The sequence below is a fragment of the Leptosomus discolor genome, chromosome 12 (genome assembly GCF_034619465.1).
Source record: "Leptosomus discolor isolate bLepDis1 chromosome 12, bLepDis1.hap2, whole genome shotgun sequence".
Taxonomy (NCBI): domain Eukaryota; kingdom Metazoa; phylum Chordata; class Aves; order Leptosomiformes; family Leptosomidae; genus Leptosomus; species Leptosomus discolor.
This window is the reverse complement of record NC_141402.1, coordinates 18,890,250-19,034,428: the sequence shown is the minus strand read 5'-3', so window position 1 is coordinate 19,034,428 and position 144,179 is coordinate 18,890,250.

Here is a 144,179-nt window from a genome sequence, read left to right as displayed (position 1 = left end):
GCATCTTGAAGGGTTATTGGGGATGGCGCGCTTTACTCAGACCTCAGGATTCCAGAAGAATGCATGACTTAAAAAGAAAACATGCCCTTCATGTTCTGGCTGCATCACAGCCCCCGTTTTAGGGAATTGTTTTAGGTCAGCAAAAATAGCCACCTGTGGTTACAGTCTTTCTGTGTATTTTGCAAAGTGTGTAGGTTTTTTTCCACTCAGAATATTGTCTTCCCATTATTTTCGCTGTCCACAGTGTGCTCCTGATTGCCAAAGTGATACCTGCTACAAAGGGCAAAGCTGATTAGATGCACATTTATCTCCTTTCAATATTGCACTGAGAGTTTAAAGTTATGTGTGTTTTATGATCAAGGACTGATGGCAATAGGTCATTTTTCTCCCATGAATAAACTGATTTTCAGATCTTCCAGCAAGTAAATGGCCAGGAAATCCTGCACATTTTAATCCCTGCTGGCTCTATCCATTATCTCGTAAGTCATAGTTTTGTCCCAGCATAATTGTTTGGAGGTTTTTGCCATAAAATTCTTATTTTCATAACAAAAAAATTGCTTTGCAAATAACTTATTTTTTTTTAGAATTGGAACACTTTTGGCTTCCTAACTCTTGAGTATTTATTCTTCCACAGTTTACTTGGAGGAAAACAAAAAGCCCTATAGAGATTTCACTTAAACTATGGAGTTGAGAATGCTCCAATTTTTAATATGGAATAACAATACTGGTTGATGTTATATTGATGAATATGAAAAGTCTCATCTTCAAAAGGTCTTGGAAAGATACAGATGAAATTGTTGTTAATTCCTTTAGCTTTAATTGGCCTCTGCAGTTAGTATTTTTCTGTACATTTATCTTACGTTTTGTCTGGCATACGTAAAAACAGGTCAAGCTTTGGAATGCGTGTAAGTGTAAAGGAAATCAGAAAACTCTCTAATTTTACAGTAACCAAAAGCAAAAATTGTGTGGGTTTTTTTCAATGTCAAGTACCTGCCTCCAGTTTTATGCAACCCGTTGCTTGAATCTTACTAGTACCTACAGGGTTTTTTTAACATAAATCCATTATTCTCACAAACAACTTTTCACATTCTAATCCAAAAAAATTGCATCTTGACTTTCAGAAACCCTGTAGAATTAACAGTATTGCAGTCTTAACTCTATACAGATGCAAAGTGTAGTTTAATGTCTCAGTTGTACAGAGTACATATCCATTCTTGTCTGTTCCAGTTTGACATTAATCTGTGAAGTTAGAAAAAAAAAAAAAATCATCCATGAATGTTGCTTCAGTCTTCATATGTGATGTTGCCAAAGCAGTGGGTCTGGTGCTTTTTAGAAGTATTTTTACAGTAAGTCTATTTCTTGTCTCCAAAATAAAACTGCAGATTGTCTGATATGCTTGTTTATGGAGCATTTGATGGTCTTTTAACTTGTAGGTCTTCAGATTAAAAAGTTTAAAAGCTTTTTACAAAAATGAATAAAAAGACACAGGGAACAAAATTTGAATTTTATGTTCTGTCTCCATCGGTTCAGTAGTGTGGCCTGTTCAGGCAGGCCTCTACTAATAAAGCTATGGAGGGATCGAATATAGAACAAAAGGAAAACTTCTGTGCAGAAATATTCCACTGTTCAGCAGAGAAAAACGACTCAGATAAGCAAATATTTAGCAAAATGCTTTACCTGTCTAGTCATTACATAAATATATGGCTGTATTATACAGCCATAGGTTTCATTGCTCTAGTTATTGCAATCTAACAATAAAGTTTAACATCCTATATATTTTTTCTTAAAAATGAAAGAATAGCTGGCAGTGTGTGATTCTATAGAAGAGATTTGAAGCTGGAAACTTGAATACTGGTTAATTGAGAGTATTTGAAACTTGAAACCAAACGCTTCTAAAAAATCATGCCATTTTGTTGTTTGACACTAATTTTCTACCCAGCATGTACTAGCAATGACTGAAATTAGCTCCCAGTGAATTGTAGTTAAGCTATTTTATGCCATCTGGAAGGAGTTTCTGATGGCAGCACTATCTGTTGTGGGATTTGTTTTTGTTTGGTTGGTTTTTGGGGTTTGTTTTTATTTTTTAAATTTAATTCTCTGATAATTTAGAGCTTATGGAAGGTGAAGTTGACAGCCTTGTAGTCTTCCAGCTTCATAATACCAATACAGTATCATTATTGGAGTTTCCACTGGTACAGGCCTTAACCCTGACCTAGAGATACAGATGCAGACTCTAACCTGGTATTAATTCTTACGGTTTCACTGAACTCACCTAATTCAATGAACTGGCAGCTTACACCAGGTGAGGGTTTGACCACCATTTCAAAGGGGAAGTGGGCTTTATGGGGTCATGGGTAAAATCACAACCAGATCAAGCTCAATGCAGGTTAGTTAGCCTTTGCCTTTTGTGGGGCCAGGATTTCACCCCTCACAACCTTCCCGCTGAACTGTTAGCGGTAACAAGAACGTCAATAATGCCAGGTCTGATGGCAGGTTTCACCAGACAAGTCTTCACTAGAGACTGCGCTGAATGTGTGTAGCTCACCAAATCTATTCTCTCTACTTAACTGGCTTTTCTCAGGTAGTATCAAATACTTCTGAAATATTAAAGAGCTCATGAAAAAAATAACCAGAACTAGATTGGTGCTAGGTTGGTAGTTGCATGCTTACTTCCTGTAATTTATTTTTTTTAGCCCGAGGCTTCAGAAGTTTAACGTTTCTATAAAATTTACATGTGTTAAATTATCATGTACTAGATCATACTGAACCATATTGCACACTATGATCTAATAATTTGCTAATGGGTATGGAAAATATCCATATCTCCTGGAAAAGAGGGACGATTCTTTGAGCTTTGCGCATGCTGGGGTTTATCTCAGGAATTCGAATCTGAAACATTACAGTATAAAATTACAAAAGTTCTGTGTTTTCACATCAGGATCTTTATCAGGCAAATGAGTTTGCAGTGGTGAGATAAAGGCAGTGTTTGACCTTCTCCACTATTCTCCACCCCTTATAAAGAAAATAAATTATGGTGGCTAGTTAGTATTCATAAGAAGTCACCAAAGAGATGATTTGCCTTAGAATAAATATGATTGAATTAGAAATGCACAGTACTGATACCCTGACCTCAAGTAAATGGGTTCTTTATTTATAAAAATGTACTTAGATATACTTGTCTGTTAGTCTGTTAATTGTGTCCATATATTAAGTAAATATGTAATTCAATTCCAAACTTAATTGAAAGGTTTTATATAGGAAGTTGAAAGGGGAATGGCAGTTCATTCAGACTTGTCAAGAAACTAATCAGAATATTCTGAAAATTGATACATATTTGCATTTTAAAATACAAAATGTGTCTGCTTTTTATAGAGTAGATCTATTATTTTTAGGACTTTAATTAAAAAAAATGACTGCAGATTATATTAAACTTTTGTAGGGAATTAATGTTAGGCTTTGGCAATGCGGCTTCTTTAATATTGTTCTGCAGTTAACATTTCTAAGCTCTGAAACAACTGATAAAGTAGTTGAAGTAAGTAAATAAGTAATAAAAAGCACATCAAAGTAGTTATGATGAGACAGCCAGATGGCAGAGAATTGCAGTTCTTGCTGTAATTTTATCAAAATTACTATTGTCATGGCATGTTAGTTTTCATAAGAATTTGTACAGTCACTGATCTTATACAGACAAATTAATTTCAGGTTCTCTCATGTGTAGTCACATAACAGCTATACTTGAGCACGCACAAAGGAAAATTAAATAATCATAGTCACATAAACTTGAAAAGCGGCACAATTTAAGTTTACTATTCCATAACATCTTGGGATCAGTGATCATTTTTCTTATGGTAGGCTCAATTTGATCTACAGCAGTTCTGCCATTATATAGTTTCTGCTGCATTTAATCTTCATTATGAAAAGATATATTATCATCTAATAGGGTGGAATTAGTAGTAATGCACAAGCATTGTAGTAATTCCTAGGAGTTATATCATTTCATGGAGTTTCATACTTTTTCCTCTCATAAAGCTACTGGGATGAAAATAATTGAACGATATAAGTTTCATAAATAAGTTGCCATTACATGTTCTCTTCTTTGGTGTAAAGGATACCCTGTGTCTTATAAATGCTCACAGGGGAGTAAAGACTGAGAATTGCATACAGTGAGGGTGTAACCCTATTTCGATCTGAATGCCAGGTAGGATAATGGCAGGCTTGAGCCCACTACCATGCAGCCCCAAGGAGGGGAGGAAGACCCTGGCAGACCACGAGGGGATTCCTCCTCCTGAAGCTGGGCTGCTTAGGCAACCATTTTTTCCTACTGTTTCCATTGCTGCACGTTTCTGTGTGATTCCCCCTCCGTTAAGAAATTATGGGCAAAAGAGGTGTGTGGGCATAGAGCATTTAATCTGGCTTTAAGGATCTGTGTAGCCTGACTGCGGTAGATGTCTGTTATATGCTTAGTCAATTTAAGGCAGTGTAACTAAAGACTACGTTTTTTTTGAGTTGCTAGTCCTGAGGCTTTGAGACTAACTTTTTCTAGACTCATATTTCTCTGTGTGGCAACACGGTCTCAATAAAAAAAAGCTGAAAAACCTTATGGAGAAATAATCGGGGATGGTGATAGACCTTTATGGTGCTGGAAGCTTGTCAGCTTTCTTAGTAAGGCCAAGAAAAACAATAGAAGTAGAGGAAACTGAAATCTCAGTTACATTTTTACTTTGGTAAAATTTTATTTGCTACAGTTATTCCTAAGTTTTAAAGTAAATTATCTAAAATATATTCTTATTATGATGGAATTTCTTTTGACTGTTTCTTTAAACACCTGTGCCAAAGTTAGGGGTTTATGCATATACTCCTTATTTTTATCACTTTCTAACAAGTATAAAAGCATCTCAACGCAAGAATCAGTTGTTCAATGTGATGATCATAGCATTTGGCTGAGAAGGTAGCACCAATGAATTAAAATTGAGAGTGTCTCAGTATAGACTGTGGTATACTGGTGGTATGAAGATACAAATGTACCTGCCTCAGAAATCCACATGGTATCTGTGCTGGCTTTTTTAGTTATATTTTTGGCTAACTCCTATTCCCATTTTCCCATTGCTTCAGAAACATTCTTTATCTGTGGTTTTTTTTTTTTTTTTTTTTTTGAGGCCTTACTGTACAAAAGGAAATCATTAAGAGCATCAGCAGGTCTCTCAGAGAACAATAACAAAAACCAAAACAAAATCAAAACCACTGCAATCAAGCATGAAATACTTACTAAAAACAAAAACATGGATATCAAGAGATTATTTTTCATGGTATTAACATTTGAAATGTACAAGCAAATCTCTCTCTCTATAGATAAAGGCATACTTATTTGAAGGCATAAGAATATATACATGTATATGAATACATACCTTTAAAATATTTCATCACAGATATATAAATAAGAAAATGTTATGCTGTTATTCTAAGTGTAAAATCAGTGTAAGGATGCAAATTTAGTGCTGCTCTTTGATTAGATTTCTTTTTCCATCCCTGTGTAGCTCCCCAATTATAGAAACTTCTATTTATGCAAACAGTCAAATTAGGTTCTGAGATTTGTGCATGCGGTTCTCATTGATGTCAAAATACTTTAACTATAAGATGATATTTTAATCACTGGAATCTGTTAAATTCTAGTGGCTGTTTAGTGAATGTGTCGTCACAAGAGTGTGGCAAAGTACAATGGAAGCATATTGGAAAATCAGATAATTTCTACATAAACAAAAACTGCAGAAAGTGCATTTGGCATGGGAAGTAATTATTCATATAACTCTTAAGAGCGATCGCAGTTTGGTGGGCAGGTTGTTTCATTCTAGACCGTGACTGACTTCCCTTGTGAAACTCTTCAGGCAACAGGAGTTCGGCTGGACTGCTCTGATACTGCAGAGCCGGACCGTATCGCTCCCAGAGTACTGCAGGAAGTTCACATAAGCAGGTTTAAAATGAAGCTGCTGAGTGGATTTTCCCACTGCTACAGGATGAAATAGCTTTTATAGAATGCAGCTTTGTTTGCCACATACCCCATGCAGTTTTTATTCTCCTTGTGGCATTTACTTAACGTGAATATTGTTTCCAGCCTGCAGATCACCTGCAACTTACATGTGCAGAGAGAGAAAAATTATTTGCTACTATTTTTAAAGCCCACAAGCAAACTCAGAATGAGAGTGAACGTTAATGTAATTCTTCTTGAATATAAATTCCAACAATATAGTGATTTTGATGAGCTGATGGTATGTTTTCTTGAGATCGTAACCAGTAAATAGCAAGCTGAAATTATACTGTAAAATGAAGCTGTGTTCAGCCACACATTAATCTCATGTATATTTATGCAAAAAAAAAAAAAAAAGCCAAACAAAAAATCACTCAAACAGGAATGACAATGATCTGATAAGATTATTTTAATTTGAAATAGTAACAATAAATACACAAAACCTACCGACATGATGGAAGCAAATCCCTGCTTGAGATATCTACCACAAAATAGGATAGTTGAAAACTAGCATTGAAACACCTGGAGGGAGGGAAGATCGAAAGGGAAAAAGGAAAAATTAAGCAAGTAATAACATGAGCAGCTGGAGACAAAAAGAGAAACAAAATAGCAGTTGATGAGAGAAAGAAAAGAAAAAAAAAAAGAAGCATTTTATTGAAAACCTATTATTATCAAGAAGCAATTTTCAATGTGGATAAAAATCATGTTTAACAACAAACCTGAGACTTAATTCATTAAATACCAAAAAGCCATGAAATGCTTTTCTTGAAGGATAGTGAAAATAGTTTTAATCTTGTACTTTTTTCCTGTTAAGTTGTGTGAAATTAAAATAACATTTATTTCAAACAAATGCCTACATTTATCTGTTGTTTGGTGGGTAAATTATTGGTAATAATGGAAAATAAACAGCAGTGAACAAGTAATGTTAGCATATGGGACAGAGTGTCCCCGACATGTTCCTGGATTCTGATTCAATAAACTTCTACTTGTAAAGTCAAGAAAAATACACAGCATGTGTTACTCTATTAACGTAGCTATATTTTCACACTTAATAATTGAGCTCATATATATGACCTAAAAAAATTAGACTTAAGGTCTGTAACGTGGTTGACTTTCACCTTGTCCCAAAGAATCCTGAAGAAGTCAAGGAAGATCCACGATTGAACAGCAGTTCACCTGCAGGACATGCCTTACAGGATTATGGTTTACATATGTCTCTTTTGTATTGATATATATGTTTAGTGGTTTGAGTACTACTACTAAAGCCTGGTAAAATTACTCTTTTATTCCACTTCTCTCCTCTGTTCTTTGTACTGCCATGCTTTTGCTCTGAAGCTGAGGATACGTATGGCTTTGCCTTCTTTAAGGTGTGATTGCAGTGTGTTGCCATTCCATTTGAAATTAGTTGCAACGAACTTAGTAATAGGGTAGAGCATATCCAATGTACTTTAGATTTGAAATAGCCGTTTCCATTTCCTGCCATTTCCTATTGAGTGGCTCCTCATGGAGAATCAACGTCCAGTTTTGAAGACTTTTCAGGGAAGCTTCTTGGTGATTCTTCTCATTTGATCTGTTTAAAAAAGAGATAAAAATCTGTGCTTTTCTCCCTTTAGAAGTAATTGTGAGTCCTACGTATGGCTCAGGGTGAGTGGAATGTATCTTGTATAATTGAAACGTCTTTATGCAGTTCTAGTCATTGGCTTAATTATGTTAGATTTTTGTTTCAGAGTGTCTCCTGAACAAGTAAGGGCATCTGGGTTATTGTGAATACCTGCCTAGGTGCTATCTGAATAGCAGAAAAATTTGTCCTAGAAAACATGTAGTTTAAATAGGGAGAACTCTTCGAAAATGTGGGTTTAAAACAAACCAAACTAAACACCAAAAACCAACAAAAAACCGACAAACAAACCAAAACCAGTCACAGGGTAAATCTGATGAATTTCTAACAAAAGCAGCTGAGGTGCAAAATTGGTGATAAACAAGCATGTGTTTTCTTCCTCATGCAAAAGCTGTGTTAGGTCTGTACATGCGCACTGCTTATGCGTTTCTAGAGAGGCAGGATTTGTGGCCATCCTTTATGGAAATGGTTTTGTATCCGTAAGTTGTCTGCCCTTCAGCTCTTCCTCCTGGCGTTTTTGAGAGCAGCAGGGTAACTGTCAATGACGATCTAACTTTCTTCAGGAGAGGCTGTACAGGGAATCTCATGTTCATAAAAGGAACAGCCGGCCTCTGCCAGTGGGTGGTTCCCTGAAGGAGAACATGGGAAGGGGCAGCAAAAAACATCAGTGATAAGGAAGCAAATGAAACTGTGGAAGGTATGTTTTAACATTCCTGCCTTTTGGCACTTTGTGTCAGAAGAGAATATAAGTGGTTATCTTTATACACCGCATACGTTTCTATCTGTTTTTTTTGCCTTTTATATAAAAATATGTGGGTTTCTTTCATTTACCAAGTTGAGGGCTAAAAAAGTAATTTAAAATATATGTGGTTTGTTTTTTTAGCAAAGGACCTAATTTAGGACAAAAGCCAAGTTAAATAGCTATTTTACGTCAAAGTGACCTCTGCATGTACTACAGTCACAGTACCTAATGCTGGTTATTAATTACTGGCACAACCAGTTCCCCGTGTGGTAGAGCTACAAGCAGAAGCCACAGATCATGGTAATGGACAGTGAGCTGTAGAGAGACAATCCTCGACGTCTCTGTGCATTACACTTTGTTGGCCTTGTGGCCAGCTACAGAGTGCCTTCTTGCTGCTCCTGGGGGAAAAATATTTTTAGATCTCTTAAATGAAGCATACTAGTGTTGTTTATTTTTTAAAAGACCAGAAGTACACGTAGCACTTTACAAATGTGTACCAAAGAAAAGTTCCTGCCCTTGTAAGCACCTGATGCACAAAAAATTCTTTAACTATGTGGACTAACTAGCAACAACTGCCAGGAAAGAGCAGAGAGGGAGAAAGAAAAAACCAAACCAACCACCTTACTTTTTGTCATTAGCTACACCAACATAATGCATCATTCCACTATGTATGTCTTCATCATACCAGCTATCTGTAGCAGGACCAAAAAACTCTCTCCTGGCCCTTATGCTGGTTTGGTTTTTTCCACAAATAATAATTATAATATAATATGTAGCCTCTGTAGGCTACACGTGAAGTTGGCCGTTATATTCCTTGCAACAAGGCTTTATCACCAAATTAAGAGGTAATTCATGTGTGTTTTCATCTGCAGAGACAACACCCAGAGTGAATCATTTATGAGGAGGCACATGCCGTCCTTAAATAAGATATCAATGCACAGATAGACACTTTAGAGTACACTTTAAATTTTATTTTAGACTCTCATGAGTACTCAAGTGCTGAACCACTTGTGTTGCTTTATAGCTTGTGTGACAACACAACTTCTGGGCCCTTAGGCAATCAAGAGAGAGAATTCAGACAACTGCTTATCCTTAATTCACTGTCAACAGGGTCTGTTTCCTAAGGCCCCAATCAGGCACTTGGATTCTTAAGTTTAGGCTTTCTAACTTCGAAAGTATGATGTGGATTTTTTTTTGAAAAAGCTAGAGACATGTGAACTTGTGAGCAGAATGCTCTGTGATGTGCAACATCCTTTTCATTCGGAGTCCTGAGATAGCTACAACAAAGCACTCTGTAGTGGAATTGCAGTAATGACACTGTCTATGGAGTCCTTCAGAAATATTTAGGTCATACTCCAAAATCTATATCATTTATTTTTCTGCATACTTACATATTGTGTTTTAAGTAATTTCCTTTATTATTTTCATAAAGTAATCATACTTCATTAAGAGGAGGTACCTGCCATTCTTTCCAATGCTTTCCTACTGATTTTGCTGTAAGCACTAATTGTTTCATCAGATGTTTTAATTAAGAAAATAAGATACGTGACTACTTTCGGAAAAACTACAGAATTTACTAGAAACAGGTTCCACAAGGTTTTTCTTATGCCTTTTAGCCCTTTTGGGTCAACAGAATGGACAAAAGATCAAGAAAATGGAGGAACAATACTGTCAAAATATCCTTGAAGTAGCTAGAATTTTATGGAGGCACAAAGCAAATATAGTGGTGATGAGGCTACAATTTCTGAAGCATTTTAAAAACAGTTAAGTATCAGGACTACATGAATGTTTGTCCTGTAATTTCTTCCAAGGCTCACCTACTTCTTCCTTTATTAGCAAAAACGAGTTATAGAGACATTAAGTTATTTCTTATAACTCTTCTATTTCTCTTTTTGCAGAGAGACAGATGGAAGCTTGTTAAAGTATACATCTTCCTCTTTCAGAATTTCAAAAGAATCCACAATAGGACAGATGTCTATCCTTTGTAGTAAATTTTTAAAATATACTTTAAAATGAAAATTCTGTTTCAGCTTCTTAACTTTTGTCTGTTGTACATGAGAACGGAGAAGGCTGCATGCAGAGAAGGCGGCTCTTCTTGGAGATCAGTCTTGGATATCTCAATTCTGATTTTGTAGTTCAGAGAACTCAGTCTGACAGAGGAAAGCATCCATGGATCTGACAAAACATAATCTTAATACAGAGCCTCTAGTAACCTGTTGGCCTCCTTTCTTTAAGAACTGCTAAGTCTATAGGCACTGTCATCAGTGAACATTAGGAAACTTGACAGACAGAGGTATTCATATAACACTATTATTTCCTTGATTCTGGTGAGGTCCAGTACTGACAGACTCCAAAGGTCCCCTCCTCATGGAAGCCCTGATCTGTACTTGTCTTTTTGCAGCCAAAGCAAGGAACGATCAGATGGAAACACTTTTCTTCCTGCTTTTCTTACAAGAGCATAGTTATCGTTAACAAACTGGTTAAACTTTTGCCATGTTTGATAATGGAATTGTCTACTTCTCTTACCAAATATATATCCTCTCTGCTCAGCTTTACAAAACGTTCCCAAACTCTTAGAGACCCTCTCTCAAATACATAAGGACTTGCCTCCGTACAGCTGCTCAATGCTTCTGAAAACCAACTGGTCCTGTGTCTAAGGAGGGTTAAACTGATAGCTTTTGTTCCAAGGGTCAGGGTGAAAAAGTGGAAAAGCAGCTAATATTTGAAGTGGATTTTTTCATCCTCCTGTATGTCTGGCGTAACCTCAGAGTAACTGAGTCACCGGGCTATATTAGTCATTTTCTTTTGTAATCCCTTTGTAATTTTCACTACTTGTAATTTTCATCCTTCGGTGAACGTTGCCTTCCTGGCACATTAATCAAGAAGAACCTGTGATATTCAGGTGCTTGTGATATAACCATTTCACAGAGACCAGGCAGCTCATTTGATTACAGAAAGAAATCATTAATATTAAGTCATCCAACCATTCATTTAATCTAAAAGGACCAAAGCCTAAGTGCTCTCAGGTTCAGGATCTGCCTGGATGAATTAAACTGTACACCAAGTTTGAGGTACCACAGTTCTGAAACCATCAAGGTTTGGGTTAATTTTTTTAGGCATGATTTTTCTTAGTCTCTTTCTCCGAGCACAAAAGCTGTGAATTTTTTGTTTTTCCTAGTCCCTCTTGTTACGGACATCACATCCCTCACCTTTCAGACTGCTTGTGATTTCCCTAGCAGAGATCCAAAGAGTTTGGCAGAAGAGCTATGGAAATAACTTGGCAGAAAATATTACTGGTGCAAATGATGCTTTTTCTCTTCTTGGTTCTTCAGACTTCTTTTAAAGAAAGAGAAGTGGGCTGTAGGTCTTTCATAACCTCAGGCAGGACACTCAAATCTACACATGATGTGCATGACTGGCCCCAAAGTCTAACTGCTTTTAAATTGTTCATAAACTGTATGACACTACTGTTACTGTATCAGTGAGCAGAGATGTTAACTTTGAGGAGCTGACTAAAGCAGCTATGGTATGATAAACCTCCATGTAGTAAGCACAGTCTTGCTAACTACACTTTTAAAGACAAATTATTGCTGATAACATGGAATTTGATTTTCTATAAAATACTTTAGCTTAGAACAGAAAAATATTCCAACAATAAAAATTAATTTCTCTGTGTGGTATGAAGGCTAATAACCCAAATTTATTGTAGAACTATATAATTCTGGACTACTGCTGGTCATATAGTTCTAATCCCTAGAAATATTTATCAGGACCATTGTAGAAATGAAGTAATTTAGAAAATTATGTAAGTTATAGCATTGTTCCAGTGTGCTTGCATCCCAAGCCACGTAAATTTAATTATGACTAAAGCCAATATCTTACGCAGTAATCAGCATGCTACACAGTAGTGAATGCTATAAAATCGACTGACTCCAACAAGACGACACTGAAACATATTTTTCCATATTCCACACCACTAGTTTTCTGGCATAATCCCAAGTGAAATGTGTTGCAATACTCATTTTAGTAATGGTAAAGGTAGAGATCAGTACTGCAAATCCAGTATTAAACAATCATTAATGTCTTTCCTAAAAATGTTAGAGAGGGGAATGGAAATATACAGGAAATCTGGAGTCCAAAATAACTTTAACACAGGGTGAACATGCTCTGCCTGTAATGTGTGGTACTTCTTTACTTTCTTCACCTGTTTACAGTCCTCTTTCTTTCAACTACGATAATTATCAGTGTGTATATCCCATTCTGCTAAAAGGAATATTTAGAAATGAATGCCTCATTCACCTTCAGTGTCTTAATGATACCACAGGGTAAGCAAGCACGCTTCACATTCTCCGTTTAATTTTTAAGGTTGGAAAATGCTGGTCTTCAGCAAAAGACAGTGGCATTTGTAATGTTAGTCAGTAAAGCCCAAAAACTTCCCTAGGGCTTTTCACGGGCCATTGGGAGCAAATGCCCAGCTTGCAGGTCAAAATCCACAGCACTGCTAGAACCTATGTACATAAAATCTGATGTGCTCCATTGAACACTGTATTTCTCCTGTCTTGTTTTGACATTACTCACAGCGAAACAGCCAAATCAATCTAGATCAATTCAATCCTTTCTGGGTGGAAAGCAAGCAAACTGTTCAAGTCTGTTACTTTGCAGAGATTTGCAATACTCAAAAATGCATATAATTTCCTTTAACTTGGAGATCATGGTTATCGTAGAGGAAAGGCAGAAATTCTGTTTCAAAGCTAATAACCAAACTCCCTGCTAGGATTCAGCTGGTGCAGTTCCTAGGAAATGTTGTTTGTCTTGCAGTGGAAACAATATTGGCAATTAGAGCTAACTTTTGCTGACTTTCCTTTTTAGGGTGACTCAACTTCTCTAAAGCTTCCACATAGTCATGTGAAGTTTCTTCGTGCCACAATTGCGTTGTAAAACTGACATTTCACATCTGTGAGCAAGTTGGAAATGTTTAGGAAACAAAGAATGATTAGAAAAAAGTGGGACAATCTTCTGCTACCCCGTAGATAATCAGTAGAGGTTTCCTAATACCTCCAAAGAGAAAACAAGCATAGAAGAACTTGCTAACCATTGTGCATTGAGCTGTCACCTTCAATGTACCTTTGAAATACTGGCTGTTTCTTAAAGGGGAAGATGGGAAACAGAAAGTGTATAGTTTCATTCGCGCAGACTTTGTCAGAAAGTGCGGCTGTGATATGATTTCTGTCAGAAACAATCTGCTTGAAATTTTTCTGTCTTTACTTTTGAACACGGAGTTGCTTGTCTGTATTCTAACCCTAGGTGATGGGATCTGCTGCCTTGTCAGATAACATTTGAGTTCACTCACTACCTGCTTGTTGACTAGCGCACAGACTCACTGTGGTGGCAGGGAAAGCCTTCAGGCTACTCAGCATCTGTCTCTTCTTGTAATTAGTTGCAGCCTTGTGTACAGAGCAAAACAGAGATTTTTTTTTATTTTGTTTTTTTTTTTTTTTTTGCTGTGAAAGAGTAATGTGCACAGACAAGAGTTTTTAAACTGCAAAAGTGTTTGCTAGTGTTTGTCATTCTTCCTTTTCAAGAAGAAATAGCTTTTCACCTACTGAGAACAAAGTGTAGCCATCCTTTTTTTCAAATTACACCAAGGACACAGATTTTTGGGAAAGTTAACCCCAATCGTAAATCTCAATAACCAATATTTCTGCTCTTACATCTGATGGAGCCCGTGTTCATTGGAGAGCATTGGTGATTACACTTCCTCAGACTCCTGCTCAAGTGATTTTGTTGCCCCACGTAAGAGTATGCTTTGCTAAGTAGTCTGAGGACTTGCATGCTTTCAGCAACCACCATAAGTGGTGTATTCCTGGGACTGATTTTGATCTTCATATAGTGTCACAATTAATTCCTCACAGAACTGTTCCTTTTGGCTGTTTAGCATGAGATCAGGAGACATACTCCGGATTTTTAGGAGGATTTGATTTATTGCTGTAGATTTGAATCTCTTGCAGCATCATAGTTTCTTTTTTTAACACAAAAAATTATGAAGAAAAAAAGCTGTGCATTGTGATAATGCTTAAAATTTATTTAAAAAGTGCGAAGTAGCTTGGTGTAACACGTGTAAATCATCATTCAAGATGTAAATCACCCCTAAATAATAAAGATGGGAGCAAACTTTCTGGAGAGGCAAATCATTCTCTAATTGCTTGTAGCTGAATTTCTTCTGCAGCAACTGCCATCAGCAGTGGGGCTTGATGGATCTACGTACTGCTATGGCAGTCCCTAAATATCAGAATTTTAAAGACCTTATCCTCACCATTAACAGTAGTGAGGTTTATGAGATGAAAAAGAAAATCACGTTTTTCCATATTGTACTGTTTCCCTTTTTCAGGTTAATCCTACATGAGCCATAATCTGGTTACTTTCTTTCTCTTACTTTCCATTCTCATTTGAATGGGCACAATGTCATTTGGTTTGCAAAAGTACTGCCAAATCAACTGCATTACTTTAAAAACCTGTTCTCCAGATTAAAATGTGTCATCAAGATATTTCTAACATTCTTATCTAGTGTTCATTTTTTATCTGAGGGCTGAGCTGAGCTAGACGTTTCAGTTAGAATTTTGAGGCGAGTTAAACTAGATTTTTTGATGTGCTGCAGCGAAGACAAACATGTTAGATCTCTAGATGGCACTATATAGATATCAGATTAAATAACTGATTATACAAGAATAATAATATGAAAAAGTTTTGTGTCCTTTTAAGATAGTAGGTGACACTTACTAACTTCCTTAGAACTTAATGAATGTTTTCAAAAGGTGGCTTAGGCACATGGGAGCCAAGACTCATCACAAGTCTGTGGGAAACTTGGGACAGTTTTAACCTCGGCTGGCTTCTTACTGTGTTCTGAATTGGGGCACTAGCAGCAGACTGGTTAGATTTTGTCACGAGACAAATAAGATTCCAAGCAACCAGTTATGATCCCTTGCTTCTCCTACACTGCTAAAGAGACAGGAGTTTCACACTAGGTGTTCTGGAAAAATGGTTCCCAGTGTGTGGAGCTCTGAGGATTACATAAGTAGTGGCATATTTTTCTTTCTTTTGATTGTGTTACTAGGTAAAACCAAATTTAATAAAACAGTCATTTAATCCAGATTCCTTTGCAATAGCTGAATGTTTATTCTTTTAATTCAGCTCTGTTAATTGTATGACATCGATTTGATGGTCTTAACGTAGCTTGCACTGGACAAGTAGAAGAAACAGAGCTCTCGGCAACACAAGAAATAGTGCTGACTGACACATCTGAACACTCGCTTCAGACAAGGTACAGCATTGTTTGTTCAACCTGTTCATCTCCCTGTCTAGTGCCAGTTTCTGTGGCCTTATCCTATGAAGATCATGCACTTCCCTTGGGATTTTCCTGCAGACACTTTTTAGATTTCATTGCCAGGGCAATTTTAAAAAAAAATATTTATACTGGATTTTGACATTCCTTATTTCAAGTTGCTGTTGTTCATCATATCTCATATAGCAGTCAGATAATTCTTTGTGGTTGTTATAGTCTTCAAGGACTGATAGATTTATGGCCTTTTTTGTCATCTCTGCTAAAAACCTCTGAGAAGTATGAAAAGGATTGAATAAGCAGAGAATCACAGAACGCCAGGTTGGAAAGGACCTCAAGGATCATCTGGTCCAACCTCAAATAAATTCTGTTCTACTGTCTGCTGATCTGAAGAGACACATGGGCAAATGTTCTGTTAAACAGAACTGCCCAACCTGTATTGTTTCATGCAACTGCACTTTTTTTTTTTTCTAGATTATGTAGTACCAGGCAGAGAGCAAGCCAGTGATATACAGCATCAGAGCACTGATTATTAGCACGAGATGGGTGAGGATCTCAGCCTTTTGGAAAACAGAACATTAGGGCAATACTGTCAACATTGAGAGAAATTTTGAGGAAGTGCAAGGAAGCACTCAGACTTTTCTCTCCGTTCAATGGACACACCTTAAAATTTTCAAAGATTCTTATTTTAAATATGCACATACATTCCTATATTTGATCACAGATTACATTTAAATGAATTATACAGGCTGCTTAATATTTTTACATTTTTAGGCTTTTTAGTTTTAAATTGAAAGAATATCCTCCTTAGGTGACAACGTTTTTTCACAGCTTATAATAAAGACCTCACTCTTCATTCAGCAAGTCAGTATCTGAAATGTAAATGCTACTCATAGCATAGGTAGCCCACTGGGCAACAACTTTATGGAGACCAGAGCTTTAAATATTGTATATAAAGTAGTGGTTTATCAAGACAATTGAACTGAATTTGGTTTTGATGTATGTGGAATTATTAGAACTCTGTAGATATGTTAAATTAACCATGATCCTAAACATCTCTTGAAGCAGTGCAAATAGAGGATGCGGTACTTGTTACAGGCTTTGGGTTGGACAAACTGCAATAATGTTCTTTGTTGTGTTGTCCAATAACTAATTGGAGATATTAGGTTATTTCCTGTTCTTGGTAATACAGATTTTCAGGGGAGACTTGCTGCTGAGAAGCTCAGTCACGATGGGTTTAGAGGTTCATCCTGAACTATGGTGTGGTTTAAATTCGATTATCAAGAAATGAATAAAACGGTAGAGAGATCAGAGCTAACAGATCAAAGAGAGTGAAAAAATGGATCTAAGACCAAGAAAAGCAGAAGATGAGTACAAGGAGACAATATTTAAGGAAAAAAATCCAACACATACAGCCTCGACAAAAAACAAAAACCCTCTAAATAAAAACAATCCATATATAATTCCTGCAATACTCTGTCTGATATTACATGGCAGCCTAGCTCTTCAAGGATGCTGTGTCAGTAGTAGGAACATCCGTTTGGCTCACTAAATGGAAAAAGAGGAAATATTAAATCTGGGAGTTGTGTGTGTGTGGTTTACTTTGGACTAGTTAAATTACGCTCCCTCTTTTTTCTTTTTCTCTTTTTTTTTTTTTTTTTAAATGTGACTTTCTTTTGAGATTATCATACCAATATTTTATAGTATGTACTTTTTTGGGCAAAATGATTATATGTGATTATATATAGTTAGAAGTAAATATGTAGAAAATGATAAATGTCTACTTTCCCGACATTCCTTCTCAATATCACTCAATTTTTAAATATAGCCACGGATTTCTCTGCTATGTATTAGCATCTGTCTTGCTCATTTCAAAGAAAATATTTCTGTCATATTATGAATATTAATTTTATCTTCCTGATATTTTGACAGTAATACTTAGCTTTCAATAGAACTTTTCACTCTACGATTGAAAAGGACTTTACAAATCAAGGTAGTACTTTCTTTTTACAGAGGGGAAAACTGAAGCACGGAGATAAAATTGTTTGTCAAAGGCTAGCACGAAACTTGGAGCCTAGCAATGAATACAGATGTCTGCAAAGAGAAGTCCACATTTAAATTAAACTGAATTTCTCTTTGTAACATATCAAATTGTCAGCACTCTACATTTGTTTTTCTGAGACTATTTTAATTATAACATGGAGTCCAAGAGTACACACTTCATCATTTCAGTTTCTAAGGTAATTAAGGAACTGGAGTATCTGTTCTATGAGGAGAGGCTGAGAGAGCTGAGGCTCTGCAGCCTGGAGAAGAGAAGGCTTATGGAGGCAACCTCATTGATATGTACAAGTAGGTGAAGGAAGGGTGTAAAGAAGATGGAGCCAGGCTCTTTTCAGTGGTGCCTGGTGACATGGCGAGAGGCAATGGGCACACACTGAAACACAGCAAGTTCGTCCTAAACATAAGGAAATGCTCTTTCATGTGAGGGGGACTGAGCACTGGCACAGGTTGCCCAGGAAGGTTGTGGAGTCTCCATCCTTGGAGATATTCAAAAGCTGTCTGGACACAGCCGGCTCTGGGTGGTCCTGCTTGAGCAGGGGCTTTGGACAAGGTGACCTCCGGAGGTTCCTTCCAACCTCCGATGTTCTGTCATTCTGTGATTCATCGTCAGTAGAAAAGAAATGAAGAATGATCTATTTTTTTCTCAGTTACTCAGTTATCAACAAATGTTTTCATCAGAAAACATTTTTTCCCCTTTATCTTCTCCCTCTCTTTTTTTGTTCTCACATCTATTCTCTTTTAAAGAACAAGAAAGTACTCTTACCCCACCAAATTATTCCTGTCAATAGTATGTAAGGAAATTGAAGAATACTGGCGTATGTTAAATAATATCACTTTGAGCTGGATTGTGCCTTTGGAGAACCCAGAGAACTCAACAAAACACCACCGTGAAGGGGATTGTGGAAGCGCTGTCATTGGGAGTACAAAGGTCAGTTCAGATCAAGTGCAGTTAACTAAAGAACCTGAACTATATTTGGCTTCTATACATATCTAAAAATGGTGGTTATTTAGCTTAGGGTAGGTTGTGTACTAGTCTTTGCAAAGTGCTTGTTGCATCCATTTGAATATTCTTCAATGACAGCTCTCCCATGAAGTTCAGGGACAATGTGATAGTAGAGGCAACATGTAAGTTATCCTGTTATATAAACAGAGGTTAATTTTCAATATTCGTGCTCCCTTTGCTTTACGCCCTAGTAGTGTTTACACTGGTATCCTTACATAGAAGATGCAAAGTGTAAGTAAGGAACCATGTTATAAAGAGGAATAGATTTTGTAAGTGTCTCTGTTTCAGCTTGGCACTGCAGGAATAATAATGATGCCCACAGGTAAAAATCTAGTGTTGTTCCAGATGGGCTTAAGGTATCCTGTGGGATTCTGGCTGCAGTTCCAGAGTGGCATTGGGCCTCTCGTAGATCGTGTCACATCATCTAACCTTGTGCAGGTGTCTTGACACAACGTACCTATGCTTATGCCCCCAAGTCACTGTTATTCCTGACCATAATGCAACTCTTAATAGCAGTATGCCAGTTTATACCTTCTGCTGCAAGAATCCCTGTGCATGTGATTACCGAAAGAACTAAACCATCTGAAGCAATCTTTAGGCTCTTCCGTATTTTCCACAGACTACAACCTAACCGAGAAGGATTAGCTGAAGTTTCTAGATGTGAAAAAGTAATGCTAGTAGCTATTCTTTGAATAACCCATGAAATATGGTTTCTTAGATGGTCTGTGACAAAGGACATGAGTCCTGAGCAATTGTCTATATGGATTAGATTTTGCATACAGATCAGTTATTGCTTGCAGGTCCTGGTAGTCTTGGAAAATGCATTCCTGTCTAAATCAGTGTTCACAGGATGTTTGAGAAGGCTCCCTCTCACAAACACGTCAGGCTGCCGAGCAGAGTCTGAATCCTTGCCCAATGTTCTGATCATTAAGAGTTCTCATTTGTGACCTCCAAACCAGCTGAGATTTCATACCTCATTCTTCAAGCTTTGTTTGACTAATAGATGTTTGGAGTCTTTTTTGACTCCTGTTTAGTGAGTGGATGATGCTTTAGGATCCTTAGGGCTGTAGCATCTGGGTCAGATTTTGCAGTATCAGCATGTGTCTGGTAACCAGCAGTTCTGCATTGCAGGAAGTTCTAGCCCTGTTTTGGAGTACACAGTGGTCTTGACAGGGCACTGCAGCATGGGATGCTTTTGTTCTGGAGAGGGTGTGGAGGTGGATCAAGTATGTGTTGAATAGGGTTCAATTTGGAATATAGGTTTTTTTAAACAATTTAGAAAAAGAAATCAAAAATATATTTTGTTTAAAATGTACCTGATTCTGTTTTTCAAAGGTCAAAACGAGGGAAAAATATTAGGCAACCTGAAGACATAATTAAGCCTTTACTTTATGGTCACACTGAATATTTCAACATTTCCTCCATTTCATCTAATAAGTAGGAATGGAAACATGATGATATTTTCGTCATCTTGCAATGTGACTCTCAAACAAAAGTCACTTGCACAGTACAAAAGTTGTCCAACAGGTCTATTCGAGCAACAGCAGCCACCCCTCATTGGTTTTGCCTGATTATCTTGACTGAGCCCGTAATAATGTCTATATATGCAAAAGCTGTCAAATATTAATAATTCCACAAAATAAACATTTGAGAGTCCAGGTAACAGCAACAGGGGTTCCAGAAAAGGTATGAGAGGAGGAGGAGAGAAATAGTTTAGCCAAATATTTACCTCAGTAAGAAATACATGCAAATACATTTTTTGTCCTGATTCATAAAGTTTTATTTCCAATTTATTCCTGTTCATTTTCTCCAACAGATATTGGACCTAGTTCTGAAATCTTTCCTTTTTCTGACATCAATATTTTTTTCTGAGCATAAAACCCCAGTAAAAGATATTTTTCTGAGCATCAACCCCGGTAAAAGATATTTTAAGGACATTTAAGTTTGATCCTCTGTTTCCGGGTCACCACGCTCTCATCTAGAAAGGAAAGTCTGTTGTTGTCTTCCATGCAGTGCTTCCCCCTGAGAATTGTGGTTTCAGTACACGGGCCTAAGGCCAAAAGTTGGTACCTCAGCAGCAAAAATGGGGCAACCTGTCACCTGACTTCTGGAAGGAGGGACAACGGTATTGCTTTGATAATTTCCTTTTCTTTTGCTCTTTTTAAATTTTCATAACACCTTTGTCATCTTGCACTATTAGAAAATGTTTCTATTTTTCAAAGCCTGGTCCCTGCACTTGGGATCCATTTGTCTGCTCATGCCCATTCTGTCAGCTGAGAGCATCGCTCTCTCCAAGACAAGGGGTGCCAGTGTACTGCTGTGAGGGACACGCCAGGTCTTCCACATTAGAGTGGCAACTGTCTTTGACTTTAAACTGCAGCTGAACCTGTTGAAATCACCTCAGCTGACAGCCCTGTGGGTGCCAACAGTATGCCTTAACATACCAGTTAACAGCTCCTCATCCGCTTCCTAGATTGCCAGAAAAGGGACCTTGTAATCCATATGCATGTGTATAGGAAAATCTGTGTACGTGTATGTACATAATCCCTTTCTTATACATATGACTTGCTTGATTTAAATGAAAGGATACATATTGACTTCTTCTTTTAGGCTGAAATTATTAGGCTGACAAGATTTTTGCTTCTTTTTGTTCTCCACATTTTATTGTAGCTGGGAATACAGCCATTTATGTTACGTAAATCCTTAATTTTTGTTTGGTTTTAGTGCTGTTTTATATTCCTATGGCAAATGAAGTACCAGAAAATGGTCTTTGAGGAGTGATATGCATATGTCTAATCCTTCCATTCCTTGCCCTAAAATGTGTGCAGTATGATCACATGCTATTAAACAACTGATATTTTCCATCCTAGAATGTGTGCCAGTGGCTGGTAAAATAATCTCTTTATGCTGCTCTTACATCCTATAAGATTATTGTGGTAAGTGTTTGGAATTAAACACCAGGATATCACTTTTAACATTTTCAGTTTATTCAGAATCCTCATTGTAAGCTGCTACACAGTACTTTTTCATATATTGCTTATTATAATAGCAGAACTATTCCAGTAGGACATCATGACTACAGTTTGTAAGAAATTGTATCTGTGACACAGAGTAATATATAGAAAGCTGTCATATAGAGAAGGCAGACTTGATAGATCTCTTATTGTATTTCTGTATTAATGCAATCATAGAGGATATTTCTATAGAAAGTGCTAAAGCTTTTTGGAAGAGCGAGGATGGCAACATTTCAACCTTGGTTCCATTCAACAGGATTTTAAATAGGTTAACTGATTTTGTAATATTATAAAGAGGTTTTGCTATCTTCATAACTTTGTCTTCTTCACCATCTTTTTTTTTTTTTTAGGGAAAAGAAGTTTGTTGCTTTGTTTGGTTTTTTTTTTTAATAATTAGCTGTCTTCACTCCTAGTGTTTCAGGTTTCACAATTTTTTTTCTGAATAGCTGAATTACATCATTTATGTAGTCAACCTGTTAGATACGATCCAAACTTATGACACTACACTGTCTCAAAACTTGTAACTGGGGGAGGCAGAGGAATGAATATGTAAATGTTAGAAACAATGGGTCACATATTGTCAGAGGTATTTAAGAGCCTCAGCTGCGGCATTCTTGGCTGCAGGCTAGATGCAGGTCTGGGTTTATTGAGAACCGTATCAGGGCTCTTGTTGGCTTTGCTACAGTTATGATCTCACCCGTTATTTCAGTGGTTAATAAGTGATATGGGACTTACAGGATTATGTCTGCATAAGTGCAAACATATATGCTCTTTGGGTATGAAATAATGTATATTCAGCTGTACAGTTTAATGAAAGGTAACTCATTAAATTGTGGGTTAATCAAACCTGTAAAACTACAGCTTTTGTATGTGTAATACGTGAAAGGGACATCTTTGCTCTGATGCCATAAGATCATCTGGTACATGGGCCTCTTTTTTTCGGACTGTAACTGGTAAAGACCGTCTTTTCTCCATTACACATCACAAGTACTCCTCTGAGATTAGCTTTAGGGATATCGATTTCTGGAAAGACTCGTACAATGAGCCTCTGAACTGACACTATATATTAAAATTTTCAGAACGCAGAAACTTCCTTTTCAAAACTCTGTGTCTTTGAGAGAATGCTTTTCATGAGGACACATTCTTACACGTGGATACAAATTTCGTGTGCAAATTAGAGGGACAAGAGTTCATATTTCTGAGCGGTATTATTTCACACCTATAAAAATTACAGTTATGGCTAGTATTGCCTTATTCCTTAATGCCATAAAGAAACAGTTTTGCTGCTTTCTTAAAGGGAGAGGAATATAAATGTTCTTTAAGGTAAATACAAGATTAGTTTTTTACAGTTATAATCTTCAGTATTAGTATCAATAATTATAAAATATCCATCAGTGTAACCTGCTAGTCCTAAATTACTTTTAAAAGCTTGTTGTTTAACAAAGTCCAATTATATGATAGGCAGACATATATATATAGATATGTTCAGACATGTAAATAAGGCAGAACGCATTCATTTGTAGAGAGCTTACCTATTTGTATGTCTTAACAGCTTTTACTCTATTATAAGATTGTTTATGTAAGGCCTTTTCCACTGTAGTGTACCACTGGAGGATTTCTTGAATTCTATCTAAAAATCTAAATAAACTATGTACTCTAAGTACACTAAGCAATACAATTTTTTCATCACTAAGCTATGTATTTTTTGCATGTACATTTATTTGTATTCTGAAATTGGAAAAATCCCCTTATGTAACATTCCCATAGTCAAATATTTACAAGGGCATAAGGAATATAAAACAAAGACAATTTTTAGGATTTTGTTAAGATTCATGTTTATCACAGTGTGGACAAAAATGCAAAAAGAAGCATTTTCTTATCTATTCCTGTTACATTAGAAAAGTTCATGCCCTGCTCTTAGCATTTTCCAACACAGCTGTAGAGTAGTTTAAAGCCTATTTTTTAAATAAGTGATGCTCAATTTGTCTTTGATGATCCGCATGATTCAGGTGAGATGGGAGCACGGTCGGGCCCTTATTTGCATAAAAATTAATCACAGAAAAATGTAAATTGATAAAATTTTGCCTGGCTTTTCCCCCCTATTCGAGAACCCATGGACGGCTCCCAGAAGCAATCATCTCAGTATGGTGCCACATTGGATGCTACACAAATGATCACATTTGTGTTGAATACTCACTCATTTAAATGTCAGCACTGATGGGGCGGTACATCACTAGAAAAAATGAAAAATAAATACACAGCAGCTGAAGACCATCAAATCTGTGGGCACTCTTTAGAGATATATGATCTAATGTGAAAAAATTGTAGATTAATTATCCTTTTTCAAAATGGTAATTGTTTTAGTATCACATCAGAAAAAAATCCGCAATTTATTTGGAATCAAACAAAACCCAGTAATGTTAAATACATTGTTACATCATTGTGTTTATTAGAAGGCTACAATTAATTCCTGAGACTCCTTTGGTCTCCAGAACCGCATAAAACGAAACAAAAGAATGTTGCTGTTAATTTTCAAACAGACAATAATCCTGCAAATGATTTACCCAACAAAAATAAGTAGTAGCAATTCAAAAGTACCGACTCCATAGTTTTATCTGCAATGTATCTTTTATTCTTCTAAACAACATATTTGCATGACATTGCTGTCATATAATAGCATCTCACAATCCTTAATGAATTTGTCATCTTTTCAAAGGAAGGAAATAATTTTCCTCATTTCATAAATGTGTAACTGGAGCCATAGGTATTGTAGAAAAATTGCGAAAGCTCCCAAGAGTAGGCAGCACAGAATCCAGCTCCCGTTGTAATTTTGTATTAGAGAACTAAACTTGCCTCTGCTTCCTTGTGGCATAAATTTCATATGGGAGAGTAAATAGATTGGGTACCCTGGTTATGGCTCCAAATTTGTGTTTCTAGCTGAGCTAAAACATGCATAGACAAAAGAAATGGTAGTTCACACTTTTTTTTTTTTTTTGAGCACCTTCTGGCTTTAAGGAGCAATCTCTAGAAAATTATAGCAACACAAGGACTTCTCTAATTTATAATCATCCGTAATAGGTCAGCCACAGTGCATGGGATTAGTGCATTGGATCTTCAGGAGCTAGACTGCAGTGTTCCAGCAATGCAGCCTGAGTCTGAACTGAAGGGACAAATTTTAAAAGCTGTTTATTATGCCTGCATTGGAGAGCTTTGAATATTAGTATAATAAACAGAGTAGGTTAGTAAAAAAAAATTCTCTCTCTAAAGTATTTTTATTTAGAGGGATCTGGAAGTAGCTGCATGTGTCAGTTATCAGGGATGTGCTCCCCACTTTAATTCACATGCCTTACCATCCATAGCGTTTGCAAAATGCATGTAATGCGTGTTAAAAAACACCTTGCCATCATTTCATGGAACTACACCTGACTCAACTATATTGAATGCAGAGCAATAGTTCTACTTAGAGATAGAACAACATACTTAATGGGTTTTGCCTTTTGTTGTCAAAGCCCACGATTCAAATCCTGTCCGCACCAAAATCAACGGGAGTTTTGCCAGTGGTTTCAGTTCAGCAAGAATTTCAATAAGGGTATATATTATTTATTTTCTGAAAAAGTATGGGGGTTACAGGTTTAGCATGTGAGTAATTGTATTTATATATATATGGTAAATGATACTGTGTGGGGACAATGTATGGCTGATGAAGAAGCCTTGAAGAGTATCTGATAGCACAGGCGAGAATGCTGACTTAGTGCCTTTTGTTGTTGTTTGGGGGATTTGTAGGGATTGCATGGATGGGCATTTAACCCCATACTGGAGGACTGGGGATTTTTTGTGATGACTGTCCTTTACAGTGCTCATGTATACAGCTGTCAGTGTTGGCACTGTTGTTGTACCCTTATTTTTCATGTATTTCTGTTGAGCATTTAGACTGCATTTTGTCCCCACTGCTCTGCTGGGCATACAGGTACTTCTGTTGTACTCCGCTGTATAACAACTCCTCTTTGACCTCATGCCTGCGTGTCAGCCGATCATGCTTCTGCCCTTTACTGTATTCCTGCTACATTTAACTCTTAAATATTGATTGCTATCAACAAGTGGCTACATATGTGATCTGGAAATAATCTGCAAGAAAAGACAGCTTAGACTGTATGCAGCCTTGAAGAAATATGTCTGTGTGGAGGAAGCTGTGACCAGGAGCAGGAACACGGCTGTATGAGAAGGATGTGACAGCACACAGTGACGCATGGATAGCATCTGTGCCACGCGGAGTTTACTTGAGAGTGTCTGCACCCCGGACAGCTACTTGAGATTGTGCATACCGGGTTTGTTTTCCAAACTGTCAGCTCTCACTGTTTCACACCTCCTTTCAACCTTACAGACGTGGGTACGTCACCACCGCTTTGCGCCGCCTCCCCACCCCAACCTTGTAAATGGAAACCAGAGCAAAGCCACGCACAAGGCCTTTCTGCCTTCTGCAGTAAACCAGGAATGCCAGCCGTGTCATCCCCAGCAGGTACTTAAAGAATGGTGCCAGTCAGGGCAGTGTTGTGGGTGCCACCTATTACCTGCAGATCTGCAACCTAGTGTAGTGCCTCCCCGTCGGCTGTGTTGGACTTCTCTGATGAAGGTTAACTCATAGCTATGGCGAGAAGTAAAAGGAAGATCTCAAAAATCCTTTCCTAAAAATTTTCTTTATAGGTAAAAGGGAAAGGATTTTTTTTTCTTTCCGTCTTCATCAGCTCCTGCATGTAGAATCCAGAATACCTTCAGTAGTCAAGTGTATTTGGGGAGATATTTATCAGTAGCGTAATACCAGATATGTGAAGAATACCACGGCTTACAATTAGTTGCCATCAGAGTTCAGGAAATGGCTATGTTTTATAAATATTAAACACAGTGCATAATTTTGATAAATGGGTTCATTTTAGCTTAGATTTCTTAGAGTAAAGTCTATCTTTTCAAACCTAATACAAGAAATGACTGGGTTTTCCAGAGCACCTACAGTTCATGCTGACTTCTAGGCTGCTCACTAAAGAGTCTTTGAAAATGTGATTACTCTTCACTACCAAATTCAGAGTGCAACTTTAAATACGAAGGTTTGAAAATGTTAGTTTGTATTAAACACAAAGAAACTAAAGATGCAAAAAGAAAAAAAAAATGCACTGCTGCGTGCGAGCTGAATAATTGGAGAAAAATATTTGTTCTTGGCAATAACAAGTCCTAATCTGTTAATTTTTTCATATGTGTTTATTAAAGACATGCTGATTGGGCCACTTCGGGTTCACCAAATAATTATTATATACAGTATCATATTCAAATTATATACTGCACTGTGGTTTTCTTTATTGCGGTGTTAGAATAGAATTGTTTCTTTACAGAAGATGGAAAGTTCCTCTTTTTGTACCGTAAAAGCTTTTATTTTGAATCTTTTATTTCATGTCTGCCTTTCCGCACAAAAGAAATCCGTGTTTCTGTCCCAATGTAAGGGGAGCCTTCTCAGAAAATTTGGCAGAAGTGGTTTTATTTAAAGTAGTTATTTCATAGCTGGCTTTTGAAGAGTTCATCCTGCCAAACAGGCATACCTATGTCTTATTCAGCGTGCTTAAGCTCAAATTACCAAGGGGAAAAATACTGCTCTGAAATTCATTCTGCTGTTACCGAAATCAAGTCCGAAGCATGTGGTTACCCTGATACACTTTGTATCCTATCAGGGATTTTCTGATGCTCTTTTATCCCCCTTTCCTCTGGTTGTTGTGAATACACACACCCAGCATGGCTTGTGGAAGTTTGTTATTATCAGGAAGACAGATTGCATGTAATTACCTCCTCCTCTTTGGAAAGGAAGTTACTGCGAGTGCGTCAGGAACAACCGTAATCCAGAAACAGGCTAAAAACCGGACAAACACGAACTACCTAGTCTAACAGGGACTCTGGCAATGCAAAATCACTGCAAATTATAAATAAACACTGTAGTTGCTTGAACATAACAAACCACTCAGTACAGATGGGTGGCTGAATAGGTATCTACTTGTTTCCCCCAAGCTACTCAGTCTGTAACACTTCCTCCTAGAAAAGTAGAACTAGGATCAAGTTTTTTAATAATAAGTATTCAAATTGTACGAAATACGTGAATAAGTCATTGAAAAAAACGGAGCTGAGAGGAGAAAGCTAGATTATTTTTTGGTGTTGTTCATTTGCAAGGCCCTGAAGACTGATATAAGTTGGTGGTAAAATATTCTGGAAGGACAGCTTGGATTTATTTCAGTATGCATTACAAACTATAAACACAAATCCTCCAGGCCTGACTAGGACCTTCAGAAATCCTCTTTGGTCCATCTCATATGAACAGGCTTGCTGCTTTGGCGTTTGTTTTCAGGTTAGCTGGCAGTACTGATAATATGTTTTAAAGACAACAACAACAAAAAAAAATCATTACAACTGGTAGGAGCCTTCTCATTTCCAAAACAGCCAGAAAAACTCATAATCCTGTTTAAGCTATGAGTACTTAGATGGAATCAGATGGAAGCACATAGTAATGACAGAAGTTTATTTCAAGTAGTAAACCGTATTATGGATAATTTTGGTGAATGATTATCAGGGAGGTCAATGTATATTAACCTCAGCCACTGACTTTGTGACCCTCAAGCAGCCTGCCCAACTCTCTTTTCCCCCTCACACTAGACAAAAAGCTGTAGATAAGCTACAGACCACAGCACCTTGTTCTCTTGCTCGCTTGAAAAACAGCCCCGCATTTTTGTAGTTTGGATATGGTCTCTGTCATATCAATCAACAAATTTTAGCACATTCGTTTAGTCCATTCATTTAGTAATTCTTAGAGAGAACTGGATACCTCGAAGGGGTCTCAGATAGGTGAAGCCAATTCACCCTTCTCGCTGCTGAACAAGCGTCATGAACAGCTTCTACCAGCACAGCTAGTAATCGGTACTTCTTTTCTTTTTCTCTTCAAAAGATGCAATAGTGCAAACAAACCCAAAGAAATCAGCCCAGGCTGTATTAATTCCAGCCAGTTTGTGACCAAAAGTCAGCAGTCTGCTAGTGAACTTTGCCAAACGCCTACTATGGCTCTGCTAACTGGAGCAGCTGTTTTCAAGAGGATCCCTTTGGATGTATTTTCCCAACGTGGCTGCGTATTCTGCAGTCAGCTACAGGAAGGCTCAGCCAAATTCAAAATTTGAAGTTTGATTGCCATGGGGAAATTAGCCCACACTCCAGTATGTTTAAATGATCTTTAAGTCAAAACAACATCACTGCCAGGAGTCCCATCTTTCAGGCAGTAGGGAGATAGTACACCAGCACAAGATCTTCAACTGCTTCTGTCTTAAACAGCAGCCTAAATAAATGATTTAATATATGCCTGGGTTTTAACTTTTTTAATTCAAACATGTCAGATTTTCAGCCCGTGCTCTGTAGATGCTTTCTGCTAATTACATGATGTCTCACATTGATGCCATATATGTTCTTAAATCATTAGCCACTTCTTAAATTTGAACTCGAAATATCTGCAAAGTAGTCTCTTGACAGCTGTTTAGTTGTGTGCAATTATCTTTCCCTGTTGGCGTTTCTCTTTTACGTTCCCTTAACTGTTCAAAACTAGTTCATAGGTAGTTAAAGAAAGAGATGGGATGTGTGATATCAGTTGTTGTTCCTGACTGGCATGTGAGAACCCTCTCTAGCTGCTAATTTGAGACCCTTCTGTGATAAGGACAATTATATACTCTGTGGTAGGCTCAATATATTGACTTCACATGGGGAAGTAAACTAACGCATATAGATTTATTTTTTTGTTGTTTATTTCCAGGAATTTCAAAAGAATCCTCAATTTCACAGAGGCTTGATTTAATCAAGTGTGAGAATGTATTTTCTAGTTAAAAAAATAAATTTCAAAACACGGGTAAGGATTTTTCTTATGGCTCAAATAAAAATAGGATCAGAGTTACTGTTACTAAATAAATTTCACACATATTAAGCCTGGAAATAAAACTCTGGTGCTGCACTTATAGTTTTGTGATTTATGTATGCGTACACGTGGTGAAGGAGATTCGGGGAGACCTGCTAGCTACTCAAAGCGTGAGTAATTTTATTTCACTTTCTTTGAGACAACTACTAGAAAACCCTAACCAAACAATTGTAACCCTGCAATCTGTAATATGCAACACAAAACCGAAATATTGTTAGTTGGCAGGACCTGTGCTTCAGCAGCTGGTGTCTGCTCGGGAGCATTGTGTGAATCACCGTCTCCACCTAGTGCTGGCTGCAAGGAATGGGACTGCTGAACCCGCAGTGGCAGGGGACGCTACAAAATAAAAGATTCTGCGATGATATAAATTGGTTTTGCGCACACGTAGTTTCTATAACTGCAGTCGTAAACTCATTATAGTTTAAAATATCTCAGCTTTTCATTTGTAACACACAAGGTTTATAAAATGGCTATAGAAATTCACCAGGTGCTGAAATTTGCCAGCCTTGTAGGGTTTTCTGCAAAAACCTTTTGGCATATGTTCATTAATATGTATATTATTAATTAATATATTCAGTAATAATAGCACAGAAAACTTGGCAGAAACTTAGAGCCATGGAGTACACCTGTTGCTATTAAGCGTCTGGTTTGAGAGCCTGTTTCTAGTGCCTTTAGGAAGAAAAGAAGTATAAGGATAAGGACTAATTTCCAGCTGACAAAGTACGTAAATCAGTGAGTGGCTGATACATTATAGGCAGTGCCCTGAGCCAGGAGAAATGGGAGGTAGCGCCCAACTTAATTCAAGGAGTTAAAACCGACATGATTCTACTACTACAGCTTCCTAACAGTGAAACAAATACATTCTGGTTTTTTACAAGTTTTACTCTAATACCAGGCTAAAGAATAGCTACAAATTCAGTGTTGCCTACATTACCTCCTCCACCTACCCAAGGAACCTTCAAACCTGAAAGAAAATTCTTGTGAAATAGCATTCATTCTATGAATAAAGCATCCTGAAATCATAACTTCAGCTTTCTTCTTAGCTCAACAGATGTTATTTTGCAATAATTCCAGACCAAACAGAAATATGAAGAGAAACTGACTTCAATCTGCAACATGTTTTAGACTTTTAAACGCTTGCTATGAATTCTCACTACAAATGTCAGTCTCGGTGCTGCGTACTGAACTTAGCACGAGTAATTAGCTTGTCCCCTGTTAAGGAATTAGAGATGCATGTAAGTGCGACTGATGGGCTCGTGTGAATTCCTGTGCACTGATATCTACCCCAACAGACTCTGTTATTTAGTGTAAGAGATGACTGGGAGCTGTTATGAAATGTTACAGTGCTTTGAAAGGCTCAAAACTAGACCAAGATTCATGCCTTTCATCATGGGTACATTGCACGTTATTTTTTTTTTTAATTGTGAAAGTTATGACAATGAAAAATTCATCATAACTGATTTTTATCTAACCCACTTTTATCTCTTTGGATAATTTTAAACTCATGGGTTTTTTTTTCTGAATGTGAACCATAACTAATTTACCTAATCTTGCTCAAATTAGATACTGTTACATCTCACCAGTTTTGTAGGACAGTTTATAAACTCATGTATCAACAATTTAAATCAAGATTAAGATTGTAAATCTTTGCTATGAGTTACAATAGGTAGGTTAAATAAGTCAAGGTAAGAATAGTAATGAATTGCTTTTTCTCATTTAAATCAGACTTTGAGGATTGTTTGGATCTAGTTTTACTGGTTATTACATAAAATACATGTATCAAGTGAAAGGGTTTTGGTTTTGTTAACCAGACATTAGAGACAAGAAGGGGGACAACTCTGAGTCATCAGGAATGTGTAATACAAGCCTCTGAGTGTTATATTGGGTACTTTCCTACATCTTCCCCCCAAAGACAAGAATGTAAAAAAAATTAGCTATCAAAAATTAACATAAACTAAAAATCAATATAATAGCTTCGGATGATTCAAATCACTTGCGGGATTCATCTAAATCTCTGTGTTTCACTGTAGTGACATGTGCACCTTTGGATTTCTCCAGGACTTCAGGTAGTGCTACACGGATTAGTCTTCATTTTGTCTGGGCTGAGCATTCAGCTGTTTAATCCTATTGTAATTCTTGCTCGTCTCCTGGAGTGAAACACCTAGGTCAGAGACCCTTATATTCCCCTTTCTGGGATCTGAAGAAAGTGCCGCTTATTTTCCACAGTGCGTTTGAGGTGATAACCACAGGATTGTCTTCTAACCATGCTTGTGAATGCCGCTTCCTATTGTACAATACTGAAGTTTGGGCAGTCTCCAGCCACCCAACTCAGCTAAAGCCCAGCTCTCTGCCTTTCTGTATTTTGGAAAGTAAAGTATAGAAATCAAAATCCCCTAACAGAAGTTAGACAAGGCGTTTAATTTCTGTTGCCTGAGTGTCAGAACTGCTTCCCTACCCATCCAACTGTATCCCATATACACATCGCCTTCCTTTGCACTTTGTGACCCAAGTTCTCAAATGTTCATAAACCAAAAGGAGTAGCCTGTGGGTACTGTAGTAAGGGTTTGGAAGAGAAAACAGAATGAGTAACTCTATGTTAATGGTTTGTCATACCAGGGACATACTAACTCATGACGGTAACACGGGCAAGAACAGTGTGTAAGAACAAGTCAATAAATGAGCATTTCAAATGTCTTTCCAAATCACACCTTCAAGAATGGACTCCTCTCTAGAGAGAAATACAAAATGGTTTAATGCTGCAAGTGGTGATCTGGGTCCTCATCTCGGCCACCCACACCGAAACTAGTATGCTCGGCTCAGCAGGATGCTGCATGGACGGATGTTTTTTAAAAAAATGTTTGTATGTGTCATTTTCATTAATTGCAATGGATTAGTCTTTAAAAGTCAAGCCATAAATCAATGAATTGAAGTAATAAATCCATCTGATAAGGTCAGTTGCAGCATTCATAATGTCACACAGATCAGTTTCTTGTCCCCATCACACTAAAGCCTGCAGTATGATCATGTGCTCTGTATACATTGCTGCCAAGAACCACCGGGGATCTAAAATAAGCTTGAATATGTCCACTGTACACTAAATTCTGAAGGTCTGAACGTCAGTTGTCCTTCTGTAGACAATTTTTTTGTTGTTGCTGTGAATCTTTATTTTTAAAGAGGGTCAGTTTACACTTATTTGGCTTTAATGTGGCAACTTTCAAACTGCTAAAGAGAATTGAACTACAGTCACTTTCAAATGTGTTTATTTCAAGTGAATTTTTTCTGAAGGTTAGATTTGATGTTCGTTTCAATTGTTGACTTTAATTTCTTGTCAAAGTAGCAAATCTCTTCTGAATTTTGCAAAGATATTTGATCTAATTCAATAAAAATTAATAGGATAACTAAACTCACATTTTCTCAATTATTTCTTTCTGCTTTGCAAACAGATTTCTTTTACTTCTTCGGAATTAAAGTCATCCTAGTTTCAGTTACGGGGATCTATCGTCAGGTGTGAAGATAAAAACAGCAAACAAAGCAAAATGAAATCTCATATCTGTTTTGCTAAGCCAAAACAGAGGAAATAAAATATATCCACAAAAATTCCCTTCTTTTTTGTACCTAAATTGCAGAAAAGCTCTAGCTGCTTCTTAGTAGAGTGCAGCATCTTTCAGCTGCTCTGTTTGATCTGCACTGTTGCAATGCTCTTTTACAAGGCTTTGTGAACATCCTTTGACATCTTCATGCCATGTAAATGTCAAAGCAAGTGTGCGGGATCTTCCCCGGTTTTTCTTTGACATCTGCTAGCAGAAAGTATTTTAATTGGTATTTCCTTATGCTCCTTTACTTCAGATTGTCTTTTGTTTTAAATACGAAATGATGTTAAATTAGCGTGATAATTTGACTATCACTCTGTTTATTCCTTTACATCTTTCTAATACTTTCTTCAAAAAGTTTGAATGTCTGGTGTCACAGATAAATTATAATCTGATTTGAAGATCTTGTAATTTCTGAGGATTTAACTAAAACTGTTATATATCTAAATTATATCTCAGTGAAGAAAAGCGAGACACTTAAATCCTGTAGAATTTCCCAGGAACTTATAGAAGATAAGGAAAACTCTCTATTAATATAGAACACATATCTCAAAGAAAAATATACCTCAACTTCAGCTTTGATTCCAGTGATTTCAATGTGATCAAGGATGAGTAACTGAGGTACATCTAACATTCAATGAACTTTTATGAACCTGAACACAGTAAAGAATCTGAAGTGAATGTTTAATATGCTGAATCTGTCTGTAAGTGGTCACTATAGGTGACATTATAAGACAGCTCTGGCAGAACATTCTATTAAGTCATTTAAGTGATAAATCAAATACAAATTTCAGCACATACATGAAATTGAGTATACTTCCATGAAATTTCTAATTCAGTTCTATATTTTAGTATCTAAGAAAGGGGGGGAACCTCTTTTAAATAGATACTGTAGTTGAAGTACATTATGATATTGTTAAATTGTTATTAGTGGTACTTCAAGCTGATAACACATACCAGCTGACCATTTTCTTTACTATACAATTGAATATTTACTATTTAACACTTACTTTAATGTTTGCTATTGAACACGTTAACATTTATTTTAATGTCATATATTTTCGCGTCTCAGCGGTCTGTAATGTCAAGAAGCTATTTAAAGTGAAGCTCAAAAATCAAAGCTCAAGTGGTAGACCTAGATCAAAATGTGACGCGAGTTCTTGCAAGTAAGTTCCAGTGCATGGGGACAGCTGCAGAACCAGGGTGTTGCTGCAGTTCAGGTTATGTTTTCAGTCTGTGGAAGCTGTATCTGAAAATCTTCAGCATGTAATACAGACTTCAGTCTTCAGAATCCAGACCTTCAACTTGCCCACCTGCAGTTTCACGATACATCTGATGAAAGAACAGAAGAAATTTTACTCTAACTACTTAATAATAATCTTCCATTGTAATTTTCTAAGACTTAATTATGTTTTTAGAAGATCCTGAGGGGAGAAGCACGAAGGGACAACGAAACCTGGCCAGCAGACGCATTTGAAAGCAGAGAACCCCTTGTGGAACAAGGTAACATACGTGTTGCCCATCCTTCCAAATGGAGAATTTAATGTGATAATTGCAGCACAAGAAGAAATAGCATTTATGATAGTTTGCTTGGTTTATGCTAAATCTATCAAAGCACAGTAGGTTTAATTTGCTGTGCAGACACATCCTGTGAAAGTTGCTATTTGAAAAGGAATAAATGAAAATTGTCTGTGGTTTTGATAAATCACAAGAAATATAATGAAGCTTTGGGATTTGCTGTGTTCACCTTTAATGCTAAAACACCGAGTTTTCAGAGGCTGCTCTTTCCATGATAGCATGATGTTTAGCTTTTTAGAAAAACTTTTTTCCTATTGTTTATTTCATCAGTGTTTACCTGTAAATCAGATAAAGTCACCATTAAGAGGTACTTTATAGTTTTTTTTTAATGTACCCAGTAATCTTAAATTACAGCAACAGCAGTTGTCTGCTTGAGTAGGTGATTGTTATCTGTCAGGCTATGTAGTTTTAGTAGCCTTCACATGCCAATGCATCTATTTAAATAGAGGTAAAAAAATTACATGAGGGGAAGAAAAGGAGACAGTAAGAATTCATGTACGCTCAACGGTCATTGAAGAAGGGGGAAAATGCCAGTCACATTAAAAACTGCTTAAAATAGCTGGATGCATTTCTAGTAGCACTTTCCACCAGGGATGTTGTACAGTCACCTCTGGTCATAAAAGTAGAAGGCAAAGTATTCCGCCAGACAGTATAACCCTAATCCTGAAAAGACTTGGTTATGCTTGATTTCTGCAAGCCCAGGGATCTCTGTGTGGTCGTGATGGTTAAGGGGTGTTTGTTGTGTTCGCAGAGTGCAAATAAGATGTAATAGATTCTGTGGAACACTTACTTTGAAACTTCAGATGGTTTTGGATGTTCATTGCTTTCAAGGTTGAGAAACTAGAAGTACTTTCTTTTGTCTCTCAGCCTGTGTGTTCTTGTATATTGGATATCATGACTCTGTACAAACATTTACAATGTACTTGTGTGAGGTTAACTTTAAATACAGTATTCTCTGCAACACACTAGTAAGTCAAAGCAGAAATTGAGAAGGTTTGTTGAAGCAAACGTATCAAATTAAAGAAATGTTTGCTCTTTCAATGAAAAGTGTTTTTACTAGCCACTGGAAGTACTGCTCATTCTTAATAGCCCATTCACTATAGAAGTCCTCAGTCAAGAAGTCTTCATGCCTGTGAAACTGCAAGTTTGATGTAATGGAGATAGAGACAAAAGCAAAGGCATCAGCAGTTATTGGATGAGGTATCACAAATGCGTTAAAAAGACGATAAAGAGACAGTAATTCATTTTAATAGAGGTATAAAATAAATTTCTTTGAACACAGTTGACTTTAACTTGAGTACATTTTCAACTAGAAAAGAAATCAGTTATCCATAATTTATTCAGAAACTTACTCCAAAAGCCACAGTGTAAAAGTCACCACTTTTTTATTATGCAATGAATTCACTTTTTAGTTCAAACAGACATTGACAATTACCCTTTGAGCATATCTTACCTTGTCAATGCTTTCAATGCGCTTAGTCTCTTCCTTCAAGTCCCTTCTGTTCATTTCAGAAGTAACTTCTGAGCTAGAGTTGATGCTTTGCTTGACATAAAAATTGCAAGCCATATAGCACTTGGGAGGATTTTTTTTAATATTTCTTGCTCCGTGACTGTTTATACGATTCATGAGTGTGAGACAGTGAATATGGAAAATAAATATTTCCAGTCCAAACTTGTCAAAAAAGTGTTGCCTGTTGGCATAGCTCTGGTTCCTTTGGGCAGTGACTTTTCTGGCTGGCATGGTGTGCCTCCCACACTGACCTAACCCACTGAAGTTAAATCTGTGGTGGTGTTGAGAGAGTGCTGGCTTTATACCCAGGAAGATTTTAACCTACGGCACCCGCTGTGAAAATGCTCTTAGAGGGTGGCCATTGGTTTGTTGGACAAGGACTGAAATCCCAACTGCGCTTCACGTGGAGCACTGCTGAACAACAGGGTTGGAATTGCTGTCTTGAAAATGAATGTTTTTCTCATTCATAGTTTTTGGACAAACAGTTTCTCATGTCTAGCTGTCTTGGTTAAAACTAAGATGACATGTTTATCGTTGTGTTGGTGGCCCTGAAAAGATTAAAAAGGAGAAAATAGAGGCTTATTGGTTTTATTAAGATCAGCTTTGGATGTTGAGAAAGAGAGACTTGCAATACTTCCAGAAACATGTGAGTTATTGAAATAACTGTCCATGTTGGCAATTACTTTATTCTGTAATACCTGACACGCCGACAAATTATTTAATGATGACCACAAGGACCGTCCTGTCAAAAGGTTTTTGCAGCCAGCCATTTAAAATGCACACCAACTCTAAAATAGTTATTTAAATATCTCAGCAAAACACTGAAAACTTATTTGATCCACTAATATATGAAATTTTTAATCAAGGGGATAAACCTCTCACATTTTACACTGTAATTTTGTGTGAAAAAGGATAATGTATCTGTCATGAAAAACTTGGATTAAAGAATAAGTTAAATACATTGTTTCTTATATTGTTAGCAGAGATGTTACCTTTTGACCTTCCTTTTGAGATTTTTTAGAACATTTGATGCTTCTGATAATAGTTTAATATTACTTTCTTCACATTGATTAAATACACTTCATACATCACTGAACAATGAGTAACATTCAAATAAGGCTGTCCACTGAACTGCCTGCAAAAATGATAAAGTAAAAAATTAATCTCCAAAGTAAAGTCAAGCCTGAAATTGAAATCTTTGATGCATACATTTCATAATTAGTTCATTCTGCTATATCTAAAATGCAAATACAGTGCTTTTAATATAATTCAGATCTTCCTGCATGGAGCATTAATGAATTGTTCTAGCTTCTGCACCTCTCACTTCGACAGATTCTGGAGTCATTTGACTTTGTTGTTGTTCTCTTTGTTAAGTTGCCGAATTTCCTTTTTTTATAAGATTACTTAAAATAGTCCTGCTTATCTCTTGTGCGGCTGTAACATTTGTTTCAGTCCCTAGATCCACCTACATGTCCAGGGAAAAGAATTTAGTAGAATATGTGCAGAATCAAGGCATAAAGATACAATCGAAAAAGTCCCCTCATTGCTCTGTCATAGGCTACTCGTGACCATTTGTTAATGGTCTGATTGTTTGTAAGACTATTTTCTAAACTAGAACAGTAAAATTATCCTGTCATGGGGGGGGGTGTTGGTTTGTTGGGGTTTTTTTGCATGTGTGCATGTTGTTTTTTTTTTATTTACATATTTTCTCTTGGCTTACTTTCCTCAAACCATCTACTTGGCGACAGCAGCAGCACTAAACAGGTAGAAGCAAGTGCTTGAGAATGGGCAGAAATGCTGTTGCCACACGGTGTCTTACCAGAAATCTTCTGGCAGGTACGATACTCTGTTTGCATTCCCACAGCAACAATCTTGAGTGATAACGTGAGAAATAGGACATGTTTTCTTTTGCCTTTTCTAGGCTTAATTTGCACGGAGGTTTTCAAGATCAAGTTTTGAACATATGTCCCTGAATCTCACTTAGATGTCTGCATCATCCTCTGGATGTGGCTGAGTTCCTGAGTTATATGAAAGTGCTGACTAGGTATCAGGCTAATACCTTGCCAGATGTTGGGAACTGAAGGGTTAAGCCATAAGCAGTATCTGTGTTAAAATAATAAAGCAGAAGTCCCTTCTGATCTCTAACATTCTGTGATTCTGTGATTCTTTGTGTGTCACTTCGAAGACAATAAATTGTTACATTCAAGGGTGACAACTGCAAATAAATGGTGCAACTTTACTGATGAGCTGAAGGAAAATAAATCTTACATTTTACCCCAAAGGACATGGCCACCTTCTCCACAGAAAAATAAGTCTTCTGAAGAAAATGTTAAAATTCAGCTTATGAATAAGGGAAGTCTTCATTTCACAACATCTAAGCAAGAAAAATAATCACTAAAAGGAATTTTTAATGCTTATGAAACACCAACACTGTCATATATTCTGAGAAAACCCATGCATAAGCAGATAAAAGCAGAAAGCCAGAAGGCTGGCTTCCACTCAGCTACAGTACAAGTGTGCTATCACACTTTACATGTCTGTTTCTTATTTACCCTGGCTGTAAAACGAGCATTTATTTCACAGATGTTTTCCTGCAACTTAACAGAACAGTGTTCAAGATCCTGGTGGAAAGCTATGCGCGGCAGGCAGCATGAAAGTGGGGTTCTTTTAAATATATGTATAACTCTCACAATGTCAGTAAGAGAAAGGTAAGGAGGTCAACAGATATCAGCAGGCACAGCAGAAAATTAGAATTAAAATACTTAACAGATCTCACTTATGATGTACACCTAGAAAACCCCTGTGATTTTGCTACTATCTCTGTCTCAGAATCAGTCTTCAGGTCTGGGGTTTAGCATACAGATGGAGGAAAAAAGTTACAATCGTAACTACATCTTAAAAGTTCAGAAAGCATTCTGGGGAATGTGAAGTTGGGATAAAAGTTCAAAACTATCAAGCTTCCTTCAAAAATAAATTTCTTTCTGACTTTTATACAATAATACAAGTTCATTTTTGTCAAGACCTTCGTAATGTTTTGTAGCCAAGCCTTTACAATGGACACAAAATATTATCTAGTGACAACTGTATGTACCTTTGTATTCATAGCTAGATGTAGCAGTACAGGGCAAGTACAGCTGGGGCCAGACTTTCCATGGATGGATGTTCCACTTTTGAAGAAGAAAAAATAAAATAAGGAGCTGGAGGAAGAAGCAGAAGAAAAAAGTGACAATACGGAAAACTGTTTGGATCATTATTTGTAAGTAGTCTGAAACTGTCGTATTAGTAACTGCGATCCATAAATTTTAGCATAAGACAGAAAGATACATGAAATGCTTTAAGGGCAGATACATATAGATCACATACTGTCCTGGTATTTCTACAGTGACTATCCACAAAGACCAGCTTTAATCTGATGAAGTTAGTCTTCCTAGGCTGCCTCTGTGGTTAATACAGTAATTCAGTGCCCGATGGACAAATCACACTAGGCAGCCCGTTTGTGCTGGTTGTAGATTAGCATCCATAAATGTATCCTTCCTGAGTCAAAGCCTTGTGGACACTCTGAGGTGGTGCTGCCCATATTTGTAAACAAGGCATTTTGCTGGTGCCTTTCGTAAACAACATGTTATGAACAAAATATAACAAGACCACGCTATCATCAGTGTTGAATTATTTGTAGCTTCACATGCTGAGTGATACTGTTTGTCAAATCTTCAAGAAGTTGTAGATCAAAACTAGAGGGAATGAAATAACATACGATTTGGAATTAGGAACTAGCAGAAGACTGAGGAAGAATGGGAGACATTTAATCAGAAAGTCAGAAACAGAATGAGAGTAAAAAGTGCTTCTGAGGGAATGGGCTAAAGCTGCACAGATCACGGATTTTTGCTCTCCTCTTGTGAAATCTAGTTTGCTCCACCTCCTGTCCCATCAGGTGCATGTCTGTAAAAGCAAAAAAAAAAAAACAAAAGCAAAGTTTCAAATGCAGATGGTTGAGTATGAAAGACTCACGGTCCTCCTAAACGTAACCAAATTTCTCTAGCCTTCTGTACCTTCATGTGCTGCTTGTGTGTGAATTTTATTGGTAAAACAAGAATACCGTACAAGTTGACATCAGAAATTAGAAGTATGCAAGCTAATTGGAATAAACTGCAAGTAAAGCAGAAGACTGTAGGTGCCATACATCTTATTTGGAGTTGAAAGATTTTTGTTTTACCTGGAATTTTTTTGTTTTGTTTATTTTCTTGGCCACCAAAAGATTAAATGGTGACCCTAAGTATCTGAGTGAAAAAAAGAAATAGGAAAATTTTAATATATAAAAATATAAAAGCCTTTCTTAGATATTACATAGCAGAAATGTAGAAAGACCACATGTTAGAATTAGATTATCATTCTTTCCAGGTTCTTCTGTATTGCGAATTCTAAACTGTTTCCTCAACAGTCACCTCAGGCCATTTGTTTCATTATAGCATCAAGGTAAGAGTCAAGGATTTTTAACAGTGACTGCAGTAAATGCATTGTTTTTTCTCAGCAGCCCCGTGGTTAGCCACCCCGACAGTTAATCTCTAACCATTAAAGAAATCACCCTTTGCTCAATTACATAATTCCCATAAACCCTTAACCAACACCGTTATTGAAAAATAAAACTATGATGCTTGTTTCAACATTTTACCATGTAAGTTCATTAAAATTCATTAAGCTGCTCAGTGTGCAACATGAGTAGCCCAGCTTTTTCTGAAAACAACTGAATTCTTGTAGCAGCAGAGGTACACAGAGGGCAATGAAAACTGGGCTGGATAGCAACTGTGGAAAGTAGCTGCACTTACTGCATGGAGCAACAGATGGCGGTATTTTCTTATATGTTAGGAGATTAAATACAAAATCTCACTCTAAAACAATTATAAATCATGTAGTGACAGTTATTGAAATCCAGCATAAAAATAGCTTTTCAGAAGCTCAGTGCATATATCACTTATGGACAAAAGTTAATTTTAGAAGTAGATTACACTGTAAAAAACCCCCCTTTTTTACGTATCCAGAATTTAAATAGAAAAACATGCTAAAGTCTTTGCCTGCTCGGGTCACTCTCTGAGTTTAATTACTGCATGGCCTCTGAGCCTAGAAAATGATATAACATGAAAGAGTAGCAGGAAAAAGATGCTCCCCAAGGATCATTGTTAACACCAGGGATTTTTCCCGTTTAGAAAAGAGGCAGCACACAGGTCTGCAAAAGGTGAAGAGGCTAATTTCGCTACTTGCTGAAAAAGACTCCATAAATTTCCTGTGCAGCAGCTCCTCATGTACTTGGCCTTTGCATGTGAATGCAAGGAGGTAGCTCTTAGCAAAGCGAAAGACCTGGCACTGACTGCCGAGCCCTTGGAGAGCCCCTAGAAACACATGGCAAGCTACGAGAGCGTGACTGCCTCGAGTATTTACCGGTAGGTGCCCGTGTGGATTGCCATGATTTCTGCTGGCTTGTCCATAAGGCAGACCAACTGGGAGATCAATCTTTTAGCTGGTTTTTCTTTAATATTTAAAATTAATAAAAAGTGAGTTTCTACTGTTTCTAATGCAGAGAGGATGGTAAATCACATGTGGGACTGATACTGCTCCACAGCCGACATCCTACCACATCAGAAACTGTACGGGGTTCAAGTTCCTAGAAAGGAATATTCATGAGGTAACATACTACTACTGGGGGGGGAATATATTTATATATACAAACACACAGAGAAACACATATATAAAAATGAATCCTTAGATGAAATCCTGAGTGTACACTGTAGAATGAAGATATACCTTTTCTCTTTTCTTCTTCATTTTTATTTTTTTTGAGCAATTCGCATGCAAAATCAAACCATAAAGCAGATTCTTTTTAAAACACATATACTCCTGGCAAGAAAGGTTGGTGAATTTGATAGGATGAATCCCCAAAAGACAAGAATGAAGAATATTTGAAGATGATGAACTGCTAAAAAGCATGAGACAATGATATCCTTATACTTTCTTTGGAATATTTTCCCATCCAGCTCCCCTGCCTCTGCTCTTTCTGTTTTTCTTTTTAAATCCAACCTTCCTATTCTATCTCCCCTTCCACAATATGTATTATATTTGCTTTTCTAATTTAGTTCTCATAAGGAGGTTAGAAACCTGGGCCATAAAAAGTATTGACTCTGAAGACTAATGTTTGTGTATAACACTCAATATTTTAAGTTTACGGAGTGTTTTAGCAACCTGAAATTCAGCTGTTTATTCAGACCTCAGCGAAGCTCTCTGCAGGATTTAAGAAAGTGCAACCCAGCAGTTTGAGCTCAGAGACCAGCACATTGTAGACCATGCCTTCCCAGGCCCTGTTTTTGGGAGTGTGAAATTCTGACCTGGATGTTAGGATCGAGGTTACATTAGTGGAAAATCCACCAGACGACAGCAGTCACACCGGCTGTGGAAAGAGAAAGACAATTGAAAGCTTTACATTGGCTCGTGCTTTAAAGGCTCACTGTTATGAATGCAAACTCTTTTTACTATTTCTTAGAAAATAAATGCAACTTCATAGGCTGTTGTGTTTGACAAAGAATTTGGTTTAATGCTTTAGTAGGGCATCAATATTCTTCTGTCATTTCCTTACGTTATTAGCCACTATTTCCTGCAAAGAATCTCACAAATGAGTTCGACGAAAGCTAATGTGCTGATCTAATGATGGCTTGCTTTCAAGTCTGATCTCAAGGAACTTTCTTCCTATGCAGTGAATGAATGATAGTCATTCAATAGCGGCTGTTGGACAGACACATGAAGTGCTCTTTGCTTTAAAGTTTTCCCAACATGAGGAATGATCTTAGGACCACAACATTGTCAAATAAAAATACTATACAGTTACAGAGGCTCAGATTAGTATTAATATGGTAAACCCAGGTGCTGTGTCCTTCAAACACAGAGGGAAATTAGCAGCATGTATGCACCATTTGCCTTTAATCACAGAGACATACTGAACATGCTCGAAATGCCAATAGTTTTATAGATTGCTGTGCAGTTTACTACTCTTTTCTCTACTTCTTTCCCTTAAGAGACGAAATCCACAGTAGCAGCATGACAGTAGATACATTAAACCAGACAGTAGACCCATGAAGAGAGAAACTTCATCCGTCTATAGTAACAGAAATTCAAGGTAGGTTTCTTGAATAGAGAAAGGTGTCTGACTCCAACGACAGCGTTCCCTTTGCATCTCCTGTAAATCAAAACAAGTCCACAATACTGAAGGTTTATATGCCCAGGACTATATTTTCAAATTCTTCTATATATTTCTGATAAACTCACTATTCATTACAACTCAACTTGTGCAACCTTTTTGCACGTAAACTAAAATCCCAAGAAAACTCCGCAGAGTTCAGCTTTTTTAATACTCATTTATTAATTTTGATAAAATTCCTTCCTGCTGAATGAATGACTGCAATAGACATTGGAGGTAAAAAAAAAAAATCTTTAAAAGTCTCAGTTTACTCCTTTTTTTTTTTTTTTTGTGAAATTGCATATAGATTGTTTCTCATACAGCTACAGTATTTTGTTATGGAGCAAAAAGATGACACTTCCCAAATAAATGCTTAAAACTATCTTTAGAAATGCTTTAACTCCATTTTCACCTTCTTACAGAAAAATTAACACTATTAGAAAAAAATATCAACATTGAATAATCATGCTGTTTATTTTGTATTTTAATAGGCTCTTTTTAGTTTAATCTTATCTCAAAAAATAGCTCTTTTGGACCAAGAATGATGTATGGATATTACTTTACAATGTTTGTGAAAAGTTGAAGGGAAGAAATCTATAAGGACAGAATTCTACACCATGCAGAGCAACGATGTCCCTAATTTGAGAGCATAATTAATGTCACTGTATGTACAGATTATACTAGTTGCTGCCTAACTGACCATTACTTTTACAAATTTTTAATCTATATACACAATGGCAGTCGTTGCACAGGTTAATTAAATGCTATTGAAAATCAGACTTGGTGTAAGGGTTATATTAAATAAACATCAGACTACTTAAAAACTATTGATTGGTCAGTATTGCATGCAAGATGATATACATTTCAGAGTAAGCTTCTGAAGTTTTTTATTATATTACTGTTAATCATTTTTATTGCTTACTTGATACATCTGTGAGTATGTAAAGATTGATTTTTCTTAATACCTTTAAAATCATTGGAAGAAAAAAAAAGACTATTGGGATTGTGAATTCGTTTTATACAGCGGCCAATGAAGAGAGTAAGAAAAAAGAAATAAAGATTTGAGATTAGCTCAAAGATATAGCAAACATAAAAAACGTGAAGGAATTTAATGTTAAATTCACAATTATATTTTTATATAATTAATTATTAGATGAATGTCAGTCATGTAAATTCGGATCAGATCAGAATCACAACCATCCCAAAATATCATTCGGTTTATTGAAAGTTTTAAAATTGAAGTCACGCAACCAGTGCTGGGAACTAAATATCACAAAGAGGTGGCTCAAAATTCAGCCTCTTTCTCCCTGCTTCACATAATAGTCATTAATTAATTAAGCTTAAGGCAACATGAACAGGCAGTGTTGGAGAGGGATGCAGTTTTTCCCTCTTTGCTACATATGTGACTAGTATGCACGAGAAGGGCAGTCCTTCTGGGGTTTGGCTTCTTCATCGTCCTCATTAGTTTTAAGTATGTAATGACCTGTTTTCACAGAGGGTGATGAGGTTTCTGACCAACTGTACTGTAGTTCATACCATAACAGGCTCCTGACAGCGGGACAACCAGAATCAGGCCCCCTGACCTCTTCAGTGACTCTTCTTTTTGTCCGGAAAAGCCTGCTCAGATGCACGTAACTAGGACCTGTTAGGTTTGACCTGGAGATTAGGTATTAATCTCAGGACTGAAGAAAGCTGAAGGGAAGTTACTTCCATGCACATACTGAAGTCTAACTGTAGGGGCTCAGGAAAAAAAAAATCCCTCTATAAAAGTGCAAACTGAATTAAATCAAGGACCTACAAAGTGCAGTACCCAGTGAAAAGTATGTCACTTTCTTGGTTTGTGGGTGACTTCCTTGGTTTTCAGTGCCTTCCATCTTAAATTCCTTTTTTATGCATGAAACCAGGTATCTTGATGTTCACATCTGAATTCCTCCTGTAACTCTGAAAATCACAACCAGAAGTTATTTTTTAACGCACCAAGCAATTTCTGCTTCATAGTCATTAGATTCATGCTGATCTCACTGATATTTTTTTTTCTTTTCCTCATTTCTTCTTCCACTTTATAACCAATATTCATTTCTCCTTTGTCCATCTTTAGGCAGCCTTTACCTTGTTGCAGCTGTATTCTCACCTTCAGGTAATCAACACAATTTACCTCTCTCATTACCAAAAATGATAAAGTTCAATAAAAAGTTATAACAAAGGGATGATTGCATGGTACTTATCACTCTATAGATTTATCTAGTAACAGTAGGGATCCCTGACATATCATCCTTTCTTCAAAAACTGCCAATGTCACTTCTTTTTTATGGTTTTGCTAGCAAAACCAAATTGATGGCTAAGAATGCATACACTTCAGAGCGGCATAAATGCTAGCATGCTGTTTGGAGAATTAATAGATGGGAAAGAAGATAAAACAGATGAATCTCTTTCGCAAAGCTATGATGTTGGAAAGAATTGTGATTCACTGTATCAAAAATTTTATAAAAGAGCGAAAACTAGAAAGGGAAAGCCAAAAAAAATGAGGAAGAGAAACACCTTAAAACTGAGGGGAAAAATCTCTCTTTTTATTTTAGAATGTTGATAAGCTTGGCATTGATGTGCTGTACAAAATGAATGTAAACCCCATTTGGTACCACTTTAGACAAAAAAAGTAGTGAAAATTTCAAATTGTGAATTTAATATCTTGTGTGCTTTGAGTGGTTTTAAGTTTTATTCTGTGTATTAATAGGAGACATCCTACAGATGATAAAAGCACATGCGTAGTGTGTTACTCCACCCTTCTGGTAGCAGGGAAAATTTTTTTGCTTGTTTCAAATGCAAATTTTCTCTGTTCCTGAAAGAACTTTTGAGACTCGTTACTATTGCATATTACTAAATTTTGAATTCTAAGTAATTTCAAAATTAATTTCTCAATTAGATACAAATTCTTGTACTGATGTTCTTTAAAACTTCAGATTAAATTTATTATATTAGCATTAATAGTGCGTGACTTGGTTACTTGAAAGACTCACTGTCCTTTGTATAACTTGTTACAGCACAAAGAATATTAATTTAAAATGAGGACATGCTGACTTTGGGATTTTCCCTTAAAACATCCTACCAGAGCTGTCTGAGATATGGTTTAAGAATACAAATTCCAAAATTGACCAAATCCTGGAATTGTGTGCTAAAGAAGATCCAATATTTTTTCTTTTGACTGTACGTAACGCAAATTTGGCGGGTCATGGTGGTTATCTGTCTGGATCTATTAATTTGTGTAGTTAATTTTTAATTTTTTTTTTCTAATTTGTGATAAGCATAATGACAGAAAAAACAGACTTTGGACAATTAATTCCGGTTCCTCTCATTTGCTTTTTCTATTTCATTGTTCGTATAACAGTATCACTATATAAATTGCTGAAGTAAAAATACTGTGATTCAGAATCAAGTATCAAAAAGTTAGCTCCAGTCAAACTACAGAGAAATTACGCCTTTTAATCTGCTTCTGAGATGTTATTTATTTAAAGTTTAATTAACATAGGGAAGTATGAAAGATTATGGTATTTGATACTTTTGCATTTGGACGTATCATTCTGTGTCTTACAGTTTTAGTCTTACAGATTTATTTAACATAAATCTGAATTATAAAATTTATAGTTTTAAAAGCTGCCATCTTCATACTATAAATAACCTCTGCTGTCACTGGAAAGTAGTAGATGAATAAATCTGAGTCTTTTAACCTCCCTGTTATTAAAGCCAACGTTTTAAAACCTTTACCTGGCATTATAATATCAAACATTCTTTAAAAAAAATAAAATCAATGGGGGATTACTGCACGTCACATTTCCATCTTTTATCTATTTCACAGAATGGTAAGGTAGTAGTCTTAGGAGTTTCTTGTTACTGTTAATGCACAAAATCCCTGTATTGTGTTTGAATCAAGGTTTCTATGTACATCAGAAGTGAAATTCGGTCCCATTGAAATGCATGGTATCTTCCAAACCTGAAACCCACAGAAATTAAAGGATTTGGCTAATGATATCTGTTTTCTTATACTGTATAACAGACACAAATAGCCTGTATGGAACACAAACACACTGCAGGAAATACGCTATATAATTCATAGGCACGCTGTTGTTCCACGCTGTCTTCCCACGATTTTGTGCCAGATCAGACCTATTCCCAAATTACATCATTGCTGCCTGACTGAGTTTGGGAAGGCATTGCTAAAACGTTATCCTTTACGTGAGGTAAACAAAGTAGTGTGCTATGAACGTGACTGCAGACACGGGGTCGTTAGCGAGCTGTGACTTGGTGCTAGGGAGGCGTGTGTAATGCTGACGTTTTTCAGTTTTCATGTTCTTGCAGCTCTTCCCTTTCTGCTAAGTATAGTATAACCAGAAAAAAACAAATGGATGGACAATAAAGTGATTTTTGGGGAGGTAAGTACATGGGTTCCTTTTATAAGATACTTAACAGTGGATTGGGTTCACATATAGAACAGAAACAGGTGAAGAACGAAATGGCTGAACAGTTTTATTGAGAGCACAGAAGAAAAGGTAACCGTTTTTCCTTTGTTAAAGATCCTCACTGTTGTCCTGCTGAGGGTTCCCAGGCAGGTTTAATAATTTCTGGAATTTCCTTGTCTTTCACAAAGTAATTTCTGATTCGTCAAAGACCATCTTCATCTAAAAAACTAAGATTCATGACCTAAAGAAAATCCATTCTCAAGGCCCCTCAGTCGTTTCAGAAAACATTACTGAAGGCATATATCAAAAAGGCAGTCTTGTATTCTAGTCCTGGTCTTTAAAAGAAAAAATTTTTCTACAAAGACTCATAGTAACGTTTTTCTTCCTGTAATTAGCCAAACAACTATAAAACACTAGAGAGAAAATGAGACTTCCACTATACTGGATAAAAAAAATTTACCCTTCTGTATTTTAGTTTACTTTAAACTGGTTTCAGTAAAAATCTCACCAAGGTTGTTTACCCAAGTTTTCTTCTTTAAGATTTCAAGGTGCACCTCCTTTGTCTTCCAGCAATAATGCTTCAGACTTGATGATATTTGCGTTCCCATACACAGCTCAGTTTTACTACAAAGACTTTTTTTGAACAGCCAGAGGTGGGGGGGTGGGGGCATTTTGCACATCTTGTTTTTTCATCACAAACCATTCGGTAATGTTGCCACTTACCCCTGTGGTATTATTGGAGTTTATTATTGTTATTATTATTATTACAAATATCTTCTGCGATGTAACTATTATAACTTAACCTTTTATTTAAATTGTGATTTATTAACATCCAATAGATGAACAAATGGCTGAAATAGAGTTTAGGTAGTTTTAAGTAAGATAGTAAGATCGCAATAAATTTTTTATTCTGACACGTTATAAACTTTGTCTTTGCTTCTCTGAAAATGAAAAGCAAGAAAGAAGAGAGTGGAAATAAAATCCCCATTATCCTTAATGACTCCAGGCAGTTTAAACATCGTAGCTGATTGTTTGTGTACGTCCTCAGGATGCCAACAGGAGTCTGTTTCCTGTGGAGAGCTTCTTTTTGGCTGAATGGTATGTATTTGCTGTGCACCCTTCCTCCTCTGTACAGTATAGAAAGAAAAGATGGGGTAGGAACTGCCCTTGCGTTAAATGGCTGGTCCATGTGTATGCGGCTGCCTCCAGGAATGGAAAAGCAGCGGGTAATGGTTGTCTTTCCTCAGGGGAAAGTCTGGGTCTGTCATCTACCCTGTGTCCGTTTTATGTAATTTTTAGGAAGATGATATACCCGGGTCCTTCATTTGTCTGTCAGGTTGGACTGAAATTAGGTATCAGATCTGAAAGATGTTACGGGAAGGACCAACAGACAGAAACACTGACCCATTGCTCTTGCATAAGCCCTGTTTCATAGGTAATGAGGCTGATTTTCTGGTGCCTTTCATTTGTAGGAGTAAGAGCTTTAAGCAGTGGGTAAATGTCTATAAGATAGCATCATACCATCTTCACTGCCTTACAGAAGTGTGAAATACTAGAAAAGTAAATATAATAAAAGTATTTAAAATAAATGCAGATTATTTTTGTATTCACTTTCAAATATTTTTGTAAATCTGCATTATTTCTAGAAATTCGGGACAGTTATTTTCACTTATTTTTCATTCTTCATCTTTTTAAAATGTGTTTTCCATAATAGCTCTGCTCATACTACCTGATTAGTATACATCCATATGAATGTATTCATGCAATCATTATAAGAAATATGAGCTACAGAAATACTGCGTGTATTTTATGACACATTTGGAAAAAAAGGCAAAGATATTTATCTAGGAAAGAATATATTTTTGACTGATCTAGATGACACAAAACTCAGAAGGAGAAAGCTACGAGGCTGATGTCATTAAGCATTCTGTCATGCACTGTTATTTGGGTATTTAGGAAATTTTGTGTAAGGTATTATGAGGTCTAAGTATTTTTGCAATTCCAAATTTGTTCACACTGTTCAGCATTTGGGCACATACATTTTTTTGGCCTAGAGAAGCCTTTGTGCCATATGAATTCCCACCCATACAGATTTTTGGCAAAACAGGATCCCTTAAAAGGCGCTAGAGGAATAGGATTATCTATGTTGAGGAAATGAACTATTAGAAAGAAGTTAAACTGGGTTTTCACTAATGAGTTATAATGTTTGGGCTTGGTAAAAACAGAAGCATCAAATTCACTGTAGTCTTTATAAATACATTGGGTAACTCAAGGCAACTGGCAGGCACATAATATTAAAGTGTAGTACATAAACCTCAGTGTGGAAAAACTCAGCAGTTTAAAAAATACAGTTAAATATAGCTGTGTTTAATACTGCGTACCAGAATGTGGTCATGTAATAGGTACTCTCCTGGGATAGTATTAGATAGAGAGCACAGGCAACATAAAGCAAAGTGGGGTTATTTTCAAGCAAACCCTTATCCAAAAATATTTCCTTGAAAAGGCTTGTTGTTGGAGAACAAGACAGAAGTTAAACACAGTATGGAACGAAAACGACATAGGCTGTTTTTGCTTTAACATCTAAACAAATTTTTTGTACATAAGAACCCTTGGACTAATTCAGATACAAATTGGTTGAACAGATTATTTGTTCCTTTTTCTTGATCTGAAGAGAATGGTATCTCTGCATTTACTAGAGCTTTATATTCCCGAATAATACATTTTAGTTTTGCCTTACAAATTGCTTTTTCAGTGTTTCAGGCTCAATAACCTGAAAGGTGTTATTTCTTAGGGAAATGAATAACAGCCTTTAAACCAGCTACGCTGGCTCACAGAAGGAGCCCAATCCAGCCTGTGGTAGTGGGAGCCTGTGGAGGATGCACTAAGAACCTCAGGAACAAATGGAAGTCACTGCAGATATACAGTATACAGAGGTTTTTCAATGCACTTTGTGCGACCTTATACAATATAAAATATTTTTTATGCTATTCAAGAACTTTATCAAAGACTTTGATTTTTAAAGACCCCAATGAGATACTGATCAGATAAGTTCAGCATATATGACATTACCTGTGAAGGCCTTAACAAGATACTTGACTATACGTGCAATTTAAGCGTAGATATATTTTGACTGATTAGAAGTCAAGAACTATGACCTTTACAGAGAATAAAAAATAGTCATATGGGCATGTGCATGAATAATCACGTATAAGACAGTAAAACAGGCCTGATGGTTTCAGTGCTGATAACTCCTTAGGATAACTGTCAAAACATGAAAAGAGCAAAGAGTGAGGCACTGTTGACTTTAGAGGCATCCAGAATTTAAAAAGTAATTTTCATCCATATGGATAAGCAGTCAATATTTTAGCACCTGGTCAGGCAGAGGATATGTGATCAGATCTTAAGCCATGACATATGTAGTAGAACTGGAGAGGATATCTTTTTTTTTTTTTTTTTTCCTTTAGAAACACTTTTATCAAAACTATATTGAAATTACATGGGTTATAAAAAACAAAACAACAACTGGTGCTAATAACCTTAATACTATGTAGCTTGTGGATGTGTTATGTAGTTCGTTGATGGTGTTGACATCATGAAATAAGGCCCAACTGAAGATAACAAGTAATGTTTCAAGATCAGACTGGAGAGATTATCTAAGCATATGTTGCACAACACAAACTGTGCACAATACATATTTTTATTCTGCATATGGAAGACCCAGGAAAAATAGCAATTTTTTAAATGAGCATTATGGCAGGGATAGCTGTTTTCTCCAGTATAAGATGTTAAAGATCTAGCCACAAAATATAAATGAAAAATAGAATATCTTAATTATAAGTAAGCAATATTTGGACCATCTGTTGGCCATCATCAGCTCCTGTATCAGCTGAATTAAATATCACTCAGGAGAATGCAGTCAGCTAAGCACATGTACCCTGGTTTTCTTAAGATACTACTTAAGTATTTGAAATGCATTGTGTTATTTATTTACCAAACCTAAAATCCTGGGAGAAATTTGTGATAATTTCATTCCTTCAATTTTTTTGCCACATTTATATTACTCAGAGTTGCAATTCGAAAGGAATTTTTCATTATTACTTAACTGCCATCACCCGCACAGAGATGTCTGTATGATCAACCAGCTGCACAAAGAATTGTGCTTATCTGAATGCTTATAAACCTGAGCAAGGAACTTATGCCTCGGGAAAAATTATTGCAGAGGTAAAGGTACTAAAAGAGACATCTGACTGTCAAAAGACGTGCCTTGTATGACAGAGCAGCTTACAAGACTCAAAGCCCACTGGACAAACACGGACATTCAAGGACTGATTTATTTACTAGATTATTTCCACAGACTCCTATAGCACAGTCAGGCTGATGAGGATTTGACTAGAGAATCACTGTTTCTTACTTTGTTGTTGATAAAGACCTATTCTATATATTGTCTATATATTATGTTTATGATATCTATTGTGTCGTATATGTGTTTATCATATAATTAATGCAGAAATGGTTAAAACTGGTTTTCTCATTGTTGTCTACTTTTTTTGGGGTTCATCTGCACGTCTTTCATGCGTACCACCTACCAGTGACCCAAAATGAAAAATTATGTAATTACCAAAACAATAATGAAAAAAAAAAATTACTATCTTCAGCAGAATCATGGAAAGAATTTCCACAAAATATTTGTAGCGCTCTTCAGAGAAATACAGTAACAGTGCCTGCAGCTCTCCAGGCTGCACAGGCTACCAAGTTCTCGGCACTCTGTTCCTGCTTGTAGCTGACCCCAGGCACGTCTTGGCAACTGCAAATAGTTCAAGTAACTGCTCCAAGTACTGCAAAGAAATGACTTTAAAAAACCTTTGCTGAAGATATTAACTATGCAATACAGCAAAGCAATTAAGAATAATGCAGTATAACTATTTATTAAATGACATATATGTAGGCTTATTTCGCAATAAATTTAACAGAAATATTTTTACTTGTTAAGAAAAATCATGCAGTCCTGTTCCCTTGAAGCCAGGGTAAAGTGAACCCTACAGACTATAAGGTATAGACTATAAGGCACAGTCTGTTCAGATAGTATTCAAAAAATCTCTTGCCAACGTATTTTCTTTCAGGGTCATTCTCTGTATTACTGGGTCTAATACTCTCTTGTTACTTTCTTTGTCAGTTTTACAGCGGTCTTACAGCTTTCTGTCCTCCCTCATCCTCTTATAAATATATGTCCAGTAAAAATTCTCCTTATAGCTGAAATTGTTCCTATTTGCAAAGGGATGCTTATTAAGTGAGAGTCTTCTATTGCTTACGACAATTGATTCTACAGAAGAGCTTAATGGCTTTTTATATTGATTTCAGATATATACCAGGGCTTGTACATTTTCATCCTGCTTCAGGGAGTTTCAAGTCAAACTATAATAGTGTATTCATATTCAGTTTCATTGTTATAAACCACCCTATTTTATATATTTGGTCAAATTTATTATATGAAAGGCTAAAGGAAACCCTTAAGTGGCAAGAGCTTATTTAAAATAGTTATAAAATTTAAAAATTTTGTGATTATTTTATATTGTGGCCAGGATTCATCCATGTGATCCAGAAAAGATGACAGTGATAAACTGAAGTTGCCTACTAGAAGAAAATAAAATAGAATAAACCCAGTCATGATTCTTTTTCTGCCTGGTAGTTCACATCTAGTTAGGGTTCTCAAGTGTTGGTGAGTTCCTCTAAGTTGTCTTAGAAAGTAAGTATGACTTTGCTGGCCAAGTCTATGAGATAAAACCGGCCCCGACCAGCAGACTGGACGACGTCCAATGAGGTGGAACAAGAACAAATATTTGGAGCTCTGGGCCTCCCATGTAAATCAAGGGAATTTTCCAGGTTGTCATCTTTTCTGATATTTTGACCACCACTGTCTTTTACGTTGCCATATCTGTGAATTTATTATATCTACATCTTTTGAGGATTTTTGAGGGGAAATCCTAGCCTTTCTCTTTGTGGTGTGAGGGTTTTAAAATAGAATAAAACTGCAGCAGCAAAGGTCAATTGTTTGTGTATGCATCGGAATGAAGTACCATCTTTGATGTTCGCTGAGTTATTACTGTATTTAATGCCTAGGTCCGAGACCTAGGTCATCAGGGTCACCCACATTGTCAGGAGTCGCATAGACCTACCCTTGCTATCACTGCTGTCTTTTCCTCCCACATACCTTACGGTCTCACCCTGACCTGCAGCTGCCTCCACCTCCTCCCCGGGATGGCTGCATGCCTTGCCTACCGGCCAGGCTCTGCTCGGTGCCTGCTGGTCCACAAAAAGTAACTCCCAACCTGCCATTAATGCCTTTGTCCTTCTGTTCTGATGCCCAGGGACTTAGGAGGACCTCTCACGCCCAAGCCTCCCTTGGCTGGCCCCAGTGAGCTGTCTGGGGAGCGGGAAGGGGCAGCAGGACCTCGCAGAGGAACACTCTTGTCAGGTCTGAAATAATATTTCTGCATATTTGGAACAATCCACTAGTTTGGCTTTATTTAACGGGACACATGTAATGTCTGTTGGGAATTAACTGCAAACAATATTATAGAGCAATTATACTTCTTATTCTGTATGTAAATACATACGTGTATGTGCATTCACACGCTTACGTGGTTCAAGCATTCTCTTTCTTGAATATCAGTTTCATTAACTTTTGGGGATAACATGTGGTGCCGCAAGATTGTGATTCCTGAAATTTATCAAATAATGAGCTAGATCACCTTTCAAGCCTGAACGAACTAGGCCAAAAAGTCTAAACTAGTATAAAAGCATTCACGTTAATACGTTATTTGAAAAATATTTACTCTCAAAAATATGTTAGATGTCTCTGTGTACAGTGGTAACTCTACCAGAATATCCTCGGAGACTTCTGCTAATCTTATGTTGCATGGATTACATCCAAAAGATTTTTAAATTATTTTTTAAAATCTTTTTACCCAGACTCTCATTAACAGCTGTAAAAGGTTTGTCTAAGACTAAGCATGGGCCTATACTGAGACTCTGCAGCAAGAGATATTGTAGCGTTTCTTTTACTGGAGTGTGTTCTGTCCTACCATTATAGACCAGTATTTTTTTTAAATTTATGGTACTTAGAGACTTTAAGTAAAGACTCTATTTTAAGTTGCTACACCAGAACACGTAATGATTAACTTCCCATTTTCTTTATTTTATCTACTAGATAACTGCACCTTCCAGCTAAATGTGCAACAGCCTGCTAAAGCTCTGTGTACCCCAGACAGTGAACTGCACAAGCCACGGGATGAAATAGAGCGCGGCACGGTTCTGTTTGTTTCTTCAGCAAAGCCTTTTATGAGCAGAGAAGGTAATTAATCAGATGTATCCTTCTACAAAAATTGAACAAGTTGCCAAGCCTTGCCAGATGGCCAATGGCTGTTATTGAGAAAGAATGGACTTCCCTGTACACTGTGGGTAAAATCCAAACCCTTTTGAAGCCAGGACATTATCTAAATTTAAAAGATCAGTAAGACTAGTCCACCTTTGTATAAAATTCTCTTTTTTTTTAACAAACTCAGTTTTAATGGATAATTTGGTTTAAGCCAACTAACTTCCTAGTTTTAATTTGATCTTTCTGTTTTCCTTTAATGCTTATTTCTGAGATTATTGACATTTCCATGATAAAATATCCTTATTGCAGTTTATCGGTTTGGCTGCATGTAAACTCCTAAATTTATGTTGTCTTCAACTGGATTGAACAACTGACAAAACAAAGATTATAGATGAAGGAATCTGTTCACTCTATGATTTTTTAGCTTTTGAAAGGCAATACCATCATTCATCAATTTGGATATTCTTGAATTATACTGTAATTTGACTTAATGGAGAAATAATGAGAAACTGAGCGGGAGCAAAGGATGCATGCTTATCCTCTGAAATAAAAATAAACAGTGAGGAATTAAATAGTAAGGGATACAGAAATTACAACAGATTTCATTGGTCCCTTATTCTCTAATAAAACGAAATATATTCCATTCAATTGATAAGCCTGTGGTAATTGGCATCACCAATCATATTTCAAAGGAGCACTGTGAATGAGATTTACCAGAAAAGAATAGTGAATTAAATGACTGCATGTGAGGAGCACAGACAGACTTTCCCCCTCATTTATTCAAGATTGAACATAATAACCAAGGAAAACTGATGTAGCTAACCACTTCTGACTTCTGTAAATTGATACGGGATGGAGCTGTCATCTCCTAATCAGATTAAGTCCTTTCTTTAGGCCATTTTTAATCCAAGTTCTACCATGAGGTTTTACTTTAGGGGAAAATAAACTGCTTCGTGTTCAGCTACTAAACATTATTGATTTAATAAGATGACCAACAGATACTATTCCACTGGTAACCAAACATTTTAGTTGTAGTGTGTATTTTGTGAATGCCTTTTCACTTGTCCTTTACAATACTTTAGATACTATAAGTAAAATGGAAACCAATCAACAAGATTGCTTTAAACCTGAATTTAATATTATAGCATGTTTGTTCTCTTGAATTGCTGTGATTATACAGGAAAACTTGGAATATAGTCTTTAGTATAAAAAGACCCACATATAGATGAAAATGTAGTTTTTATTAGGTGTCTTGCAAGGTAGCCTCTGATTGCATATGCAATTAAAAGAGCTAACACTAGGAAATGCAGAAAATGCAGCAGCAATACTTACAACCAACTAAGAAAGCAGACTGACCTCTGCCGTGGTCAGAAATTTCACAGACCTCCACTATGTACTCAGACCCAATTTTAAAATTTTCACTCATCCTAAATTATCTGTGCTAGTTCTCAATTGTCATTTACACTACCATGAATTTATTTACATTCCTGATGCATTACAGATGTCAGGATTTTCCTGGGTTTACTGCTTCGTACTTCAACTGGAGGCTTACAGTTTTAGATCTCCTTGGTTTTTCAACCTCCACAGCTTATAGTATTACAATCCCCCTTATGCTAACTTAAATCTACCTAATATCCCAATAATGCTTGAATTCTAAAACCTGATTATCCCTTCCATTTCTTCAAGGGATGAAATGATGATCCTTTTTCGAAAGGTGATGAAGGAGCAATAGCCATAATCCTAGCTTTTTTTGGATTCCACCGGAGCTCGGTGCAGTCAGAGGTCCTCATGATTTTGGAAAAAATGGGCAAAATTAGAACAAAACATGTGAAAGTGATTTCATATAGTCTAAAATGTTCAAATGGCAAGTCATGTTATTTGCTATGTGGATCTCCTATGGTCCTGTGGTAGCTGTTCTGCAGACATGATTAGTCTTTGGGAACAGCATGAGTGATTGCTTAGGAAAGAGTGCTCCACTGAGCTGTTAGGGTAGGGCCAAACACTGAATAGCTTCCCTCCTAAACTGGGACTAATTTTTGATGATATTTGGGACTCAGAGCCATATCTCCTTTCCTTTCCTTTTCAAGCACCTTGCATGTGAGGATACAACAATCTAGAAATTCCAAAAGCCAATTTGATATGCTGTTGTAATCTTCTTTTCTACTGTGATTTATTTCTCCGTCTGTATCAGCTTCTTCCTGTTTGTGTGCAGCTGTCAAAAAATACAAAATTGTTTAATATTAAAATGATCAGTAGACAACTACCAGTCTGAAATTCTTATTAATTTCTTTTAAATTCTATAGCAGTTTTTAGTCTGCAATTCGTAGGCTGAAGCCAGATACTTTATGTTAATACGTATTCTTGATATTTTCTTTCGTCTTGTTATATTTTTATTTATATAATTCTGCATGTTATTGGATGGAATACAAATTAACTGCACATAAGAAATGCAACCCTTTATACATTTCGATTTAAAAATGCACAAACTTTAATTGTTATTCTAGCATCCAAAAGCAGCAAGATTCAGCTGCCACAGATACTGTTGTTTCTCCTCCAGAGAAATGTAACAGTCAGGTGTTTTGTTATAGGTGTTTCACATGAAATCTAGAGAAGTTATGTGGCTACTATTTTCTTTTTTTAATTAGAAATTATTTATTCCATCACTGCGGCACATCCGCAGTAGATTTATGCAGTTCATTGCCATACTCGCTTACTACAAATTAACACAGAAGTGATCTCTAAAAGAATTCAGGAACAGTAATTTAACATGTTTGAAGTTTATCCGAGGATAAACACAACAGTACTCCTGATAACCAAAGAATTTTTTTTGACTTTATTAGAAACATGTCTTCTGTTCTACAAAAGCAACAGATCATTTAAAATTGTTACACACATGATAATATCTATTCATTTTTTCAACTGACTCAAGTGAATCTAAAAAATTTCAGTGACACTGTTTTGGAATTAAACTCATTAGGAATTAAATTAATTGTGTCCATGTCCTAGGAACCTTTGTCATCTTTGCTGTGACTGCGACTTCAAGGGACTGGTGTCTCTTGTAGTATTTTTATTTTAGTGCGATATAGGCTGCTTTCTCTTCAGTAGAAATTAAGCAATAAAACTGTCAAAACAAATAGAACTTAAGAACCAAATAAGTTTTCCAAATAAGTGAGTGAAAGACTCTGGTGTATAGTTTTTCAGAAGTGTATGTTAAACTTAAAACGCCCGAGAATCTTGCTTTAAATGCACTGGTTAATTTTAAAAGCGTAATAATCAAAACCTGACTGTTACTAGTTCATTACTCTTTCCTCACTTTTCCACCTCATCTGCAAGTAAATTGCAGGCCTGCTGAGTGGGTCTCATTTAGCCAGGACACTTACTCATCTACTTTCTTTCTCTAGGTACATTTTTCCATAATGCTATTTTCCAGTGTGGTTGAACTTGACTAACATTTTCAGTGTGAATGAAATCCCCAAATTCTCTCTAGAGCCCTCCCCACGACACGAGCAGTGGTAATTCCTACAGAGTGGCAAGTAAGAATCTCCGTTTCTAAAGCCATAAAAATCACCCCAGCTGTGTGAGAAAGCTGTCCCTTTCTCCCAGTATGGTAAGGAAGAAATCCCAGCTTGCAAGGTAACATCTGTTGGTTCTCCTCATTTGAGTTTCTCCAGTTTCATTAAATTTCCCGTTAATACTCTGAAACAAACAAACAAAAAGAGTTGTATTTGTTGTGTCCAGTTCTACAGTAACGCCACGGCTAAGGGAAATGTAACTGCCTGAACTGTAGTATATTACCGACTACATAGAAAAACAAGTGTTATCATAGTTCAATATTTAACTAAAAAGGTGTTTTAAATTAAGTCTGAATAATGAGATTTCTATAATGAAATAAACAAACCTGAAGGCAGGTTTGTACTCGTTCTTAAGTGAATACTTATCAAGTAAGTTACGTGTTTTTCCCTCATAAATGCTTCAACTTCTGGGTGTGGAAATATTCCCTGTGGTTAAACAATACATGGACTTTTTGTTTAAGCCCTGGCTTGTGGGCATGACTGACAAGTACCATGGCTTAACAAACCCGGTAATTTCTGGAAGGCTTTTAAAAATTTGCATCAGCTATTTGAAAGCCACAAATCAGACTCCAGGATTTTTAGATGAATGAGAAACCATGTTGTTATTAAAATTGAAAGGTACCAACATCTCTGAGCCTGACAGCATCCCATGGAAGATATATTTCCTGCTGCTACAGAAACATTAAGGTGATCCAAAGGTAAATCAGCAGTGACAGATCAGTGACCATATTGCACACTCAGCATCCTCAAGAGAACTGTGTTTGTCTGCATATCTCATGCTTTTCTTGTCTAAAGAGTTTTCTTATCCATAATTAACGTGAGGATTTGATATAACCATAAAGCATTTATTTGCAAGGTGTTTTCAAGCAAAACAAAGAATATCTCATGCTGCGACTGCCTCCCTTTCTGCGACTGGGCTAGAGGTTTGGGCAGAGTAGTCCATAAATTGAAGTCTCTTGACACTTTAATGTTGCTGTAGCAGCTTCAAAACAAAATACATTGAAATCAACTATAGAAGAAGCTGAGATATGCATTGCAATATTGCAAAATATGCAAATACAGCTCAGGAGTTTGTTGTTTCTCTTATCTCTATAGACTTTATATGCTTATATTTTTGCTGATAGAATAACTCCATATTTATACATGCAAATAAGTTTTAAAATGATCCGTGATTTTAAAGGGACATTATGGGTAGCCTTATGCCATGGTCTTCTTTCTTTGGATTGTTTTATAGAGAATAGGTGATTACTCACACAGGGGCAGAAGCTGTTCTGTTTCCTTAACAAATCATGAATGTTTCAGGACAGTTTTCTAGTAATAAAGTGTTAGCATCTACATGTGTGCTGAAAGAAGGTAAGAAAACAATGTTGTTCCACACTACTGATTTTTATTTTTATTTTAAACAATGTCTATTTTAAGAAAACAAAAAATATTTATTAATATTATAATAAAACTATGATTATTGTAATTTTCTATTAATGCCAAAACTCCCAGTTTACTTCTAGCTCTTAGTAGCAGTGCCTGTCTCTGCCTGAAGAACTGGGTAAGCAGGTAAGCGATTAGCCAAGCAACCGATAGCTCTCCGAGTCTGTGCATAAAGTCTTCAGTCATTTTGCCAAGCTTAGTATCAGGTTGGAAACAATATCTGTGAGAAAAGATGGACAGAAGCAGAATAGAGCTGGTGACATGATTATCACATGTTTAACAGCTATGACACAGTCCACAGCATGTAAGCAATAGCAACATGAAAACTCCTGTATTCTCATGGACTTGATTTCCATAAAATTGTTAAGGAGGACAACTTTCTCTGTAACTACCAAGCAGATTCAAACTTGAGAAGGAGAAAGGATTTGCTCAGTGCTGAGGGCCCTATTTAGCAAAGTTATGTATCCATCGTTCATCACAATGAAATTGAGCTTACATACTTTGCCAGGTTGAAGCCTAAGCCTATTGCAAGCAACTGAGCAAGCAAAGAAGCATGGCAGAAAGAATGGCAGCTATAATGTACCTTTTTACACCCAGGAAAAAAGGAAAATACAAATATCAGTACTGTTAAGTAGCTGTAGAAAAACAGAGGTTCATATATAGTTTACAGAACAGATCTTAGGAGAATTACTTTGCTGCCCTCAGTTGAATATATCTCAGAACTGCCCAGGATTCTAAGTATTTCCTTGGAGAATATTTTGCACTGAGGGACAGACGAGTCTGTTTTTTCCAGTGTTGATGAGAAGGTGCCTGTATATTACCACAGGATGAAAAAATTGTTACAATGCCAGAAAAACTGATGTGCGATCTGAATACAACACAAATGCAGAACCTCTTACAATTTCTGAGGAAATATTGTCTTTTCTAGCTAAAACAAATTGTCATGCTCAGGGTCAAAGCATGATGCAACAGAACCATTAACAGCATCTTTAGACAACTTGACCTGCCAGTTGTCTTCACTGGGACTCTGCTTAAAATTAAGGAAATTGTTGAGTCTTGGAGAATAAAAGAATAACCTTAGCTGCTTATGTGATTTTTCAGTACCATAATAGTTAAGCACTTCACAGTTGTTAATGTTGTTAGCAGTCTTGCCCCAGACAGATTACTGACTACACGAGGCCTGGTAATTCCGTTAGAAACCCCCCTTATCGCAATGAGATTCTGCCTGTCGTTGGTAGACCATTAAGAACTCAGTCCCCACTGGGACATTAGCCTGGTATGCACTTGGAGGGATCAGCATCCTGCTCATTATTGCATCATTTTACGAGAGTAGCTTCCCAGTAGCTGCTACCTTTTCTACGAGAGTGCAAGAGACACAAACTAGTATGAATGACTCGCCATATACTATGCTTTTGGGGCAGAAACTGCATCGTAGGAATCTTTCCAAAGTAACGTTTGAGCTTCACCTGATGGCAGGAGCGTGTCTGCCGTCATTCCATGCAGCTATTCTTGACGCAGTGGCCTAAGGAAATGGTGATCTCTGTGCACAGATTGTTAGAGACGATAGTAGGTGTGCTAGAAGATTGCTAAGGCAGAGGGCAGAGCCTTTCAGGCACTCTGGTCCAGGTATCTATCTAGAGCACAAGTTAAGCCAGACAGAGCTCAGTCCACGTTTTCACCAGCTGCAGCACTACTGCAGAAGAAGCTAGCACAGATGTTGCACTTGATAGAGCAGTTCTGCAATGGCAGGAGTTCTTCAGGTAGTGTTCTCTCTCTCCTTCCCCTCCTTCTTGATGTCTCCAAATCTTTGTGTAACAGACCTGAGATGACACAGAGTGTTTTCTAAGAAAGGTGTGGTTTAATGTGTCCAGGTGATATACTGTGAATGGCAGAAAACCCTAAAACTTATATGCACAAACTGTGGGAATAAATATGTAAACAACATGTCTTTAAGAACTCTCGTTATTTGTAAGTAACCTCCCTTTCTGAGGGAAATTGCTGTAGAAAGTCAACAAAAATGCTACGTATTCTCATCCAAACACTAGTAGTAGTATTAGAGCACAATTAGTTTGAGCATCACATTTAATTAAAATTCCAAACCCTCCCAATGTATTCTTTTCTAAAGGAAACATTAATTCCAAGGTACATTCCATTTTCAATAGACAGAAAGAAAGAAAATTTGACGTTATTCCCTTTAAGGACTAATCTTGCTCTTATTCATTATTATTAGATTCTGAAAAAAGTAAAGTTACAACTTTGTGTGACTTTAAAGGACTTAAAATACATCAGTAGTTTCTTCTTCAAAGATGAGATTGAAAAGTTACCATGATCATACCTACAAGAAAAAATGGTCTAACTCTAAAGAGTTACCAGTTAGAATTTTAACTTGTCTTTCTTCCTTTGATATTAAAAAAAAATCTTTTGAGAGATGAATGTAGACTTAAAACCAGTGAAATTACTTAAAAAATATAGTGGAAGACTTAACCTTTTGACTTCTGCCCCATGTCCCAAAACCTACTGAAAGTGTTCGAGGTGATTCAGTGAAAAGGTTTCAAAGCACTAACCTAACATCTCATCTGCAACTAAGAGTTGAAATTAGCCCTTTTATTTGAAAAGCTTTCTCCTTCCATTTCCATATTCCTCCTCTTTCTTTCTATGACGTTCCAATCTTTCTCTTTGTCCTGGTTTTGGCTGGATTAAAGTTAATTTTCTCCCTAGTAGCTGCTATAGCGCTGCGGTTTGGATTTAGGATGAGAACACTGTTGATAACACACGGCTGGTTTAGTTGTTGCTAAGCAGTGTTTATACTAAGCCAAGGACTTTTCAGCTTCTCAGACTGCCCTGCCAGTGGAGGCTGGGATGCACAAGGAGCTGGGAGGGGACACAGCCAGGACAGCTGACCCAAATGAGCCAAAGGGGCATTCCAAACCATATGATGTCACGCCCAGTATATAAACTGGGGGAGCTGGTCAGAGGGCACCGCAGCTCAGGGACTGGCTGGGCATCAGTCAGCAGGTGTTGTGCATCACTTGTTTTGTATAGTCTCTATTATTATTATTGTTGTTGTTGTTGCTATTTTCCCTTCCTTTACTGTCCTATTAACTGTCTTTATCTCAACCCACGAGTTTCAATCTTTTTTTCCAATTCTCTCCCCATCCCACTGGGGAGGGAGGAGTGAGCAGGCGGCCATGTGGTGCTTAATAGTAGTGGTTGGGGTTATACCACAGCACTCTTAAACTCGGATATTTCTCTCATCTTTTCCACCTTTCAATGTTGAAATTCCTGATGGCATTGCTAGATCACTTGTTTCATTCCGAGCTGAGTCAATCTCTTCTCAGCTGCAATTCCCAACAGTGAGCAGGGAAATTCTGCTGGCAGAAATGCTGTGTCAGCAGAGGGTGAGCCTACTACTAGAATCTTGGAAATTATGAAAAAGATGAAGGAAAAACACTGTCAACACCACACACAGAAATGGGCTGGTTTTATACCAGTCGTGTCTACTGACATGCATATTAAATATCAAAACTGGGCAAAAATGCAATATTAAGAAATTCTTTGAATATTTTTGGAAGCGATTTTTGATTAAGAATTAGATGTTTGAAAAAAGAGTAAGCTCTATTAAATATTAGACCTCACATTTGCATAACGGTAGTAAACATATTTAGGCTATCACAGTTACAAATAGTATCATAAATATCTGCTCAAACCCTCAAATAATAATATAGAGGGAAATAAAACTGTCATCTGTTTCCATTCTCATTATTAAGGTATCACAGTTAATGAACTGAGAGTAGTGTCTTGCGACAATGTTTCGGCTAAAATTGGAGCTCTCTGGTGGTGTTACTATTTTCAGGTGGTACATTTTTTAAAAAAAAAATGTCCTGGCTTTTGAAGTTTACAGTACAAGGGCATAAGGGCTTTTTACACTGAATTCAGTGGCTTGAATATGCTAAGGAAATAGAGCATAGAGAGGCAATAAAATACTCTGCTCTACGTTACTATTGAACTTATGAACATTTAGTGAGGAAACCAAAGATTAACAAAGAGGTTGTTTAACAATAATCAAATACTAATAACAGTGTTGATGATATTTCTTGTAAAGACTCTGTCAGCTGCAACTGCATTGAGTCAGTTGTCATAAGCTCTGAAATATACAAATAGATTCAAATATAATTGCTTGAGTTACCATTACTACAGCTTTCATTTTAATGTGCTTCAAGCTAGTCACCTCCTTGTAAAAGCTTTCTAGCATATAATCAGTCCCCTCTGGCCTTTGCTTGGATGTCCAGAATAGATTTTAACTCTGTCAGCAAAATAAGTAAAAACATCTGAAGGAAAAATATTTTGGAGGCTAACAGGAAAATGAAAATGGAGACCTCTCATGAAAGAAGAATGAACCAGCTTTGTAGTTCAGGTGGATCCAGACTTCTTCATTCCCCCCTCATCTATGGAGCACTTCAGGTAACCCCTTCCGGACATGCTGCCATCTGCAAAGAGCACAGGCATCACTCAAAAACCAGCTACGGTTCTTTGTTGTGCACCGACTGCAAAGAGTTTCCAATTAGAATTACAGCTCATTGAGACAGCGCCAGCAGGCTTCTGGGTGGTTAAGCCTCCAATTTTAATTGAACTGCCTGTAGCTGGTGATAAAATCAGTCTTTTTAAACAGGCAAACCCTATAGTTCCTGTAGCAAGTTAAATTCAAGTTGGGTTTGCATTCAGGATAATTACATGGAGTTGGATCTATTTGATTTAGTTGAAATGTGTGTTTTATGCACCAAAGTGCTACAAAATGTAATTCTTTTCTTTAGAGTACCCTGCTTTTTTCCATTTTGTATTTCTCTCCTCCTCTATTTTTTATTTTTGCCATCATGTCGTTCCTGTCAGAATATTTAACGTGTAAGGAATAAGACATGAGAAGAGTTCTCTGGTTGAAAATCAATGTTCTTTGGTTTCCATGCATATGGAAAATTATTTTAAAGACTAAACTTAATCCACATTATCCATTTTGTACTGCCAGAACCGTCCAGCACTGTGTGAAATGTAGAGAAATATATTGCACTAATTCATAAGATGGTAATACCAGCGATTACAACTGTATGAGGTGTACTTAAGCTATTCGTGTTAAAAGATCAGTCTATCCCTCTCCAGCAAAACAGGTGAGGACAACTACTACTTTGACTGCTTCAGTAATCTCCTCAGTTATGTTAATTATATTCATAAAGAAAAAAGGAGATGACCAAAAAAGTATGTTTTGCTTTCTGTCTGCATCGCTGTGCAGGCTTGTCTGACAGCAAAATAATCTGCCTGTTATATCCTGGCTCCCTTGTCCAAGGGGTGCCATTTAGCTAGAGGCCTAATTTGCTGCTGATCAAATATGTGGACACGTCATTATTTTTCAGCGATGGTGAGAAAGTAATTATTGATCTTCAGTTGCAAAAGCAATATTCAGAGTGAAAAAAGTGACGTTCAGCAACAAAAGCTAACAAATGCAGTAAAAATTATTCTCTAAAGTGTGCATGTTCTTTATCGAAAACATTTTAAAAATCAGATTTTTCTGTCCAAAATAGTCAGCCATTGAAAGTATGAATAATGATCCATCTTCCAGCAATGTGTTGTAATGTCTTCAGGACTGAAGTGTCCAGGGGAGGTGCTCAGAAGTCATTCTGCGTGCACATGCCTAGAATAGTGTGTGAGGGTTTATTTTCTTCGAATCACAGTATTCTTTCCAAGTTTGTATCTCAGGTGATATCGGATCTGCCACTCAGTGTAAGAATGGTGAAACTGCTTTTACAACCCCTTTTGCAATGCTGGAGGAAGCCCAGAGTTATGTTGTCCATTGTTATGAGTAAGAAATGAGAGCAGCAAGGCACATTGCAAAGTTGTAACACATCATCAAAGATTACTAAGCTTTTTCTTGACTATTTATCTCTCTTCTTTTTTATGTTTCCTTTTTTTTTTTGCTAGCAGTTAAGTTAGATGTTAATGGAAAAACCATTTAAAAGCCCTATTACCCTATGAAGAAAAAAATGAATGCACTCAAGTGGAAAAGGAAGATTTATCCATCAATTCTCAAGCAAACCTTTTTGTCTGACGCTTAGCAACAAAGGAACATATTTTTGTTTCTTGACCAGATAGTTCAGATTTCTGTACACTCTTAGTAAAAACCTTTTTTATAACATTTATAAAACTTTATTATAGAGTTATGAGAATAAAATTAGATTTCATAACTCACATAAGATCTTGAGGAACCTGCACCTATAAGCTTTAAAATCATTATTAAAATTAATGCATCTGTTCTGATATCATGTGTGTTTCTTCTCACTTCTCTGAAAATTTTAACCATATTTTTTCTGTCATTGGACAGGCGAGATTGCCTTTGGCAATCATTTAAAAAGTTACTTTATTTTTAAAAATCCAATAATTATAATGAGTTGATGTTATAAGTCAGTTGGAATTTCCAGGCATGTTCTTTCGAGGGACTTAAAAATTAAGCTAAATCACTGTATAGTTGATGTCACCTGAACTCGTCTATGCAATGAGCATGTTTTAGGAAGCTAGTGCTGTTCTTGTAAAATATACAGAGTAACTACGAACATTTGCACATTCTGTCTCAATAAACAGCTGTGAATTGCGTGTGTTCTAAATTACGTGGACTAAAGTAATTCTAGAGATGTCAAAATTAAGTCGTAGTAAGAGATTGTAACCTCAGGAAGGAGGTACTCCCAGTGCTGAAGGATATGTGTCTGCCCGAGGTACAGCTAACAGAGGTTCCTCCAGGGAATATGCAGACTTTGGAGCCTGGTCTAGAGTCTCTGTTTACCGTACATACAGCTGAAGGACATCAGCCGCACAGGTTAGATTTTTCAAGTAGGTACCTAAATCTAGACAGTATAAGTATCTCCTTACGATGAATTTTCAAAGTCTTCTTGCAAATCCTGTCTCACATGTTTTGAAATTTAGTATAAGCATTTAAATTGCATATTCGAAAAGATACGTCTTCTGAAAAGCATAAGATGTATTTTAGCTCTAGATTTTAAAATGTGAGTAAATTAGGATGAATGATGTAATTTACCTACTAATAAAAAACTTTACTTATTAAACTTGGTTTAATATCCTTTGAACCTCCTTTAGAAGTGCATATTGGGCTAACAGTCACAGAGATGGCTTTATGAGGAGCGGTACCATTTTTATTCCTGTTGAATAGATTGGTGTTGAGCTAGCTAGAGAAAGCTAAATAGCCAAAGATTCAGTGACCAAAACAAAATGTAATCACAGATTTCCTTGCAAAGTTAAGAAAAGTTATAAAATCAACAGCATCATATCCAAAATTATTTTTAAATTAGGGATACTGGGCAAGATCCTCATCCAAAGTAAATTAGAACTGTTCCAATTAAGTAAACTACACCATGACTTTAAAACTTGTCGTGGAAACCAAGTTTGTTTCTTTTTCTGGCAGTTTTTTTCTGGAATGAGGTTTCTGTGTTATACAGATTCTAGGATCCATTTATCATATTATTCTGAAAATTCCCTTCTCTTCAGGTCATCTCCAAGTTTAAAGATACTCTTTCAAACTCAGCTCAAGCTATAACTCATCAGGTAACTTGTTCTTTCAGCTTTCTGCTGTTCACACTTTGGGGTATTTCCCCCCTAGAATTCCGACTTGATGCGTTTCCATGACAAAGTCTTATTTCCAAAAGCAGCAAAATCCTAAGGTTATACTAAATGGATTAAGGTGTTTTGGTTTTTTTTTCTGTTGAAAATACTGTAAATCCACTCGTGTTTTGGAGAACAGATTTTAGCCAAATTACCGTTGTTTTGACTACTCATGGGCTACTTTTTAAAATTATTCCAGATGATTTTTTACTCATTATCACAGAAAGCGTAACTTCTGCACTGAAGCTATCTATGTATTTATGTTACCATAGAGTCCTAGCAACAGATGCAATCTTGGAGATAGCTGTGAATTTAGAGAGTTAACGTTCTTGTTTTCTCTCAAGTAACTAAAAGTTTTCTGTGATCTTTAGAATTCTGTGAAGTAAGGCTGCACAAAACTGGTTTTCCAGAGGGGAATATACCGATATTTCTTTCCAGAATCCACAGCTGAAATAATTTGTTCCCTGAATAGGACTGCTGAACCAAAAAGTTAAAATTCAGAGTCATGAGAGAATCAGCACAAGATTCTGGATAGGGATTATTCAGCTAAAAAATGTATTTAAAAAAGGAAGAAGAATTTAAAAAAAAAAAAAAAGGGCTAGTAAAGGATCAGGGAGAAAAGTCTCTAACCCTTTTCCCTAGTGTCTGAAAATATATAGTGAAGGGAAGTCATATCCAAAGGTAAGACTAAACACCAGAATTTGAAAAACCATGATACACGTTCCCTATGGTTGTGGATGTTGATTTATTTATTTTAGCAGAATTGGCTACTCATGCATTTCCTTCTTTGATTATGAGTTTTCTCAAAATCATCTGTTATCGTGAGAAAACAAGTTTTCAACATGTAACATGATACATCCTTGCACTAAAGACTGAAGAACTCAGACTTACTAATACGGTAAATTTCACCACTGTGGATAACACACACAGACTTACAAAACACAACTGAAATGCGGTAAGGGAATGGCATAATTGGTTTTATGCATTAGGAATAAAATTTTCATGTAGTTTAATGCAATTTTTAACATATGCTTGATAAAGCTTTTCCAAATACACAAAAGACTTGGCTGGAAGCTATGGTTCTTCAACTTGTATTACTTAGTGTGATTTAAGCAGACATAACTCAATAGTCTAGACATGTTGTGTTTTAATTTAAATAGTTTCGATCTCATTATTTTAGATTTTGGTTAAAGTTTGGAGGGTATACTAGGAAAAAAATTAATCAAAAGGGAACAAATAAGAAATTCTTAAAAGTCACTTTGATTCTTACTATGTTAGATCTCATTATTAAAACTATTAAAAAGAAATAATTTTCTACAGAAAAAAGCTAAACTTGATGCCCACAGTGCTCTATTGCGTAGAGAGCAGCAAGTGGACAACGACAGGTCTCTGATCTTCATACTATTGTAAGATAATTGAAGTTGATGGGGTTATTCTAATGTAACTGAGAGGAGAATGAGGCCCAGTCTTTTGAATTGTCTATTTAAAAATCATGAATGAGAGTAGTTTTAATAAGAGCAGTTTCTGTAATGAAACATAATTTTGATTATTCCAGAAGGCTGGGCCCCCTGACAGACAAGAGAGCTCCTGAAAATCCCCAGGCATAAAACTGGAAATGTTATATAGACGTGACAGGAGGAAGCGTGGCTTCTCATTTTGGACAAATTGTAGTCCTGCAGTCTTTTTAAAACACTTGCTTTCAAGGCAGGGATGATACAGAGATTTGTATTCATTACAGCATAGTTTTATTGGACATAAACACTTGTATCAAGATGGTGTAATGGCATGCAACAGGTTTCTCTACAGAAAATAGAAGCCACCACAGGCAAGATGGGGAGGGACTCTTTATCAGGGAGTATAGTGACAGGACGAGGGGTAACTATTTCAAACCAGAAGAGGGTAGATTTAGATTAGATATTAGGAAGAAAGTCTTTACTGGGGTAAGACAGTGGAGAAAGTTGCCCAGAGAAGCTGTGGCTGCCCCCTCCCTGGCAGTGCTCAAGGCCAGGCTGGACGGGGCTGGGAGCAACCTGGTCTGGTGGGAGGTGTCCCTGCCCAGGGCAGGGGGGTTGGAACGGAATCGTCTTTAAGGTCACTTCCAACCTAAACCATTCTGTGATTCTATGATATCAAGTAATCTTTAGGCAAAGGTAAGGGTAAATTTTTGGAGTCAGTTACTGTCTACCCTGAGGTGTGGGCAGTGAAGACCTTGGCACGCATGTATGCACGTTCAAGGGTATCCTCCAGGTATATTATTTACATCAGTGAACTAGAAGTCGTTAAGAGATTGACTCCCGCCAGAAAGATAATGCGAGTATATGATTTGTCAAGGCAGTTAAATTAGGAAGCTGCTTAAAAGCTTTACTGAATCATAAACTTATAACTTTAATTTTTCTGTGGTGTATTAATTGAATAATATAATTGTTTAGTGATTTTTTTAAAAATAAGCGTACATAATATGTGCTGTTTAAAGAATGAAGGACAACGTAGTCTATCCCTTGAATTTTTTTCACATAATTAACTTTTATTTATAGAATTGTATTTAAGTTAAGAGAAGCAATAGTGTGCTTTCTCCTACGAGCAAGGCTTTCAAGGATAAACTGAACATTATCAAAAAATGCATATTTTTTATATTGGGGAATAATTTTAATATCTTAATATGTCATTGATGTATGTTTGCCATATATCACCTAGAGTTATTGCAGGATCTATAGATAGTAATTTATAGCTTTTTAAAAACATTATACAAGACAGACTAACTGTGGTTGGTTTCTTTGCCACAAAATTGAATTCTCTATTTGCTGTCTTGATTACATGATTATTAATTCATAGAATCATAGAATCACGGAATGGTTTGGGTCGGAAAGGACCTTAAAGACCATCTAGTTCCAACCCCCCTGTCATGGGCAGGGACACGTTCCACCAGCCCAGGTTGCTCCAAGCCCCATCCAGCCTGGCCTTTGCAAAGTAAAACTACAAAGATGTAACAGTGACAGAAAGCAATAGTGTCATGGACCTCACAGACAGGTCACAGTCAAGTCACACTGGTAACATCAGCCTGAGTCATGCCCAAACAGTCTTTTGTACTTACCTTAATGCCTTGCACAGGAAAAAAACTTACATAAGAAAATATTTGACTTGTGTATATACAACGAACCAGCAAGAACAGTAAGATCACACGTTTGCTGCTAAGCATGCGCCTACCCAGACCTCAACTTCCGAGTGTCTCAAAATCAAATGCAGGATCAAATGCAAGATCAGGGCCTCTGTCAGAAAAGTCTTACAGATTGGGTTAATACTGGACACAATAGGTGTAATTTAAAGCCCAGTGAAATAAACTGGAGGGGAGTTTATTGGTTCATTTGGCTTAGATCTAGTTCCAGAAACAGTTCTACTGAAATCAGTTCATACGGTGTAAAGCACATGCATGCTTCCTTACACAGTCAGGATCTGAGCTTGAAGCCCAAATCATGAGTTTAAAAAATTTGAGATAGTTACTGAACTTCCAAAAACATATCAGCGTGCTTCTCAAAATCACTTGCATATAGTGATTAATGCAGGAACAATGTTAAAATAGAGGAGGCAGTGTAGCCAAGAAGCCAGGTGTTTGGCTACTTTAAAAAAACCCAAATTCATGCAAAATCTTAAATACAAAGGAAAGTCCCATGCCATAAGAGGCCATGGCTTCTTGCACTTCTTTTTTCTCTTACTTAAATCATAAAAATTATTCATTTGTGAGGTTCAAGTAGAAATTGAACCTTTCCTCAGAGTTCCAGCTACTCTGATTTGGTGTCTGATTCCATACCTCTTTAAAGAAATAGGAAACCTTAACGTATTGGCAAGTTTAATACATCTATATGTAACAGAGATTCTTGATGTTATTTGATTCATACAGTAGCTTTTATTAAATTAAGGCTATTTTATTAATTTTACTAAATTAAAGCTATTGCTTTAAAGGTGGTATTAAAACTTGTTTCTGATAACAACTGTAGCATTGTCTGTAGGAAGTAGAGCACATTCTTAGTCCTAGGCACCTACAAAAAGTTGGAAAATTTTACCAATTCCTTCTGAAATTTTTTGTTACCTCTCTTATGGTAATGATGCCTGAAGAGACAGAGATTAGTTCCTTTAACTCCTTTCTATTTCAATTTTCAGAGGTTTTGCCATTCAGCAACCTGCAGGAGTGGGCTCAGGAGGAAGACCCCAAGATATGAAAGGTTAAAAAAAAATCTTTTTTTCTTTAAAAAAAAATATTTTTTTCTTTAAAAAAATTGACTGGTGGGATTCAAGCTGCTTTTGTATTGATCATAGTACTTGTAAGATTCTCTGTAGTGTATTAAAAGCTACAACTGTTATTAAGACAGGAAATGCACTAGTGCATTTCTGAAACACATACATCATATCAAGAGGGAGTACAACACAACACAAGCACATTACATGTAAATATTTTAAAATATAAGTGTCAGGAAATAGTATTTGCTACTCTGATACTTCATTTCTGTAACAGCATACACAAAATTCCAAGTCTGCTTAGAGCCCCCAAGCTCAATAATGTGACACCAGACTTTCTGTTCACAGTCCTTAAGATACAGAATAATGATTATTATGGATCTTTGCCTTATGCTGACATCTAAAACTCACATGGAAAATACACCAGAGTGGCCTATGATGTCAGTACAGAGAAAGGAGACTTTAAAAACCAAAAAGAAAGTACTGTTAGGAGCCAACACAAACCTTTTTCTTTAGTTGCCATGTGGTGAACAGGGAGGCTGGACCACGCTGTGCCTCCATCCTGCACAAGACTGATGCAGCATTTAAATAACCCTTCACACCTAATTAGTAATTTTTTATTGTTGTGATAGGAACATGTCCCAGCTGATACCAAGGCCCAAGCGTGCAGAGTGCTAGAGTACATAAATTGTACAGCTCTGGACAGCACCTCTTTGGAGTCCAGAAATCAGGTACATATATAAGTCGACCAAATTATTGTGGCTCTCCACCGTGTTGCTACTCCATTCCTTACGCCTCAGACCTCGCTCGTTTCACAGCCAGATCCCCTCTGCACCCCATGGCCTTCCACGCAGGGACTGTTGGGCAGCTCAGGGCTTTCTTCTCTTTAAATAATGTTTTTTATTGTAATACCTCTCACTTTTGTAGTTAATCTAAACAGCCAGAGAGATTGGGTAGATGTAGGCCAGGGAGCATGGTAACTTAGCAAAACACTCATTCCCCAAAATCATCTGTTCTCACCCAACATTTTGTTGGACCGTTTGACTGATGGTAAGACCCAATAATTTCAGAGAAGTGTCGAAAATACTGCTTTTCTGAGCTGTAGTGACGCCAGGCCTCGACAGCGGGCAGGACGCTGCTGCCATTTGCACGCCTCTGCCTGGTGCCGCTGAGGCGAGGGGAGGCCCCCGCCGACCTCTTCCCTTCCCCTTAAAGAGGTAAGGAAACGCCTTTCATTTCTCCGGGTCTTAATCTGCCCTAAGGATTTGGGGTTTTTTTAATTACAGAGAAAGGGTTTCCCGTAATTACGGTCGAGCCGCTCAAGCGAGGCCCGCCGCCGTCCCCGCCAGGTGGCGTCTCAGCGCCGGCAACCGCCGCCCCCGCCCCGGGCCTCCCCGCCGCCCCCAGGGGCGCTGAGGCCAGGCGGCCCCTCGGGGCTCCGGTGAGCCGGGACGGCGGCGGTCCCGCCCGGCCCCCGGTGGGGACCCCTTGATGGAGGCCCGTGCTCTGCCCCGGGGGCTCCGCTCCGCCGTGGGGCGGTGCGGCGGGAGGGGGGAGCCGGAGGGGCTGCCGGTCAGCCCGCTCGGTAAGCGTGAGGGGAGACTCCCGCGGGCGGGCGGGCGGGCAGGTTTTAACAGGCGGTGTCTGCGTCTTTTCGAGCAGCTGCCGTACTGCCGGCCAAACCCAGGCGTGCATTGCTGTGTTAGGAGGGGAAAGAAGAAAGAACTTTTGGTTTTTCGGGCGGAGTTCACGAATGTCCAGTTTATGATCTCAGGTGCTCGGGTTTCTTCTGCAAACTCCTACAGGTCTTGGGTTGCTTATGGTGAGTCGTGGTGGAGAAAAACTGACCGATGGGATAGAGATTTATTGCGTTCGTCTGAGGAAAGACTGCTTTCAGGTGCTTGCTAACGCCCCTCCGTACTTGCTCGGAAGAGTTCGTCCTTGAAGGTCAGGAGCCCCCAGTCCATGTGTTTCGGTGGGCTTTTCTGACTTGCTAGCTGTGTTTTTGAAGCCAGATTTATCCTAGTTGTTCCCAAATGCATAAATATAGCTCCTCTCCTATGTGGGCACACGCTTAAATATATATATATTCTTTGGCATGAGCCTAGTCGGGTGAGCGCTGTAACCCCCGTGGGAGTTTAGCGAGCACTTCGATGGGCTGTGAAAGGTCCGAGGGCAGATTGCGCCACGTACACGGGCAGGTACGCAACAACTCCGCTGGCCGGTTCATAAAGGTTTTATGGCTTAATGTCTCCTGCGTTGAAGTCTTCTTGGCCAGAGGATAATATACTTGTATCTTAATATACGGTTGCACTAAAGCTTCAATGACTTCGGTTTATTTCAAATGTGAGTTCACTAGCCCCTTTGCATACAGTGAAACACGCAGCAGCTTTATTTATTTCTCAGGTGTTGCTTTTGGAGCAGTCAGGCTGGAGGGTACAGATGGGCTGGGGCATTGGTTGCGGGTTGGCATATTCATACATCAAATGTTACTGAAATACTACTTTTGAGAAGAAGTGGCCTATTTCCAAGTGGCTGTGCCTTTTGTGATGATGCTTTTTTTTCTTGGAAAAAAGGAACATCTGCTTGTGATGTAAGTCTTTTCTTAAAATGATGTATTTACGGTAGGATATAGCTCCACTACAGTCAGCAAACACAGAACAAGTCTATGTATTTCTGGGCTGAAGGACTGATTAGGAGGCAGGGAGCTCAGGTGGACATTGTCCATTTATATGATACTCAGGCACTCTGTTTTCTTAATGTGTTTTCTCTTTTCTCTGCCTGTTACAGGAAATAGCCTGCAATTTGTGTCCTATGAGTGCTCTCCGTTGAGTCAGGCGTGATCTGGTCTTCTATTTACAGTTTCTAGCAAAGTGAATATATATGGCTAAATTGTTTTGCATTGCTGAAGTTGACAGTAGGTATCATTCTCAAATCACTCTTTACTCAGGGTGATGAGACCTTTCTTCTCTCTCTTTGCCTCTCAGGCACACCAAAGTTTTTAACCGTGGGTAAGTGGTATCACCGCCATGTGATTTCTTGAAAAGTCATCCAGCCAAGGAGGTCGCACTTATGGTGATGCGAGACAAGGACACACTCTGATGTTCTTCTCATAAGCCTAATTTGACTGCTTGAGGGGAGGCAGGGGCATATTTAAAACCAACTATTTTAACTAGCTTGTAGCATTAAATTGTTTGAATTTAAGATTTTTCCTTTTTTGGGAGAGCTTCATTGGTAATGAGATAAATTTTGGATTGACCATATAAATATACCTTGCATTTGTGTAAGCTTTCTATTTCTCATGTGTTTAGCCATTTTTTGTGTAAATAAACTCTGGATCACGTCAGCTACTGAAATGGAGCATAACTGTGCCGACATCAAAATAGCTGTGCTCATTTGTAGCAGCTGAACATGTATGCCTGTATGGTCAAAAACTACATGTGATTTATTTTTTAAGTAGAGGACAGGATGGTTTCTTGGTCAGATACAAGATTCATTGTCAGGAAATACAAGCTTTTGTTTCTGCCCTGGTCCTGACTTGTTGTGTAACCTGGAGCAAGCACATAATTCCCTTACACTTTGTCTATAAATTGAGAACAATTCTTTCCCCTCTCACACAGGTATTTTAAAGTTTAATTCAGTGATGCATAAAATGGGATAAGTACTTAGATTAAAGTTGTTATGCAGAGTGTCAGTCAGAGTATGAAAATAAATATATTTTAAAGCTGTGGGCCATTTCCTCAGCCAGGTTAAGTTGAGGAAAGGCTGGGAGACCTGGGGCTCTTTAGCCTGGAGAAGAGAAGGCTGAGAGGGTACCATATCGACACTTAGAAATATCTAAAGGGTGAGTGTCAGGAGGATGGGGCCAGGCTCTTTTCAGTGGTGCCCAGTAACAGGACAATGAGCGACGGGCACAAACTGGAGCACAGGATGTTCCACCTGAGCATGAGGAAAAAATTCCTTACTTTGAGGGTGGCACAGCACTGGAGCAGGCTTCCCAGGGAAGCTGTGGAGTCGCTTTCTCTGGAGATACTCAAAACCAGCCTGGGCACGGTCCTGGGCAATGTGCTCTAGGTGACCCTCCTTTAGCAGGGGGGTTGGACTAGATGATCTCCAGAGTTCCCTTCCAACCCTGACCGGTCTGTGATTCTGTGAAATAGTTTCCTTAAACCTCTGAAGGTATGTGGGTTCATGCAAGCTGAAGGTCTGATCCATATGTATTTCTTGAGAGGTCTTCTGTAGTTCAGCCTGTACAAGAATATTGGAGTTTGCATATTGGAGATGCTGGAAGGATTCTGTAAATGTTTCTTGTTAATGGTCTTTATTAATAGAAGGAAAAGATCTTGTGTTAATTTTTTTTGAATTGGCAATGCATTTAAAGCTGAAGTAAATTTGATTCTGCTGGCTGCACATGAGTGAAATAGGTCACCATCACTACTACTCTGGTGGGCTTCTTTCCCCCTTTGTTTTGATGACACTTCACAAAGCTTGAGAAGAAAACACAGCCCCAGTATACTTACTTTATTAAAAAAAACAAACCCTGTGTGTGTATACTCTAAAGGAAGGGAATAATAAAGCTGAGGAAACACCAAAGTATCTGCAGGCTACTTGACTTTGTGTTGAATTTGTATATACTCTACTTGCAGAATAGAATGTAAAATAACATGTATTTTCTCTGTGATGCTGGGTGACCCACTTATTTCTGTCCCATATTAAATGGTGAGGGGGATGAACACTATCTCTAGGTGAATATTTCACTGTTTTCCAAGGACTTTCGTCCTTGTCAAATGTTCCACAGCTTCTGTATATGGCTGAGTTAGTCTCACTAGATGTGGTTGGATGAGAAAATTAGTTTTTGCCCATGCCATGTAGACCTTTAAAAGAAAAGACCTGAGGGGAACATTTTATTTAATAATCCTTTACACCCCTGCATAGCAATCAAGTGCTTCACTACAGCCAGAAGTGGGTTTGTGCAGCTGTGAGAGGTATTGATTGGTGTGCAAAAGACAGTCCAGCTTGGAGCTAGGCTATCAGTGGCACAACCCTCTAGTCCTAGACTGGCAGAACTGGATGGAGAGTCTGTACAGCGCTTCTGGTCTGGGGCCTGCTGTAATCACATACTGCAGGTGTCTTTTCAGTCCTTTGGTTTTTTGCCTGTTGCACTTTTATCCACCTCAGCAGCTAGCTGCTTTTTCATAATCCATATAAAACCAGATGGTTGTAGAGTAGGTATGTCCCTCAGCAGAGCGTTCTGTGTTCAATTTCATGCTCTGTACGTACACAGGTAACCTGTCTTCTACTTCTTCGTTTACTTATGTCCTCTGCTATTTCTTTGTATTTGATGGGTCTGTTTCTCTTCAGTCACTGTGACCAACAAAGGGTGGCTGGATGACAGAGTGATGAAGAGCATTATATTTGCTTCACAGAAGTGTGTTTGTCCTAATACAGGCTACTAACACCGTGAGCATCAGGATCTTAAGAGTGAATAATGAAAGAGGATGAATGCACTCCATTTTCATATAGACTGGTGGATTGTGCTGGCATTAGGCACTCAGCAGTCTTTATATAAGCGTTGGAATACATGTAACAAGAAGATGTTGTCTCCAGACATCTTGTCTATAGGCAGATGTCCACATCAAATGAGGAAAGAGCAGGAGGGAGAATCAGGTGGAAGCTGCGAGTCTATCCCAGGCAATAACAGAAAAGCGTGTGAGCTATGCTAATTGATACTCTGAATCTAATTTATTCCCCCCTCCCCTTGTACTGTAGGTGATGACAAATGGTGAGCCTGGTTCTACCCCCCCACCCCAAGGGTTTATATAAATATATCCACACAGTGTGACTCTGAGGGCAAGTTTATTTTCCCCCTTTGTTTTCTGTACTTAGCCTATTTGCAACTCTCTCTGACATTTTGCCAGGACTTCTATTGCTTCTCTTTATTCAGTATATGTTTTTTTATTTACAGTATTCCTCTTTTCTTCCCCTACATCCTCCAGAAAGATGTGAATTCGCATTTTTCTAAACCTTTTGCTATATTTTGATTTCCTTCTCTCATAGAAGGATAAGTTGGGTGAAAAGAAAGCTACTACTTTGTGCTTTCTCCTATTGGTGTCATTTTGTTCTCCTAGACAAACTATCTTTGATTTAGTGGGGCTGAAGTATGAGTGCATAATAGATTATCTGTCACTGGACCAAATCAATCATGGTTAACAGTGTATTGACAGAGCATATAGCAAGTATCCTTGACCTGAGGTTGAAAATACTTGTTATCAATGTCGTGTGGTTCTTGCTGCTGCTTGGTGTGAACTTTGAGGCAGAATATTCTTTATCAGCTTTTTTAATTCTAATATATGTACTAGTTTTCTCTCTGAGCCTTATTTGACTAATATAGGCCGCCCCCTTCTTTTCTGGAGCACAGAAGAACCTGGCCAGGCATGTCTCAGAGTTTTAGAAGTAAAAGAGAGAGAAGCTCTTGTGCTTTAAATCGAAGCCAGCCTTTAAATGTTTAGGTTACAGTGAGATTTTCACTATAGTTAGGCTGCCATTTAATTGTCCAGGCCAGGGTGTTTTACATATTCATTTGTGGTATTTAATGCTGTGTGTTGTTGAGGGAAAGTGGAACTGATCTTGTCCATTATGGCAATTCCGTTGCTCTTCTATTCGTTTTAAGCATTTATGCTTAAGTATTTCTTTCACACAGCCCTAGGCACTTCTAATAGCATTTTTTAATGTTACAGCAAAATGATCCTGCTGCTTGTATAGCATTAATGCTATAGTAGCTTCTGGTGGAGGAGGACTGTCTTTTCCATCCTCAGTGAGGGTTTTTTAGTATTTTCCCTGTGCTCCTGCACAAATGAGGGTGCTTAGGTACTTGCGAAAGCAGTCAGGAGGTGACAGGGTCAGACTGAACCATTGCTCTCGGTTGTGATGAACAGGTGAGGTATGTGCTCAATGATACCTTCTTCCCAGTGATACTTCTGTTTATGGCTGAATTCAGAAATCAGAAGGGCGATTTGAGCATGTGAACAGCCTAGCTGAACTTACTGGTACTTCAGTTCAACATGTGCTTAAATGCTGTACTAAAGTATGAGCTTGTTTTAGGTCTGCATGGGTCTTTACAAAGGTGAAATGGTGATGCCGAGTAAGTAAAGTAATTGCTACCAGGTGAGAACTAAAAGACTTGGAGGAATATTATTGATGTACTTTGCTACTTAAGGAAAAATGTATTTGGTAAGCTTCCAGGCAAGGAATGTCTTTGCTTTAGTTTGCCTTGCAGTTTATGGACAGGTGAAAATATATTCTGCCTATGAACAATGTAACTAGATCTTCTTTATCTTGCTTATCAAAACATACATATATTCATGCAAGGGTGACCAAACTTCTACCAGAATGGACTTTTCTTCGTTGTTACCTATTTGTTTTATGAAAATGCTTTCTTGTGTTGTCTCCTAATCCTGGCATCCGAACGCCTTCTGTTTGCTTAATCAATGATATATTAATATCTTGTCTGCTCCTTATCTCCCAAACAAGGAGTATATGTTTTTTGAAGAGGATGTTTTCTTCTGCAGACCAGCTTGTGAATACCTGTTGTTGGCAAGGACAAGGTTACAGTTTGCTTTCTATCTGGGTCAGAAGTGAGGAGGTCTATGTTGGTTCTTAGCTCCTGCTCTTCTGTATTTGTTTCAATTTTTGTTTGACCCGTGCAACAAAGAGAAGGTCATGGCACATAGTTGGGAGCATTTGCTGAAGTACAGTCTCAGTCCCAGCATCAGGAAACCACATGACAAATGTTGAATTCTGAAAGGTCTACAGAACATCTGCAGCCTGGCTGCACAGCTCTTTCCAGTGCTCTGTAAAGGGCCCAAGATATATGTGCAACATTTAGCATTTTACTCCATAACGTAGCATCTTTGGTGTCTTGTCTAGTACTGAGGTCCTGACCTCTGAAATACCTGGGTTTGTGACAAAGGAAATTCACAGATGATTATGGGAAGCAGAAGTTCCTCCCATGCTGTTTTGTTTTGGTTTTAGGCCTGTCATTGCAAGCTGACCTGGAGAAAAATACTGTCCCCGAATTGCTAGTCAGTTTAAACCTCACCATGAAGGCACAGCTGGGCACTGGAGGGTTGATCTCCACCTGTGTATCCCGCTCCTATTGACATTCATGTTCCTCCTCCATTCATTAGCAGAAATACTGACATCATGCCTAGTTATCTGTGTGCCATGGTGGGCAAGCTAAACGGGGGTGGGGGAGTGCCTGTCTGTCGAGTAAGCTGATGATGGTTTGCATCTGAAGCCCCATGTGATGTTTCAGATGACCAGAGCCCAGGCTCCTGCTGCTGTGAAAACAGGTGGAAACCCTGAGCTTTTCTCACCATTTGAAAATGTTAGGATGTTTTGTTCCCACAGGTACTGCTAATTGGCTGATTTTTGTGAGAATTCCTACATGCATGTAAAAGGGTAATTATGTGAACCATATTCCCAGAAAAGTTTCAGGCATAATTCTTAGGTGAAACAATATCAGGCAGTATTAGTTGATTTGTATGTGGACATCTAAGCAATAGATCATGTTGTAAGAGGACCATGTATTAGAAAACTGCAGGGTTCCAGCAGATTTATTCCTTGGGAAAAAACTGTGGAATTAGGTAATTCTGTGTCCTTCTGCGCTTCTCATGATATAATTGCTGAGCTTCTGCGAGTAGACAAAACCTTAAGGAACTTCGAGCAACGTCATGAAAAGACTTCAGACTACTCCTTTTGCCAAAACCTCCTAATGAATGAATGAATTCAAAACAAAATATCATTTATCATGATAGCCTGTAGTCAAGTTTAGAGTAGTTGAACTGAAAACACAGGCAGAGAAACTGCATTTTACGTACTTTATATTCTTCTCATGGCAAGAATTTGAAGATACCATCTGTTTGGTTTTGTTGTTTGTTGTTTTTTTTCTACCATTGCTAGATTTGTAGTATCCATATATTCCTCATGTCCAGCCCAATAGAACTGAAATATGGACCTGGCTCTGTGTGAGAGCTGTGATGGATTTTCTAACTCTGTTGCAAAGTTTTACATCTCTAGATGCCAGACCAGGGACCTACATCTCCATTTCCGAAAAATGAGCTCCCAGCATGGCTACTGTGTGATTTGTGTACCGGTCACACCTATTGTCGCTGTGTGCAGCTCACATGCAGTGCACTTCTGTAGTTTGCTTGGCTCAAGTCTGAGGGAAGCTGGGTTATAAGAAAGTGTTTAAAGTTTTTGTTAATGCATTTATTATAGTGTAGTACTGGAGTATCACCCAACTGTTCCTACTAGCCCTGCAGGAGCCCAAACAGGAAAACAGTTTTATGATGTCCAAATAGTACAGCACTGGTTTCACAACAAGAGATGGAGCTCAAGTGGAGAAGCCTGATCACTGTTTATAGCAAATATGAAATAAATAAGCAACTGTTGGAGAGCGAACAAACAATATGGTAAGAAATGCCACTGACCTTTGTTTTGTTTTGGACAAAATAATGAAGCCCTTACTTCTTTATATCTGTGTAAAGCAAAGACTGAATTGGTGTAAAACATGCAGATCTGACTTCACTACTTATTTACAGTGACATAACCTTATACTTTTTATCCTCTCTTTCTTTAGGTGAAGTGGATATGGTATTGATACAAGTACGGTAGATGCTGAATGTTTTAAATTTCCCACCTCCCCTAGACAGAAAAAAAAACTTTTTAATGTCGCATTCAAACAGCTGCTTCCTCTCATTGCTATAAAGGTAAACAGAGTGTGTTGGAGATTTCAGGAGGGAGAGAAGGAAGTGGATGTTTTGTATAAGTAGTGTCATTATCTGGAGTTATGACAGAGGTGGTGTGTGTGCATACAGCGTTACAGGAGGGCATAAGGTGAAGACAAAAAGAAAGTGTCTCTGGAAATCACAGCTCTCTAATATGGGATTTTTTAGATGCTGTCTGGAGCTTTGGCACCAGTTGCTGTTGCAGAGAGGACGGTATGTTAGGTCACAGGTTTGACCCCGAATTTATCTATTTCTTTTCTGTTAATATTGGAGATAGCAAAGAATTCAAATATGGGCTGTTGTTTTCAGCTGCTATTTGCTTTTCCATATTTTCTCTTCATGTGTCACTGATGACCTGTTTCACTGTCAATTCCCTTGTTGTCCATTCACTGATAATCTCACAAAGCTTTATAGAGAACTCGACCATTTTTCTTAGTGAATTCCATGGTTGCTGAACTTGGTCTATATATGAAGTACTAGTGTGTCTCGTTCCCATCACTCCATCTCTTCTGGCATCTGCTTGTTCCTCTAATGACATTCATTCTCATACCACGTCTTCCAGCCACCACTACTTCTCCTTTCAAGGGTTCAGCCTACTCTCACCAGTCTGTTCCTCAGGACCTGAGTTGTGAGCAGATGCTCCTTTCCCAATAGCTGCCTTCCCTACAGGACTGTTTACACACAGCCGCTTTCTTGTATGACAAATGTTTGGTAATGGTACAGTTACCATTTCTGAAAGAAAATGTTTAGTATGATCAAATCTGGTCTATCCTTGGCTCTGTTGAAATGCCACTGGGAAGCAGATTGCTCGCTCCAGCCTGGAATCAGCAAAGTCGTTGTTAGAAAAAACCAAAATCACGTAATGGAAAAGTGAATCTGAAGTCATCCACCCTAAACCACAACACTTTAGAAAAAACAACTGTACAGTACCCAGTACAGAAAGGTTTGTCTGTCGCTCAGTTTCTCAGCAAGCTCACATGAGCCTGACAGAGAGTTTTCATCTGAGCCAAATATAGTTAAACTTTCTTCTAGGTTAAAAAGGAGAAAATAATAACTCGCTGTATTAACTTGTAGAGCACAAAATACTCATAACAATAATATTCCAAAGAAGCGAGTTCGCCAAAGATGTGAACAAATGCTAATCCTTCTCAGAATTAACCCAAAGGGCAGTACTGAAATGCTGCTGCTTTTTCATCCTTGCGGGTTGGTGGGGGGAGGTTTGGATTGTTGGGAGATTTTTTTTGTTTGGCTAGAGTTTGGAGGGGTACAGTGACACTCTGCTGGAGCTGAAGGAGCAACTGTTTGATCACGTTTCCAGATTTTCATTCTGGTTTCTGACCTAGAAAGATGGCTACTTTTTTGAGATATTAGTTTTCTTCAGACTTAAGGATGAGGCTTAATTCCGGCTTTACTTTTGTTTTATCTCTGCTGATCTTTTTTAAGCTATGTTCTGGATAAGACCTAGCTGAATTAGGGCAAGTTTTAAGTTTAAAAATCAAGCAAAATAAAGCTCTGGGTACTACCTTTTTCGAAGTGCTTGCCTTTAAATGCCTTTGCGTGAATGTCAGTGCGAATGTATTACAAGGAAGATGGAAACTCTCTGCTAATAGAGTTTAACGTCCGTGAAGTTTTTCCCTTAAATCAGGACTATAAGCAAGGTTGAATGGAAAGTCTTTCGAGCTGTGCGTGGGACAGGGACAGCCACAATGAATGCGGTGACCGAAAGGAAGCGAAGCACAGTAAGTGAGGAGACAAGAGGAACTGAGCTGGGAGGACCTCCCTGTACTTCTGTGAATGGATGGCCACGTTGCCTGCTAAAACATTGCCTCGAAGACCAGAGAAGCTCATGTGAGATCGTCATTGCCGTCTTCACACCCCCAGCTGCTTAGCATGTCCCGTTGTTTTGAGCATCTGTGGTCGGCTTGGTGGTTTTATTTTGTGTTGTTTGACGTTACCGTTCTGTTATGGTTGAATATTCTTCACAATTAACACCTGCTGAAGTTTTCCAAGCTGGTGGTGGAAACCAGCTGATTACGGAGAAGCAATCTGGGCTGCTGCAGTTCCTGGCATAAGGTCTAGTGGAGAGGAGACGTGAGAAGATGAGAGAAGGCTTTGGGGTCTTGTCTTTTCCTGTGGTGGTTAAACACCAAGGCTTTCAACAACTTCAGTTCCATCTGGGTCATTGGGATTCTGAACTATGTACTTCAGCATAGCTTATGGATTTTAAACCTGTCACATTGTACTTTTATTATTGGTATGGTCCTGCACTTGCAAGCTGTTTTCTTGATCTTTTACCAGCAAGGCTTTTGTAGCAGTCCTTGGAAGATATACTGTAGCAGTTCCCTTTTACAATATCTATGATTAACACCTCTTTGGCATCTCTGAGTTTCTTCTTTGCTGGAGATTGGAGCAGTTGATTAAGCAGCCTTTTGCTGTCTGCAGGCAATTTCTCAGATTTCTGCCTTGTTTCAAATCTACCTTTCTAGCAAAGGTCCTGGAAAAAGGTTGTGGCAGGGCAACTGCAGCCCTTACCTTCATGGTAATAATAAACTGTTTGAAAAATTTCAATCAGGCCAAAGCAGTGAGACAGCTTTAATGAGGATTTGTAGTGACCTTCTATTTTATAGTAGGTGGATTCTGGCACATTGTCAATTTTAATTCTTACTGATCTTCCTGTGGCTTTTGATACCAGAGATCATAGGTTTCTCTTAAAATACCTGTAGAAGACCCTGAGCCCTGTGGGCACTGTTCTGACATTGCTTCATTAGTATTTGCCTCGCTGGTGCCAGTTTGTCACTGTAAATATCTCATCTTCTGATATTGCCCCTGTGAACTGCCAAGTTCCCCAGGGCTATGAATTGGGCGGGTCCCTGGGTTCCCTGTATGTATATGTGAGCTGCAGCTTGCATTTTCAAAACTTGTATGCATTATGATGGCATGCAGAAAGTGCTTAGACATAGTTATTTCTTACAAGTATTTCTGTGCATGTGACAGCAGGGCTTGCCTGCCAAAGTTTAGACTGTAAAACATTGCAAAAGTAAATGCAAACTGTATGGGGTTATGACTGCCTGTTATCTTCTTTTGATTGAATCACATTGTTTGAGTCCTGATTCAGTATCTTAAATCACAGAAGTAGTCTAGGCATGGGGGTGAATTTAGTCTGTTTCTGGTTAGTCATGTAATGCTGGGGAAGTATTTCTGGATGCCAAGAGGCAGCAGAGACTGACTGCTGTTACTGGTTGAGGTAGTAATGACCGTGAGACTTGCTGATGGAAAAGATCTGCTAAATTATTAGCTATTCCTGTCTAGCAGAACTTTACTTATGGGCCATCTGTTAGAGGATTCTGCCTAATCCTTAAAAAAAACTCCTGAAGATGTGGCACCTTTATGTCATGTATAGAAGGAACTTCTTTTTGGAGTTAATCTGACTTTCTTATTCTTCTTTCCTTTGCTCCTGGTTAGGTAGAGTTAATCTTGTATTGAAGGTATCAATAGTTAGATAAATAGCTACAACTGGGCTAGATATCTTGACTGTAGACTTCTGTCTGTGGAAAGACAGAATAAATCTGTGCCATGATTAATTTCGTCCATAAGAAGGCTTGTACAGTGTAGACATTTAAATCCTTGGCCTCAGCCAAGGAGCTGAACCATCATAGCTTGGAGGGTGGGTGTATAGAAAAGATTATGGGCTGAAGAGATGCAGGCTTGGGAAGCAAAAGCACAAATAGGCAAAATGTCAAGGGACCCACAACTAGTTTGTGCAATGTTTGCGTGTCACAGACTTTTTAGCAGTACTGCTTTTCGTCATCTTGCCCAGCCGGCCTGTGCAGCACATCTGCTGGGGGCTGTGCTGTGGACTGGCTTAGTGAAGTGGTTGGGCTCACGTCTGGGAAGAGGGAAGAGACATGGGGAGAATTTGTTCCCTGAAGGGCTGCTGTATTGCAATGCAGAGGTTAGGACAAGCGTCCGAAACATGGAAGGTGCTTATATTGCTGCCAACTGCCGTGGCTTCATTTCACCCCTGCCGCTCAGGCAGTGGTTTCATAACACAGCGTGTCTGAGCTCCTGGTTCATCGTGGTAACCATTCAATTAAACTGCCTCTGTCCATCTTAAAAGAGCTAGTTGATAATTTACCTTGTGATTCAGTGTATATATCCTGAAATTGTACTTGCCTATTTGGATCATATTTCACTTTGAAATGATTTCTAAGGTCCCTTGTTCACAACCTCTGTGGATTTAGCTGTGCCAGCTAAATCTGACAGGGATTATGAATTGGAGCCCTCCACCACCACAGTTCACAGTCCAGGGTATTAAAGTGAACTGAAATCAATAGTGGTTTACATTATAATGTGGCTGGCTCTGAACTGGAAACTGAAGAATGGACACATCACCTGGTTTTGCCTCTTCAGCTTTCAGCAGAAGGTAAGGTGGCCAACACCAAGAAAGTACTTGAACTTTGCTTAATAGGACTTGGAAGAGCTCACAAGGAAATGTTCTTCTTTGATGGTTAGTTTGCTTTCTGGGCTGCTTGTTCACTTCTTCCCTCTGTGCTTCGTATTATATTTGCCATGTATTAAGTTTGCATGTGTTTCTAATTTACCTAGTTTCTTCAAATTTTGTAATCTTGTGCATTTTTGCCATTTATCTCAAATAGCTACCAGCTGTAAATACCACAAGTGTGTTTTTTCACAGTTTTCCTAATTACAAATGAAAACCAAAATAACAACCCTCCTATTCCACATGAGACAACTTCTATATTTAATATCCTACCTCAGGTCAGTTGTTATACAATGCTAGAGCTATTATCTGTGTAATTCACTGTTCTGTCTCCACCAGTGGTCATCAGTAGAAAGGACAAGGCAGCAGCTTGCTTAAATACACATCTAGAAATTGTCTAATGATTTCAAGTTATTTTTACCATTTCTAGTTTTATCTAGCTGGCTTTTAATTCCTTATTTTCTAATTAATGTAAAAGAGATGCTAATATTAGATGCTTCACTTAAAAGAAAAAAAGTTACATTTACCTAATAGAACATTATCAGATGAAAAGCATAGGTTAGGGATTTAATTAGATTTGAAATAGTCTCTGTAAACCAATGGTATTCAGTAGATGCTATCCTGCTTCTTCTCTGAGTCCTTTTAAAGCTTCAAAGTCCATAAATGTTACTCCTACATAATGACCCTTTCATAGTAGAAACTATTAGGAGCATGCCTGTCTGTCTAATTCTGCCGAACACTGCTGTATTTTCTCTTTTCCAGTTTCTCAGTCTCTCCGAGCTGGCTGCAAGTTTTCAAAAGTCCTTGTCGGTGTTGTGTAAGTGTGGCAGTGAATTCCCTCTGAGCCCTAGAATGTGGGTGTCTGATCCAACAGGTATGCTTATGCTCCGTTTTCAAGGGCTGCCTTACCTGCTCTTTTCTGTAGTTGTTTTTGGTGAATTGGAGACGCTGTGACCATCAGATAGCATTGTTGAGCAGTAACGTTAAGGTCCTGTTTACTTCCATGAAGCAGAAAGACACCAGCAAACCTTATGACCCGAACTAAATATTCACAACGCAGCGCTGCTCCCCCAGGGGCTGCGCTGGCTTTGTGTTAAATAGCATATTGATTGCAAGATTACGGCATTTTGTGTATAAAAAGTGTATGTATGGTCATGGACCTTTAGATTTCAATTGCCTATTTGTCTCTGTGGAAAATTGTATATATTCACAGAGGAACTGCTTAGGGTGGTTCAGAACAATGTGGGGGGAAGTGAGTTGTGACAAAGAAGAAGATACATGCTCTTCTGGTGACTTTATTCTTCAGTAGCCCCCTGCGTGAACGTCGGTGGCAGCAGGAAAGGTATCGAAGCTTTGCCTGTGTTATCACTGATGCACGATGTGGTGTCTCCTCATTCCTTCCTCTCCCCACCTAGCCATTAAGGATGATGTGTGACACAAAGGATTTCTTCATCCAAAATGCTATATATGCAGTTCTGAAGCATTTCTGCTGTCCTAGGCAGGGAAAGTGGCATTATCTTTCCAGTGGCTCCACCCACTTTCATAGAAGGAATCAATTGTTGGGTTAAAGTTAACTAACTTCAGTGTGGTTTGTGAATGACTGGGTAAAGCAATTTCCTGTGCAACTTGGGAATGCCTGGGATGCGGACAGTCTCGTGTGTGGATGGATCAGCACTGGTACAAGTAATGTATGTATGCATAATTTGCCATAGACCATGGTCCACTTCATCTTATAGTTGTAATCTAGTCTGTTTGGCTGCTCAGTTTATGGATGAGTTAAGTATGGCTGCTTCCCGGATAGTATAATATTTCACACTGTGGTGAATTAGCTTAAAATCCTGTTTCTGTTCTGTAAAGTGCCTGCCTCATTTTCTTTAAAGAGCGTGTTCTGAGGTCTGTCTGGCTGCAGCCATGTATCTACTTTAATTTAAAAAAAAAAAAAAAAAAATTCCATATTATGTGAGCATATTTGGTCATTCAGGGCAAGTAATAATAGTGTAATTTCTCACTCTAGTTCTCAGGTTTTAACTGGTTCCTTAATTTTCACTCTATTCCTTCAAATTTTCATTAAAACTTTGAAAGGCCAACCTGATAGTAACAACTAGATGTTAGTATAAGTGTTAGAAATAGTGGTGAGAAACTTGCATCAGCACAGCTGTATGCAAAACTGTGTTTAGTGAGAAGTGGAGAATGGCAGGTACTGAGAATTTCCTGATGATTTGGATGCATTTAAAACATCACCTCATTGTGGTCATTGAAGCTATTATAGTACTTTCTAACAAGAAAACAACTCTATTCATCATTCCTACTGTCGAACAGAAAGGATGTTCACACGAGAACTTGTTGCTGCACTGGTTAGATAAAGGCAAGGCCAGGCAGGTGGCATAATCACCAGTACTGAGTGGGAGCTGCCCACAGGCCCCCCCATTACAATTAACGCTAAGGTTATCCTAAGTTTGTCCTGTGGCCAAGGAATACACGCAGCACATCAGACTGGAAGGCCAGGCTGTAGAGGCAGCACTGCACAAGCCCGGCACTGCTCAGGTTAGCTGTACGGTGTCCTTCCTGTGAGGATCACTGCAGAGACCGTGTCCCTTTCCTTCACAACTCAGAGCTGTAGTATCGAAATAGGAAAGACAAATTACTGGTCAGGTGGCATGCAGTGTTGCTCACCTTTCGAAAGCCCGAGTGTTAGCCTGGCACAAATGATTGCTCTGTCCCTTTGAATGAAATTTGGGATCCCAACAATGTATATAACTAGTCTGCAAAACTGATTTCTAGTGTTTTGAAATCAACACCAGGGGTTATCAAAAAAAGTTACTGGTGTTGGATGCAGCTCTAGAGTTTTATGAACATTATGGCAGCAATACGTCCTTAAAGGGAAGAAAGTCAGCAGCTATTGAAACATTGGAAAGGTTCACTAATATATCTTATCAGTGGGAGGAATTCAAAGAATATCCCAATATGATCAGTCTCAATGTTACTGCGTTGCCACAGCTTGAAAACTGGAGAATGTAGAATTAATTGAGTCTGAACTAAGTCTTTGGAAAAAGTCACTAAAAGAATTGTGCACGTTAAATCCTGATGCTGACCTTATTCAGGAACTCCACCTGCTCAGTCCACGCTGCCTCTTCACTGTGTAACCTGAACTTCATTATTCAAAATTTCCTTTAATGCATACACAGTGAGTTCATAAAACAGTGAGAAAAGCATCTCCTAGTTATGCTCAAAATACAAAAATCTACTTAAAGGATTTTGAAATATTTGAAATTTATAACACCACATCTTTCCAGATATCATCTGCTGACTTACAGATGAGCTACTGAGCAGTATTAGTAGCAGAGTATTTTTAATATTTCAGATTACCAATTCAAATCAGACTGGATGTGAAATATAGCATTTAGAAGAACATAACAGAAGTCAGCTGTTACGAAAGTAGGGAAACTTGAATTTGCTTGACAGATACTGTGCTAAAATCTTGATCCTGTTTGGTACACCTATTACCAAAAAAGTTTGATTAAGAAAAATAAATTTTAGTTGAAGATGTGTAATTATTATTGTGGTTTTTTGTGCAAAATCTATATCATCAGGCAACTTGTGCAAAAATCAAGGCAGAGGCAAAGGAGATAGTAGAAAATTTGAACCTGGGAACCACTGGAGAAATAGGACTCTTGGTTAAACTTTTGCCCAACCTGCACTGATGCTGATTATGAGCTATTGTGGGGAAGCATTTTGTTTTGTCGCTTAAAATAATCTGCAGATTGTATTTATGAAAATGTAAGAATTGTGACTACAGCACTGAGCATCCTTCAGCTGTAAACCTTAAGTGATTATGTGTATGTGTATATATATATACACACACACACACACACATATATTTGCCATACGCAGCTGTTTGGTTTGCATTCTCAAACGGGTTTGTAGCCATGCCCGTTGCCGGATTTTGCTTTGCCTGTGGTGCTGTTCCTCATGTTCTGTTGCCCAGTGTAACATCCAACGTAGTGCGCTGTCTAGCCTGTAAATGCCAATGTGTAATTAGTGTTTCAAGGATGTGATAAGAACTGCAGTGCCCCAAGCTGTGTCAGGTCTCGGAGTGGCAGGTAGAACAAGCAGGTTGAACTGTAAGGCAAAAAGCTGTACCCTTCTGATTACACGTAATTACCTGGATTTCAAAACTTAAAGGTTTGTTTTATTTTTAAAATACAGTAAGGTGGAATCCTTTTTCTGCTTCAAAGTGGTTAGGATATTTTACTTTGGATGGACTTCACAAAGTAATTATTACCCAGTTCTGTAACTGTTACAGAATGCAGGAAACTCAGAGAAACTAATAATTAAAATTTCAAATGAGTGTGGTTTTGGGGCCAGGTTATTTTTCTTCTTCCCTTCTAGAAAATTTGGTTGTTCAAATCCCTGATAATCAGAGTAAGGATAGTCCATATTGGATTACCTTCCCTCCTCCCCCTTTCTGATGTATTTGGAGAGGTGTCTTTCAAATTATTTACAGTCTTGAACTGTTGAGATATTCCCAAATGTTTCACTGATACTTTTTTTTTTTCCATGCTGTTGCCTTAGATTTCATGTAATTAGTTCTCTCCTTTTCATTAGGTCGCTCAGGCTGATGTATATCCTGAATGAAATCTTCTTATTTTATATTTAACTACTAGTTCTAACATACTTAACCCAATAAAGCCTGATATTAATCCTGCTGTTTTAAATCTCTGTCTTCTGCATTTCAAAAATGTGGTGTTAAATTTGTAATGATACGTTAATTATTTGTTTTGATTTTGGTCAAATATGTTGCTTTGTGGCATTATACAGTATTTTAATATCCTCTTAAACTTTTTTGGGGGGGGGGGAGGATTGGGGGTTTTTTGCCATCTGGACCATATTGTTTTAAACTTACTGTGAACATGTACCCAAGCTGTGTACAGCACTGTTGAATCTTTTCTGTTTTCAGGAGATGTATGAAGCTTCGATTCCTGGTTGGTTGGTTGGTTGGTTGTTTTTGTGAAGATTCCCTCTCTTCCTCCCTCTTTTGTCAGTCTGGTCCCTTTCACTCCTTGTGAGGAGTAGGGAATAATCCTACTATTAAGACGAAGATACACGACCTATTTTTTTTTCCTGCCACGTTCACAGCGGTCTCCCTCAAGTTGCTAAATGTTTTGTCCTGTCGGCTCTTTTGCAAACCAGGGTATTAGGAAGTAGAATATTGATTATTTAGGATGAGATTTTCAAAGCTTGCCTAGAGGGTTGGAGTGTCCAATTAGAAATTAATGACCTAGAGGCAGCTTTGAAAATCCCACCTGTAGAGTTGAAGCTTTTAAATGAGTCTGAACTTGAGAGTGCAGCCATAATGAATTCACAAATGGTGTGGTATTTTCCTGTGATTGGAAGGAGTGTTGAATAGCAGCTCTCTGTCTTCATGTCAAATAATTAAGGAAGTTACCAGAAGTAGACTTCAGATCAGTAAGCTGATCCTCCTTCTTTGCAACAGGCTAACAGGCAGTTATCTAAAAATACTAAGGCACAGCACAGCCCCGGTGATGACGAGTTTTGTCTAGGAAGTCATGTTGTATCTGTTTTGTGAAAATAGTTAATCAGATGCTTTGAAGTAAGCCTAGAGCAAGAATAAAAGCAGGAAATGTAGATTATTTTTTTTTCCAGTGGAGTGAGTAAAAAATATTTATTTAGTTATTTTTAAGAAGTAATAGTACATCAGCTATAAGAATAAAACTGAAGCAAGGCTCTTGTCTGCCAAAGATTTTTTTTTTTCTTTTTTTAATGGTTCCAAGGGTATGGCAGGTGAATCCATTTAGCAAGTCTAATGACTGGAAAGTGGAATGTTTTTCAAATAGCATGGATGAAACAATCTGTAGCCCATCAGCGTACAGCTGGAATGATGTCATACATGGTTATGCTTTAATTCTTCCTGCATTGCTAAAGGGGGAATGGGGTTCGTAATATCCTCAGATTGCCTTGTTGAATGCAAATCCTCAAGCTGGAAATGGAGACCCTTCTCTTTCTCCACATGACTAATGTTAATTTCTTTTGCAGAAAAAAAAATTAATATGTCTCTCTAATGGTAAATTACCATTTATTGTAAATGTGCCACATAAAGGAAGTAATAAGTCATTATTATTGACCTATTACTGTTCTTTCTGTTTTACCTTTAATTAAATAAAAAATGTGCACTTTGAGTTAATATGCTTTTTGTTTGAATATTCTTTTATTAGTCCAGAACTAGTGCTGATGCTCCAACACACTGTTGTAATTAAAATTTCCTCTTAGATTTTGCTTAAGCTGGGGGTGAAGTTTTCATCTTGGTTATTCTCCTTTAATTGGACTCCCCTACCCTGTTTCTCTTTTTCTGAGACTTCTAATCCCAATATCATATTGTTAGGTGACGTTTCTAGTCGCTTGTTTGCTCCTCAAGAACAAAGGTGGGAGTTTTTCTGTGAGGAGATAGCGTCCTATTGAGCTAATGATAACTTAAAATGTGTTACTGCTTAAAAGAGTGGATTATTATATAGAAAAATAAATGAGAGTCATTATAAAGGAAAGCCAGGAATTTGCAGGGTGTGAGTGATGTTACAGTGCAGCTGGTGGAACAGCTGAATGATTGAGGTGGTGGAGTAGTGCGTGTGCCGGACAGTATCAGAAAAGAGCCTCAATTGTCTCTTCTCAGGAGAACTTGTGCATTTACAGAAGCCTGCCACTAGTGTAGAAGCTGTCCCAAAATAGGCTCAGGAAGTGAGATCATAATCGAGGAACCTAGAGGCAAAGTACCCTATCTATAAAACCAGCTATGCTCGTTCTTTCTCATGTTTTGTTTTGCTGGGTTTTTTTTCTCCCTTGGGTCTTTCTGCATTCTTTCTGCAGAATAGCACAGTGTTAGCAGGAGGAATCACAGGAATCACTTCGTAGCTTGATATACACCCTGGGGAAAAGGCACTTTCCTTGGAGCTAGAAAACAGACTTGACCCTTGTTGGGTAAGGAAGGCATTATACCTGACCTCTTACACCCTAAGTGAAGGTGTGGTAATAGTATATGAAGGTGAACAGTGCAATCATCACCTTGTTATCAGTCACATTTAGAAAACCTGCAAAATAAAACAGGAAACCCTGGTCAGCTCTCATAACGAATAGATGCAAAAGCCGACCCTCAGAGGAAGGTCCAGTACTCTGTGTACTAGCACTTGTCTACATCTCTGAATAAATGTATTCACTCTGGCATTTAAGATGCTCTGTGCGCTCAGATTTTTCTCTGGACTTCTGTGCACTGGTTGTTTTGAATCCCACTCCAAAATGCCACGTTCCTCCATGCATTGCAGACATCAGACCCTGAAATCTGAATTCCCTCCTTGGGATCAGAAACCTAGAAGTTAAATGTCATTGCTCATTCTTTATGGAGCCCTGTGTCTTTTATTGGACATGCTAATCCCAAGTGTGTAGGCAGAGTGCAAAAACAATATGTTACCTCATGTCTCTTTAGTGATCCTGTTGCAGCAATTGTCACCAGGGGTACTCCGGGGTCACCCTTATTCAACTAAATATTGGCAACAATACTGTAACTATAGTGGGGCCAAATGTTTGCTCTGTAGCTCTGTTAACTCTAATTAAAATACACTGATATAGAAGTAACAGAACACTAAAATTATGGTAGTGCGATGGAAATGCAACCACTGAAAACTGCATGTCAATAAATGTTGGTACTTTGTAAGTCAAAATTTAAAACTGAGCCCAGTTGTTGTTCTCCAGCGTACATGACTAATCCCACTAAATTTGACTCGGTACTAGCTCTCTAGCTCCTTGGCATTTTTAAGAAAAGATATTACAAAGTTTGGAAGTAAAAAAGTTGCTGCTGTTACTTGAGAGATGCTGAAGAGCAGTGCTGAGGCCCGTAAGTCCTCGTAGACTGTTATGACTGTTGATAAGTGTGACAGGCTGTGGATGTTGCTGAAGGAGTAAGAAAACCTGTTGAACCAACTGTCATTTTGAATTTCTCCTTGCATGTAGATATTTTTCTGAACTGTGAAGTCTTCTGAAGTGCTGAATCTATTTAAATTTTGTTTCCTAGTAGCCGTAGTTCCCTTGGTCACCTCTCCTGCAGCCTTTCTGTTGCTTCCCGAGTCTTCCTATACATACTCTGCTCCTTCCTTTGCCTCTGAAATACACCTCTGACCTTGATCTCTTTTCCCAGAATTCAGCCTCTTATTTCCACCAGTTCATTGGTACTCTTTGCTCTGTGGTTTTATTCTTTCCTTCCTTCATGATGCCTTTGCTTACCTGAACTTTATGTAAGGAATACTTTGAGGAACACAGGTAACTGAGGCCAGATAGTAAAGCAATAATACATTTTAGCTAATTGCCTCTATCCAAGTTAAAAACCCCATCCTTTCTGATGGAAGTGGCATTGCCTCATAGTAAGAACTCTTAAAAAAGAAGGAAAACTTCCTAGAATTGCTAAATGTCAGTCTATTCAGCTCGAACTTCTAAATCTCTGGTGACTGTATTGTTAGTCTTCAGCAATGGTCCTTAATAAGATGGAGAAAAAATAGGATGTATAATTTCTCTTTTAGTGCTCTTTGTATAAGAGTTCTGGTGTAGAAAATCAATACTTGCTATTCAAAGGAAAGCTATTGAAACAAATAATATTACTGGTGGGCAGGCTCGGCAGGCTGTTTGCTTTGATTACATTCTTGCCGACATCGTACTGCACGGGTGTTTAGAAAACCCAAAAAACAATTTTAAGTGCTTATGCTATGAAACAAATTAAGCAATTTACTGTTTGGGATATAGTTGAAATAAACCTCAGGAACAGATGAGAATATGTTCTTATTTGTGCAAAAAATGTTGTGTTAATGAGCAAATAGATTCTGTGTGTCAACGGCTACTGTCCCGCAAACCCTCTATTTTGGTTGTTCATGTTATGTGTTGGTGGGTTTTTTTTTAATATTTGTTGTTTGTTGAATGCTTAAATTAAAAGTATGATACTTGGGTTGTTTGGGTTTTTTTGAGATGTCTTTTAGCCCATACTTAATCACAGGCATTTCCTTGTTATATCTGGAACACAGATTACTCAACGGTCTTTCTTTGTCTGTGCCAGCTCGTATAATTCACATTTTTATTACCCTGATCAATTGAAACATTTTATTAAAGGTCAAGAGAAAAGAAAAATTGTAAAATTAGAAATGGAAATGGATTTGATTAACGATTGAAAGCATAAATATGGAAGCAAATGATCCAATTTATTACCTTTTTCTGTTTAATAAGTATCTTTGTCTTTGATTCTAGTTCTACATTTTGCTCCAGCTCCTTTGACTATAGAACTATCTATTCTTTTTCCACCTAGCCATTTATAAGCATGGGAGAAATCTGCATTAACCTGTGCATGTGTAAAACGGGTGGAAACAATGGCTAGTATATGACAGTAGTAAACTCGGTCAAATGTGTTAAGCGTTCCTCTTTTGATTTGCAAATTTAATACAGTACTGAAACCCTGTGGGTGTGCGATTTTTTTCCCTGAGACTTAAATTGTAAAGCTAAGCATTTATTACTACTGAAAGCCTATTTTGCAAACTGATTATGCATACATAGTGCTTAGAATAGCAGCCGCTGTGATTGTGTCTACAGCGGGGCAAGTAAGTTCAGTGGCGCTTGGTGACGCTGGTGTTGGCTGTGCCTGCAGGCTGTGGATACTGCAACTTCGGCTGACAGCCCGTCAGACCTGGTCTGAGCACCCATCACCTTCCCTTGCTGTGCCTTTCCTCTGGAAGGAGATGGGGTGTTTGAGCAGGAAGGGAGCCGAAGTACAGTAGGTCAACTGATGATGGGGTGACTGGGACAGGGGAGTCTTTTGCATGTCTGAGCATGCTGTAATCCACAGTTCATACACAGTCTAGGTGTTTGGTGGTGGCGTAACTGCTGGCTTCAGCAGTGGTAGAGCGTTTAATGGGTATAAGGTGGTGGAAAATGAAGCTGTTTTTGCTGTGTAGTAGAGGGTGTTCTCTCTGTTAGTGCCCAGGTTCAGCAAAATACTAGGTACTTTCTTAACTTTTAAGTGTATGAATGGTCACCTTGAAGTTCATGTCAGTTAAATATGAGTGTATGTAACTTGCTGAGCTGTAGACTATTTTTCTGGTTTCTGCAAGGGGGCCCTTGAGACCCTTTGAGAAAAGGAAGCCCTCTGAGCAGTCGATGACCAAGGCATCAAGCAGAAGGTGCGTCCTGTGCACGACATGCTGCCTGAAGTGCAACCAGGCTACATCAGAAACCTGGCAGAAGGCAGGTGATGAGGGCAGTTGGGCTTAGAGAGGGAAGCTGGGCTAACAGTACAGCTGGATTCTCCTCAGGAAGTTGACCTGGCAGGGCTTCATTCCCCATCATGACCCAGCCTGAGATTGTTTGGAGGGGTGAGAGTCCAGCTATCTCTGTGACAGAGGCTGAGAGAGATGTCTCTTCACAGATCTTCAAATTTCCAACAGAAAAGTGGGCAACTAATTTTATGCTCATTGTGTAAAGAAGGCAGTAGTACCTAAAATATGATGTAAAGAAAGTGCAGATAAGCATTTCCTGGACTCTTAATTACACACAAAAAAAATTGACAGGTGTATAGTGACATTAATGTTAGCTGGAGGCCAAAACAGACTCAAGTCTTTTATCAGTGATCTGAGTGATGACTGTATTCAAAAGAGAAGGAAACTGAGGGTATTTTTTTTCTGTAGTAATAGTAGTGCGTTTTTGTCGTTGTTTAGGAACCACGATACACTATTTTTAACACTATAAACTCCTGTCCCTTATAGCTTGTATAAATATGTTTGTATATAGTACTTTACCTGGTACTGTGAAGCATTTCTCTTAGTGCCTGCTGCTTCTACCTGACACTGAATTAACAACTTTCTCATAAGCTTTTCATTGCTGGTTACAGCTGCATGACCCAATACAGCCATGCCTCCAGCAGTGACTATGGCTCTAGCGGTCCTCTTTGGCTGCAGTAATAGCCCTGTTTGTGTTCCCAAGCCTCAGTGAGCTGGTCTTTCCAGCTGGTCAAGTGTTGATGGTAGAGGTGAGGTGGGGAACACAGAGAATGTCCAGTGGGAATGTAAGACTGATGGAAGTTGGGAATGAGCACGTGGGAAGACAGTGCTTACAAGGATTGTTCCAGAAGAGCCGGGAACCATTGCACTGATTTTTGGATACTGAATGTAAGATGCCTAGAACATCCCCATTACAATGCTTAGTGACAAGCACTTCATGTATGGAAAGCTCAGCTTGCATTGAGGTCGCTTTTGAACGTGCTGTATTTGCAGAACTGTATTCATACTTCCGTAAAACAAACCCCATGCCTGAAGCCAGGACTGACGAAAAGAAAATTGAGGAATTGGTGACCATCTGAGGGCAAAAAAGTGATCTGAGTGATTTGTGTAGCACCATATAGCATCCATGGCAGTTGCAGAAGTTGTATACACTTTCCAGACCAGCTTATCAACTGACAGATCTTTTGTTTTGTATTGTCCTGATCTCTTTTCCTTCTTTTCCCCCAACAACCAAAGTGGGTGTTCCTTTAGTTACAGCTCAATCTCCTCCCCCCAAAAAACTCTACCATCTGCAACGAATGAGGCAAGAGACTTGTTAATTTATCATTACAGTCTGTTCTGTACATGTTGCGTCACTGCACACAAGAAAGTGACTGGAATTGTGGTCAGCCCTAATTTGATATTTCTCAGGTTTGGAATTCTGGATTTTTGAAAACTCTGTTGTAACACAAGGAGGGTTTTGTGTGCAATTATACAATAATCCAAATATGCTAATATGCAGTGATTGAGAAGATTGATGGGTTCTAAATATATCAACAGGGAATTAACTGAGGGTATCTCAAGGGGTTACTTTAGAGACAAACAAGACAAGACAGTTATTTTGAGCAACAGTCGTATAATTCTTTTACATGGAACAACTCTTTGAGAGATGTCTGATTCACTGATAATTAAAATTACAAATGAGTCTTGTTTGGCCTGAGTGATTATGTTCATGCTCCAGTGACCATGGCCTCTAAGTACTAAGGCATATAATTAGACCCTTCTTTGACCTTTCGATATCATGTTGACCATATCTAGGCTATGACAGATCCATAGCCTAGATAGTTGTTTAGGACCAGATGGTGTTTTCATGCAAAATTAACGCAAGAGGTTGCTTCAAAGCTCCTTGTTCCACACATAGCACAAGAATAGATTATTGAAACAGGGGCTCTGGTATGATATGATGAACTGTAACTGAACTTACAGAGGATGGGCACTTTGTATGTATCATCTTCCTTCCTGTCCAGCATTCTCTATGTAATTCCAAGTGATTTAACTTGTAGTTTTTTAAACAATGTTTTTCCATTCGGCAGCAAGATGTAGGTTTTAATCTGACTGTAAGAATAATTCAGATGTTTTGCCTGTAACAATCCTTTATATGTTTAGCTAAATATAGTAATTCTACTGTCAGAATAGCGTGACAAGTTACATAATTCACATGAAGCATCTATGACTTTGCACATCCAAAGTAAGTATTAACTTCCCAAACTGCAAGAAGAATAGGGGGTTTTCATTCAAATGTAATTATATGGTGTGGGAGACTTTCACATATAAAATCCTATTACTAGTTCCTTTTTCTGAAATTTTGGTTTGGTCATTTCCACTTCAAACATGTTAAATTTTGAGTTTTTGTAGGATGAAGGATCACACTAAGGAAAATGACAAAACACAGGACACTAACAAGTCAGTCAGACACTGCTGAGAATTTCCTCAAATTAGAAGATAGCAGCCAAGATAAATATTGCCTTGAAATGTCCTGATGAGCCTGAACTTTCAGAAGTAGTTAATGTTCAGTATGAACACAGCACTTCTTTTAGGTACTCAAGGATAAATATAATCATTATGGAAATTATAGAATCATTATGGAAATAAAACAAAGTTATGAAATAGAAACTAGGGAGAAGTATGTATCAGCTCTACGTCTTGACTGCAGCTGTTAGTTCACCTTACCTGCTTAGGAATTCATCAAGAAATAATGAAACAATCCTTAATATTCCATGCAATCTTTAAATCTGTGTATAGGAAGGCACGAGACACAAAATTTTTATATATTCATTGATTTGATGCTAACAAGTTGACAAGATATTGGGCTAAACTGTACCCTAGTGTAGCTTTAGCACTGTTTTAGGAAGAATTTTTATTGCCTGTTTTTTTCCAAAGTCAGCAGTAAGAGTTTCTGTAGTGCACAAATTCCCTTTAATGCACTCGAGCAGACTTTGGAAATGGGGTCCAGTAGTAACTTTTTCTGCCAGGGCCTCCATTCCCACATGTTCATTTGAATTATTTACATCATCTTCTACCCTGTCACCAGCCAAAGTCTGCATTCTGTACCTACTGCTGCAGGCAATGGGCCCAAGATACATTTAGAAGCCCAGATGAGGCATACGAAAGTCATATAAGATAGTCTGACTGATGTCAATAACCTAAAGGAGTCATACTTTTCAGTTACTGATTTTAAACTAGCCTTTTGGTAAACATGTCTTCAGTTCTGATGTTTCTGGCTCTTAACTGTGAAATAAATCGGTGGGGGGTTTTGTTTGGTTTTTTGTCGTCCTGATCTGTTTAAACTGGGCTGCTCCATGTGCTGTCCTTACAATGGTAGATCAAGGGGTTTCTGTTTCCTTCTGTTACTTTCATGTGTAAGTCAGGAGTAAGCCACTAACTTGAAAGAGTTATAGTAGCTTTGTGTGGTTATGAAATAGATGAAGATTTGGTCTGTGTTAAGTATAATTCAGTGATGTTGAGTGTAATTTCTTTTGTAGATATTTATTATGAAGTCTGACTTGCTGGAAGTGGTGTGTCTGTTTATGGCATGAAATTGTTTCATGAGCCCTGCTCCTCTTTCCCCTGAAACTTATATAAAACATGTACTGTACAAATGATTGCTCTACCAGAAACTTACTTGTAGGCTAAGGTCGTGCTAAAAAGGGCTGAATAAACTCTAATTCTTCATTTATGGGGCTGAAGGTACTGGGAAGTGTAATCCGAATTTGAACCTTTCTTTAATTACCAGGGAAGAATGCTCCCGGTCGTTTTTAATGTAATCTTTCATTCTAAACCACTGACAGGAGGTTGTGTCACCCACTGCTGAGATGGATCTAACACTGGTATTTAAACCATGTTAGCAGCAAGAAAAGAGTGTTGGTAGGAGAGCAGTGGAGAGATGACCCTTTCTATAAGTGGATCTTCTTTTTGGGAGTTTATGTTTCTTATGAAAGAGATGATAGGGAAAGGACGGCTGCATAGATGGATGGGGAAGGGCTTCCTGTGGCCCTGTTGGAAACTGGGCTATGTCACTTGTGTGTGCCTGGGGAGCCATGGTGCGCTGGGAGCTGTTGGAGGTTTTCTCCAGGTATGAGAGAAACTGGGGCCAGAGTGGCTCCAGAAAACACTGAACCTCAGGCAGTGAGTGCCTGGGAAGTTGCTCAGGGTTCGGGGTCTGGCCTGTTCTGTAAAGGATGGATTTGCTTCTCGTACGTTTCTCATTCCCTTTCTGTCACCTTTCGTGACTCCTGTCAGCTCCCCTGACTTTTACTTTGACAGGGATGACTCCTTTTCATTCTTCTGTTGTGCAGGGAAGACATGTGGTTTGACCTAGTAGCCCAGGAAATTTTGAAGCCCCTCTGACAAACACAAGATCTAATATAGGAGTCCCTAAGAAACATGAATAAGGTGACATGATATCATTTTCTAAGACATTTTTTTACCCGTGCAGAACCTGCTTTAATTACCATGTGGTTTCTTTTATTCTGTTACATTTTATCCAGTTGTACAGGTACTGTCATTCAGTTTTTCAAAATATGAATATTCCTGTTGTATTATAAAAAGATGCTGCTCAAGTGAAGAGTGCACATCTGCTGTGTTAAGGCCTTGCCCTCTTTGTGGTTACTTGGGAGAATGCTGTCCTAAAATAACCTCTCTTCCAAGGCAAGCATATCAAGAGCATCTCCTTTCAATTGATTGTGTTTAAACTATTGACTATGAAATCCTGATTTAAATATGAATAGTTGTAATTTTTTTTTTCCTGGAGTTAAATTCTTTTATTTGATTTAGGGTCTTTGCTTGTGTATTCTCATTTTGTAAGGCAGCTGTTTAGGCTTATGCAATGCTAGATAATGCTGACTGAACCTCCTGTGTTTGTTTGCATTATGCTTTTGTTTTACTCTGCAGTTCCAAATGATAGGTTGCAGTAAGTATTCAATTTTCTGATGAGGCTTAAAAGAACTTTGGCTTTCCAATGCATCAGCACATGACTCCTGTTTCACCGTGATAAGAAAGTGTTTGCCTTTAGGGAAAAGGAAAGTGATTGAACGCATGTGTTTTACATTACTTGAACCATGAGCATTTTACTGAAACAGGCCAAGACATTAACAAGGGTTTGGCCATGAGGGAATTAAAAGTCAGTCATGTATCTTATATCCCAGTCAGATGTTTCTTTTCCCTTCTTTAAAAAAAAAAAAAAATTTAAAAAATTAGTGCTGGAGTTGAATGCAGTTGTTTCTATATAAACATATATAGATAAGACCATCTGTTCATCCACATGCATAAGTGACCTATATGCAGCATCTGTAAGTAAAGTACAGTGTTATCACTGAATGCTAATAGTGATCCTCAACTAGCAAAGGGTATTCGGAGAAGACACTATCGTTTTAGCATTTACATAGTGGTCAGAAGGAATGAAGAATGAGATGTGGCTATACCAAGTTCAGTGCCATTATTCACATAGATTCGAATATAAATCAAAAGTATGTTCAGTTCATATGTAAAACCGTGTTCTTTGTTATATATTTATTGTATTCTAATTCCTTGGTAATTATTTTAGCCTCCATCTAGACTTCGTGCCATTTTCAGACCTTAGATCCACTCTCCTTCAGGGATTGTCTGGCCACAGTCTTCCTTCCTCTAAAAGTTGTTTTTACCTTTGCAGTCTCCCCTGAGCTGATCCAGAAGTATCATTGCTTATGAGTCTTTGAGATTCCATGTGTGACTCTGTTCCCTGAAAGGCTGGTAAGTCACTCAGATGGCAGTTCAGATAATAATCTAGATCTTGTAGCATGATCCTCTATGCTGTATCACTACTGATGTTCATCCATCCACTTTCTTTCAAACAGTAGCTGCATTGATGTCCTCTTGTGCAGCAAGATGTAACGGACAAACATTGGACCATTTCCTGATATTTTGTAAGAAAAGATGTTCTGAAAGACAAGAATTGTTTGCAGCAGTGCTTCATAACCAAGTTGCTTCGCTAGACTAAGCCATGCCAATGAATAATGTATAGAAAAGGAAATCCTGGAATCTTTCTATCAAAAATGGAATGTCACAATTCAGAATGCCTTATCATTTCATAGAATCATAGAATGGTTTAGGTTGGAAAGGACCTCAAAGACCATCTCGTTCCAACCCCTCTGCCCTGGGCACGGACACCTGCCACCAGACCAGGTTGCTCCAAGCCCCATCCAACCTGCCTTGAACATTTCCAGGGAGGGGGCAGCCACGGCTTCTCTGGGCAACCTGTGCCAGTGTTGCACCACCCTCACAGTGAAGAACTTCTTCCTTACATCTGATCTACCCTCTTACAGTTTAAAGCCATTACTCTTTGTGCTGTCACTACATCTCTTTGTAAAAAGTCCCTCTCTAGCTTTCCTGCAGGTCCCCTTTAGGTACTGGAAGGCCGCTCTAAGGTCTCCCTGGAGCCTTCGCTTCTCCAGGCTGAACAACCCCAACTCTCTCAGCCTGTCCTCACAGGAGGCAAGCTCCAGCCCCCTGATCGTCTTTGTGGCCCTCCTCTGGACTCACTCCAGCTTGTCCATGTCCTCCTTCTGTCGGGGGTCCCAGAGCTGAATGCAGTACTGCAGGTGGGGGTCTCATGGGAACGGAGTAGAGGGGCAGAATCACCTCCCTTGACCTGCTGGTCACGCGTCTTTTGATGCAGCCTGGTCGGCTTTCTGGGCTGCAAGCGCACATTGCTGGGTCATGTTGAGCTTCTTGTCAACCAACACCCCCAAGTCCTTCTCCCCAGGGCTGCTCTCAATCCACTCATCCCCCAGCCTGTATCTGTGCTTGGGATTGCCCCAACCCAGGTGCAGGACCTTGCACTGGGCCTTGCTGAACTGCATGAGGTTTGCACGGACCCACCTCTCCAGCCTGTCAGGGTCCCTCTGGATGGCCTCCCTTCCCTCCAGCGTGTCAGCCGCACCACCCAGCTTGGTGTCATTGCCAAACTTGCTGAGGGTGCACTCCGTCCCACTGTCCAGATTGCCAACAAGGATGTTAAATGGTGCTGGTCCCAATACCAACCCCTGGAGAATGCCACTTGCCACTGTCTCCAGTTGGACATTGAGCCATTTTGGTATTTCAAACGTTTCAGACAACAATATGATAAAAATGAATCTTCATTAGACGCAATTCAGCCTTTCTTCTGAAGCTGGTAAGGCACTAGTGTTTTATCATAGAATCTAGAATCATTTTGGTTGGACAAGACCCTTAAGATCATTGAGTCCAACCATTAACCTAACTGAGTCCACGTTAAATCTCTGGAAATGGTTGCTTCACTGTTTAGAGAATAATACTGCAAACTCTTAGAGGTACGCAGTGGCTGGCCCTCTGGGAATCACCATATAGACCACTGAAGCTTGTGCCAACTCTGTTCCTGGGCAGCTCCGGGATTAAGCCCCTAGCCAAGCCATGTTATTTCATGCCTCCCGGTGAGACAATGGGGACAATGTGTTTCAAAAACTGAAATGTTTGCAGTCTGCATGTTTATATTCATTAATTGCATGGGCCAGATCCTTTGGCTGCTTATGTCGGTCCGTGCTGATACAGCATATGTGTCTATATCTTTCCTGTATGTTTGGTTTAGTTCTAATGATAGACCTTATGAGACCATAGCTCTTGCAGCGCTTCCTTGTATGTGCCGAGAGTTTCATGCTGACCTACAAGATAAACTGTTTAGGCTCCAGCCAGGCTTTCTGGTGGTAGATTTTGGTAGTTTCTAAGGCCTGTTGTTTTCCCTGCGCTGCTAGGGTTTTCTGGGGGACACATAGGAACTTTAGGCCTCATGGAACACGCAGCATTAACCTGTGAAATCAAGATTTTCTCTGCAATATAAGCTGTCACCCAGGAAAGCAGTGTACAATGCATTTGTGAAATGTATGAAAAGAAGTCCAGGAATTCAGTTAATTAACCACATCAGTTTCTTAACGTGATCAATTTTAATTAAACTGAATTTTAATAGAGATCTGTGTAGTCTGTAGAGAGCAATTGCTAATTCTACAAAGCATGTGCTGCTTTTCACTTCAGATTTGCTCCCATCTAATTAATATGGATAGGGCATTAAGCCTTTTTGGACTCTGGTGGTTTTCATTTCATGACTATTAATGATTTTAATGAACTGGACTAATTCAGTAGTTTTCATCCTAGTGTTTCAGAGCTTTGTTCATCACAAATTTCAGGTTTATAATTGGTTTCCAGGTCTTAACAGTGGTCATTGATCAGCTTCAGCAGTTTCTTTTACAACCCAGTAGGAACATAAGAAAAGTTTTTAACCCTTTGCTACCACAAGGGCACATCAAAACTACCTTGGCATCCAGAGAAAGAAGATGGGATCTATGAGTTCATTGAACATGCCAAATTGTGTCTGAATGCAAGTCGTGCAGAAATGTTGCCATATAAGACATAAGACAAATGAAAAAGCAAACATACAAGGTGAAACTCTGTCAATCTTAACTTATAATTATGTCACACAGTTTACAGTACAAAGGACCTGATTCTGTACTGTTCCTCGTGCTAGTTTTTTATACCAATACAGAACTATCTTGAAGCACTGCTGTTCTAAATGCCTATTACCTATCTGACTTATTTATTTATTTATTTATTTCTATATAAAAATGGTAGATAGATATATGTATAAAAAATTGTTGTGAAAAGTGTGGAGACTTCTTATTCCTACAGTGCCATGTGTATTCAAAACTTTGCATTAATAAATCAACAGACCTTTTTAACTCTTTCTGTACCTTATGTGTTTGGATTAGAAACCCTTCATAAGTTCGTCTCTCTGGCTGCACAAAGGCTGTCACAGTGTCCCTCTCTCGGTAGAGGACTTTAGTGTGCTATGTATTATTACTAATAGCAAACACCTTCTTTTAGTACACTTGACTCTGCTGTTGAGATAAGTAAAAAATGCATATGTGTTATTTTTGTATGTAAAGATATTAAATGTTTTCAGTGGGGTTTCAGCAAGAAACCTGTACAAGAAGCCTTGTACCTGTAAGACAAGTTGTATTGATTCCCGCATAAAACATTAATGCTGGAAGTTCTCTTTTGGCAAACAAGCAAAGCCCCTGGTTTTGCTCATTCTTGTAGCTACCTGCACTGCCTTCATGGTCCTTGAGAAATTTAGGACAACCAACTCGGAGGAAGCAAGTAATATCAATTTTCATTTTTAAGTTAGTTGGTCATCTTAGACTTGGGAAAATTAAAGAAAAAAAAAAAAAGCTTTTGCAAATTTATTTCAGATGAAAACACTTACTTTCATTTACAAGCCACACAGAACGCTTTGCAGTTGCTACAATGTGCTAAGCCATGGAAATAAGAAGCAGCCGTTATGTGTCCTGGTGTTATGGTGGTGGTATTGGTGTTTTGTTTGTCGAAAATCTTGACCATTGATCAAGATTGAGTGTAGCAAGTAAAACAGAGTTAGCTTGCTGCACAGTGTAGTCAGCAGTTACCTGGCTGTTTGCAGATGGCCGTCTTCCGAAGGACACAGCCCACTGTGGGAGCACTGTTTCTTGGCATGAGAAGGCAACATGATCTGGTGAACTGAGCTACCTGTGGGCATTAGCTTCCACTCAGGTGAGTCAGGAAGAAGCTGTACTCTACAAGGCTCTTGTTCAGTTGTGTACCAGCCTCTTTATTGCTTTTTCTCATGGCCCATGCACATTTGAGTCAGTGAAGATGAAGCATTTCAGCAGTTGTCTAATGTTTCTCTATGTTTCTAGTCTTCAATTACTTGATTTCAAAGTGTTAATGACAGCTTGCAAATTATATTTGCACCCTGAAAAAAAAAAAAAGTGCACATCTTGTCTAGAGGCAGATCAGAGACCCCAGATGTGAACCTTCAGTAAAACATCAGGAGGCTATGAATTAAAGCTGAAAAAGAATGTGGTGTGGGTTTTTTGAATTGCCATTTGAATTCTACCAGAAGGAATAAGAGCAGCTTTAACACTAGAGGTACATTTTGTAAGTGTGGTGCTGAATGGAACTACATTTGTGCCACTTCACCAGTATCAGTTGGTACCATTTGCCCATCATCCACCACTGCGCACCGCATAATTGTGTTCAAGTTCTGAATGGATAAGAGCAAGTTACAAGAGAGAAAGGCTTATGTATATTCAGGAGATTAAACAATGATCATAACTGTTCCTTCTGATCCTGTAATCTCTGCAGGCACTAGCACAGGGTTCCCATTCCTTCAGAAAGACACCTTGCTCCCTGACATAAGGATCTCTTTCCTACTGCTGCCAGCTGTAATCTTTTTGGTTGTACCTGAGATAAGAAGATTCTTATCCAACCGCATTGTGGTTTGAAAATATCTCTGTTTCAGAACTGATGTGTGTGACTGTCAGCTGCAGTTAAGATCCATCGTGTTTTCCAACTGCCTGTTAATCCCGCTTCAGTCCTTGACAGGGTTTGGTTTTTAGCTAGTTCTGTCCTCAGCCTTCTTAAGAGTGTGACAAGGCTATAATGTATGGATGTGTAAGACCAAAATTGATGCTAATGACTTCCACTATTCTCTGAAACAGTGCTCATTTTTTTTTAGCTGCCTTTTTTCATTCATCTAGCATTTTTAGCTCTTTTAACATTTCTAAAACAGTGGTGCCTGAGTCAGAGCTAAGAAACATGCTGAAGTAGTAGCATCCACTGAGTAGGGTAGTGAAAGATGGTCAAATGGCATTTGACAATAGCTTAATATTTTCACTGAAAAGTGAATAGTTCTCATTGTATTTAATTGAAGTTTGTGAGGTTTGAGCTTGTTTGTAGTCTAACAATCTTCTCTTATAAAGCACTGTGATGATTTTTTGGAGTGAAGGTAAGGGGGAGATTTGACCATACGCTTATCACATTTCAAGAAAGAGGAGATACCCTTGGATTTCTACTCTGTCTTTAACAGATTTTGAAACCACTGGAAAAATGCATAAGAAAATCCTTCTGGACAAAATTAACAAAGTAGAATGCCTCAGACTCCCGGTCCCTTTCCCTGTTTGCTCCATCTGCCCACCAGAACAGACTCCTGCGAGGTGAGCCGTATTCTGACTTTATGATGACTTGCAGCAGGATTTGCAGAACACTGTGGCTGTGTGTGTGCGTGCCCCAGGCAGGATTATTCGTTTCATGTCATTTACAATATGCTGCAATGATTCTGTGAAGTCAGGAAACATTCTTCTACACAGAAGGATTAAGAGCTAGGTTTACCGCTGTAAGAAATACAGATATGTACCCATGGTTTATAATCTATTCATTCCCTTTCAGTGATTAGTGTAAATGTTAATGTGCTGACATAAAATCCATTGACACTGAGACACCACTGTTAAAGATACCATACAGGTAAATTTTTGATCTTATAGTGTGGTCCATGAGCATTGACTGGAAGGTGTTTCAGTGAGGTGTATGTAAGGAAGGGTATGGCCTTATTAGAAACAGTTTGCCAAACAGATTTTAACCATTATGACTGGTTGGCTGTTGTCATGTTAATAGTCAAAAAATGTGCTACAAAGCAGATGCCAATTTATTCAGTTCAGTTGAAAGTGGCCTTTTCAGTTTGCAGTTTCTCCCTTTGATATAACGCAAGTGCTACTGAAGGCAGTAAAACAGAAGGAAAATAAATAATGGGGAAATAAAGACAAAATAATGTTAAGATACAACAAACTGCAATCTGTTTTATTTAAGGACGTGGCTTTGTACTCAAGGGTCAGAGAGGAGGAAAAATGTTAAAAACAGCACCAGAAAGGGACAGAACTATGTTATATTCTATATCTAATACAGTCCTCAACATAGTGTGGCTAACAGCACAAAAAGCAGCCGTGGTTTAGAAAATGGTCACGTTTGAAATGTCTAGATCCCACTTTTACTTTTTCTTTCATCATTGCAGTCAGCATAGTAACAAAAAATAGCTCTCATGATGTCATAAACTTTACTGAAGAAAGCAGTGTCTTTCTTGAATTATTTATTTTACATAAAACATTTATAAAGTGCTACCAGACAACATGTAGGAGCAGTATAATAAAAATCAATAAGCATTAAAATCAGAATGAATTCTGGCACCTTGTACATTCTGAGGGATATTCCTCAACTGTGGTTACAAAACACCTTTTCTGACATCCTTGATCCTGTGGCCTCTCTGGGAAGGGTCTTGATGTTTGAACAACGTTGCTGAACTGTCCTCAGCCAACTCCCAACTATTGTCAAGGGACTGTTTCTCAGCTGGGAGCTGCATGTCATGGTTTTTTCTGGCCTTACCATTCTGGCCTTACCTTTCTGCCCCTCCCAGTGAATGGAACTGTATTCCAGTGTTCCTCCAGTGCCTTTCTCATGCTGTTGAGCACTGGTATTTTTGCAGAAGTTTGAAGAGTAGCACAGTTGCCTGACTTGGCCATGAAGCGCAGGCCCTATGGCCGGAATGTCCCAGCTGTCCCTCAGCTTTAGGTCCCATAAACTCCCTTGGAGCAGCAGAATAAGGATAAAGGAAATGACCTGTTGTGATGAACAGTGATCATTAATCTCAAATTTGGAAAGATGACAAAATTCTGAATGTGAGAAATAAAGAGCAGCTAAGGATTTCAAGTAATGTGGAAAGGAGATAAGATAGTTTTGTTCTTACTGAATCAACACTTTTGTAGTTATTTGAATTAATCATGTCACACAAATACGGGATTTCTATGAAATTACAGCATTACATAGAGCGTATAAGTGTAACATAAATGGCATCACTGTTTATAAGCTGAGTCTGTGCATGTGTACAAGATGGAGGCACCGGACTTCTGTCACAAAATTTACTTTTTAAATTGCTGAGCGATAGTTTTGCTGTGACGTGGTGTTGGTGCAGCCAAATACCTCACTGAGAGTGCTGCTCCGTCCCTTCACATAGTTCTCAGGTGTATCCCCTGTTCATCCTTTGGTGAGATTCGTACCCTGGTAAGGCAGGTTGTCATGCTACCAGCTCTTGCTGTGCTCAGTATTTCTTATCTGCTGTGTCATCTGTTTGTTTCAGAGCAACCTCTCTGAGTTTCCTGAATTAGTACAGTGTAGTTCCCCTGAGGCAGTATCAGCATTGCCTGCTGATAAGCTGTCAATAGGTTTCCCAGTAATAACCTGTCAGATGCTATGTGATCTGGTGTGATTTCTTGGCATGTAGTTTGTTGGTGGGGTCCAATAGTTCCTATCTAGTTTCTAGATGGTATCAGCCAACAGATGGCCCTCATACCTTGTACCTCTTATTCTTGTTAATCCTGTTGGTTCCAGATCACAATCACAATTAAGTATCTGGAAATAACTGATTATTTTTTTTTAGAGTCCTTAGGTCAGCTACGAAGGGGAAAAAACTCTGGCAGAAAACTTACTTTGTTTTGGAGCAAATCTTAACTATTTGTTTTCTTGTTTCAATGAAAGAGGGGAAAATTGAACAAAGCATAACATTCAAACTTAAATAAGCACAAAAAGAAGACTGCTGCTTCACTACTTTTCCCACAAAAACTTGAACTTACACCTCCCTCAGAAAACTGACTGTAAGACCAGGCAATAGAGTCGCTTCCTTTCAGATGTTGGAGGTTTTGTTTGGTTTGATTTGGTTTTGTCTCAGTAAATATTTACATATTTTGTACTAACTGAAGGAGTATCAACAGCAGAAGCTGAGAGCACATAGGCAGAGGATGTGTATGGTCTGGGCTCATGGAGTGGGAAATGAAGGTTCAGATTTTCCTAAGCAGAGAAATACATTGAATCTGGCCTTGTGTTGCTGTTACTGGACAATGCTGCTGACAACTCCACTAACAAGTTGGAAAGTTGACCTTCAAAAATGTTTTTTCATTCTCCAAGCCTGTTTCAATGGTTTTCTCAAATTTCCTATTAGTTTTGGTCCATGTAGTCTTGGGTAGCCCAAATTAAACTTTCTGGTAAACAACTTGGATAATATTTTCCATTTTGCATGTGTCTACTTGTTTGGATTTTGTTATGTTGGTTTTTTAAAGGTTATTTTCTGCGTGACAGTACTCTTCAGCAACAGGCAAAAACATGTCATTTGAGTGATGTTTTGCCAAATTTTGCAATTTGCGAGTGTATTAAAGACTCAACAGATAAAAATGCTTAGTTGTACAGGAGATACTTACTTTCAGAATCGCAGCAGTCGCTGGTACTTGGTGAACATGCTTTGTGCATTATAATAAGAAGCCTAATCTGCTAATTTTTCCATAGTGGGTTTTGCTGGGCTGATCAAAATGTACTGGTCTCATGACTGAACTGCTGAAGCACCTAAAAAGCCTCTTAAGACTTCATAGAAGAGCTGCTCTAGTGTATGACTGTTGCATGTTTTTGCATGCAGGCTCACCAAACTGTGTGAGTTTTTATTTGTGCAACCTAACTGTATCTACAGCGAATCAACCAAGGGGTCTGCTTGCTTTAACTGGAATTTGTAACACAGCAAAGCCCTTTGCATGCCTATTGATCTCAGGTAAGAGTAAAAATGTTGGAGTGGTAGAATTCTACTTAGAATTGGATTTTGTATGTTTAAGTATTTGCCAATAGTCAGAGATGGCTATAACTGAGCCTGTTCTTCCTTTCTTTGCACAGCAAAGACTCCTTCTAGGAGGCAGGAAGAGTTGCACGAGCGAGGCGGGCTGCAGTCTTCTGGATGGGCAGCGTTTTCACCAGAGCTGCTCTGTTTGCTTTCTGCCTTCAGCCTGGCCTCCCAATGCACGTGTACCTCTATATACCATAGGCACCACCAGCCAAGCCCCCCCCGGTAGTTACATGTCGTGGGTGTCTCACCAGTAACCAGTACCCTGACAGGAAGACTCAGTGGCTCAGTTGGGTAAAGTTCTGAGACTTCATTAGTGATCTCACAGTTTCTGATGACTTCGGATGTTCGAGATCTGCTCTGATGCAGAAAGTTCAGTGCCTTTAGGTCTGCACTCCTGTCACAAAACCAGCAGACGTCCTTTGACTGAAGTGGTTTGTGGCAAAGTACCCCTTCTTTTTAAAATCTAATGCCTTCTAAATGGCAAATGTGATCTGATAACGATAGAGGATGGGCCAGTGAGTGTTATGTATCCTGGTGGAATACACAGTTTGGGACCAGCAATACTGAAAGCTTCTTATCAGCTTTTCCTGCCAGTCCTTGCTAGTACACCGAGTGGAGTCTGTCCACGTGGGATGATGGACACACGCCTTTTTCTCCCATCTTGAAAGGTGGTGGGTACTGCTGGTTGGTGTCAAGTACTCTGGGCTAGGCTGGACCCACAAATGGGTACCTGAGTTTGTGAAGAAAAAAAAAAAAAAAAAAAAAAAGAGGAAAAAACCAACCAACCTAGAACTCCCCAAAACCCAAACCAAAAAAAGCAACCCAAACTCCAGGTCTCCTATTTTTTTTAAAGTAACTCTTTTGTTTTAAGAGTTTATATCTCATATTCTCATTGCTCAGATATTTCTAGTATTAGCACATTAGCCTGTCTTGTAAGGGTGAAAAGTAGGATTAATTTTTAGAGCTAACCGAGCAGCTATTTGTTATTTTAGAATATTTATTCTAAGGTATGTCTTGTTATCTTAGAAATTTGTTCTTTGCCAAGTTCTCTGATTCAGTTGTAGCCTGGCTGACAAACACTTTGAAATCTACTGAAATAGTGACTAGAATAATGACAAATAATTTCTAGACTCTGCAGAATTTATTGTCTGGATTTGGTTTGAGTTTTGCTGATTTATTTTTATTGTTGTTATTTGTAAAATAAGCCTGTCTGTTCTCTGAAATGAATACATAGTACAGAATTATTACCCAATTAACAGAATCATCAGGCTAAATGTTAAATATAGATAAAGTGCTAGTTAGTCAATGGAACTGCCTTTCTCCTGAAAGCCCAAATCTGTTTCTTGTAGTCCTAATCTCTGCTGCGCATTGTTCAGTTTTGTACGCAGTGCCCAGATAAACATGCAGGGATGGCTTTTCTCTAGGCGTTAGCAAAGGACTGCTGTAATTTAGGAACTGAGCCGGTGCGTGCCTCCACATTGTGGTTTGTTCTTCTTACTACTGCTGAGCAAAGTGTGGGAGTGCAAAACGGGATGACAAGACAGTGGTGCTGAGCAAGGTCACCTGGAGCTCACATTTCACAGCTAAGCAGGCTACTGCTCTTGCCTAAATTCCTGGTGAGTTCACTGCCTTGAAGAGTAGGTGGCAACAGCAAAGACAGGATTTGCTTGCTTACTTTTGGTAGGAGGATAAAGGTGATGCTTGGTGTCTGAGACGAGACAGAAGTGAATTCTGTCTTGGAAAACATTTCATGCTTATTCTTATGGCAGCAAAAATCAGTTTTGCCTGCACTGTATGGAGCTGACTGTATGAGCATGATATTTTAGACTTAATTTTAGTAACTTATGAGGAATGTGGAGATTATAACTTTGAAAGAAGTGATCACAAGTGATTTGGTTTAAATTACATGGAAGGATGTACATAAATGATAAAGTAATTTCAGAAGGGAAGAAGTTGAGAAATGTATCAGTTAAGGATCAGTTGAATGAACTGGACTGAAGAATTTAGGGAATTGAAAAGTGCTCTGGAACTTCAATTTAAAGAAATTCCAAGGTGCAGTGTGAAATTTGCAACCAAGGACCTAATTACAGAGCATCGGGTACAGTTACTACAGAGGTCATTTAGGGCCAAAATTAAGGGATGCAACCCGTAAACAACCATGAAATATAAGAAATATAAACCCTGAAATATAATTAAGCTAGTGCAGATCTGGTGGGAGAATAAATGCACATAATTTTGCTTTGAATAGATTCAGGTTGAAAACTAGCTATTGAGATCCTGGCACAGCTCTCCAAAAGAAGCATCAGGAGACTGAAGACCTAAATGAAGTTAAAGTGGAGCCCAATGTACTGTTACTGTTGTCTGAAAAGTGTTACCTGTAAAAGAGGGTGTAAACCAGCTGTGAACTGTAAGCTGCCTCTGGTATTTTTCTGCACTCTACTGAATAGCGCAGTGTAGGTTTGCCCTCAAAACATGTTGGTTACAAACCTGCTGTACTTTTTCAAGACTCCCATTGACTATAGGTAGGCTTTGCTTTATGTCCCAAAGCAGCAAAGGGGGTTTAATTTGCATAGCTCCTAGTACCTCGGCTGAACGTACTCCTTGTTTTCGGTTTCTTGCATGGTAAAGCCTAAGAAAAAGAAAAGTCTGATGATTACTAATGTTTTACACATATCACCTGCATCTGATCTTTTTAAAAAGGAGAGAGGAAAGCATAGAAACACAATGTGAAAACCAGTGTCAAACTTGACTCTGACAGTTCAGTCCTAGTGAAGGCTGTATATGCACGTGGGGATGAACAGGGAAAGGGGGAGCTGAGGTCCTGTCTTCCCTGGTGCCTGCCTTCCTTCCTCTTCAGCATTCAAGAAGCTGTATACCTTTGACTTTTGTAACACTTACCTGAAAACTTACTTCAAATGAACAGTATTTTAAAGGTGTGCGGGTTATTTTGTGTGAAAATAAGGTAAGTCTAGAAGTGCATAGTCATACATTCATTTTTTTTTTTTAAATTCCAAAACCTGTCTAATGCTAAGCAAGAAGTAGTCCCATTACAATAAGCAGGATTAGTTATTTGCTTAAATTAAGTAATTTGCTTGTTGATGTATAGAAATATCCAGAGTCCCAGTGCTTAAGAAATCAACATAATATATCCAGTGTCCCCTTCATGGTTTATATTTTGGGAACACAGGGGTTGTATATTTTTCAAATATATTTGAAATCAAATCTAAGAAACAAAATTAGCAAAGCTACTCTACAGGATATAACACTTAGAAGAGAGAGAACATTTAAAACTATTAAATTATCTACAGTAGTCCCCAAAATATTTTAGCTAGGTCTATGAGAACTTTGAAATTTGCTTTAAGGGCTGTATAGTTAAACACTTTTTAAATGCACTGCTTAATTTTTTCCACACATTGTAATTCATTGTTGGCCTTTTCCGCAATGAATTGTTGGGATTAACCAATAAATCAGCAGAAAAGACACGCCAATTTCCTCAACAGTTGACAAATTACAGTGTGGGCAAAGTACTGTATGTTTTATTTATTTATTTTAAATGTATTTCATGAGGAAGGCTAGCATTCATATGCCCTAAAAACGTGTTGTTTTTATTTGGTAATATTGCATTTAATTATGTTGCACTCTTTCTCAAGTAGCATTTGTAAAAGTATTGCTAATAGTCATTACCAGTATTGAAGTAACATTTTCCTTGATTGGTGAATATTTACTTAGGAAAAGTAGCATTATTTGGGAATAGGAGATTTGTAGTTACAAGGTTTTTCTTTCTAGAGCTTCATTTTAATAGAAGACCTTTGTCTTGGATGTGTTTTTTCAGAATAAATAAAGCAGATATTTGAGTTTGAATACTGTAGTTCTGAATTATTTAAATACTTCCATTCCGTTTTCCACACATTCATTATTTCCTAATGTTTTGGGATTGTAGCTGTGGAGTCAAACTAGGCACGGTATCTACTGTGTACAAATCCTGCATCTGTATTCAGAAATTGATATTTAGCAGTCCATTTGCAAGTAGCACTTGATATGTGTGAGAAATAGTGATAAATAACCATCCAAATTAACTCTGTAATTGTGCGTTGCCTTGGATTTCTCAATTCTTAAACATCGTTGCCTGCAATGGTTTAAAGCAATAAATACAATATCATTGTTTGTCAGGAATGTAGTCTGTTTTGTCTTTATCATAACAAACCTATTGTTTAAGACAGGGTTTTGTTAAGTGCTTTGAAAGTGCCAGGAGAGAGAAAATGCCCCTGACCTTGGCCATATACTATACCTCCTGAAATTGTATTAACTTTTATACTGCATGATGTATGAGCAGCCTTTTAAGATCTAGGAGTCTGGAACACAATGCTGAAAAATAATCATTCCTGTGATCCATTCAGTATTTAAGGTTAGGCACATAAAAAAAGATTGCAATGTTGGGGTGTATTGCAATGTTACAGGGTTTCTTACAGCCCCGAAGCTTCAGTCTGTACCTGGGGAGCTTCCCTGGGGCACAGGGAAGTTCCTGTGCAGCAGCTGCCTCGTAGGCACCATCGAGGCTTCTCACTCTCCAAGAGACACCCAAACCGTGGCAGGGGAGGGTGTTGTACGAACTGCCGTGTGCTGGGCCTGTAGAAATGAGGCAAAGTAGAGAAAATGCCCCGTAGCCACGGTCCTGATCTCAGCTGCCTGCTGTGCCCGGGCCTGAAGCTGCTCCCCTGACAGGCGCAGGATGAGGATGGAAATCCAATCCTGTCACGAAAGGGGTGAAACCTCCCAGGAATGGGGATGCTGCAGCGACTAAAAACCAAATGGTAACAGCAATCACCTGTGAGGTGGGCAAGATCTGTAAGAGGAGCAGAGTTTATGATTTCTAGTGGCTCTTGTGGAGAAGAGGCGCAGGACTCTGGTGCCTGTGGGGCGATGGGCACAGGTGGGCGAGGGAGAAAGCTGGCAGAAAACATGGCTGCACTTTCCACGTCCATGTCGTGTGGCACAGGCACTCCGACCCTTCCACCGCCAATGCTTTTCAGTCGCCTCACACCTTTTTGCACGTATGGGTGGCTTCGTAACTTTCTAAAGCTCCGTGGAAATCGAGGGAACTCACCTTATTCCAGGGCCAGTCCCATCCCACTCCAGGGAGGCAGGCAGCCCCCAGGCCCCTGTCATCCCTCGCTGGCTTAGCCCACCTGAGGAGGGAAAAGGCAGTGCTTTGGGAACACTGTGCTTTGTCCTGCTGCCTTTTGTTAAAAATGATTTGATCTTTGAGTATGATCTCAGTCAAAAATGATGTAATTTCTATATTGCCATGTGGTGAAGTTGTTAGCCTGCTTCTGGACAGGGAATGTTCTGGGAAAGGCAAAGGCCCTGTGGGGACCAAAATGGAGATGGGAGCCATGGGGAAGTACTTACAGTGTCTGTTTGCATGTTGAAACTGAATTTCTGTTTGCTTGTTTAAAACCTTCTAGAGAATATGGCTCTCTATATATTATTTTAGAAACTATACATTATTTACTTAGCTCTGACAAACATGCTCCTGATTTAAAACCAAACTGTGCTGTTTGTGTAGGTACTAAGTAAAAATACCCCACTATGTAGGGGGAAGTATAGCTAATGAAAAGCATCAGCGGTGTTAGAGTGTGCTTGTGGGAGGGGGACTGGTTTACTCCTGAAGCTACAAGACGTAGTGGTAAGAACCCGGCAGACACACTCATAGATGCCAGTAGACACACTCATGTGGATACAAGGAAAGTTCTTGGGGTATGAAAATGTCTGCCATACTGGCGTTTATTAAAGTGTAGTTAAGGGTAGGGTAGTGTGAATTAACTGCACTTGGGCTTTATCTACAAACTTACAATGATCAGCTAAACTCTCTGTTGTAAGAAGCTCTAGGTATATTTCTGTATTATCGTCAAGGTGTATGAAACTTGGATGTAAGTATGTTGCAACTTTTCAAAGTTAGCTTACTTACATAATCTGAAAAGTGTGATAGCACCATTCAAGGTTTTTATTATAACTTCTGTAATTAAAATCTGAAAATCTTAGGGAGGCAGTTTTACAATTCATTGCTGTTGGTAGTCGGGCTGGCTTAAGTGGTTTCCAGGCCAGGCTGATCATGTGCATCCCCTCGTGCTCACACAGCTTTCTGGGGTGCTTCTCTTCAAGGGAGCACTTGCACAGTTAAAGCCTCGCAGGCAGCTGAGCAGACAAAGACCTTGCTCTTTGGGGTGGGGAGGGGGAAGACTGCTTATGTCAGCCCTGACAGCACAGCCTGAGGCTTGGGAAACTTCCTCCTCCTCCTCCGATTCTGCCCTAGCTTGCATGTTTGCTACTGAATTCAAGGCTTCTAAATATGTTCTGGTTTTTTTTTACAGTACAGCAGTACTTCACCTAACAGTTTCTTTTTGTGTTTCCCAATGTTTCAAAATCAATCTTCAGAAAACTGTTAGGGACGGAGAAGGAAGATTTCCTTTCTTTATGCATTTGTTTCTGTAAGCGCTCTACCTCTTTCATAGTTTAAACTTAGTATTTACCTGTCTTAAGAAGGTTGTAGGGGAGAGCCTGAGAAATTGGTATTTATATATGTATTGGAATAAAATGGTCTTGGAACGTTACTTTAATATTGGTGGTAATCTACAACTACTTCTGGAATCGCTATTTTGGTGATACGTTACTTCCTTCTTTTGTAAACAAAATGCAGCTCATAAAAGCATCATACCAAGAAAATACAGAAATAGGTGATACATACAGTACACTTTCTCTTTTGCACCACTAGTAACACATGATGAGATACGTAATTTGTATAAACAATCACAGATGGAACTTCAGCTTTACAATTAGGATCTCTCATAAAGCACTAATTACTTGGCTTAAAGGAAAGCACTGGGGAAAAAATGGACCTTGTGGATCAGAATGATGGAATCTAAATTGAAGTCCCTGTTTCATAATTACCTACACCTTTATTTTGGTTTGGGCTGTGCCATGACCCAAAACCCTCTGAAAATATTTCAATTTACAGACTTCAAAAGCTGTATCTGACTTTCTGTTTTCCCATTGATAAACTTACATGAGGCAATAATTTAAATAACCCGACAATTTTAAGGTAGCGTTTGACTGTTTTTCTTGCTCTGAATTTTACTGGCAGAAAAGAGATTCTTCCCTTGCCCCGTATTTCCCAACATGCACGTGTCAGAAAGCAGCTCCTGACGAAAATTTAAAAAAGGACTGTCTCCCCAGAAGTGTGCATGCTAGGACAGGACCCAGGTTTGTGATCTTGAAGAGTGAATGAAAAAAAAGATGTATTTACTTTTCCTTTTGAAGTCAAAGATCTTTATAAATGTGACTAATTTAAAACGAAAATAATTAAGCTTTTTTCTCAAATTGTGCAAGTTTCTTGCTCTAGTAAATTTGTCCACTGATGCTACTAGCAGATTTTTCACTGTCTGAAAAAATGGTTCATATCACCCCTACATCTCATTGCTGTGATTAAATCTTATCCAGTGGGGCCACTCTAAAACACCTCAGACATTTTGTAAATAAGTTTTACAGTAAAGCATCGTTACTTGTGAGTGGCAGAAGCAAGTTAAATTTTTATTTCAAGGCTTAGCTGGGTTTTCTCAGGCTAATGAAATTTGGACACAAAGCCTTGATGTCCCAAGAATTCAACCTGCTTCTGGTATTTGTCCTTTCGTGCTTTCAATTCTTGATTGCGTGTCTCTTGATTAGAATGAATGCGTATGTGTGTGTGCTAATAATTTTATCTAGGGATTAATAATTGCTGTGGAGATTCATTTAGGAATAATGATGATTTGAAAAATATTAATTAACCAGTTGGGTTGAGAGCATTGGCTAGCAGCATTAGATTTCCAGGCCTTTGATTTCTTACATGTACTTTTGTTCTGAGAATCTACATTTTTCTGCATCTAACTCTAATTAATCTTTAATCAAATTTTCTCTCATTTCTAACCCTTTGCTTTTAGAATTCCATGGTCTTGTTCTGTTTATTAAATAAAGGTTCCTTTCCAAATACAAATGTACACTGAAGAAAGTTAGTGAATGAAGTGAATGTTGCAATTTTAGTGTATTTAATTAATACTGCAACACTTGAAACAATGTCCTGAAATGAACGAGGTTTGCTGACAAGCTGGTTTATATTTTATTTTTTGATACTATCCTACTTCTCCTAAGGGGAAATATATTTTTTGTTTTTAGTCCAACATTTGTCTCAAGAATAAGCATAATGAGCATCTGAGAGTTGACTGTGGGTGAAATGATGTGACATACCAGTGACACTTTCATTAAAAAATATTTTAATGAGAACAGGAAACAGAAGGGGGAGAGAAACCCTGGAGGCTCTGATGCACTGTTAGCTACCAAAAAAGTACTAATATTTACTTTGGAGTGTGGTGGTATGCATGTGTGTGTATATATATATTTCCTTTCTAAAAAATAATCTTTAGAGAGGTGCCTAAATTTTTTGTAATGGGATATAAGAAACACAGAATGTAAGGGTAAAGTAGGACTTTGAGTTAAGTGATGTGAGTTGCTCCTGTTCTTTGTACTACTGGAAGCACGAGACTCTCAACAGTAGCTGTTTTTAACCATTCTGACACTTTGTTGAAATACTGTGCCATTGAGAGGAACTGGGAGATGTAATGTGCTGCATTTCAATATGCATTTATATCGCCTTTTTGTTTGTAGCAGCAAAAGCTATGCCATTAGAATGGAAATAAAAAATAAAAAAAGTCAGAAAGAAACAGACAACACCGGCTGATCTCTCCCAGGTGGATCCGCTTGTAAAACTACAGTAGCGTCTATCAATTTTCCATACCTTGGTTTATTTGACTGGTACCAAAGCAATTCAGATTGTTCCAGGAGCGTAAGCTAGATAAGTAATAAGACTAAATTAAAAAAAGACGCGTTTGGATAAGAAGTCCATGCTTTCCCTCTAATGCATTAACCATTTTTATGAGGTGTGTTTTAATCTAAGACACGAGTACTGTAAAAGCGTACAGGGTATACATTGCAGAATGATAATTTTCCCAGAAACGCTGAAAATAAAGACTCATTCTTACCTTTTGTGGTAAGTGTATACTGATGAATGAATCGCCAACTCCTTAGTGTCAGATTGAAGCTCGGGTCTGCGCAAGTTACTCATAAAAGGTCACGTAGGTGGGAAGGAACGAAGACTGGCTAGTGCAGTAGCAGGCAGGCACCCTTGGGTGTAGCTGGGGCAGTGCCCCATCTACCACCCGGCAGTTCTGTTACCCTGTTGGGGTGGGAGCACAAAGCATACATGCTGCAAAACTTGTTGCACTACTTTAACATAAAGTCAATGAGGCTTACAACTGCCTGCAAAAATATTTTGGATTACAGAAAAATAAACGTTTGGAGTCACGTAAGGGAAGGCAAAGAGAAAAATGTCTGTTTAACCTCCTTCTGACTGTTGGCTAGTGTTCAAGCACCTGAAATTTTTGTTTGAAATCAGTCAAGATATTCTATAAACTTTTGCAATGTCATCTCAGCCAGTAAGAGCCTGGGAGGGTAATACAAATGAACATTTTTGTGTATCTGAGAACACTTATACAATTAATCATTCCTTTGGAAAACGTTTTGAATTTTTGCCAGTGCTTATATCAGTACAGAGCCAGTGCAGAAATAATTGAAGGGTCCTTATGTGTAAAAATTGTAATATGTAATAGAATTTGGGAATGAGAGAAAGGTCTGGGTTCACATTGCAGTGATCCCAGAGCTCAGATACCGTGTGAGAAGGAGGGCTGCAAGCTAGCCCAAGATAGGGAAAAAATCCCTCCCCCGCTCTTTCTCCTTTCAGCTGTTACTATGATGGACTAAACTCTTCTCTTCTTCCACACTGTAACTGTAACTGAAATCTGGAGCCATTCTTGTTCCAGTTTTTAAGTGCAACAAAGAATGAGATGTGGAAGTGTCTTGTGTAGGGGTGTATTTCGACCAAAATAGTATTTGATCTTTGGTTTGGGTTCTAATGATCTGAATGGGTAAGGACATCTTTCTTCATTAATATCCCTTCCACGCTCGGTAGGCAGGGATCCTGAAGTTCTAATAAGTATCAAAAAACCACTGGAATCTGTCCCTGACAGTAACAAGCCATTTAAAATAAATGCGACTTGCGTAACTCCCTTCAAGCACACACAAAGGCAAGTTTCATACAAATGTCTATACACTGTCTCAGCTTCATCTGCCAACTCAGTGTCTTGGTGTCTTTCAACACCTCTCATACTTCTGCTGTAAGGTCCCTTAAAATGGAGACTGACAGCATCATGCCAAAGTATGCTAGGCAAAAATTAGGACATGAATAATTTAACCCCAGAGATTTTTTTACTTGTGCCTTTGGGTGAATATATATGTAATAATAAAATTATTGTTGCAGAAGAATAACCTCATAAAATCCTGACTGAGTAATATATTGGTTGCTTGTTTTAAAAGAAAGCCCTGCTTATTTTAAAAGAAAGCCCTAACTACATTTTATCTCCAGAGAGAGACAGAGGGAATAGAAAGGCATGCCTAGTTTTTGATGTCCTTAGTTCAGTATTTAGAGTTCTGTTGGTTTCTAATTTTTTTTTTAACTCATAAATATATTTAAATGAAAATCCGTTAGGTAGACCAATTTTCATAGCAGAAATAATGACATGCTTTCTTCAGTCTCTGACCTTACAAGTTGCGTCACAGGGGGATTTTACCTTTTTAAACAGACCAAGTATTTCTGTGCAAAGTATTAACTCTGAAGGGCTGAAATTTGTAACACTTAATTGTAGTAGAATAGTTAAAGGCAACTTATTGTTGCATCTTCTTGGCAAATAAATACCAGATTTTATTAAATATACATGGTGCGGGGGCAGTGCTCCACAAACTGAGGAAATGACATTTATCCTGCAGATGCAGAAGATGCATCCCGCACCTTCCCCAGCACCGAGCTTCACTGGTTAGGAATTAAACCTGAAAACAAACTGTAGGACAAGACGCCGTGGGAGTGATCTAAAGGGATACTGAAGAATCAGAGTCTCTTGATTCTTTCCCTGTCCTTAAGTCTTGGATTTGTGTAAGGACAATCATTTCATCCCAACTTTGACATTTGAGTTGGCTCAAACGTTCAGCAACCAAAGGCTACATTTCAGACTTATTTGCTGTTCAGGAGGCAAGTCAAAAGCAGCTCTGTTTGGAGTTGATTTTTTGGTGATTTTCTATTTTCCTGTTGCTTTGTTTGTGAGTGTGAAGTCAATATTGTCTCCAGAGATCATTCCCCAAAGTTCTTGCAGTTGAGGGAGGGAAGCTTGTTTGGGGTTGTTTTGTTTTTATGACTGATAGCTGTTTCTGCTTTAATCTTGTCTGATTAAATTACGGTGCTTTTAAATTAATGCCTCTAGAATCAGAATATTTTAGTGACGATGTTTCCCAGTAATGTGAATCAGCTAAGTTTTCATTTGCAATATGGGCCCTGTGATTTTGATAGTGTTGCAGTGATGGTCTTCTAGCAGACAAACAAAGCACTCCACTGGAAATCAAATAACCTTTGAGTTTGCAGTCCCAGGCACCAAACTGTCACTGCTGTGTTCAGGTAGGAGGGAAGATGGTTGTACATAAGCCAGACTGTTGAAGCTTTCCAGCAGAAGAATTTAATGGTTCTATCAAAATGTTCAAAGAGGAAAGATGAAAAACAAAATCTTTGGTGCTGCAATTTTGTTCTCATCTGAGAACTGCAAAAGTGTACTGATTCGGACTAAGATCAGTGTGATTGACTTGGAGGCTGTCTGGTTATAACTTGGATACCAATTTTAACTAAATTCAGGTCTATAAACCACATCAGGCTAAATCGATTTAAGGTTCTCTTAAACTGATTTAAGAGAGGCTGCACCAGGAAGTTGAACAGATTTGACTAAATCTGCTTCTAAACCACTTGGGTTAACTCAGTGGTCATACTGTACATAAATCAGCCTTTAGATGTAGAAGTTAAAAGGTCCATATTTTATAGTTATTTGCTTTGTTCAGTTGATTCACCTAGATATGTGTACAAATGTTCACTGTACACAGCTATTTCATTAGCAGCGAGCAGTAGGGAATGAGAATCATAATTTTCTTTTCTTTAAATTGAACTAATATTTGGAAAAGAAGAGATTTGAGATGCATATAACAGTGCTTTCTGATGAAACCTTTAGAAGGATGAAAAGACACTGGATGATAATGAAATTGTATTTTGAGCTTTTTTCCATAAAATGAAGCAGTCATTCTAGTGCGCAAAATGCTGTAATTATAAAGCAATTTGCCACCCTTAATGGGAGGACTTTTATTTCATAAAATATTAACAAAATATAATATCGGTGCAATAGGTTAGGAACAGTCTTATTTTCTCCATAAAAAGCCAATTTGTAATCACTGCAGACTGTCTTTCTCAAGATGACTATATTAGGGTAACTGATCCTTTTATAGAAGTATCAAAATATAAGCATTAAAATAATCACAACAGATGTCTCATTTACCTTTCTACTTAGTAATCAAATATTTTTCACTGTCTGCCTCTCTAATTTAGAGGCTGGTGTTCTTTCTGCAGATGATTAGCCAAGGGAAGTAGCATTTAATCAGTGCCTAAAAAGAGTAAAAACATTTGAGACAAAACTACATTTAAGAAGGGTTATCAGTTAGACAACGTGGACTTATCTCCCAGCTTGCCTAAAAAGCGTTTGTATTAGGCTAGCAAGTAAGGAAAAAATCGAACTTTTTTTTTTTTTCCACAGTCAAGCAAGAGGGAGGAAAGTGAGGGAGCATCTGTAATTACAGGATTTCAGCCCTGATCTGGGCAGCTGCAGAGCATATGTATCATATGAAGAACAAAGGACTGGAGATGGCAGAATTAGCCAAGCCTTAATGGATTAACTCTTTCATTTGTTCTCTTTGTTACTATTTAATTAACCAGTAGTTTTCCTTTTTTTTTTTTTCTTTATTTTTCTTTTTTTATTTGCTGCTCTTACTGTTCCAGTGTCCACTCAAGCAGAGCATGAAGGTGTTAATCATATTCATTTTGGTAGTGCTTCAAGATTAGCTAAGAAATGGAACTCTCTAAATAGTTGAGACAGAGATCATGGAGTAAACCACTTGAGAAGAACAATAAACGGTATTTTTTTCCTAAAATAAATCAGAATCCCTCCCCATGCTCATGTTAGCTACTGTGTTAGCTGGGTAGAAAGGTAGGGAAATGCCAGGAGAGACAGAACAAAACTTCAGTTAGAAAAGAAGGATCAGAACTCAAATGTTTCTCCAGCTTTCCAGTCTGTCTCCTCAGTCCCTAAAAATGAGTACAACAAACCTTATTGCAATATATAATTGTTGCAATGAAGTTGGTGTGAGGTATTTGGTCTGCCTCTGCTCTGTGCAGGGTGAGAATCTGTTAGGGCTAAAGCTTGTGTGTTTGGTGAAGCTGAAGGGCCAGGAAATTGTCGTTTCATTTTAGCCAACAGTTTATGTTCATTGACTTCAGTGCAATTGCACCAGTTTACACCAAAGATAATCTGGATCCTATGTCAGGTAAAACAGACAGTGGGGTTCTGTCCAGTTTCTTCCACTGACCCAGAACACTCAGGTGTGATAAAAGAGGATGGAGTTGATGTTGTCTCTGGAAGCTATGAATCCTTGCTCTGCTTCTTTCTCCTCTCTTTTTTCTTTTTTTAAAATCAATAATGACTCTGTATTAGTAACATAGCCCTCTGTATTTAAAAGCAAACAAAACCATAGGTAGTCCATGGGCTGTCATTTGTTTGTACAGTAGAGTTGTGTCAATGAGAGAATATTCACCAAACTCTTTTTTTCAAATGCATCCCCAAATCTGTTTGGCAAAATATATTTGTAAGCTTTTCTAAGTGGACTAAACCTCTGGTTTAATGATGATTGTTGTTTGTTTGCATTTAAAAAATAAAGTCAAAACAAGACAAAACAAAGGAACAGCACCACATGACCAGTTGAAATCTTTTATTTCTAACTGGATTTTAAGAGTTTGTTTTCTGAATAGCACAGAAATAGCTTAAGGAAATTACATTTTTCTGATTGAGGATACAATAATGATCATTAGTATTTTAGCCATTTCAATGCCGTGAGGTCCCATCTTAGTATCCTTTACGTAAAGAAAGCTTCCACTGATGTTAAATGGGCTCTACTGGCACATTAACGCTCTACCGGTGTTAAAACCGAGTGATGGGATCCCAACAGCATAGCTAGCAAATCCGTTTGGTCCCTAAGTGTTCCATGTACAGTCTAAACTTGATCATTAGCTAACAAATCACTGCAAGCTGAATGTTTCATCAGTCTGCCAAAGCTGTTGGTTGGAAAATCTGTATCTAGTGAAGTCATTCACACTGGAAACCCATCCTGCATCTATTATTAACAGGGTGGAAGCAATTCTGTGTATGTCTCTATGTATGTCCACAGCTGTCTGGCAATCAGGAGTGGTGGAAAACACAGAAGAAACATTGCCTAAACCAGTTGCTTGTGGGCTGAAAAAGCCGTGTGTTGGTATTTATCCCTGTCAACAGCAGGCCCTATTAACTATTTTTAATGAATCACCACTGCTTTTACTTTTGCCATCAGGCATGACCTTCACCGTTTAGAAACACATGGTCTCTCATAAACGATGGTCTATGACATATAAACTTGAGAAGGATTCTATCACGGCTCAAACTACAGTATCTATCACTAATACAAACCGTTCATTCCAGCTGAAGAGACACTCGTATATATCATGGAACCAGCCTTCCATATTTTGAAATTTACTGCCCTGCATTGGTGCTTCTTTTTCTTGGCTTTTTTTTTTTTTTTCTTTTAGGGAGGCCATGCAACCTTGCTCACTTAATACTTTTGATAAACTTCTCCTGACAAGGAGTTTGATTAATGATGGTTAAAAGAATTGAATCAAGAGTAGGAAAGACAGGGCCAAGAAAGCAGACTGCTGGGCTGATGGAAACTAACGTCTCTACAGAAATATATGATGGACCCTCCTTTTTGCCATGCCAAGTAATTACTTGCACAGGCCTGTTGTAATAATTCCTATTACAGCCAAAACGGAAAAGTCAGTAACTCACAGCCCTGGGACAAGGTGAAGGCAAGGCCAGAGTAGTGTGGATCAATATTTCATTTACTCACTGAGGTTAGCTTCTATCCCTGTATCAAATTCTTTTACAGAAAGCCATGAAAGAAATGAGGTTTGCTGAAAAACACCAATACAGGGCCCTCATTTCCTTGGGGGTGCTCATAGAGTACATGGAGCAACAAAACCTTTCAGCAAAACAATATGCACTCAAGGTCACTCATTACTTGCTACTGTTGGAAAATAAAGTGCCATTAGCCTGATATGAGTAATGTACATCAATCAACTGCAGACCAGCAAAAATATGTTTTCAACATGGTATTGCAGCTGAAAATGAATGAACCACGTTAACGCTTTCCGAACAGTTTGACAACAGTGAAGAATTTTTCCTTTCGCATTATCATTTATTTCAGAGTTTCACAGCGCTCATCTCTGTAAAATCAAGCCAGGGCATCTCTGTTATTTGCTGTGCTTTATTATAATTGAATTAATTCTCATTAAGCAAAAGTCATTATTTTGATGGGGGCAGTTGGCTGCTTACCAAAAAGCTCCAGCCTGTGCCTTACAGGACCCTCAGTCTAAGGGCAGATAAACAGATGTAAGAAGAAATGATCTATCATGTTAATAAAATAATTTAAAGCAATATTTGCTTAGAATGTGAGATGACATTGAGGTACACGTACTTCTACTTTGCTGTGTACAGCAACTCTTTTCATCTGTAAGGAGGTTTTGAGGAAAAGGAAGACTTCAATATATCACTGAAGAGTTGCATGTTGTATGTGAGGCTACCACTGTGCTGGTCTGAAGGGCAAATGTAATACATGCGTCTGAAATCGCTGAAGTACACTGTGGTGTATTTTTTTGCTGCTTCCTCTCACAGACTTCCTTTAATATTTTAAATATTCTCTTCCCTGTAGATTTGGGGTTTCCAGAGGTAGTACAGGGGGAAGGTGGTATCTGAATGTGTTCTGGAGCTGCGTACAAGAGACTTTTGAAGCAGTCACAGTGACATAGCTACTGTGCAAAAAAATGTTTTTTCTTGGCATCTGGGGCATCTATTAAAATGCAGACTTTCTTGTTTGAGCTTTCTCCTTTGTAAGTATTTCCATGAAAAGAGAAGAGAAAGTTCTTTTGCTCCTGTACACTGGTAGGGGTCCAATCTTGCTTTTACTGGCTGCTTTTTGGAAAAAGTGTTTTATGGGTTGTTTATGATTGCTCATATGGTTGATGATGTTTTAGGTCTTTTCAAATCCTCTTGATTGCCATCTGGTCAGAAAGTTATGTTTTCTGTTACTAAAGTTCAGAATTCTGTAATCTTACCTGCACCATTGAGAAATTCTTATCATAGTCATTGAAGTTCTTCTCAAGAACAGCTGTGTCATCTTATTCAAAAATAAAGGCATTAAGTAGGCATAAAATAAACTGTTATACCGTGTGAAGAGCACACTTTTTTTTCTCTGAGATGGTAATCTTCTCTATTTTTCCCCCTTTTCTCTTTTGTGGCATTCTCTTTGTGTCTCTACAGCATTTTGAAATTACTTACTAAATAAAAAATGTTAAGTCTTTGTTCCAGAATCTTATCCTGAAAACTTACTGAGGCATGCAAAAATAGTTGAAGTGTTTAGGATTCTGCACTATTACTGTCTTTTATAGTGGTGAAGATAATGTAGTTTCCTTTTCTAGCGCCATCTCCTGAGACCAGACACCCAAAGCAAAGCATTCTGATCTGTAATGAGCGTTGAGCTACTTCCAGCACTGAACTCACTTAGCCCATATTAAGTCTATGCAACACTGTAATATGCGAGTCAACACAACCCAGAAATGATGGGCCAAGGGGAAACTGAAGGTCTGTGCTAAGTCAGAAATGATTGCCGCCTTTCACATCTGGCATTTTGAAAGTTTCTGTTAAGTTTACTGCTCTTCAGCAGAGTCTAGGGACGTCCAGTGAATTAATTTCATGTTTCTGGCATAAATGTGTCCTGCACAGTTGTTACCAACTTGGATAATGCCCTTAAGTTTTCTGCAGTCATGTTGTTTTGTATTTTCGTTTACAATTTGGACGTATTGGCAGTTCAGAAAACATAGTCTTAATCCCAGTTCCTTGCAGACCACGCCACTTCCATTCAAGTAAAGAGCTGAACCACTGGTAAATGTGAGTTTGATTGTATTTTGGGTTGGTTTGTGGGTTTTTTCCTATGGATTTCCTTCTCTAAAGCCAAATATTATAGTAATTATAATACTGCAGAACACTTGCCTCTGCTTCCTATTGTTCTTCCTACGTGCTGTTTCTTTCTAATGATTTAATGTAAAACGATGTGCCATGTATGAGTCCTGAGACAGTACTGATCCATTCTTCATGTCTGCAAGAAGGAGAGAGAGATGAACATTTATAACTGCCCATGAAATGAAATAGATCAGTTTAAAGAGAGTCTTTCTTTCTAGTCACGTAGGGAGGCTTCCTTGGATTAAAAGGGTCCACTACATTTGATTTGCTCTGTGGTTTAGAAGTGGAGTCCACTTTGTAAAGAGGGGGTAGTTCAGTCATAAAAAGTCTGATAATTCATTAGAGCGATTCTTTGAAAGACACAGAGGAGAATTAGAGGTGCTGTCTCCAGTACATGTAGGGGATTTAGAATCACAATTTCCTTTTTTAAAATCCTGTTGTGATTGAGTTACTTTTCAAAATCTCATTCACTACAGGTAGTAAGCCTGTGACACTGTATGGGGCTGCTCTACGCCTGTGTTTCCAGAGTCCCTGAGGCCCGAGTCCTCAAAGTTATTTAGGTGACTAAATGTAATTTGAAATGACTCAGTGATGTTAGTATTTCATTCGCATGAACCTTCTTTGAAACAGGGAGACAGCATTACCTTCATTTACTGGGAGGAAGAGAGGTGGTGAAGTATAAATACCTTTAAAGGCATTTAGGTGCCCATTTAAACCAGGAGGAAATGGGCACCTAACTACCTGTGGAAGATCTAGGTTTCACTTACTGTGTAGGCAGGATCAGCATACAGGTATTATAAATCTCTGGAGGTTTCCTATGCGTCTACTTGTAACGAGTAACTCTTTCAAGAGTGTCTCAATCAGGGCAGGAGGTCCTTGTGATGGGAGGTTGGATGCTTCAGTATGTTTTAAAAGAAAATTAAACCCCTCTCTCCCCCCTAACTTTCACTGGTATAAAGGGATCAAAGATTTCTTTTCCTGTTCGCAAACCAGAACCCTAACTTTTGGTTTTACTTTTTTTTCCTATTTCACAGAAAATACTCTGGTGGTTCCTGGTGTCACTGAGAACTAGCAGTCATTGCTTTGTGTCAGTGAGCGCTCTTGTATAGCTTTCATAACAATGAAGTTGCGTGCGGCAGGATTACTCTTTGAACCAGAGTGTTAACTGAGAGATTGGGGTCACATCCGTCACCCAAATGTGAGGCGGTCTGCTCGCACTTATGATAAAGAGCAAACGTTTGGTCTGGAGGTCAGGATTTTTGGATTCATAGTACACTTAGTTAGATCAAGGTCTGATCCGGGGTTAAAATCAATATTGCAAATTGCAGCTAAAATGACAAAGAATATGTTTCCATCTATGTTATATTTTAGGTACAGTAGTCTTAATGTATAAGTAGGTCAATTCCATTAAGATGTAATTTCGTTAAGGGTCCATAACAGCAACTGGAATTTGGCCACTAGACGAATTTTTTTTGGCTAAAGCAACTGTACAGGCACGCATCACTCTTGGATGCTGCTCACTTGGGCAGTTCTGCTTTAGAACAATAAACCCAGTGATCGTACAGTGCACTCCACAAGAAAGTTGGAAGGAAATCAGCAAAAAGTGTTTGTCGGTAGGGAATGCATTCTTTTTTTGAACTGTCACAAGAATACCTGTCGAAGTAGTACAGTAAAGCAGTCAAACATTTAAAAAATGCACGCTTTATAGAGACTGAGACCTTCAGTTTAATGCACTTATACATTGAGTATTTAGCAGCAGAGCCTTCAGGCTTGCTTTCAAAAGGGATATGGGACGAAACATCTGATTTTAGGAAGCTTCTCTTCAGTTCCTGTAATGTGGCAAATCTGAGCATAGTTGACCATAAAAGACTTTAAAGGAGATGAAAATGTCATTCAGGAGAAGACACTTTCTCTACATTCACGTTGGCCAAGGTACAATGTCTGTCCCCAGGCATGGGGCATGAAGGGGGTGGCAGATGAGGAGGAAAGGGGAAGTAATCTCAAAATGTTGGAGAAGGAGGAAGACTGTGGGATGGCTTGTATGTAATCCTCTGTGAGGATTAACTTCATATACATGAAAGTAATAGTGAGCTTTTTAGCAGAGCGTGATGCCGTGTTTGCAAGGGGTGTCTCTGTGTCCGCTGGTGGCTGGACCATAGGTTGAAAGTTATCAGTTGAGCTAGAAGATCTATGTATTTCTTGAAAAGAAACGGGAAAAGTTCATTTTTAGTCCCATCGCCAGTGCCCCTTCCCCTAAGGGCATCACCCAGCGTTGCCATACAGCACAGAGCACAATATACTTTTCTCTGCTTACAGTGCCGAGTTGGGGGGGAGGAAGTTCAGCCAAGGCCGTAGCCTAGCGAAGAGCTCCGGCTCCTTCTCTCTGCTGAAGGGGCCTTGAAAAGCCTCGGCTTGCCAGCAAGGATCTGCTGCATGTATGTGGGGGAAGTCTGGGGAGAGAGACCATAACTGGGCAGCAGCTGCTCTGTATGACTTGCTGCCCCGGTAACCTGGCAGCTCTCCAAGTCAAAATCTGAATAGGAGTTAAACTGCTTGAAGCATTCGTTCCCCTTAGAGTCACGAGCCGCCTTTTTCTCCTCCCTGCTCCAGCTGGAGCAGTGCTCAGGAGAGGTGGAAGTATCCTATGCCCGTGCAGGTTTCGGAGGCTTCACACTGTCAGCAGAGGCGGGGAAGGCATCGCTGCACCGTGTGGTTTGTTGCGAGCGTCAGCTGCCTGCTGTAACGAACAGGAGAGCTGGGTTGTTGGCAAGCGTCTCGTCTGTCTTCCCTGGGCCCTGTCACTTGACATGGCCCGATCTTACGGGGTGTTAAACACTGCGTGTAAAGGTTTTTGTGATTGTATTGATATTTCGTGGTTCTGGTTTACGTGGAAGGCTTTTCTGTGAATTTCCAGTCATGTGTAAGGATCTTGGGATTACTTTCTGCGGCGTCTGAATGATTTGGACATCCTTCCCCTGCTCTCCCCCTGGTTTTCCACATGAGCAGAATTTTCTTGGCAGCTTTTCAGGACTCCCCAGCTTATTATTGGGTCCTCTTGAAGTTCAAAACTCTGCTCTGAATCTAAACTCTGTTGCAAAGATGGTTTTATGTCCCTTGGATGTTTATAGACATAATGTTTTAAATCTTCCAGCTTAAATCGTACTATGTAATTTTTTTTAAAGTACCTTTTGAATTGTTCTGTTTCCTTCCTGCCGCTTTTTGGAACAGTTTTGTCTTGAGTTTTCAGTTAGTGTACGTTAGTGACTCATATATTCCAAAATATTGCAAAGAGGAAAAAATAAAATTTCTGCACATTGGAGAGTGAAGAAATGTATGTTAAGCCGGAAACAAATTAGTATCTATTGAAGAAATGCTGATGTTTATTTTGTCCAGATATTTAGAAAGCCGTATAAAATTAAACAAGAGTAGTGCATACAGCTACTTTGTGCTTACTAGTAAGTTTTCTCTCTATGGAGGCAGTAACGACAGCAGCCCAGACAGTTTCTTAAGGCTTTTCCTGCTCTCCTGTGCCCTCTATTTGATCATCTGCCAAGGCTCATGAAGAGTGCCAAACCAAACAGTACAGCATCTCCATAAGTCTGCTCTTGGAAGCTAAGGAATTCAGCAGTTGAAGTGCATTGCCAGATATAAAAGGAGCAATTATAGTGGACTTCCAGGAGTTTAGATTGAATAACTTTAATATTTGTATAACAGGTATTTTGCGGCTCCTTTTACTAACTGGACTTTTGCTTTGTGTATGCATTGTCCACAGAATCCTAATCTATGCAAATACATTTGTGTGAAAACATGGTTTTTCTCTCTCTCTTTTTTTTTTTTTTAATGGGTTTTGAAGTTCCATGCAAACTTTGAAGCCGATTTCTGTGTATACTGGCATTGGCAACTGAAGTGCAATGTTTGTCAATGAAAGAGAACCTTTGCAGGAGGAACCATAGCAGCTATTTTGAGTATAGAAGACCACCTTCCTCTTTGCAAGTACTTATCTTTCTTCATACTTACGTAGAAGCTTTCTAAAGATTTTTGTCCTTCTTACTTAGTAACAGTTAAGAAAATATTTGCTGTGATATCCTACAGGTTTTCACGCTTTATACAATGAAGTGAATTAGTGGGGTGATGACACTGTTTAGAGTGAAAGGAAGAAATCTTGGATTTTTTTCATCGAATTGCAGGGTGGACACTTAGCAATTCTGACTGAAGTAAAATTTGTCTCACTGTGACTGACCATCCAAAATCTATTCGCCATTTAATCTGCAGGAGCACAAAGAGGAGCTTTGCCCAAAATGAAACTATTCTTACATATACGTTAGTGAACAGCCATACTGTCTTGTGGTCTAGAAAGCCAGAGTCCATTTGCACCGATTTAACACAGTGCTTGCTTGAATTCTACGTAAGGGGGCAGGGAAAATCTAACTGAACTTGAAACTCGATTACAGCACGACAAGATTAGGGGAATAAATGACCAAAATCAATCTCTCATTTACTGATTTTCCTTGTAAAGATTCCTTTTTTAGCTTTGTATGTAATTTCTTACTGTCTCATAAAGAAGCAATAGCTTATTACTACCCACATGACTCAGACCTTCCACACTGTGCCTGTTTGTTACATTCGCACCACTGTGTTCAAGAGGGGAAATCATTTCTTTGAATAGCTTTAATGAGATAAACTTCAGGCTGTTTTCTTTGTTGTTTCAGTCATTTGTACCTTGGAATACTTGGACTACCAGGATAAAGGGAAAAATGGTTGAAGATTTCCGCTTTTATGTGAAATTTGTTGAAGTAGCTTTTGATGGTAATGAGCTCTAACAAACACTAAAACAAACCAAAAAATCCTTTCTCTTAATTGTACGTGGATTTTTCCCCTTGTTATTCTACTGTGCAGGCTCAATTCTTCACTACAGTAGATCAATAAAGAACTTGTCTGCATTAACAGGGCTAACTTTACACTTGAGGTAGGTGCCTGGCTGTATACAGAAGTCACTTGCACTGGAAATGCATGAGAGAAATCGAATCTTTTACCTGCTTTAGTTGAATCTAGGGACACCTTCAATATGTAAAAAACTACTCCTTTTCCCTCCAGGGACTTAGTTCTTAACTGTAGCTACTAGAGCTCTGTTATTTGTAGTCTCTGTGAGGTTTGTAGGAGTAATAGTAATTAAAAAATCCTAGATTTAATTTTATTTTTAATCTCACTGCAAAAAATCAGTCTATTTGTCTTGTAAGTTTTGCTTCACATCATGACGGTCTATCCTGGTTTAAGCTAAAACAGAATTAATTCTGTTCAGTGGTTTTAATTTTTAGTTAAGGCTCTTCTAAGTAGCTGCACTTTTTGAATCAAATTCAATTCATTCAAATTCATTTCCCAATTATTCATTCAGAAACACTTTGTAAATTTTATCTCTTGGACTAACAGGTGGCTTCATTGCTGCACAGGCACAGATTTTATCCAGTAACAGTGCAGGCTCATTGTAAAAAATCTCACGCTTAACGCTCAGGGGAGTTCACTGTCCTTGTTAGCTGACTTTACCTGCTGGTGAGCTTCCAAATTGTATTGGCATCTGTTAAAGACAGGGTTACCTTCTGTCTCCTCCTTCTTCTCCTCCCTAGTTCTCCCCATCTCTAGTGAAAGGTGCAGCAGAAGTGATGATTTCCTATCAAGCAGACGCAGGTTCAAGTGTATATAGACAACGCTGTGGCAGTGTGTGCAAGTCAGGTACGCTGGGGAAACAATCGTCGTGATATACGTATGTCTTTAATGACAGAATGACTCTAACTTCCTTTCACTGTGGGATGATTTCTTTCATCCCTGCAAACAGCGATCTGACGATGCACCCTAGCCGTGTGGATCACTTTGCACCCTTTCAGACAGCAGTCTCTTTTGGAGTGAACTGCATAAAGGCGAAAGGACGTGTGCATGATGCGGTACCACGCCACAGGTCTGGGGCTCAGCCGTGCAAGCGGGCAGCACTGTGTGGCCTGGAAGTCTTGGGTCGTTGCGGAATTTGTGGGAGAGACTTAGTTGTCTTGTTCGAGACTCGTAGCAGACACTGTACTGAGCTTTGGGATGCTAACAAGGCACGTGCTAGGAAAGGCTGCCTCCAAAACTTCTCTCCGCCACAGGCATAAGTGCTTATGCTCAGGTTTCAGCCGTACCTCTGGTGAATGTTGGGTTTAGGATTTGAAGCTGTGCTCAAGCAGAGGTGTAGGAGAGGAGGGGGAAGGAACTCTGTTTAGCTTCTGAGATCTTGCAAAATTAAAGCTTAAGTTCACAGGACATGTTTGGTCCTCAGCATACAGCTACTTGTGATAAATTAATTTTGACATTTCATCTTTCAAGGCTCCTTGAATTGTGGAAAAAAGAGTATTCTGAGGAATCTTTATACTTCTTGTATGCAAACCCAGTATATTTTTTACTCAGTACTTAACATGAAGGAGAGGGTTTTTTCGTTTAATAATTTTATATTTTAAAGGAACAAGTTTATAGCTTTGGGTTTTGCTAAAAAATGAGGTCTACACACGTGCATACATATATGCTGTCAACCAGGTGACGTTTTCTAGTATATTTTTTTCCTAGAGAAGTAAAATATGTTGAAAAGAGAAGTGAAGTAATTCCACTTTGCTTTGGAAAGCAACCTTTTGTAATGTGTAATCCTATGTTACCACTTCCTTGAAAAAGCTTTCTTTTACTTAAAATAAACTTTCTGAAATAACTCTCACCATTTGAGAAGCTTTCAACACATTGTAGGACAGAGTTCTTTCTTCTTCTCTTCCAATAATGCTTTGCACCATGCTGTGACTTGAACTTTGTTTTCACATGTTGTGGGAGCAGTTGAAATCCCTTGCCAATCCACCTTTTTCTCCAAATCCTTGAAATAAAATTATCAGAAAAACGGTGTGTACACATAGGTATGCTACAAATACATGTATATGGTAGTTACTTTATAACAATGGTAGGCAGCAAAACAAGATAGTCTGCAAACGGAGCTTTCTGACATCATTTCCATGACAGATACTAATAGCAAATGCTGGTTTTACATCAGGTTTACAAGAAACAGGTGAAAGTTCTAGTGGTGCGGGGGCAGGCCAATGGTATTTTATGCTATAAAATAACGTTTACAAAGTGTTAAAAAATAGGGCTTTTTAGATTGCAAATTGGGTTGGAACTCTTCTAGGGGAAAAATATAATAAATAAGTTGTGCTGTTTTCTATAGCAAAGAGAAATCTTGGGCTAGCCAACTGTTCAGAAATGGCAGTAGGATGCAGAATCCAAATTCTGTTGGGTTTAATCAGATTTGTGATAAATACTAAGGAATTTTTCACTTTGTGCAGTCATGTTTGTTGTTGTTGTTTTTACTGGAGCGGTTTATGTGTAAGTTTGCAAGGTCCTGAAACCCAGTCAAGCAATGTTTGTGAATTCAGTAGCTCATGTGAGTAATCCAAAGTAAGCTTGATAAATGGAAATGTTGTTATGTCTTTCACTGAGGGATTTTTTTTCATGAAATTTAAGTTCATATTAACCCACATTATGTTCAAAAAGAAAAACTAATTGAGAACCTGATCCTACAGTCCCAATTTCTTTGAATCGAGAACTGTACGATTGGATCTTGATATAGTAACAGTTAATGTTATAGATTCTTGCATTCACCTTGAGCAATTATATGGTTTAAAGTTTATGCAGCAAATTATTAGGTTTGGCAATGACTCAGTCGTCAAGATTAGTTTTACACCAAATTGCTTGCAGATACCAAATGACAGGTTTTGTAATGAAAGGTTGCAATTATTTCTAATTTCTTCAATAGTAGTCACAAATCACTGATGCTGATTCTGCCATTTGTACGTGGCTTTCTAAAATAATATCCTGGTGTGTCTGCCTTACCAGTCTTTTATTCTGTTCACAAAGTTGAATAAATCAGGTAAAGTTACAAGTGTGCAGGAGAAATTTTCAGATAAATTATTACTGAATGATCAGGGTGGATGTTCTGTGGGGGGTTTTTTTGGTACATTTCTTTCTTATTATTTATTTTCCCTTGCTTGTTGATTATGTTTGTTATTACACACACCCCACTTCTGAATGATTACAGTGAACTGCAAAAATGGTTAATTAACCATGGTACAGAGTTAAACTGCCGTGACTATTCTGCTCCTAGTTCTGCAGGTAGCACGCTCAGCCCTGGCTCAGGCATCTTTGCATTCTGTGCTACTCAGTACAGCATAAACACTCGCAGCCTCCCCGTGCTTCTGACATTATTCAATCCACAGAGGCTTATCACGTTGCCAAGCTCATATAATCTCCTTATCGCGGGCAGTCTCACACAAGTAACACCATGACTTATCCTTATGCTGTCCTGGCCAATATTCATGTATTCTTTCCAAATAAAACAACTTCTAATTGCCTAAGCTGTGTGCGAACTGTCGCCCACATGGGTACTGCCGCTGTTACAAGTATCTAGTGGCTTTGTAATAAATACCGTGAGCATGTAAAAAAACTATGTGAAAGAAACTTTGATTTATTTTACGTCATGTTTCAACAACTTGCTGCAACAGCACTGTCTGCGTCATCTAACTGGGATTCTAATGCAGCTTTCTGATTGATGCTTTTGTTTATGGCGCATGTTTAACTGCGTTTTACCACGAAAAGAATTGTGCTGGTGGAGAAAACACCTAAAATCACACAAAGTATGTGGAATTCTTTTCGTCAAATATTTGTTTCATCTTATCTAAAGTTTTTGGTCAAAGCTGTGTTAGCAGTTTATACGTATTCAGAGCAGTACGTGCAGGTGGATGGCAGCGCTATTCTGGATTGTATGAATGTGCGACAACCTCAATACGATCTGGATTTACACATTAATCTCAAATTCTTTCATATTGTGGTTACTTGCAGGAAATAGCATAACTAATGACACTTTATATAATACTGTAGAGTTAAAGGATTATTTCTTCTGGAAAACACACTCTGGAAGCTTTCATGCATGTTTTGAAGAGAACGTCCTCTTTTCTCTGCCCATGGGTTTTGTGACAGTGCCCTTCCAGCCCCCGGGGTGGAACATCTGCATTGCATTTGTTTGCCTAGTACAGGTATTCTTCTAAATTAAGAGTAGAAGTGCAGATTGTCGCAAAAACCTTCTTTTCTCAGTGCTTCTCTCTCATTCTGACAAGACATTACCTTTTGGAAAATTACTATCAACAATGAAAAATTTCTTCCTATTTTCCCTAAAAATTTGTTACTGAAAAACTACGTCAATATTATTCTTGTATAAATTGCAGTAACTCTCTTGGGGTCAAGCTTCTCTAACTTTCAAACAATTCTCAGACGAAGAATAATAGAAAATGATCGAACATGAATGGATGTTCATTAAAAAGTTGACTGTCCTCGATTCAGGTTTCTTTGTGCTCAATTTTTATATTTGTAAATATGGCCATTAGAGAGGGAGCACATTATAGCTGGAATAAATATTTTAATTGAAATAACTTGAAAAAGCTTTTATTTCAAGCAGTGGTTTTTAGTTTATTTTATATGTACACTAAATATATTCTGGGAAATTCATAGTTTTTCTGTTGAGAGGGAAAAAAGTTTGATATCCTTAAGTAAAAGGGTCGCAGAGTATAGAAACCAAAGATATATGTGATGTTATTTCTCTGGAATGCAGTTTGTTCTCAAAGGGGATTCACGCAGTGGAAAGCCTGAGACCCAATTCCTTCACATCTGTGACCTTCTCTTATAAGCAAGTAAGACATCTCTGCTTTACCAGTTAAACCTTGGTGTCTGCAGGGCGATGCTGCTACGTTGGAATAACATTGTCAGAAAACCTGTCGGTACCCTAGAACAGGCAGTGGTAGGCATTGGCAATCAGACTAAAGCAAAACTTTTCTGAGATGTAACAAACCCAGCAATACGTGCTAAACATGGTAGTGTAAGCAATCTTCTGGCCGTTTAGCACAATACAATGAATTTTAGGAATGCATTCCGGAACCTGACTCTTCCTGATGGAAAAATAATCCTTTACGCTGCCTAGGAAGGGAGAGGGCAGCAAAGCATTTTAACAGAATATTTTGAGGAGGCAGCAACCTTATTTCTTCAGCATATTTTGTTTCCTGCAGACTTGCAGTGGCGGTTTCGGTCTACAGCAACTGAGTGCTACACAGCTAATACGAGACATGCCAGTAAAAGCAAAATAGGTAGGAAGACTTGCAACTGCTTGCAGTTTGGGTATGTCTCCATGTATAATCGCCCTAAGTCAGTATTACCAGGGCTTTGGCTAGCATTGCAGGCCCTTTGCTGTTTTGATCTTTTTCCCTATGCCGGGTGGTTTCTGCTTCCTAATTGCATTTACATGTGCTGTGTTCTTGTGTGACCCACCAGGCACCCTCTGTTGATGGTCAGGATTGAGCGTATTTTTCATTGTAGTGCAAAGGGAATGATTTTATACTCAGGGTATTGCATTACAAATACGGCTTAAAGCCCACCAGAGCTTTAAGTCTATAGCTATTTTCTTTCTGTATTACTTAATTTCATTTTTGGGGAACTAAATTCTTTCTCATTTCTCACTGTAGTTTCAAAGAGTTGTTTGTAATTCCTCTTCTAAGCTGCAGTTAGTATAAGTAATGGGTGAAATGATATCTGTGTGCTTTTGAAAGTGTATATAGTCATCAACAGAGACAGAAGGCTTTTGATAAAAACAGAAGTTAATATTTAAAATCAATCTTTGAAATACTGCAGAATTTTTAATTACTCTTAATTTCATTATCTTATTTTAATTACTTGTCAAATGCTACCTTAATTTTTTGGCAGATGGTCTCTTTGATATAGGTTTGGGTCAGGCAGAAGTGCAGAGGTGTCAGAACAGAACAAAGCAGGAAGCTGGCTGTGTCTTTTCCCGTCCTTTTCTTGTGTGTAGGTTTCGTACACGAGGCTGAACACCCGTCGCATGGCAGAAGTGTACGTATTGCAGGATTTTCTCTCTTAAACCTGGATGGGTTCAAACATATTATTTTGTTTGAGAAGCTCAATGATAAGAGGACTATGTCTTTCTAGTGAGACTTCCTTTCAACACCTTTGCTCATCTCCAGAAACACTAGTCCCAAAGCAGCAGACTTTTTTTTTTTTTTAATCCAGAGATATAACAGCTTCCTGAAAGTTATGCAGCCTGCAATTAACTTTTTTTCTATACTTTTATTTTTTTCTGGAAGAACGAATCTTTCCAACATACTCTTGACAGCCTGAGTCATTTGATGGTGTCCTTCAAGGTAAAAGGGTCATGAAACATCACAGAAAAAGAAGACTTCTTCAAAAACCCCAGACCTTAACCTTTGCTCTAACTGTACTTCTTTTACTTCCCAAGAAGAAACACTGTGCTTCAAAATGAAATATTTCTGTCGTATAGTAATAAACTAGTGTAGAATAGGGAACAGATATAAAATTGCTCGTCAATTCTGTTATTTTTTGAAGTCTGCATTGAGAAGGATGATTAGCGTAGTTCCATCACAAGGATGATTTACTTTATTTTCCTGTACCCTATTCTTTGGTCCAATTTCTTTTCTCCAAATCAGTTTTACGAGATACTACTTGGGACTTCTGTTTGAGTAATATCCATAATACCAAGAGAATTTGCAAAGGTGGACTTAGTACAATTACTAGGATCCACCAGGTGCCAACTAAACTAATAATAATGTTTGATCTCAAACACCAAACCTTGCAGTAGGTCTAATGCTTAACTGTACCACCGGCAGGAATGAAATCTTGATCCCATTGCCATGAGTGGGGATTGGCTGCGTTGCTGTCAATGCTCAGAGTCTGAGCTAATCATTACCAGCCATATTGTCTGCTTGCTTTTCAAACACGAGTGTGACAATTACAGAGGTTCTTTTATGAAAAGGGAAATGAGATAAAGAAAATCTCTATGACAACTATGGCAGCTTACCTGATTGTGTTAATATAGATATAAAGAACTATTGATAATTGTGTAAAATAATTTTACCCTTTAAATGGAAACTAAGGAGATGAAAAGCATACTAATCTATCATTAAAAGAAAATGAAACTTCAGAAGAATTTATGACAATTCCCCTAGCTCACTGTAGCCTTGTGGCACTTGTTAAGAACGTTAATCAGGAAAGACATAATGGTGGTGATAGCAATAGTCAGGTGTAGTCAGGTATGTGGCAAGGTAATTGAGAGAACTGTCTAATCTGATTAGAAAAACTGGCGGATGTCGTGAGGAACATCTGAAATCTTTAAGGGCTAAGCAAGGCCAAGGAGCTCAACGGTAAGATGAATAGACATACTTGGCGCAGACTGGACACCAGACACTGTGGAGAAAGTCTAAAAGCAAGGTGGGAAGGCGGTGATGTCTGAAACATGACTGTTGAAGGGTATGCTTCATTTAGGAAAAATAGAAATTAAAAAGATAGGTGATTTTCTGTGCTAATGAATCTGTAAAGTAATACAAAAGGATAGAATGGCTAAAACAAGGGGTTTGGAACTAAAATGCTTCAGTGTTGGTTGAACAATGACCTGATGGAAAAGCATCAGCAGAGCTATATAGTACCAGGCTAAGTTTTGGTTGTGAGTAAAGAATCTTGTTATATGGCTTGACAGAGTACTGTGAGAACTGTGTAGTGGTGAAAAGGTTTAACGCACCACATAAAAATGGGTGGAAGAAAGAGAAATCGGGGGTAGGACCCAATTTTAATTCAGTGTGAGAAAGATGAGTTCCTTTATTACGTTCTAACAGAAGAAATAAAAGGTGATACTGTGCTATGGTAAGCAGTGAGTGCATAATAAGAAGCTGTTCACAGAGAAAAGCCTTGGCTTCATTGATTCTTTGATTCATTTCAAATTAAATAGAAATATATCTCAGGCTGTTTTTGAAGAAATTACTTAAAGAAATCAAAGTAAAGAGCTATTCAGTGGAGTCACTTGGACTGTAGAACTCAGGACCTGGAATTGCTCTCTACTTTTGTTTTAAAAAATGTTTGAAATTTGCATCTTAAGCAAGAGGGAATAAACTTGTAAGGAAGGTTTTAAGGTCTGGTTTTGTGATGTTAAGCTGGGTAACCATCTAAAAGATCATTAAGAGTAAAAATCCCTCTAGAAATTAGGTAAGAAGCAGATGAACGGACGAAGAGATCTGTCGTGGGTAGGAAAACTGCCTGGTAAGCATGAGACGACAAGTGGCAAAGTCAAGATGTCTTAGGCTTGGTATAAAGAAATTGAATGTAAACCAATGGTAAATAGTTCCTTATCTAAATTTTTAAAGAAAAGAAGGTGGTGAGAGAAAGTGGGACTTGCGTTTAGTGTAAATGAGCTGTAAACTGAGGATAACATAGTTTTGGCCAAACCTGTTGGATTTTTTTTTTTGGGGGGGGGGGGGGATGGGGGGATTGACAAGGAAGCAACACAGTTCTTAATAAGAATAGAAAGTATGAAAATACAATCTTAGTGAAGCCAAAATAAAATGAAAACTTGGAAAGTGTAATATACAAATTTGGCAGGAAGAGAGTAAGAAAGAAAAAAACCCCACTGAATAACACTTAAAAAATGGTATGTGGAACTATGGTTCCTGTAGTTCATTTTTATTTTTCAGTAAAATTGTTGGTAATATATCAATATATAAATGATATATATTTATTATATATATAAAAAATTAATTATATATATATAAATAATTACAAATTATACAAATATATTTTAAAAAATATATGGTGCCAAAAACTAGAAGAATGAGTTTTGTTTAAGAAGTGTGTGCATGGCGGTGAGGGTGGGCTTAGGTAACTGTCTGTTGTTCTAGCTTTGATAGTATTCAGAACTTAAGAAGTTAAAAGAAGCTATTAAGAATAAGCAAACTAAAAGTTCTAGAGATTGATTTAAAATGGGATAACACACACTGAATTTACCGAAGATAAATTATACCACATGTCTCTCTGATAAATTAAATTCTTCATGTAAAAGATTTTTTTGTTCAATCCTGGCTTCAATAAACTGTTCTGTATGGGTCACATGAGAAAAACAGTGAAGGATGAGGTAGAGGGAAATAAGAGAAAAACCATAAGGTAGCTGAAGAATTCTACAAAAATCTGTTCTAAAAGTAGAAAATTTTGTTTGGAAGTAGATTGAATGGAGCTTTTTATAAAGGCCACCTTTGAATCATTGTTATATAATAACACTGGAATAAAAAGCACGTACAGCATAATTAAATTATTGCAAAGCCCCAAATTATGAAGTCATTATTATTGAGAAATGAACTTCATAAGGGAAGAATTTGGTGACTGAGGATAATGGAAACGGGAAGGCATTTAATACAACAAAGGATGATGCTACGCCTTTAAAAACTAGTCATAAGGATTTCTTTTGCAAGATCTGAGCTAATCAGTTGAAAATGACAACAAAAAGAACTTGAATATATTAGCAGATTACAGGATGAGGGTGAGCTACCACTGTGATGTGGGTTGTTGAAAAAAAGCAATAGTTTGATGCCTCTGGAGAAGTATTCCCAGAAGGGACAGCAAACTGCTAAGGTCTTATATGTGACTGTACTACATGTCATTTAAATCACTGCATGCTGTTCCTACCCCTGTTTCAGTAAAACATTTCCAACTGAAAGAGGTGTAGGAAAAGGCTGCAAGGATTATTGATGGGATGGAGAACCTCTCTGCTTAGAGAAGACTCAAATAGCCTGGTTTGTTTAGCCTAGCAAAGTGAAGCTGAAAAAGAGTTTGCTTGCTCTTTACAAGTGCATTAAATAAGCGAGCACCAGACAAAACAGGTGCTTAAGAGAGGGGAAAGTGTTGGCATGAGAACAAGTTGCGCATCACCTGGTCTTAGACGCATATATTTGCACTGGAGTTGCAGAGATCTCTAAGGATTGGAGAAGGGAGGTGCCCGAAATGCTGTCGATGGTAGAAATGGGAGAGAGATGAGAAGGTACTGTTAAGCTGAAGTATGATTAATGTGTAAACCAGGTTATATGATGATGTGGCTTGCGATAGCAGGCAATTAATTTTGATTTAGGAGGTTCCTTCCTGCCCTGTGTTTGGGATTCATTAAAAGGTCTTCCCACCCACCTCAGAGTGCATGTTGAACGTGATGGCATGGCACTGAAGGAACACCAACAACGTCATTTTCAACTGTGTCATAAAATCAGAGGATATACCAATTGAGATTGTGAAGGATCCTATGACTATTTTCTTGAGTTCTTTCTTACTACTTATGACCTTGCTGGTTTGCTGGTTTTATACATACGTGCTGTCTTTTGTGGTTTTGCTGTGCAAGTATACATAGAATATTTGGCTGATTCTAGCCTTCCCTACA